The 109,678-nt window shown below is 43.8% G+C and overlaps 1 protein-coding gene across 1 annotated transcript; it reads right to left on the bottom strand.

Moving 5' to 3' along the window:
* Nucleotides 1-9,936: 9,936 nt before the first annotated feature.
* On the bottom strand, nucleotides 9,937-109,194 carry MERTK (MER proto-oncogene, tyrosine kinase). The gene is made up of 19 exons (XM_025868190.2): nucleotides 108,984-109,194; nucleotides 85,622-86,030; nucleotides 75,260-75,360; nucleotides 73,138-73,311; nucleotides 55,044-55,130; nucleotides 51,158-51,273; nucleotides 45,825-46,008; nucleotides 43,370-43,521; nucleotides 37,837-37,990; nucleotides 35,236-35,389; nucleotides 32,875-32,960; nucleotides 31,456-31,551; nucleotides 30,437-30,517; nucleotides 27,884-27,976; nucleotides 26,284-26,402; nucleotides 19,000-19,109; nucleotides 17,154-17,313; nucleotides 16,131-16,267; nucleotides 9,937-10,689 (listed from the first exon to the last, which is right to left on the bottom strand). Exons 1-19 carry the CDS (start codon nucleotides 109,042-109,044, stop codon nucleotides 10,191-10,193), a joined length of 2,973 nt encoding a protein of 990 aa, XP_025723975.1. The 5' UTR covers nucleotides 109,045-109,194; the 3' UTR covers nucleotides 9,937-10,190.
* Nucleotides 109,195-109,678: the final 484 nt, after the last annotated feature.

The following is a 109,678-nucleotide window of genomic DNA, read 5'->3' as shown; positions in this document are numbered from 1 at the left end:
AGGTAAAACAAGATTGGCCATGAGTTGATCATTTTCTAAGACCTGGAGATGGACACATGGGCATTTAACTGACAATCCTGCCTACTTTTGTGTAAGTTTGAAATTTTCCATAATAAAAAGTTTATAGAAAGTACATTAGAGACTTCTGCTAGATGGAGCAGTAGGGACCAAATTTACCCTCCTGCCTAAAACAACAACAATAAACAGACCAAATATATGAAGCAACAGTTTTCAAGACACTGGGCATCAGGCAATGGACAATTATCCCATCCCATAAGAATCAAAACACAAAACAAGACAAAAAATGAAAGAGAAAGAAAGAAAGAAAGAAAGAAAGAAAGAAAGAAAGAAAGAAAGAAAGAAAGAAAGAAAGAAAAAGAAAGAAAGAAAAAGAAAAAGAAAGACAGGCCCTGTGACTGGTCCAGCTTACTAGCTTGAGAAAGTTTCCAGGCCAAAATAGAGGGAGGAGAAACCAAAGCAGACTTAGCAGGTTCCCAGAGTTCAGAAGACTAAGCTGGGATCCAATGTGAGTAAGACGGCTAGTTTGTAGGACTGAATATGGAGTGGAAAGAGCTGTACAATGAGGGAAACTTGAGATCTAGAGATAGTACTCCTCAAATCTTCAGCAAGAACTGATCACTCTCTACATGTGAGGAAACTGCCTGATGCCAAGAAGATTCACCAAAAGGAGTAAGAAGGAACAGTACCAGAAAGGGCTGGGAAAAGTGCCTGTTCTGAAGCTAACCTAGGAAATTTCATAATTTATAGGGCATTTTCTAGAGTACTCAAAAGTTTTTTGCCCCAACAGTGAGGACTAACAGTCCTAGATTAAACAAGGCTCTTGAGCGCAATTAACAAATCTTAAAAGCAAGACCCAAAAGGCCAAATAGTTTCTAAGTAACTGTGTCCTAGAACAGAGCTCAAGGATATTTATAGGTATATAAAAAATCTCCAGGACCCTAGAAGGTCAAATCACAATGTCTGTCATCCAATTAAAGATTACCAAGTATGCAAAGAATAAGGAAAATATGAGACATAGGAAGAGGAAAAAAAAACAAGTGAAACTGATCTAGAACTGACACGTCAGAATGAGCAGAAAAGAATATTAAAAGTTATTGTAACTTTTTAAAAAGATTTTATCCATTTATTTGAGAGAATGAGAGAGAAAGCACACAAGGAGGGGCAGAGGGAGAGGGAGAAGTGGACCCCCTGCCGAGCAGGGAGCCCAACACGGAGCTCAATTCTGGGATGCTGGGATCATGACCTAAACCGGAGGCAGACACCCAACCAACTGATCCACCCAGGCACCCCAAAAGTTATTGTAACGTAATTCCATATGTTCAAAAGTTAAGTAGAGACATGGAAAATAGAAAAAAGACCAAATTAAGGTTCTAGCAATGCAAAATACAGTGCATGAGATAAAAAATATACTGGATGGGATTAATGGTAGATTGGCTACTGCAGAAGGAAACATTAGTGAACTTCAAGACATAGGAATAAAAACGAATCAAAATCTCAGAAAAGAAAAAAGAATGAAAAAATATTAAGCATCAATGAGCAGTGAGCATCAGTGGGTAGTCAAATGGCCCGATATATGTGTAATTGGAATCCCAAAAGAAGGAAGGGTCAGAAAAAATTTTTGAATAAATAATGGCTGAAATTTTCTCAAACTTGATAAAAACTATAAACTCACAGATCCGAGAAGATCAATTAAAGCCAAACAAAAGAAACCCAAAGATTACACCAAAGCATATCATAAGCAAATGCATAAAATCAGTGATTAAGAAAAAAATCTTAAAAGCAAAGAAAAAGGGGGTGCTCAGGTGGTTCAGTCGGTAAGTGGCTGACTCTTGATTTCAGCTCAGGTCATGTTCTCAGGGTCCTGGGATGGAGCCCCACATTGGGTTCCATACTCAGTGGGTAGTGTGTTTGAGGATTCTATCTCTCGCTGTCCCTCTGCCTCTCCCCCTGCTCACACTGTCTCTAAAATAAATAAATAAATCATTGTTTTTAAGGCAAAGAAAAAGGACATGTTACATACAAAAAAAAAAAAGAGAGAGATAAGAATGACATAAATTTCTTGTCTGAAACAATACAAACAAGAAGACAATGGAGAAACATTATTTTAAAAGTATTGAGAGAAAAATTTTTTTCAATCTAGAAATCAATGCTCAACAGAAATATCTTGCAAAAACAAATGAGAAATAGTCATTTTCAGATTTAGAAAAGCTGAAGGAATTAATCATGAGAAGACCAGCCCATGAAGAAATGTCCAGAAGACAATTCTAGGTGGAAGACTGGATTCACACAAAGGAATAAAGAACAGTGGAAATGGTAACAACATGTAACTATACAAGATCTTTTCTTATGGGCGCCTGGGTGGCTCAGTCAGTTGGGCGTCTGCCTTCAGCTCAGGTTATGGTCCTGGGGTCCTGGGACTGGGTATACATCGGGCTCCCTGCTCAGTGGGGAGTCTGCTTCTCCCTCAGCCCCTCCCCCTGCTTGTGCTCTCTCTCACTGGGTCTCACTCTCTCAATCTCAAATAAATAAATAAAATCTTTTAAAAAGAAAGATCTTTTCTTATTATTGAAATAATATCTCTAACACCATTTTTGGGTTTATCACGTGTGTGAAATAAAATCTATACATCAATAGCATAAAGCCCAGGAGGGGAGAAGTGGAAATATATCATTGTATGGTTTTTATACTATACTATACAGAACAGAGACTGTGATAAGTTAAACATATAACTATAAATCTGAAGAAGAACAAAAACTGATGGGAGGTAAAATGGAATCACAAAAAATATATGATTATTCCAAAAGAAGACAAAAAAAGTAGATAAGGGGAATAAAGGACAGATAGGACAAATACAAAACAAATACCAAGATGGTTCCTTGAAACCCAACCATATCAATAATCATATTAGATGCCAATGATCTAATTATCCTAGTTAAAAGGCAGTGATGTTGGATTGGTTGAAAAAAATCCAACTATATGTTGCCTACATGGAAGGCACTTTAACTGTAAAAACACAATAGGTTAAAACTGAAAAGCATGAAAAATTCTATGTATGCTAACAGTACAAAGAGGAAAGCTAGAATGACCATATTAACATCAGGCAAAGTTGATTTCACAGCAGAGAATATCATGAGGGATATAAAGAAGGTAATTTCATAATGTGAAAGGGGTCACTTCATCAGAAAGACACAGTAATCCTATATACTTATGCACCTAACAACAGAATTTAAGATGAGTGAAAGAAAAACTAGTTGAAAATCTATAAAAATCCATAATTATAGTCACCCCCCAAAAGAAAATCTGAATCCTTAGCAGTCACTTTTTTAAAAAAGATTTTATTTATTTATTTGAGAGAAAGAAAGAGAGAGGGAGAGAGAGAGAACGAGCCAGGGGGAGGGGCAGAGGGAGAGGGAGAAGCAGACTCCCTGCTGAGCAGGGAGCCTGATATGGGATTCGATCCCAGGACCCTGGGATTATGACCTGAGCTGATGGCAGATGCTTAACCAACTGAGCCACCCAGACGCCCCTAGCAGTCACTTTTTGTTCTCTCCTCCCCCGGCCCCAGGCAAACATTAATCTACTTTCTTTCTCTATGGATTTGCCTATTCTGGATATTTCACATAAGTGGAATCACACAAAATGTGGTCCTTTGTGATTAGCTTCTTTTACTCAGCATATTTTCAGAGTTAATCTACATTGCATCATGTATCAATACATTATGGCTGAATAACATTCCATGGTATAGATATCCTACATTTTGTTTATCTATTCATCATCCACTGATGAACACTTAAGTTGTTTCCATTTTTTGGTTATCATGAAGAGCATTGCTATGAATATTTGTGTATAAGTTTTTGTGTAAACATGTTTTCAATTCTCTAGGGTATACACCTAGGAATGCAATTGGTGGGTCATAACGTAAATCTATGTTTTAACTATTTGAGGAACTGCCAAACTATTTTTTTAAAGCAGCTGTACTGTTTTGTAATATCAGCAATGTACGAGGGTTCCAAGTTCTTCACATCCTTACCAACACTTGTTATTAACTGTCTCCTAGATTATAGCCATTTTAGTACCTGTGAGGTGGTGACTCACCATTGTTTTTTCTTTTTTAAGATTTTATTTGTAAGTGATCTCTACACCCACTGTGGGGCTTGAACTCACAGCCCTGAGATCAAGAGTTGCATGCTCCACCAACGGAGCCAGCTAGGTGCCCCTCACTGTGGTTTTGATTTACATTTTCCTAATGACTACTGATGTTGAATATTTTTTCATGTGTTCATTGGCCATTATATATCTTCTTAGGAAAAGTATATATTCAAATCCTTTGCCCTTTTAAAAAATTGTTTTCTTTTCCCTTTTACCAAAATTAGGTTGTCTTCATATTGTTGAGTTGTAAGAATTATTTATATTTCTAGATATAAGTCCCTTTTTATCCAGCCTAATGATCTCTGTCTTTTCAATTACAATGTTTAATCCATTAACATTTAGTGAACTACTTATCACTGGCTGAACAGGGAACACGGTGCGTGCAGGGCAGATCTGTAAATTTCCTGAATTTGGAATATATTCTCCAAGCTGTAGACAGATCCAGAAACAAAAGGTAGAGGCTTTATTGGCTCAAGATGTTTAAGTACAACACTGACCAATGGCTGGCTTATTACTAAACCATGCTGACCCAGGGGTGAACCCCTTAACAGCCAGACTTAAAAAATGAAAACAAGAGTAATTTTTAAAAATTAAATAAGCAGAGACATCAGTGATCAAACACTGGAGGAGAAACACAGTCTACAGGATTAATTCAGGCAAGCCACTAAACAAAACCAATAAGAAAACAAACAGTGGTAACATCCACCTCTGGAAGGAGGGACAAATTAGGATCTCCGGTTACTGTTACATATGACCTGAAATATCCAGTTTCAACAAAAAATATGTGAAACATGCAAATAAACAAGTTAACTCATACATAGGAAAAAAAGTATTCAATAGGAATTGTCCCTGAAGAGGCCCAGATAATAGACTTAGCAGACATTTTATTATTTTAAAAAGCATCTATTTATAAATATGTTCAAAGAACTAAAGAAAACTATGTTTTAAAATTTTAACCCAAAATGAAATAGAAAATACAAAGAAATACAAGTTATTAAAAGAAAAAAATGGCACTCCCAGAGTTAAAAGTACAATTACTGAGGGGCACCTGGCCAGCCCAGTCTGTGGAGCATTGCAGCACTTGATCTCCAAGTCGTTGAGTTCTAGCCCCACATTGGGGATAGAGTTAACTTAAAAAAAAATTTTTTTTTAAAAAGGTACACTTACTGAGATGAAAAACCCTCTAGAAGGACTCAACAGCAGATGTGAGCTGGCAGAAGAAAGAACTAGCAAATGTGAAGATAGATCATTTAGAGATACTCTCATGTGAACTATAGGAAGGAAAGGATTTGGAGAACCACAGATTTATGTAACAAGAAATTATTTCTCATCCTTGGAGAAACTATGTTAAAAAGAAGCCATCAGGACTTGTGGAGTTAAAGCAGCAGTCTACATTCCCTTGAACTGCCCAGACCATTGTGGTATAATGGAACTTTGGTTTTCAAACTCCAGTGGATGGCCCTTTAATTTGAAGTTTGACAGGGCAGAGCCTTAGAGCCTGCTTCCGGGGAAAGCACTTGCTCTCTAGTTCTGAGGTTAGAGTCTAAACATCATCTGCAGGCTTGGCTTCAACAAAATGTGCAAGTCAGAGCATTCTGAGGAATAGTCTTTAAAAGAAAGTATTCATTTGAAGCCCTGTGTTCCCTCCTCTGAACTGTTATTCAAGACAGCAAGGCTGTTCTTTGCAAATCCCAATGTTCAGAAAAGAGCCTTCTCAGTGAATATTAGTAAATGGATGAATTGATTATACGTGTCCTCACAGGACTGTTGTTTGAAACCACTGTCTTGGTTAGAATTTATAACTGCAGTCTCAATAAATTCATGAACTAATTTCATATTCTTGTGTCCTTAAGAGGTAGGAAGGGTTAATATATAGAACAATCAAGTTGCTCTTTCAAATATCTATATGTGGAATCCCATTTCAATAGAAGATATTGTACATGAAAATATTCTGAGGTAGTAGTCTTTGGGTTACAGCTTTAGAAATAATCATTACATTAAAAAAAAGTTTTTGTTTTAAAGATTTTATTTATTTATTTGGGGGGGGTGGAAAGGAGCAGAGGGGGAGGGAGAGGGACAAACAGACTCTATGCTGAGCATGGAGCCCGATGTGGGGCTCGATCCCAGGACACTGAGATCAGGACCTGAGCCGAAACCAAGAGTCCCACGCTTAACCAACTAAGCCCCTCAGGCACCCCTCATTACATTTATATACAATTAATTCAGGTAATTTAGACAGGCTTACATTAAATAGAAGGGCAGTTTTACTTCTGTTCTGGGAGCTTTAAAAGAGAGAATAAAATCTACATATAGAAACATCATGCATTACTGAAATGTTCATTAAAGAAAACAAAACTTCCCATTTTTTCATTTGTCATCCAAGGTAACTAAATGTCTTTAGAGAAGCTGCTGTCATAGCTGGTTTATTTTTGGGTCAATTATTTTCCCATTGACTCAGCAGAAGTTCCCACTTGTTTTTGCCATTGACCAGAAGAAGTCACAAAGGTCCTGACTTGCATGAGTCAGAATTAGTCTGGCCACAGTCAATCTGATTTGCAAGATAAGAGACTGTGGTTTGGCCTGTTTCCTGAGCAGGAACTTCTGCTTGGTCTGGGGTCATGAAGCCAGAGGGAGAGTGCCCCCCAACCCGGGTGGGCACTCGGACCCGCTTCTGGTCCCCCACCCAGTCTTGTCCATAAGGCCACCACTGCTTGCCATCACCCATATACAGGGATGGATGGGCACCGAGGCTCACAAGGAGCCAAACTCCAGGATGAAATGGATAAGAGAGGAACCTTTGGGCATCAGGTGTAGAGAGTTGTCTGCCTCTGAGCCCAGGAGCCATCTGAGGTGAGGGATGGCGGCTAGTCTCCTTCCCTCTGCCAACTTCCTCACCTGTGTGCAGCCCCGGCAATGGTGAAATTCTTTTATTTTTGAGTGATTTTGTGTTATTTTGGAGGGAGTTGATAACACAATCAGGGAAAATATTTCTAATATGACAAATGATGTGTTTGTACTGCATAAAAAACAAAATTGGGAGAAGCTTCTAATTGGGAAAAGCCTCTAATGTAAAGTTCTTTCAAAGACCTTGCCTCCTCCCTTTCCTACAGAACCACCCAGGGGGTTGCAGGAGAAGGGATTGCTATTTTTCTGTACACTTAGGGAGAGTCAGACTCCAGGAGAGCCAAGTGACCTGCCTAGACTGCCCAAGGAGTGTTCACATGACTGGTTCCCGTCCAGCCTCTGCCCTTGGCTGTGTGGCTCAGCCTAGGAGGCTCTGATCTTCACTTCCCCTTTCTACTTAGGAAAGGGAAAGAAAGGAAGGGAAGGGAAAGGAAGGAGGGAAGGAGGGCGGGAGGAAGCAAGAAAAACCCTCCCAAGGCAGAGCTAGTCCCTGCAGGTCACGAGTATTTCTGGTATTTGTTTATTTCTCTTGCCCCCTCGCCCTCCTGAGCCCCATCCCAGCCGGCTGAAAACAATGACCCAATTTGTTCCTCTGTTTTCTCTCCCTCCCCATTTTGCCCCTAAGAGCCACTTTACAAAAGTAATTTGAGTTTTTACCAAAGGGAATTTAAAAGGCTATTTTCAGTTCATGCACAGGAGACAGTACAAGAGTTTCCCAATGATTGGGTCCTCTGAAAGTTAGTTCTTCCAGAACTTTCAAACTTTTAAATGTGGCTAAGAAGAACCACTGTGGTACCAAAGTTCTCAGTGAGATTTGAAATGTCTGAATAATGGTAGTGCAGCTTCATTCCCCTCTTGGAAAAAGGAAGCAGGGATGGGAAGTTGCTGCCCATCACATCCCATTTAATCAAGGGCCTGATACATCGCTGTGGGTTGGAGATGAAGTGAGTTTCTCTGCTGTGTCTGTTGATGTCTCAAGAAAAGCCAGAAGCCACAGCTTGCTCACCTCTCCACGCTCTTCTGTAGCAGAACGGGTCCAGGCTTCTTGGCCCTTCTCAGGCCACACGGCACAGACTGAGCAAACTAGACAGGTTTTGGGGGAGCTGTGAGCATCGATGAGCTATTTATTATCTATTTGTTTACACTATACAATTATAGTCAGAAATATAAAGCACAAAATATATTAATTTAGGTACATCATATTAAATTTATATGAAACTTCCAAATAACAGTTTTTCAATTTGCTTATCTTACGGATGTGAACATACCTTTCTACATCAGGTTTTTTTGCTTGAACTAGCCAGTCAGTTCCTGATCCAGGATTTAATGATGAACTATTCACATTCTTGATAGTCACCCTCAATAAGAAACTTGGTTTGCACAAGTAGGTGATATAAAATTTTTTGTTGATTTTTTTAAACAACCATTCCAAAATTTCTAACAGCAGAAATTATCTTTATGGGTTCTAACAGCCTTTTTTTTTTTTCCTCCTCTTTCACTGATAAAATGTGATGCTGGCATTTTCTACAACAATGCAGATCCTTTTCAAACCCTCAGAACTTTCTTACACGGAGCATTTCACAGTGACAGTGAAGCAGGCCCATGCTGGAGACTGGGGCTCCTGGGTTGGCAGCCAGGACCAGGACCCAGGCTGTGGGGGCCACACCTCTGGGCCCAGTGCACACACGGATGCTCACAGGCTGCGGTTGCTTGGCTGAGACTCCTCACAAGTGGGGAGCAACAGGCCCGAGGGATTTTAATGCTTACACTGCATCGGTCTACTGCCTTCACCGGCAGAGTAAGTCAGGGTCTCCCTGCCTCAGCCCACCCATCTGAGAAGTGGAGATAATAGTAGTACCTACCTGCTGAGGTTGTTATTAGGATGAAATGAGTGCTACGTGTGGCCAACTACGTGCTACCTATGTGTTTATTCGATAAAATTAAAAGGTCGAGAGGCTCTGGAGCCAACCCTAAATCACATGCAGAGCCAGCCAGAATCAGATTACTTGGTTCTGAAATTCTGGCTGCACCCCTCTCTAGATGTGGGCCATAGCAGGTTACTCAACATCTCCAGCCTCGGTTTCCTGGCCCATACATGATGATGGCATTGGTACCCATGGTAGTGATATACAGATTAAATAGGGCAGTTCACGGAAAGTGCTTGAAACACAGCAAGTGCTCAAAGAACAATGGCTGCCAAGACGTAACAGAGCCTGGATGTGAACTCAGAGGTGCTGAGTTCTAAGCCAGGATGGACCTTGCCCACTGCCCACGTCTACCGCCCGCAAGTTGTGACTCCCAAACAGAAAAGCACTCCACCTGTCAGACTCTCTTCTACAAGGTATTTTAAATCTTTCCACCCAGACTGTACTTTTCAATATTTTTTGTTCTTCATTTTTGGACTCTGGAGTGGTTTTTCCATCTCCTGATAGAACAATGCCAAGATCAGTCAAAGCGATTGCATCGAGGGCCAGGCATTAAGGGAATTCCTTTCGCAAAGGTGTGGAGGCTGCTGGTCAGTGACCACTGTCTTTCCAAGTAAGTATGACACATCCTTTCTCGTTCATTTTTTATTAGGAAGTCCTATCAAAGAATTAATCAGTTATAAAACTTTAAGTATTAAATAAATCTTTCTTATAAAATAGGTGATTCATGTAAGAATATCAGATTTTTCATAAGGCCAGAAGCAAAGTCAAATACAGCATTTCATTTTACAAATTATTTTTACACTTAATGGTAATGAAAAAGAAAAAGACTTTAAAAAAATAACACTGACTCTGTGCAAATGTTAACATCAGAGATGTTAACTCATCTGTAGAGATGAGGCTGTTAAAGAGTAAATGTGGGATCTGCAAGGGAAGCAACATGAAATAAGTCATCTTTTATTAAAATAGATCTTTTGTCTCTTTCTAGCATATACATATATATGTATTTTCTCTTTAAATAAATATATATTATGTATTTTTCATGATGACTTACTTGACAACATTCACCTGGTGCTTTACAGCCATGGCATTTGATTGGGAAAGGAAGACAAATTCCGAAAACATGGAATGTGCAGGGAATCTCCTAAAGCAGAGGAATTTCCTTGAGTTGGGAATGTCTCTCAGCTCTCCTCATATGAGGACTTCTGAGTCTTCTGATGAGTCGTCGGTACATAAAAGTCCATCTGGTGATGGGCTCCCCAAGGGCAGCATGCTGGATTGGGACCAGGAGACTCCATTTTTTACAAGTCTGTCCTCTGGTAAAACACAGTTCTTTCCCGGGGCAGCAGACGCCAGATCTCCCCATTCCTCATTGCTCCCATTCAAGATGTACCTTTCCTCGTGAGGTCTGTTCTCGTGAACTTCTGCTGTGACCACGCTGACGGCAGTGCTGGGAGTACAAGAACCAATGACAGAGTCAAGATCAATATTCATGTCTAGCTGAGCAAGTGCGGGGCCCTCTCCAGGGTCCTCACAGCTCTCGGGAAACTGTGTGTTGATGTAAATGACATCAGCTTTGTCCTGAACTTCAGGCAAACTTTCCAAGAGCTTTTCTAGCTGCAGCCTCAACATGGAAAACGTAGGTCGGTCCAAGGGTTCAGCTCTCCAGCAAGAGTGCATTATTTCATACCTACAAGTATACAGAAGCGTAAGTTATTTCTCGGTCCAGCACCCAGAGCCCTGAGTGCAGATCCACAGCTTGTCTTCACCTGTCCTTTGATTCTGGCACATTTTAATCCACACTAATTCGACTTCTGGGAAATTACTGGGGTTTGCCTTGTGGCATAATATTTTGTTCAACTTGTATAAATGTCCCATGGGTATGTAATAAGTGATTCTCTGTCTCCAGGAGGAATACAGAACATACGTGGCAATTACATCTAACGTTGTAAAGTAGGAGTATTTCAGGTCCTTCCTTCATGCTAGAGGTTGGCAAACTCTATGGCCCACGGGCCACGTCCAGCCCACTGTTTGTTTTGTAAATAAAGTTTACTGGAACACAGCCACATTTATGTACAATATGTTGACATATTGTCTACTCTGCTACGGTGGCAGAATTGCGTTATTGCTGCAGAACCACCTGGCCTGCAAAACCAAAAATACTTATTATTTGGCACCTTACAGAAAAAGCGGGCTGATCCCAGTTCCATATCATCAAATTGGGATTGCCACCAGGAGAACTGAGTTAGCAGGGCCCTGGGGCAGGGGCTAAAGAGGTGAAGAATGTGTACCTCACAGGGCTAGGTGTTCTGTGTGTGTCACTGCATTTATCTTCTCAACAGCCCTGGGTCATTGTTACTTTGCAATAAAAACAAGAGTGGACTCAGGGATGTTAAGATGCCACCACGGCTGTGTGGTCAGTAGGGGAACCGGACTCCACCTGGACAACTCCTACTCCCAGGGGCTCATGACCCCTCTGCTGTGTTCTGTACAGACAATGCTCTCTTCCGGGTAGCTTCTTCATTCCCCGTGTCTGAAAGAATTAAGAATTATGAGCACAGGGCGCCTGGGTGGCTCAGACGGTTAAGCGTCTGCCTTCGGCTCAGGTCATGATCCCAGGGTCCTGGAATCAAGTCCCGCATCGGGGTCCCTGCTCCTTGGGAGCCTGCTTCTCCCTCTGCCTCTCTGTCTCTCATGAATAAATAAATAAAATCTTAAAAAAAAAAGAATTATGAGCACAACCAAACAGATGACTGAATTAGGAACTACTGGCTGGAGATGAAGAGTGAATTATACCATCATTTCATTTTGATTCTGTCCTGTTTTGAGAACTTGATATTTGTGTCACTGGATACGAAAAAAACCCAAATTTAAATCATCTGACACACGGAGTGGACACGATCCTATGAACATAAATACGTAATTCCTGTATTTACATTGAACACGTGATGTAGATCCTTTGGCTAATTCTGCTAGCATGTGGTACTTCACACACGGGCAGATCTCATATCTTTTCACCTGTTTACTTTTGCAGCCCTTATCAACACTTGCACATGCTTCTGGGAGGTAGAGATTTGCAAAGCGCTAGGCCTACGAAGGGGCCGGCCATGAACACAGGACACTGAGGTTACAGCAGGGGCATATTCCCCCATCTGAGAATCCTGATTCTCACCTGGACATCAGGCTTCGGAGTGCTTTGTACTCTCCCCGTTTTTACCTTTAATAGATGGCCACTTAGACTTGACAGTTTTTGTTTCCATTTTCATGGTTTTTGTGGTATAAATCAATTTGCATGACTTCCTTTTTCCCCCCACAAAGCCTTGATTGTTGGCACTCTGAGATGAGCTTTGAGGAATTCTATCCTTAGAGACACACTCTTCTTTCCAATACTTCATCAAGGGGCTGTGTTATTTAACTTACTTTGAATTTTTCCGGGTCTTAGGAGAAAGCATTTGAATAACCTATCATTTTCTCATGTAGCAAAGTAGCAAAATCACTTTGAAACTTATTTATTTATTTTTAGGATTTTAGTTATTTATTTGAGAGAGAGAGCGAGAGAGAGAGAGAGCATGAGTAGGGTAAGAGGCAGAGGGAGAAGCAGGCTCCCCACTGAGCAGGGAGCCTGATGTGGGGCTCGATCCCAGGACCCTGGGATCATGACCTGAGCCAAAGGCAGATGGTTAACTGACTGAGCCACCCAGGCATCCCGAAACTTATTTACGTTTTTTACTTTCAGTACTTTGTGAAGTACTTAAAAATATGAACATGGCTTTTACAGACATGGGAGCATGTATATTGTCTAAGCTGCTCCCCGTCCCCCGCAAAGGGTGATGCCATAGTAGCGGACCAAGAAGAGGAGCAAGAGGGCCTGGAGCGTAAAAGGGGGCTATGAGGTTTAATAATTTCAATTTTAGGGGTAGAAAGAAAACAACAGGTTTTGTAGTTGCCTTTGTAAATTGGTCATTTTTGTTTTTCTCTTTAGATTTTATAAAAGAGATAATCCTATCAGTTGCCAGGGGCTGAAGGCAGGGGAGAATGGGGAGTTGCTTCATGGGTATAGATTTTCAGTTTCAAAAGATGAAAAGAATCCTGGAGATGGAGAGTAGTGATGGGTGGACAACAAAGTGAAAGCACTTAACGCTACTGAGCCACTTATAAATGGTTATGTTACATGTATTTTACCACTATTTAAAAAAGGAGTTTAAAAAGATGCAACCATACAAATGTATAAAATTTATAAATGGGTGAATTCATCCGTATCTGTCAAGCACATGCTTTGTACCTGGCAAAGGAATGTCTAGCATCACATTCTTAACCATTCAGCCCCCCTGCCTGCCATGGGTCAGACCATAGTGGGTTTGGGTTTTGCCCTATGGGCAATGGGGAACCACAGAGAGATTATGTTTAGGGCATCCACCATCAGACTAATTTCAGAAAGATCGCTTTGGTTGCCACCCAAAGAATGTGTTAGGAGCCTGGGGTTAAGGAGAAAAATGAGATGGGAGATAGAAGGGCCTGCACTATTCCACGGGAAACAACAAGGACCCTGACCCGCGTATCACTCACATACACCGCAAGGTCACTGTGCCACTGTTTCCACATATGTGATGAGAAAGTGGAAGTCGATGGCCCCAGGCCCCGTCCAGCCCTGCGCTTCCATGGTTTGAGGGTCTTAGGGGCAGGAAGGAGGGGAGGGGGCCTCTGAAGGACATGTGCTGGCTGATAGGACTCAGAGGGATAAAGGAAGAACAAGGCAGCTCCCTGGTGTCACGCTGGACCACGAGCGCAATCAGCACCAGTGTCGTGAACCATAGCGACCAGCTGGTAGGGGGTGTTCTGCAGCCAGGACGCGGTGAACTCAGCTAAGGAAACGTCCCATGTAGGTGACAGGGGCATCACACCGTGTGGCCTCTTGGGCGACGGGGAGTAGGGCCTGCAGCCTGGGCTGATGCTGGGAGAAGGAGGTGGTCCTCGGAGGGCAGGATGGGAGAGCAGGGCACAGAGTGTACTCTGCTCCTTACATCGTGATAGTCCTTAGAGTTGCGTTTAAAGAGACCGAGGGGCAACTCAACACAGGAGTGAACTCATCTCAACTAAGGTTGGACAGCAAACACGGAGGGGAAGCTCAGAAGTATCTGTCTCATTTTTAAAAAGAAAATGCACAGATATGTAAACACCGAGGCTTCTTTGGGAGACACTGTTCTCCATCATCCAGATTTGAGGGGGGGATGTGGGAAGAGGGTCTGGTTGACCAGAGCCCCTGCAAGCCTGTAGCGTGGGGACCGTGGACCCGTCTGCTTCGCCTGACTTCCCTGACACAGAGCATCTGTGACTCTTTCACCTAAAACTTCCCACCAACTCAGCATTCCCTGCTTGGCTCTATGTGAAATGTCTCAAAACCACCATGTGACACAGCTTAGACCTTGCTAAGACCCCAGATAATCGCTGCAAGTGCCAACTTCTTCTGGCGCACAAGAGAAGCTAAGAAGAAACGGCAACAAAACTCTTCATTCAATATTGTCTGGTTGCAACTGGTTCCTCATTTTCAGAAGCAAACATGTCATTAATGTGGTCCCTTTAAAAACTACCATAAAACCCCAAATCTAATTAGAATTTCATGATATTTCTAAAGGACTTATGTTTTTTGTGTCTGTTCTTCATGTTATATATTTACAACCACAATAACCAACACCACCACCACCAAGCAGGGTGAGGCTCTGATCAATAAAGTTTCCTTCTGCTTGGCTTGGACAGGATCTGGGAGGCCTGCATGCTGACCTAGGTCTTCTCACCCATGTGTAGAAGCAGGGCCAGAGAGAGAGAGAGAGAGAGAGAGAGAGAGAGTGTGTGTGTGTGTGTGTGTGTGTGTGTAGGGGGGTGTCCCACACGTGCCTCCTCACACCAGAGCCCCATCATGGCATTTCAAGACAGCCGTGCAGGCCCACAGTCCTGAAACATTCTTGCTAAATATGGTGAAATGCCCTCTCTAAGCTCAGGACTCCTGTGACTTCCATCAGGAAGGTTCAAAAAGGTCAGCAAGGTGTTTGGGGGACATCAATGTGGAATGATGCTACTAATCACTCCCAGAGGCTGAGCATTCTACCGGTTCTCTTCTTCTTTTTTTTTTTTTTTTTTAAAGATTTTATTTATTTATTTGAGAGAGAGAGAGAGAATGAGAGATAGAAAGCATGAGAGGGAAGAGGGTCAGATGGAGAAGCAGACTCCCTGCTGAGCAGGGAGCCCGATGCGGGACTCGATCCCGGGACTCCAGGATCATGACCTGAGCCGAAGGCAGTCGCTTAACCAACTGAGCCACCCAGGCGCCCATCTACCGGTTCTCTTCTTTAACTTTTCTTCCCAATCCCTTTCTGAGGATGGGACTCTACTTTTTTTGCGTGTGGTTAATAATGAGGCACAGAGAGGTCCTGTCAGTTTTGATGGCCACACACGTGGCTGGTTGGGAGGCAGAGGCCAGTCTGACTGCAAGTCCTGGGCCTCTTCCCATATGGCCCGCCCCGAAGAGAGAGGGCCTGTGGGGACAGGTGTCACTGTGGTCCTGCACGCTTGGAGCTGGGGGCTCTCTCGCTTGCTGAGCACACAGTCTCCCAGGGAGGGTTTTAACACATACATTTCTAGGCCCGTTTTGTACCAACAGAGTCATTGTCTCTGCAGAGGGCCGACGGATCACACTGCTAGAATATCTCCCAGCAATTCCGAGGACTAGGCTGACCTCAGCGTCACTGGCTTCTATCTCCAGATTTCCCCACTGCAGATATTATTGTGATTTTATATTGTTTTATGTTGTCTAGAAAGAGAACTGCAGCAGGAAGAGGGCAGGTAATCATTCAAGTCCCTCATGTATGGTAGAGTCAACCTGTTTGTCTATAGGGTAGGTCTCCTAGAGGTGCTTATGGAACATCAGGACACATGCAGGCTCGCTGGAGATACGCACACACCAGCTCCCACACCAAGAAAGGCTTGTGGCCTGGGACGTCTGCGTGCCACCTCCCACATACAGCTATCTGGCTAAGCACGACCCCTCCCGCTGAGCGGCCGTGTGTCCCCAGGTCTGCGCAGGGCCAGCTGACTGGCCCGTGCAGAGCACCCAGTGACACGGAGACGTTCACTCACAGTTCATCCAGGCAGTCCTCGGGCTGCTTCAGCCTGTGGCCGTGGAGAAGATAGTCGTACATTTCGTGGTTCTGGACTCCCGGGTAGGGAGTCATTCCCCGTGTTGCTATCTCCCACATGGTCACGCCAAATGCCCACTGGGAACAAAGCAACAAGTCAGGATGCAAGTCTTTTCAGAAAGGCTGAATGGACTTTTTCATTTAGAAAGGTCATTTCCTGAACCATGAGAGACTACGGACTCTGAGAAACAAACTGAGGGTTCTAGAGGGGAGGGGGGGGGATGGGTTAGCCTGGTGATGGGTATTAAAGAGGGCACGTACTGCATGGAGCACTGGGTGTTATACACAAACAATGAATCATGGAACACTCCATCAAAAACTAATGATGTAATGTATGGTGATTAACATAATAAAATTAAAAAAAAAAAAAGAAAGGTCATTTCCTTAAAGCCCGATGAGGGTGCACAAAGCTGACAATTATGCCTGAGACACGCTGCTCTCCCAGTGCTGCAATAACGAGGGGGTCAGAGAGCCACACTTCCCCGGGTGTACCGAGGCTGTTCCGGGAAATCTGACAAAGGCGGATATAGCCTTCTCTCCGCGTGTCAGTGCTCTGTGTAATGCTCGGTTCCCCTGCTGCTGTCAAGTCTCTGCTTTTCCCCATCTCTGGGTAAGGGTTTAATTACACAGCACCTTTTATATAGAGCCATTGGACGAACTCATTCAATTTAATGTGAATATCTTAGTTGTGGGCAAGAAGTCACTATATTGTAGCAAAAAAAAAAAAAGATGGGAATAAATGAAAGGCCTATGCAAAAACAGATCTTCTGAATGTCAAACGACTTCAGCAGAATCTAGTGTTCACTGGAATTAAAGAATCTAGTGCTAAATAAAAGGTGTGAACATGCTCCCAATCCTCAGTTTATCAGAGAGTAACATGTCGTGCAACAACAGCTTAAGTCACTTCTTCCGGTGTGCCTTCGTCTTTGCAGTGTGGGAGTCCAAATCAAAGTCCTGCACATACCACGTCACTTTTACTTGTGTAAACTCGGTCCGCAAGACTCTCTATGGCGATCCACTTGACAGGCATCTTAGCGATGCGGCCTTGGCGGTAGTAATCACCACTGTAAATCTTTTTAGAGAGGCCGAAGTCCGCGACACAGACAGTCATATCATCTCGTAACCTACAGAGAGCAAGTTCACGTCCTCAGTGACATTTAGAGGCAAAGCCTAAATCACAGGTCTGCATCAGACGCAGTTGAAAACATTCATGCTAAGTAACCAAAAGATAGAGACCCCATCTGCCTGTGAGGGTCCTGCTTTGGGACCAATGACAGAGCAGGTGACAGGGAGTTATAACCTTGCACGCTGTGGTTCGTGTGGGGATCTGGAGCAGCAAGGGCACCTGTGCACAGAGGGCAGGGCCGCCTGGAGGGAAGAGATGCTGCACAGGAGGAGGAGGAGCTGCAGCCCAAATCCAGGGCCCTCCAGTGGACTCGTTCAGCACCCAGTAGCCTTCCTGCCTCGTGTCTGGAAGCAGCATTGGCTCCTGCCAGTTTGGGGGAGGTGGGGAAGTACAGGCTGTAAGAGGGGGACCCTGGACTTCCTGTTAAGATAGCCAGGTGGTACTTGAGGAATTAACTGGAAAATGAGAGGGGTACAGTTGCAGTTATAGCCCAGGCTGTTAAAGCAGATCCTAGACTAGAAGGAGAACAGAGGAGAAATGAATGGTCTGGAGGCGGGATGACTGCCTTGTTCCTGTCTGTCTGACACTGGCTTAATTTTAAAACTGAAAAGTTCCCCATCCTGGGAAATCCCTCAGTCCCAGGCAAAGTAGACAGCTGGTCATCCTACCTGATGGGAAAAACATGAAGGAAATATAAGGGCAGAGAGAGGTTTTCATGATTCTCTTTCCATGGTAGAAACATTACTTAAATAAAAACAAACAAGGGGCGCTTGGGTGGCTCAGTTCGTTAAGCATCTGCCTTTGGCTCAGGTCATGATCCCTGGGTCCTGGGTTCGAGCCCCGCACCGGGCTCCCTGCTCAGCGGGGAGTCTGCTTCTCCCTCTCTCTCTGCTTGCCGCTCCCCCTGCTTATGCTCTCTCTGTCAGATAAATACATAAAATCTTAAAAAGAAAAAAGCCACCACCACAGCAAACAAACAAGACCCTTCTGGATTTTAAAAATGAGGTATAAGTGGTAGGGGTCCAGCCCCTATGGTCACATCTCCAACCAAGAAAAACAGTAACAGCAATACATTTAAGGAACACTCTCTCTTGTTGCAATAATAAACCTAAAATCGAGAACTGATTATTGTTTTTGAAGATTTAGAGCAGACAATGGTCCTGCTGGAGCAGGATGGAGAGAGGGGGGAGCTTGAGGACAGAGTTCTTGTAGAAGTCCTTGTCCCTCTGCTGCAAGAGGAAAGCCTCCATGTAGTTCCACAGTACACACTCACAAGGCAGGATCTCAAAGCCTGACAGACAAACCCCTTACGATTTTCCTTACTGCCCCCATGACTAGCTGACTTACATATATAACTCTGGGTCCAAAGCTAGCCGATGGCAAAGGGGAAGGGTCACAAAGATCATCCCCAGCTCTCCAAGCTGAGAGGGTGAAAATAAAAAAAGAGTCACAGGAGAATGTTCTGGAAGCCAACCAGACTCGTGGGGGCAGACGTTGTGAAGAGACCCAGTCACACATCAGAGCCAGAGAAATCCCATCTCCAGAGCCAGCCACATGCTCCCCTCCCAAACCTGCCTCCCCTCCATGTTTTAACAGCAACAGGCCACCCCCTATTCTTACCCGGCCCCTCACATATCTCACATGGTGAGGTCTAAGCCCTCCCAGGTTGGGCCAGGACTCTTACATGCAATTTCGAGCAGCTAAATCACGATGAAGAAAATTCCTGTTGCTCAGATACTCCATTCCCTGGGCGATGTCTACCATGAACTTCAGTAGTGTCTGCAGAGGAATATGCTGGGGAGGGGAGGAGAAACAAGAAGACAAAATATGTTTTAAAAGTTAAACTTGGAGAGTTATTGCTATTTGGAGAGTTATATAAACAGAGAGGGTGTTTTTGTGTTTGTTTGTTTGTTTAGTGTTTGTATTTCTTAAAAGATGGGTCTTGAAACAAGGAAACAAACCTTTCACTTCCGTATCACTCATCTCACAAGTTGTTTTTTTTTTTTAATATATTTGGCTTTCCAGTTTTGTTTTTTTTTTAAGATTTTATTTATTTATTTGAGAGAGAGAGAATGAGAGATAGAGAGCACGAGAGGGAAGAGGGTCAGAGGGAGAAGCAGACTCCCCGCCGAGCAGGGAGCCCGATGTGGGACTCGATCCCAGGACTCCAGGATGATCATGACCTGAGCCGAAGGCAGTTGCTCAACCAACTGAGCCACCCAGGCGCCCATCTCACAAGTTTTTTAAAAAGGAATAAAAACAACAACAAACCACAAAATTTCCCAGCAGATTACACATTCTCCCTGTCTTTAAAAATATTGATGGTAAATAACATTCTTTTTGCAAGTTAGGAGGTCAAATGGGATCCTTTGTGTTCTTTGGAGTGGCAGGGGGACAAAGCACCCGTGCTGGGAAAGGAGAGGAAAAGAGGGGCGGGGCACGGACAGAAAGCCCACTCAGCCCACTCCAGTCATGCACGTATATGCGATCATCTTATTTTGAGATGCTTGGAAAGACACGTTTCTTTCAGACAGAAATTAGGACAGTCTTGGCCCCTTATTACAGGACCAAAGGACCACAAGGAGGTATTCAGGGATTTTATTTTTGTTTTCCTAGAGCCTCTCTGTAAGAGTCAACAGTCTACGCTGTACAAATCAGACCAGACGGCTAGGTGAGAGCAACTGCCCCGTCGGAACTGAAGACAAGGGGATGACTGATGAAGAGCTGTGTTGTAACTAAACATTTTAGCACAGCAAGGGCTCTGAAGAAAAGGGTTTACCACAAGTTCCTGGCAGTCATGAATGGGTCCATCCATGACAGGCTCTCTCCAAGGGCATTGGATTTGTCATGGCTTATTCTCTATGGAACATGGGTCTTCCAAAGTGGTGTTCACGAAGACACTGAATTCTTAATGATTTACATTTCCCAGCTAAGATATATGTTAATTACATGGTCTATATAAGAAAATGCTTTAATTATCCTTTACCCTTACTTTACCCTTTACCTTTACCCTTACTAAACAAAAATCACCCTTTTGTTTACTTGTTAAAAACAAGTAAACAAAAAAATGTCAACAAATCAGGCAGGAAATTCTTATGCCTCTGTTCTGTATATTTGAGGCATTTGATTTCCTGGATGACAGTTTCCAGGAAAGGATTTGGGTGCTAAAGAATATAAAAATCCTCCCGACATTGTGAAGGTGTAGTGCATATTAGGCACTATTCATTTGCGTTATTTTTCCCAAGAACATTTATGTTATTCTTGCAGATTGTGACCAAAAGTAATTTAAAAGATAATTGTGTGGTAGAACTAAGAAATGAATTCAACAAGGTTACAGGATACAAGATTAAGATACAAAAATTAATTGTATTTCTATACACTTAGTGATGATCAATCCGAAAATAAAATTAAGAAAATAATTTCATCTAAAAAGAATTAAAAATGAAATACTTAGAAATAAATTTAACAAGAGAAATGCAAAACTTATACTCTGACAATTATGAAACATTGCAATTAAAGTAGATCTAAATAAATAGAAAGATAACCCGTGTTCATGGATCAGAAGAACCTAATATTGTTATGATAGCAATATTCCCCAAGTTGATCTCCAGATTTAACATAAGCCCTATCAGAATCCCAGCTGGCTTCTTTGTAGAAATTGACAAGCTGATCCTAAAATTCATACGAAAATTCAAGAACTCAGAATATCCAGAACAAGCTTGAATAAGAAGACCAAAACTGGAAGCCTCACATTTACTAATTTCAAAATTTACTAGAAAGCAACTATAATCAAGATACTGTGGTACCAGCATAATGATAGACACACAGATTAATGAAACAGAATTGAGGGTCTAGAAATAAACCCATAACTATATTGTCAAATGACCTTGAACAGAGTGCCAAGATCATTCAGTAGGGAAAAGAACTGGACCAGTGAGTGGGATATGCAAGAGAATGAAAGTGGACCCCACCCTGAAATCATACACGAAATTAACTCAAAATGGATCAACGACCTAATGCAAGAGCTCAAGTATAAAATTCTTAGAATTATTCATAAAAGCCAAAGAGTGGCAACAACCCGAAAGTCCATTAATAGATCAAGAGATAAATGAAACATAATATATCAATACAGTGGAGTATTATCTGGTCTCAAAAAGTAATGAAGTGCTGATAGAAGCTACAACATGGATGAACTTCAAAAACATGCTCAGTGAAAGAAGCCAGATACAACAGACCACAGACTATGATTCCACTGATCTGAAATTTCCAAAGTAGGTAACAAGAGAGAGACAGAAAGCAGGTTGCTTAAACTGAGGGTTGCTGGAGGGGGGGGGGGGGGGGAGGATGGGGTAAGTGGGTGATGGGCATTAAGGGGCAACATGTGATGAGCACTGGGTGTTATATGCAACTGATGAATCATTGAACTCTACCTCTGAAACTAATAATACACTGTATGTCCACTAATTGAATTTAAATAAAACAATAAAACTTTAAAAAAAAGAAAGGTTGCTTAGAGCTAGGAACATGGTGGGGAGGGGAGACTGGGAAGTGACTGGTAAAGGGTATGGGACTTTTTGTTAGGTGATGAAAAGGCTCTACAATTTATTGTGGTGATGGCTGCGAAACTCTGAGCATACCAAATACCACTGAGTTGTACACTTTAAATAACAGAGCTGTATGGTGTTTGAATTATATCTCAGTAAAGGTGTTATGGAAAAAAAAAAAACAATTCTTGTTCCAGGAAAAGAGAGGGAGACGGAAGGGGAAAGAGAGAACACAGACTTCTCTTTTTGTCTCTGGAGGCTGGTGGATGGGGATGTCATGCCTGGAGGAGTTGCCACCATCAGACATGTGGAGGGGCAGCTGCAGCTGAAAAAGCAGAAAGATGGAACAGTTGTGGACACGGGATGATGTTGTTGAGTTGAGAACTGACCAACACCGCAGCTGTCCTACCTCTGGGCTTCCTTGTGTTGAGATCCTTCTGCTCCTGCTAGTGTGGACCAAGACCACGTCTCAGTTATGCAGATGGGCTCCCCCAGGAGGGCCTGGGTGCTGGGCCCCAAGCGCCACTCCGTCTTCCATGTGAATAGTACGTCTGGAGGTGTGCAGGGCAGACAGGCAGATGACAGGACAGGACCCCAGTTCTCGTGGGGGTGGACACACCAAAGGGAGGCAGGCTATAAGAACATACGCATCAAGCAGAGATAAGAGCAACCTGCTCCAGAAGCTCAGCAAAGAAATGGATTCTCATGCAAAAATTTAAAAAATATTCTACACTGTCATTGTGGCTGTCCTTAAAAGACAGAAAGGAATAAAATGGCCGATTAAGAGGAAATACATGGCCACGATCAGAATGATCAGAATGAGCAAAGACCTAGTGATCTGAGAGCACACATGTGTTTTAGGAAAAGGAGGTTGTCTCATGGGTCAAAAGCAAAGAGGCAGAGAGAATGGGGTGATAAAGCAGGAAAGATAAGTTGGGCTCTGTAACAGATCAGATGGTTTCCATTGCGTGTAATATAAAACCCAACTCAAATGCTCCAATGAAGTCACAGTAATCAAGACAATGTGGGAGGGGCAAAGAATGGGCACATAGTTTAACAGAACGGAATAGAGAACTCAGAAATAGACCCACACGTACACAGCCAATTCATTTCTGACAAAGATGCGAAACTATGGGCACATAGTTTAACAGAACAGAATGGAGAACTCAGAAATAGACCCACACTTACACAGCTAATTCATTTCTGACAAAAATGAGAATTCAATAGATTAATGACAGTCTTTTCACAAATGATACTGGTCATCTATATGAAAAATAAAAGCGAACCTTAAGCCAAATGTCACACCTTATATAAAAATTAATTAAAAATGGATCACAGATTTAAACGTAGCACGTAAAAAAAAAAATCACAAAATTTTTAGAAGATAACGTAGGAGAAAAATTTTTTTATCTGGGTTTAGGCAAAGAGTTCTTAGACATGACAGCAAAAACATGATCCATGAAAGAAAAAAACTGATGAATTGCACTCAGCAAAAGTTAAATATTTTTACTCACATTAAGAGAATATGAAGACAAAAAAAAAGAGATAACACAAAGACAAGCTACGAAATCTTGGCAAATTGCATATCCAAGAAAGGTACTGTATCTAGAATATATAAAGCGCTCTCAAAACTCAATAATAAGAAAAACAACAACCCAATTAAAAAATAAACAGAAGACTTCAACAGACCCTCACCAAAGAGGATAGAAAGATGGCAAATAAACACAAGACAAGATGCTCAACATCCTTAATCATTAGAGAAATGTAAATAAAAGCCACAATGAGGTATCACTACCCACCTATCAGAGCAGCTAATAACCAAATCAAACCAAACCAAAAAACTACTGATAATACCAAGTGCTAACAAGAATGCAGAGCAACTGAATCTCTCATACACTGCTGGTGGGAACATAAAATAGTACGGCCACTCTGGAAAATCGTTTAGAAGTTTCTTATAAAATTAAACATACACTTTCCATATGACCTAGTATCTCACTTCCGGGTTTTTATCCTAGAGAAATAAGAAGTATGTTCACTCAAAAACCTGTATGTCATTTTTTTATAGCAGCTTCATTCATCCTTGCCCCAAACTGGAAACAACCCATGTGTCCCTCCACAGGTGAATGGATAAGCAAACTGGTACATCCATGCACTAGAAGGTACACAGCAATAAAACAAGGAATGAACTATTGATCCAGGCAACAACTTAAGTGGATCTCAAAGGCATACTGCTGAGTAAAGGAAGCCAAAAAGTTACAAACTGTATGATTCCATTCACGCAACATTCTCAAAAAGACAAAACTATAGTAATGGAGAACACATCAGTGGTTGCCAGGAGTTAGCCATGCGGCAGAGCAGGACTACAAAGATGTCGCAGGAAGAGGTATTTTTGGGTGATGAAACTGTTCTGTATCCTGACTATGATGATGGGTACATGATTCCATTTATGTGTTAACACTCATAGAACTGTACACCAAAAAGGAAAAAAGAGTCAATAACAATGTATGACAATTTTAAAAAGATTTTTATAAAGATTATAAATGGTCTCTATCTCTTCCACAATGATTCAGGAAAAAAGTCCAATAAGAGGCTACTCTATTTCCAAAGGGCCCATACGAGAGAGGAAGGTTGAACTTCACAAGTAAAAACAGACGATTGTTGGCCATCAAACAGCCCTGAATATGGGCCTGTATATTTTTACTGTTTTATTATAGAATTCACTCTTATGCAACATGAAATTCCCATCCTTCCAAAAATTATTAGAAAAATCATACCACATACCAGAAAACTAAATGGGAGTGAAATTGCCCATCAATATGAAACAAAATCCATTCAAGAGGATGGCATGCAGCCATTCACAGCCAATTGTCTGGAGGCTGCCCTGCCAGGGTGGGGTGCACAACGGGATGGGGCCATCAGAGAAGAGCCGAAGGCAGGGGCTCTGCAACCTGGGGGCCAGTCCTGCCTCCACCATTGCCCGATCTGTGCCTCAGTTTCTTCACCTGTGATTCTATTAGTAAGGACTTCCTATGGCTGCTGCGCCATTACTGCATGACTATATGCAAAATAAAGCCTTTACTAAGTGCTTGAGAAAGGTTAGCACTGTGGACGGCCTGCAGATAGGTGCATACCTCCTGAGCACCAGTCTGTGAAACACGTAGGCATGGAATGAAAGTTGGGATGTGAATGTCCGAAGGTGCCAATGATTGTGCTAAGATGTTGGAAATTGTAGTTTGTTTGTTTGTTTGTTTTTTCTCTTCCAGGCTTCTTAAAATATTATCGTCTTTCTTTTGGGTGGAAAAAGGGAAGAAAAACACTCAGCCATGCTGAGTCCCCTACTTTGGATTAGGCCCTTCATCTCTTCAGAGGAGCCGCAGTGATTTTTATAATAACTCTGAGATGTGGCTACAATTTCCTAACTCTGGTTAGTGACTGTGTGGGTGGAACACTTAAAGAAGTCATGAGGAAGAGAACAAAAATCTGAGCAGAAACCAAGGGGAACTGAAAAAGGAAAGATCACTTACAAACCTTTCTGGGAATAACAAAACAAGTAAAAGAAAAAGAAAAGGAAAGCAAAAAATAACCTTTCACATCCATAACACACAGGGTCAGCAGGACACAGACAAGAAGGTTCTGGAATGTTTACCCTAAATTGGGTCTAAGGGTTTTGTTTTTGTTTTTCAAGTGCCTTGCCAAATTTGATAAATGGCTGTTCCTGCAGATCTGTCTCTTGGGATGAGGACTTTCCTCATGAAGCCCCACAGTCAGTCATCTTTCTTGGGGGCCCAGGTCGGTCACCTGGATGGGACCTGTGGCCGCATGCTGGTGGGCGTGGTGCTTCAGTCTAAGCTCCTGTTTTTGTCGGGCTTCCCTGTGCTGTGGGATTCAGACAGCGTTTGCCCTATGGGGTCACCACCCCTCCTAGGGGCACTGTTGGAAGGAAAGCATGCCGGCCCACCAATTCACAACATGCTTTCCCATCCTGAGGACGGAGGGGCTCTTGATAATCGGAAAGGTGGACAGAGTATATTCAGGCTCAGTGTCCAGAAAAACAGCTCAGTACAACTTCCCTCTGGGTGAAATGGATCCTGCTTCCAGGGATTTCAGAGTGAATGAGTTGGAAAGAAAGAGGCCATTCTGTCAGCATGTGGGGCCCACCTGGCTCCATTGCAATGAGGCTTGAGCCATGAGACTGTGCGCCCAGCTGGCTTCTCCCCCACCCCCCTCCACCGCCGCTAAAATGGGAATAATAAATAAGGTGATGAGCAGGCCTGCTGTGTCCCCAGGGTACACAGTGAGTGCTGAACAAAGGCCAAATGTCCTCTCCCTCCCACCTTTATTTTCAAGGTTAGATGCTGAGGTTTCCCAGGCCCTGTCACGGAAGCCTGCGGGACTGTTCAGAGACAAGACAACTGGGTAATTACCTTGGGTCCTGTCTCTAGTCGGGAATAGAGTAAGTAGGTATGCAGATCCCCATACTTCATGAAGGGTAAAATCACCATGGGCTTTGGGATGCCTTGAGAGCTCATTTCTATACATACACCTGAAATTAAAACCAGAGAAAGTTACAAAGAGCCCTTTGTTAGCAGTAATCAGAAAAGCACTGCAGGAGCACTGGCCAAATTGAAACCATGTGCTCTCGAGGTAACAGTTAAAAACAAAATAAACATGGGGCGCCTGGGTGGCTCTGTTGGTTAAGCGTCTGACTCCTGATCTCAGCTCAGGTCTTGATCTCAGGGTCATGAGTTCAAGGCCCATGTTGGGCTCCATGCTGGGCATGGGGCCTCCTTAAAAAATTAACAAATAAAAAAAATAAAATAAATACCCATAACTCACACACAAGCTGTATTAGAATATGGAACACATGCTGGGTCCACTTCTTAGTAATTTTTTTCTTTCAGATTAGTAACAATCTTTGCATGAGAGGTCTCAAAAATTAATCTGTCACAGTATAGCCATCTAGACACCCATGGAGTTTTTGTTACACTGAGCCTAAGTGAGGGGTAGTGACTGCAATAGAATTTAAGGGCAAACTAATTTCATGGGATAGTTAAGTACCTGATCAGGTGAAAAAGCCCGGTGCCATCAAATGCTCAAAACTATTAAAAGAATTTTGAGGGCCAATAGGTAAAATTCACATCTCTAAATTTTAACAGTTATACACAGGAAACACCATTTATCATGAAAAGCTAGAACCAGAGCCCGTCACCTGATGGCAGGCTGGCAAAGTGCTTGCATATCACGGCCCGTCCATCGCAAAGCACGATGGTTCTCCAAGTCTGCAGAAATCAATAGCTGCAAAGGAGTAATAGCGGTTTCTTTGAAATGATTTTATAACCAATCATTATTTTTCACATCTCTCTGCAGCTTTGATCGTAATAAAACTTTGAAAGTTCCCCAAAGAATTTAGCACTTATCAAGATACAGGACAGAAAAAAAAGAAGTCAGCAGAATATTCAATTATGTTTAGGTCGCTCTTCCGTGTTGGAACTGTGGCACTTACATAGTAACCTCTTGATAGCTACAGGGCCACAAAACCAAATTCTATTAAATCATGTCCCATGACAGGCAGTATTAGATCCTAGGAAATCAGTACTTGAAAATACATTAATAAATTGTTTCTCAAAGATGATCTATGGAATGTATCTACTTTGACAGCTTTACCCTACCGGTATCTGATTCATGGATAACCTTAAATCCATAAAAATTATAACATGGTTTAACATAAGCTTTTGTCTTGCCTTGGAGTAACGTGCAGTCCCCCATTTTCACCCACAGTCACTTAGAACTCTGTGGACACTAAATGTTCCTGGCCCTTGGGGTGTCCAGGAAATGCAGGCCCATTTTTACCATCAGCTTCAGAAAATGTAACTGTAAGATGTCTTTGGGGTGAAAAACTCAATGGTACCAATTACTGTGGGGTCATACAAAGTATAAACTTATCTGCCCCAGAGACTTGTCCTTTGGTGCAGAGTGGATTAGCCAAGCCCCCCTGTCCCCCAGTCCCGCATTTCTCTGAGGTACCTAGGAGTCGGATGACATTGGGGTGGTTGAAGTCTTTCATGCACGCGGCCTCACTGAGGAACTCCTCAATCTCTCGCTGAGAAAAGTTGTCCACTAAAAGAGAGCATAGAAAATGGTAGGCACTGATAATTTACTCAGGAGGTAAGAGCAATTTTGTTCTCTGAAAGTAAATTCAGGAAAAGGCAAAAGTACAACAATAAACAGATGAGTGGTCATCAGGCAGGGGTGGGTGGGGAGGGATGGATAGATGGCACACGGGAAAATGTAGGGCAGGGAAACTTCCACATGATACTGTAATGGTGCACATAGGACACTATATTTGTCAAAACCCATAGAATATTCAATACAAGGTGAAAGCTAATATAACCTATGGACTTCAGTTAATAACGTATCACATGGGTTACTGATGTATCACTTGTAAAAAATGCACCACATGGACGCAAGACGTTAATGATAGGGAACAGGGGCATGTGGAACTCTGTATTTTCTGCCCAATTTTTCTAGAAACCTAAAACTTCTCTAAAAATTAAAGTATATTCCTTAAAAAAAAAAAAAAACCCTGAAAGTCAAATGTAACTGATCTGTTGCAATTATTTTTGCCTTAAAAAAAGCAAGAACACATGCTTCTCTCAATCTTGCAAGGCTGGTTGCTCAATCATGCCTTGTGGACTGGATATACTTTTCTAACTTCCACACCATACCATTTTGGGATTAAACCAACTTGAGAGAGACATCTAAAATTCTATATTATGTTAGGGGAAGCAAGCCAGTCACAAGAGGATTAAGTACTGTGTGATTCCACTTTTACGAGGTAATTAGAGAAGTCAAATTCATAGAGACAGAAAGGGGGGATGGTGGTAGCCAGGGGCAAGTGGGGGCAGAGGAGATGGGAAGTTGTTTAATGCATATGGAGTTTCAGTTTTGCAAGATGAAAAAATCCTGGAGGTGGATGGTGGTGATGGTTGCACAACAGTGTGAATGAACTCAATGCCGCTGAACTACGCTCTTAAAAATGGTTAGGATGGTACATTTTAGGTTATGTGTATTTTAGAAACAAAGAAACAAGGAAAAACAAAGAAAAACAAACATAAAGCCAGGCACGAATTAGGGATTTGCTATAACACTAAGTATTGACTGAAATCACATGTGCGTGCATATAGCGTAGGGTCTGGACATTCTGTGGGCTTTGTATATATTAATTTTCTTATTAAAGCGAATTTAAGAAAAGTAAAAAATCATATAGACCTGCAAAATGTCTGCCACCTTTGCCCTCACCTATTATCTTTGCTAAGACAACTAGGTGGGTGGAACAGAAAGGGTAGGGTATGCCTGCAAACTCCACCCCACCCTCCCCAAGGGACCAACATCCTAGGCAAATGAGGATAAGCCTGTGATGCAGAGGCCAGAGACTATTCTTTCAATCTTTGATAATTAGCATAGATACAATTCTTAGGCAAGTGATTCTAATTCAAAGAAGAGCATGGCCAAGGCCAGAGAAGAAACAGATTCCAGGCCTAGCCCCTTTTACAAGATCCCCCCCAAACCTTCCACTGGTAAATGGGGACGATGGAAAGAGCCTTCACATGGACCAGGTTCAGATACAATAACGCAAGGGGCAGGAACAGTGCTGAACGTGCGATCATGTTCTGCCACTGCAGCCTGGTCAATGCGTGGTGATGAAAAAGTCCAGCACAACCTTCTCCCTTTTAAGCTATCTGACTTCGACAAGTCACCCCGTCTCTGAGCCTAGTTTCCTTATCGAGATAGACATCTGCACAGATTCTGGAGTGCCCCAAACAGCATCTGTCTTTACTTTTGTCAATGCTGTAATTCATTCTCCTCTACACTGCCACCAAAGTCAACTTTCTAGAATGTGATCTGCTTTTGTTCCTCATTTGCTTAAGACTCTTACTGGTGTTCTCCTACTCGTGGGATAAAAGCAGATTCTTTGTGACGACTTACAAGGCCCTTTCTGACCCGGCTGCAGGCTCTCTTCCCAGCTTGCTTGGAGGTTCCAGCTTGGGATCACTGCTCTTCATAATATCTTCATAACTATCTCTCCTCTCTCTGGGAAATGTACCTTCCAGGCAGCCCACAGCTTCCTGAGGACTATGCAACCATCCTCAAGTGAGAAGTGATCCCACCGAGCTGGCCAGATCAGCCAGGCCAACCCTTGCGGTCAGAGGTGGCTACCAGGTCAGCCTTGTCTCAGAAACTCATGACTTATTTTGGAGTCATTCACTTTACTAGGTGAGAGTGAAGGGAGAAGGGGGGGGAGAGAGAGAGAGAGAGAGAGAGAGAACGAGACAGAGAGGGAGGTGTAGTATAAATAAGAAACGGAACTTCCTCTAGTGTAAAGAATATACCATGCAGATATGCAGAGCTCCTGACGGTCACTTTCCCTCTGTGACCACACAGTGTTCTGGATGGCCTTCTGACCCATCAGTGACTGAGAGCATGACACATGAACCCCCTCACTGGCCCTAGAGAGCACCAGGTTACTGACCCAGCTGCCCACACTGGCTGGAAGGTGTTTCATCAGTGATAACTCACACTTCATGGTCTTCACGGCCACTTTCTGAGAGGTCCCATCTTGCTGCTTAAGATTTCCTTCCATCACAGACCCAAACTCTCCTGTGAAATAAGACAACATCTGTATAAGACAACATTGTGCAGAATCTCCCCTGACCACAGAAACGCTACAGTTCCCCAGCTGCTTTTTTTTATGTGGCCGGAGAGTGACCAGTATGTGGCAGCCGGGCAGGGCCTGCTGGGGCCACCCATGCTCGCACACCAGGGACACAGGTCATACACTAGCCTCCTGCTTGTCACAAGCTTGCTTGGCTCAGGCTCGGCTCAGCCCATCATTTTATTAAGCATTATAACTGATCCAAGACACTTACAGAACAACATGGCAAATGTTATCGACATTTATAAAGTAGAAATTCTAAATATCATTATCATTCATCCTAATATCAGTTTGACAAATTAAATATGTATTTTCACTTTTGTTCCTATTTAACTAATTAGGAAAGTGCCCAAAACAGTAAACTTAAGAATTAGAGGTATTTAGAGTATATAGGAAACCGACCAATGGATTGCGTGCTTTTCTTTCTTTCTTTTTTTTTTTTAAGATTTTATTTCTTTGACAGAGAGAGACACAGCGAGAGAGGGAACACAAGCAGGGGGAGCGGGAGAGGGAGAAGCAGGCTTCCCACTGAGCAGGGAGCCCGATGTGGGGCTCGATCCCAGGACCCTGGGATCATGACCTGAGCCTGGCTCAGGTTAAGCAGACGCTTAATGACTGAGCCACCCAGGTGTCCCTGGATTGCGTGCTTTTCAATGAAGGAAGGGAATTAATATTTTTCAAGGGCCTACTGTCCGTGCAAGGCACTGTAGAGGTGCTTTTCATATGGCAATTCGGAGTTTCAAAAACCAAATTGTAAAATAGAACTGTTTGTATTGTAACTTAAAGTCACAAAATGGTACTTTACATAATAAATACACATATAAAAAATACAGTAAACGGCTTACCTTCTTACCTCACATTTTAAAAGAAATAAACTCCTCACCTTCACCCAGGATTTTTCCGAGAATTAATAGATTCCTGTCAATCACAACATCTTCTAGTTTATTTTGCAGTTCCTCGCTGACTCCCAAGCTACGCACTATAAAGGAGGGACAGAGTATGTATTAAGAGTTGTCAGTGTGCTCTCTTTCATTTGAATAGAATTAAAATGGGATATACAGCCCTATCAAAGAGCTAAACATTTTCTCCATTTTGTACCCATGGCTCTCCCCCACAAAAAGCCTGTAATAAAATATCGCCCTTAATTCTACTATGATTAAAGTGAGGAAAATGAATTCTTCAGGGCAAGATTAATTCTGAAGGATTATGAAAATCAGAACCATATTTCTCTTCCCACCACGCAGTAGCAGCGACCAGCAATCGGATTCGTGTGTGTGTGTGTGTGGGGTGGGGGGTTGCCCTTGATTTAAAGGAGTAAGGAAGATAGTAGGTACTTTCGAGCGCAGTATTTGCTATTTTATCCCTAACTATAGTATACAAAAGAGCCATCGGCTTACCTCCCCTGTCCTAGGGAAGGAGTCCCAGTAACCGCAGGAAACACGGAGAGAAAAAGCTACCATCCTCATTACAATGACATAAAAAGTGCTAAGTTGAGTACTTGCGGGAAAGTGGAGAATAAGATCTTCTATAATAAGGTTATCAATATGCAGCACTGACAATAAGTGTTACCAATAAGAGGAATTAACCAATTCAATAACTCTTTGGCAAATGACTGTTTGTGCCACAGTTAAGAAAAGTAAAAAAATAAAAATGAAAAACATTCTACCTCGAACAAGTTTTTGTTTCATAGCACCCTGCTTTCTATCATACTTGTATTTGTTTTGTTGTTGTTGTTTTGGCAAGCATCCAGAAGCTTGAACTTGATAATATTTGCACATACTTTCTACACTGTTTCTTAATTATTCAAGAACACAGCTGTCCGTTTATTCTCACTCTTCACACTAGAAGGCTCCACTTCGATTCAGCGAAACTCAAACCATAATTGTTATAAAGTACGTTGGAAAATTGTTCTCTGAGTTGGTTGCCACAGAAAAGCGGGAAACAAGCTCAGAGATTTATGTCAATTGCTTTGCTGTCTTCTTTAAATCCCTGACCTCTAACCACATCTTCTCCTATCACTGTGGTGAATTCCTGTTTGTGGTGTTAGGAGTCTTTAACCCTGGCCACTTCACCTCAGGGCCCGCTCGAGAGTTCCAGCAAACCAGCCAACAGCAGAGCACATGGCAACGTCTGACTTAGCTACTTGCTGGTTTCTGGTTTTTGAAGACCTTTTGCACGTTAAAAATACCCATTCTTCGACTCCTTTGGCTTTTGTTATTAATCTGTTGATTGATTCGTTGTTCTCTCTTTGCTTTCAACCACTTTAACTTTTGCCAGAAAAGGGAAATGGATGTTAACTTACAGGTGAGTTCAATGGCTCGCCGACAGAAGGACTTCTTTGCTATATAATTGACGACTAATTCCGAATCCTCCTCTGTGAAGGCATTCCTGGGTGAATAAAAATAAAGACATCTCATACTATAAAAAAAGGGCAGCCAGGACAGGTGCTGATTCCACAAGGGTGTCACCAAGCCGCTGCCCATTCAAACGCCTCTTTTATGACAAAGACATTTCCCACTGGGAGAAATATGTTTCTTTCCTTAGCTCTATTTCAGGCCTGCTTGGCAAAATCAAAGCAACTCTGTCCAAGTACCCTCAAGAACCCAGAACAGCTGGGAAGCTCCCAATGGCCAAAGCCATAACAGTCTGAGCAATAAAATAAAGTAGTATTGGATTATAATCCAAAGTATAAAATGAATATCCATGAGCCCATACTGATATGTTTATCACTGAATACATAAATGAGGTGTAGAAACAAACCTATGCAGAAGTGTCCAAATATTTTATGTAGATACTCTGCCCGTCAGGGGTGGAGGAAGTGTAACTCCTCACCCTGGTAAGTGTGGGCTATGCACGTTGACTTACTTCCAGAGAGAATAGTAAGGAAAGGGAGAAAAATAACCGTGTCCCATTTAAGTGACAGAATTAATGTCAGAACCCAAGCATCATGTCTTCTAGGCCAGTGCCTTCCTCTCTGTATGCCAGGCTCCCTGTCACCACAGGGCCTTTGCATGTACTGCTCTTTCTGGTTGTAATGTTCTTCCTTTTGTCTTTCACCTAATTAACTCCTGCTCTTTCTTCAGATTTTAGTTCAGGGATCACCTCTGCAGGGAGGCCTTTCCTGACTTTCTTAATGCAGTCAAATTCACCCATTATACACTTTTACGTATCCCTTTATATAGGATTTAACACAGTTGCCATTTTATATTTACTTGTGTGATTACAGCTTGATTCTCCATCAACTGTGAGCACCCATGAGGGCAGGAGCAGTGCCTGCTTTTGTTCACTCTTGTATCCTAGGTTATCACCTAGAAGGCCTTTAATACATGTTACTGAGCTACTCTTAACTTCTGCAGAGGTTCTCTGCACCTGTTTTACAATGAGACTACAAACCACACCTAGATTCTGGGATGCATTTCAGTCAACTATATGTTCAGCATTTAGATCAGATTTTTGTCATTTCTTTAGAATAGCCATTCTTAGGGGGCGCCTGAGTAGCTCAGTCAGTTAAGTGTCTGCCTTCAGCTCAGGTCATGACCTCAGGGTCCTGGGACCAAGCCTTACTCAGTGGGGAGTCTGCTGCTCCCTCTCCCTCTGCCCCACCTGCCCCAACTGTGCTCTCTCTCTCTCTCTCTCCAATAAATAAAACCTTAACAAAATTTTATCTAGTCATTCTTAGAATTTACATACTAAGATAGAAAAATTATAGGATGGCATTAGTAGGTACTGAAGGTACCCAACCCTTAGGACTGGGATGGACACAAAGGGCAGTCAAGCCTCCGCTTTCAAGGCCCCTCCCCGAGGCAGTAGAAAGTTTTTGAATGGAACGTTCTACTAGCATTCCTAAGACGCAGAAACAAAGGTTGCTCAGCTCCCTCCAAAACAGTCACTCACCTTCCCTCACTCTGTCCCATCCCAGGCTGTTAACAACCTGCCTCTTACAGAATACCTCCTCCGCCTCATGAGTGATAAACTGGATTTCATGGAAATCCAAACTCACTACAGAGGCACTAGAGTAGAAAACTGAGTCAGAAACAAATTTGCACATATAGCCTTCTTTTCATAGGTTGATTTAACACGCCTGCACACCTTTGTTGATACTTAACTACTGTTCTCAAAGTCAAATGCATAGAAAATCAGAATAAGTGCCTCTTTTACACTGGAATGTGAAAATATAAAGTTTTTCTCTATTAGAAAAATCATTGATCATTACATAAAATGTATAAAATACAGCAAAAACAAAAAAAAAAAGAAAACACAGAATCATCCCAACTTACACCATCCAGAATTGCTAATGCTTTGTGGTGAATTTCCTTCTGGTATTTTTATCTATACATACATTTCATTGTTTTTTTAAAAAATAATTAGGATTATTTTTAAGACTTCTAACAAAAACCCTCATTTTACAGCAACCAAGTTTGAGTACTGAAGGCCTATTGATGCTCTTCTCTGTAAATGAGCCCCTTTCAAGGCCAGCTTCCACTGCTGGTTGTCTCTGTTGCACTGGTCTAAGCAAGGAAGCTGCCTGTCCCCAGGATGTACACAAGACAGGACCCCCCGCTGAGTACAGTGTGAGGAGCTGAGCCAGCAGGAGGGCATTACCCGTTGGCAGAACAAGCACGTGAGACCACTGAGCAAAACATTTTAAACTGAGGAGACTTACCCAAACTTTGTCTCCTGGATTCTTTTTCTGATGATCAGAGAAATATATAAAACCAACCCAATCAAAACAAATCCACAAAAGCAACCAAGGATGATGAGCACAGGATCTGTGTTGCCAGGTGCTGGGGTTGATGAGGGGGCAAAATCTACCCAACCTAGTAAAAAACCAATAGAATCCGTTGAAAACATTTCTCTGGGATCCAAAATACATAAGAAACACTGCCTTGGAAAAGGGAAAGAAGATAGTCAAAAGCTCTAGAACTTAGTCCTTTTATATTTTGTGGTCTACATATGCAGGCAGTCCTCACTCTGACGGTGCAAGCTGAGACCATGCACAGTGATCTTAATACTTAACGGGTGACTCTCTTCACGTCTGTTATGAATGTATAAGGAATAAGAAAAATGGCAAAACTCATATTTATCTGGTCTACCGTAATTTAAAACACTAGAAATATTGAGAATTAAAAGACTGCATTTCTTTGTAAAAAGCTGATCAAGAGTAGTTTGAATGGTACCTGTCTTCTTCCAGTCACATAACTTATGACATGGCAAGAATATATTTTCTGTACCGTGGAGAATTTTCATACTCCTTTCTGGGTTTGGATTCGTTCCCCACGTTTTACCCTTTGTGCTTTCAAAGCTGTGAACTGTCTCTGAGCATTCCTTTACATGAAGATTTTTGCTCATGTAACTTCCTCAGGGCCGTCTTCCTTTTTTTTGGCATGGTCCCTACGCTCACGTTGTAAGGTCACCTTCACCGCGTGCCCTGGCCGCAGAACTAGTCCACCACATGGCAGCCGTGTCTGCATTCCCACAGTCAGCTGTGCCTTCCACGTTCAATTCCAATTTCACTTCAACGCTTACCCGCTTCCTTTCCTTGCCACACTTCATCTTTGTTCACTGACTCCCTCTTCCTTTTTTTTTTTTTTTTTTTTTTGACTCCCTCTTCCAAGGACTTATTTTTATCAAGTGTCGTGTGGGTGTGTCCTGGGAGATAAGGAGGCAACATGGCTATAGGTCTTCCAAATGCATGTGATTTGAACCATGGAAGTGCAGTGTCCAACCATGGAAGTGCAGTGTCCAACCACGGAGAGACTTTGAGACGAGTGATAAGACTAGTCACGATCATGACGCACATCTGTTATTTACATGGTGGTTTCCGGACTGGACAGCTGGTGGTGAAGTGTACACTCCATGCAATTACTCACAGACACTACATGATGGTAACTCAAGTTCGGACCGTGTCTTTGGGGAGCCAGTGTTATTTAACCCAACCGTGGGAGCTGAAACGTATGCACGTTCGAGATGTGCAAAGCAAGGATTGCTGGAATAGCACAGCTTTGTAAAATGTTGGAGAGTTTCCCATGTATGAGGATGAAAGCTCTGTCTTCTCTCTCTCTTTTTTTTTTAAGATTTTATTTATTTATTTGAGAGAGAGAGAATGAGAGATAGCACAAGAAGGAAGAGGGTCAGAGGGAGAAGCAGACTCCCTGTGGAGCAGGGAGCCCGATGTGGGACTCGATCCCGGGACTCCAGGATCATGACCTGAGCCGAAGGCAGTCGCTTAACCGACTGAGCCACCCAGGTGCCCAAAAGCTCTGTCTTCTTAAACTCTGATTTTTTTTAACCCATGCCCTTAGAATGAGAATCTCATTGTCTCTGAATTTCTACCAGGGAGACACATCTTGCTTGCCATCACCAGTTTCCAATGCTCCCTAGGTATAGAGCCCATGGGCTGCAGGAACTGTAATATGGGTCCCTTTTAGCGTGTTTGAGGGTCACGAGAACACACAGACTGGAACTCAGTGGTCCACTCACAAGTCCTGTCTGCTGCAGGTACAAAGACCCTATTTGGCAAGAACTTGTAAATGCAAAAATCACACTGATAGAGATGCCCGTGCATGGAGTTTATGACAGCAGTTTCATATCAAGCGACCCAGGGGAGTGAGAATCAGAACAAAGGGGGCTCCCCTGGTCTATGGAAGCAAGTACCGCATCTGGGGCCACATGGGGCATCACAGGGGCAGCTTGCCAAAGGATACTCCAGCAACATGCAGAAGATGGCACACAGGGCTGAGCATTTAGCTCAGTGAGCCCCATGCCGTGTTAAGGAAAACTTCTGTAGGTAACACTTCATGTTCTGTACCAATCAATCATGAAGCACGTCAGCAAGGCTTGAGTGAGTAATAACCGTACTGCTTAAAACACAGAAAACAAACACTAGCCCATAAACAAACAGTGCCCATTATGGAGAGCTAAGGATTGGCCATACCCTAGCCTACCCGACTTTCAGTCACGAATACATCATTGAAACTAAATTCAATAGATCAAGTCAGATTTGGTATTCCAAAAGGACTCACCGTCCTCATAACTTAGCACCACCATCAATAGTAAAGGTAGTGGGAGGACTCACAGGTATCAGTGCTCTGTGAAGTGGGTTAGCATATCTTTATATGAAAAAACTATCTTCATCATCGCCAAAATTTCCTTCAGTCTTTGTGTTTCATTCTTAAACCAGATGCCCATCCCATGGTCAGTCTGGCCATCTGTGCATTGCTGGGGCTGACACATTCTATCAGCCGATAAGGAAGCCGGCTCTCACCGTGTGCAGGGATGAACATTTTCACTGGGTCACTGAAAGGCCCGACTCCCCCCTTGGTGATGGCGGCAATCCTCACTGTGCACGTGGCGTTATGGACTTGAACAGGAATCTGAGCATGGCTGCCATTCTGGCCAACTTCTTCAGACAGCTCTTTCTGGGGACAGAAAAGGAAGGAAGGGGAATGAAATCCTGAGGCGCCAGGGGCACGTCGCCTGCTTGCCCACAGTTCCTCTGAGGGAAGTCGTCCCACCCACAGCCCAGGGAGCAGCGGCTGTGTTTCCACCACATCCCTTCCTCACTCAGGCCACAGCTAACAGAACCAAAAGGTGGGCAGGGACACAGAATGCGCCGGCAGCAACCTCAGGCCTCGGGGCCTGGGCCAAGGCTATGAGGGCATGGCACTTAGAATGGTCAGCAAAGAAGCCTCTGGATGAGAGGAGCATGTAGCAGAGGCAGCCGGATGGCAAGAGCAAGGCTGGCTCCTTGAGACCCCCGCCCTCAGAACCGCCGCAGCCTAACGCCCAAGAGCCACACTGTACCTTGACCTTGAATGCCTGCCAACTTCCCTTGAGCCAGCATGAATGGGCTCCTATTCCTTGCAATTATAAGAGTTCTGGCTAAAATCTACATCGAGGAGGGCACGGACACTGTTTTTTTCCCCCTCCCAGTGTGATACATGCACAATTTTCTCAAATTTTGAAAATCTGGTTTCACTTTTACTTATTTTGTTTTATAACCACTGCCATGCAACACGCGCCATGAAAACATGGGGGGAAATGATTTAGAGAAAAAAAACAAAACAAAACAAAACTCAACCAGACCTGAGTGCTTATATAACATTTCCTCTTTGTTTCCAAACCTTGACGATGCTGTCCTCTGGCATAAGAAACTAATTTTATGTTGGGGGCTGGCTTTTCAAATGGGAACTGGAGGGCTGGTGAAGGCCGAAAGGAGGCCCCAGGAACCCGTCTTTAATCTCTGCATTTTGGAGATCTGATTTCACAGAGAGAAAGAGAGAAATGTCACACCATATGGGTGGGGCACAGATATCACGGATCACAGGGAGCAGGGGCCTGGTTTGGGTGGCAGCTTTATTCCCTGATCACCCTGTCTCATGCTGATCACTTCTAACTGGTGCAGGGTGGGGCCAGCTCAGCCCTTAGGGAGAGGGCAGTCCCAACATTCGTGACCAAAGGGGTTACCTGGGTCAGCCACCCAGAGACTTTCTAAATCCAAACAAGCAGTGTCCATCAGGACTCAGAAATAACCTCAGACAAGGGATGAAAGGGCTTTAAAATTTTTTGGCTTTTCTATTCCCTTGGATTGCGTGCCAAGGAGATTTGTCACGGATTTTTTTTTTATTTTATTAATTAAGTGAACAAAATAGTAAGTAACAATTTTTTGGTATAATCAGGCAATATCTTTTTTTAGAAATAGAATATTTTATTTATGGCAAACCCAGTTTTGATTATGAGTTTGTTGGCATTCTCTATTTAATGGGGGGGATCCTCAAGTAGAGCAACTCCATGGTCCAAACCCACAAAGGCACGGAGCCCAGCAGTGAGTCTGGCTGGCTGCTGAGAAATAACATGTCTACCTCACAGTTTACTACCTAACAGCAGTAGGTAGTCATGTCATCTATGTCGTCAGTCATGCACTTTAGTAGAAAGTGTAGAAGATGTCATGCCTGACGAGGGCCATTGGGCCTACTTCCAGCTTCGTGTTTTTCCATCTGCTGGGACTCAAATATAATACATCATTTGTGAGAATTATCTCAAAAGTAGAGGACATGCATGACTGTGAAAGGATTAAATCCCTAGAAGAAGAGAAATCCTAAATCAAAATTATCCTTTTGGAAATAAACATCACAGTAGTTGATAATATCTAGTCACTTCGGGCCTGTCACTCACTATGAAAACCCAGAGAAGGAACTTAGAAATTTCCACCTCCCGTTCTTTCAGTGCATTAACAGTGGTGATCATCGTGGTTGCTGCTGTCATCATTCTGAATCTCGAAGTACGGGAATGATGCCAGACCCTGCTTACAGGTAATATGTTTTGGAAATGCATAAAGAATTGGCCCCTTTTTAGGCGTGGACCTATACCAAATGCTGAAGTAGTGATTAGAAAGATATATGATAAATATTTTAGTAGCAGTGTAACAATTTTCTCTAAGAATATCCTTAAATGATAGTTTTAAAATGATCCCTGTTTTTATTTATTTTATTTTTTTTTGAGAGAGAGAGAGTGCATGCATGGGTGCTCGAGTGTGAATGGGGAGGGGAGGGGAGGAGCAGAGGGAGAGAGAACCTCAAGCAGGCTCCACACTCAGCACGAAGGCCAACACGGGGCTCGATCTCATGACCCTGAGATCATGACCTGAGCGGAAATCAAGAGTCGGACGCTTAACAGACTAAGTCACCCGGACACCCCCAAAATGATCCCTGTTTTTAAAAAGTGGATGTAATTTATCCATAGTCTATTGATGCCAAATATGTGTGACCATATCCATATCCCCAAATATTTATTTTAATTTCGATTTTGAAATCTGACAAAGAAATCCATTTAAAATCAGACATGGGTAGGAGCCACCCCTGTGAGGATTATCTCTTTCACTGTCAGGGTGCAGAGTGCACAAGGGGTGGCCATTTCCCTGGCATGAGGTGGTCGGGTCCTGGGGCACACGCTGTGGGCTAACTGCATGTTTCTCATTCCGTGAGCTTTCATCTCTACCGACAGAGGCTCGTCGCCTTGAGGACTTAAAATATAAGAGCCTTTTCAGGTAATAATCAGATTTATAATATGACATCTGATCACAACTTTATCTACACAGAAAACATGTGGGTCATGTCTGTTGCAGAAAGTAATAGCATATCTTTGGAGACATGGTTTCTTTTTATTCTTGTGACGCACTAGAGTTGGTCAGAGCGACTGCAGTGGTATTTGTTTCTAGTTTTGTTGTTGTTGTTGTTTTTTTTAAGATTTCATTTATTTATTTGACAGAGAGAAACACAGTGAGAGAGGGAACACAAGTAGGGGTGAGTGGGAGAGGGAGAAGCAGGCTTCCCGCTCAGCAGGGAGCCCGATGCGGGGCTCGATCCCAGGACCCTGGGACCATGACCTGAGCCGAAGGCAGATGCTTAACGACTGAACCACCCAGGCGCCCTGTATTTGTTTCTAGTTATCCAAAGACTTTAATATCTCCCAACTCTGCAAGAATGTAATTCATAACTGTAATTAAGAATAAGGCCCACCATGGGCGTCAGCACTTGCTCCTGACTTTTGGATTTTGAGCTTGGATTTGGAATGCAAGGGATGTAAAGAAAAAGGGAACCAAAAGAGGTCAATATCTTCATGAAGATATAGTAAGTGTGTGTACAGTAAATATCAGGGGTTTCTTAGTCTGAAAGTGACATAACAGGTGGGGATAATGAAGGTATAAACAATAACCCACCCAAAGATCACTTCTAAGAAAGTTCTGAAATTGCATACAAAAAAACCACCCTTGTTAGAGTAACCCCTGGGAATATCTCCAAAAATATCCAATTCCCTTCCCTTGCATAAAGAAGATATACCTTTAGCGAGAGTTTTCTAAAAATGGAAATGAAAGGACAATTTTGAGAGATGAAGTTGTGTCTAACTCTTGCCCTCCTAAAATGAGGGGAATTCAGGAGACAGAGGTGATTTCAAACTTCACTTCGGGCAGAGGTTTTAGGATGCTCTCGGGGTTGGCTTTTCTTCAGTGTTTTTCTTTTCCTCCAGTGGCGGCCCATGAGATCGAAGCTAAGCTGCCTCAGAGAACGTTATCCTAAGGAAAGGGAGCCACTGAGTCTTTCGTTGTCACCAGACCAGCATGATGCACCAAGCATAGCATGAGTACAATGCAAATGATGTTCTCACTGGGATGATCCAGCATCTCCAAGGAGGTTAACGGCTGGAAAGGTCACAGCCCTGACTGTGGCAGTATTGTTCTCGCCGCACAGGGGGTCGTTCTGAACAAAGGGCAACAAGCATGCGCAGCGCAGCGGGGTGCGGGTGGCATTTAGGGCATGAGGCTCTCTGCTGCGTCATCCACGAGGCTTTCCTCACTCTCGCCCTTCAGCACGTCCCAGCTCCAGAGGTCCCCTCCAAACAAACAGCTTTCACCCACGCCAGAAGGAGAGGTCAAAAGGATGACCTGCAGCTCTTTAAACAAAACTGGGGTTTTTTTTTTTTTTTAGCCCTCTCAAGTGTCTGCTGACAGTTACTATCTTCTGCCAACCAGAGAAAAATAAAATCCTACTGAACCAAAATACAATGATTGGACCTTCAGGGACTGTTCAGGGACTGTTCACAATTTAGCATTGTGAAAGGGGCTTGTCTCTGAGAGAGGCATTTAATTCCCCTGATTCAGCCAGTGTGGAAATATGGTTAATCAAATAAGCACCCTGCACAGAGGCCTTAGGACCAAAGACCAAGAAACGAGAGGCTTCTCTCGTAGCTGCGACACTCCTGAGCAGGCGTTTGACTTTTACAAACAACATCCTGTTATCACTCTGAGGCACAAAAAGTCGTGGACTTCAAGCCCTCTTCTTTTTCCTCTATTCCGTCACCTACTGCTTCCAAGAATCTGATAGGTAAACTGAGTCAGGAAAAGAAGAAGAATAAATCCCAACTGTCCTTTGGGAAAAGAGCAGTTTCGGTAAAAGCTGGATGACGTGAGGTTGCAAATGACTGAAACAAAGCCTGGACATCATCCGTGGGGGCAGCTGTTGACTCTGTCCCTCTCTCCTGCCAAGCAGCCGTACTACTTTCACGAGACGCCCCACACAAATGCTATGAGGACGCTGAAACCTGATCTGTCTCCAGGGCCAGGATAATCAGGCAAAAGTCAGCTTTGCATGATGGTGGTAAAGGGACGGTCCTGATGATGGAGTCAGTGCATCTGCCTTTCCAAGGATGCTCTCTGTCACAAACAAGTCAGTGGCACCTCAATTCTCTTCCTTTCCCAAGTGGGAAGGAGACCAGTCTGGGAGCTGCCTACCCACCCATATGCAGGCATCATCCCTACTTCCGTGGAACTGCATTAAGACAACCTGTTGCTGACTTAACCCTGTCCTCTGGAGTCTGGTTACCCCTTGCCATTCTCTATGAGGCTGGAGTTCTTCCCTGACAATCTTCTTCAGAAAAGTGTCCTCTGGAATTTCCAAGAGGCTGTGAATGGCTGGACTGCTAAGCCATACAGCTTCTTGACCTTCTGCTTTAGTTATCGCAGTAGTTCTCAACTATCTTCCTACAAGAGCCCAAGTTCCCAGAAGGCACGAATCAGGTGATAACAGAGATGGGTCCTACACATATTTACTGAATACATAAATGAATGGATGAGTGAGTGAGCGAGAAAAGCCCCAGGGATTCCCTGGATTTTGTAACTATTCAGTGACAGATTTCTCAATCAGTAACTCCTGGTCTTCTCACAACAAAACGAAAGCTTGTACAACAGTATTAAATGAGCAAACCAAAGGAGACAAGCAAACTCCTTCAGAGGTCAGACTTACGGAAGTGTCTGTACTCTGCCACACGTGGGATATCCGGTAGCCCAGCAGTTCCCCAGCCTGCCGCTTAATTGGAGGCTTGATCCATCTGACGTCCACCTTATGACTAGATTCATTCAGAAACACACTGACGTTCGAAGGTGCTACTGAGGGGGCTACAAAAGAAAGAAGAAAGAAAGATGAAGAACCACAGAGAAAAGTACACAGAGGTACTTTCTCTTCTCAGTTTCTGAATGTTCTACGGAAAGCATTCAACTGGGACTGGGGTTAATAGGAGATTTTCACCCTCTTTTCAATTAAGGAGCACTGAAATGCTACATGAGGTTTATTATTTTTCAAATATTTATTTATTTACTTTAGAAAGAGAGAGAGCACTTGAGAGCAAGTGGGGAGAAGGGCAGAGGGAGAGAGACAATCCTAAAGCAGACTCAGCGCTGAGCGTGGAGCCCAACTAGAGGCTGGATCCCAGGACCCTGAGATCATGACCTGAGCTGAAACCAACAGTCAGCCGCTTAACCAACTGCGCTACCAGGCACCCCTGAAATACGACGTGAGCTTTTAAAAAGTAAGCACTTTCCAAACTAAAATCACAAAGACAAGGAAAGGCAGGGAAGCAGGTGGGTGGTGCTCATGGACTCCTCCTGGGGAAGCAAAGCAGACACAACTTGAACAGGGTTCTCCAATAGTAACCTGTGGGGTGGAAGGTCAACCAGACTGACTGGAGATCAAGTCTGTGTCATGTGAGATGTACACGGCAGGGAACACTGCAGAGCTTAGAAGGGAGCCACCATTTTAAAGTCCAAAGGCAGGCTCCTGGTGGTCTGAGCTGAGCTAATCAGTCAAAAGATTTTAAGAATGTATATATGCGTATTATATGTAAGACATCTCATTACTGAAGATCAGAGGATCAAATGGTAATGCCTGGATGTCAAAATGTAAAATTTAACTCTGGTTTTCACTCTCTGGTTTATAGTAAGTTCTGCTTAAGTCACATACTCACTTATGTCAAAAATGTCTGTTATCTCTCACAAGGGTACAAGGATAAAAGTTATAGCACTTTGAAAAAAATGTATGTATGTATTATATATATGTACAGAATAATTTGGGAAACAGGTCAAGGTCATTACTAGATTACTTTTTGGGAGCAAGAAACTTGACAATATCTATTAAAACTGAAAATAATATGGGGGCTCAGTTGGTTAGGTGTCTGACTCTTGGTTTCCGCTCAGGTCATGATGTCAGGGTCGTGAGATCAAGTCCCACGTCAGGCTCCATGCTCAGTGCAGAGTCTGCTTGTGATTCTCTCCCTCTCCCTCTGCCTCTCCCCCTGCCTGCACTCTCTCTCTCTCTCTCAAATAAATAAATCTTAAAAATAAAACTGAAAATAATATGCTCTTTGACCAAGTATTTTATTTCTAGGAATTTAATCTAAAAAATTCTCCTTAGGTAGTATTACATTTACTGAAACATAATAATGATAAAAAGGAATAAATGTAATGCTCAGTCAATAATTATGATGTAATGAATTTCGATATATTTTCCGATGGAATACTTACTACCCAGCCACTGAAAAGAATTAGGTAGATCATGTGTACTGATATGAAAAAAATATCTTAAGGAGGGGAAAAAATCAAATTGCAAAAAGGTATGTAATAACAATCCATTTTAGAAATAAAAAATATTTTATTTCTATATACACATATAGAAAGAATAAAAACAATTGCAATAATACATACCAAACGATTGCCTACAGTTGTATTTAGAGGAGATTAAGTTATATATTTCCGAAATGCCTAAAAAGAAAACAAAAGGGTACTCTAACCTTCATTTCTGCTTAGGAAACGTCACACAGCTAAAGCTGTGTTATGAACTGAGCCATACGGTTTCGAATCGGTTGTAGAATTTATGGATAAACATGGCCAACTCAACATGTCTTTATGTCTGCTCCTCCTGAAACCCCTCTATGATGACAGGAAGGAATTTAAAACAGTATCAACTCATAAGGTACAGCAGAGTCAACAGTGGAAAAGAAATGTCAACATATACTCGAAAGCTGAAAAGGAGATGCAGAAGGTATAATTAATTCAGCAAGCCTGTTCTCTCCAAAGGACGTGGAGAGGCTCAGAAGCTGTGGACCCACGTACTGAAACTGGAAGAGTGAAAGTTTGACCCGGAAGTAGCTAGTCCTCCAGATCCCTCCAACCTATTCCCACACACCTGCCAGGTACTCCCTCCAAATCCCCCTAGAGACGGGATGCTGCTTTAGTCTCCGAATTGAGAAGCCTTTGGACTTGGGGCACTGCCATTTCCCCATTTTCAATGGCTACCACAATAAAATTCTCCTCTAGAGACAAAGATCAAACAAAGCAAAGTTTAAACTCTCAATCAGGCCACCGGGAAGGATTTGTTTAATCACATGCCATCAGGGGCCATATTTATCCTGAACTCCAGGAATTACCTCCTTCACTTGTGCTGGCCAGAATCCAAGGGCTCATTGCAGACCAGCCAATTTCATTCGCGCAGGACACACCAATGCTGTAATTAGCCAGCGCTTGCAGCTGCTCAATTTGATACAGATGTGGTGAAGCAGAGGTGTTAAAAATCATGACCGAGCCATTACTCAGCGGATCAACTTCCTTGACCTAAGTGAGGAGTAGAAATGTGGACCAGGCATTAGTAAGGTGGTGGGAATGCCAGACACGGAGCACTCGTCCGTTCAGTGCACGTGGCCCTTCCTCTCCACTGAGGGGAAGTAGCGGCTTCCTTTCGGGCCACACACTAATTTCCCCACCAGCATTACTGTGTGTTACTCATGCTACTGGAGCAGCCCCCGAGGACCTGAGCAAAATGCCTAAAATAAGCATTCTCACTGTGGCAGGTAACAGAGCAAGTGATGATCTTTATCATATTCTAATGATGGTAATTTTATAGTATAATATGAAATAAGAAGTAGCCCTTCCTTTCTCAGAACCACCTCGATTCTTGATTTCTTCTTTCAGCTGTTTCACAGAATATGCTCCAAAGACAACCGACATCCTACGTGGAGGCAAAACCTAAATAATATTTACTATCTGGCCCTTTACAGAGAACATTTCCCAAATCCTACTGATGGATGGGATACGGGATTTCTGTTTTTATTCTGCATTTCTCCTCATTATGCAAGTTGATGAACTCTGCTCCCGCCTCGAGGTCAATTTTAGCATGTCCTTTTCTTTTTTTTTAACCCCTACTCCCACCCCAATATAAATTCAAGTCCAAAAGCATATATGCAGAGAATGTACATTTTCTGACATTATTTGGCGGGAAGATATAGGGAAGAGTCATTTGTACTTCACCCAACAAACTTTTCTCCAAGTCTCATTAAAACACCTCGGCTCTTTCCTCTGAGTTCTTTCTCTTCATCTTTCCCTCCGTAGGCTCTACCAGTCTCTCCACCTCCCTCTCCAGATGTCCCCTGTACACACAAGCAAAAATCTAGACCTAGGCCAAACTTCTACCTTTTCCCCTTAAGCATACCTCCTGTCTGGGAATGGGAATAAAGGAGAATGTTTTTTTTTCCCCCCACTATCTGTTTTTTCAAAATTTCTACAATATGTAGTACTTATAAAATCAGAAAAGAGAAAATGATATCGAATAAAACACAAGTAACCAAAACTAATTAGGGAAACAAATCTTAAACCCTGTACATATTCCTAATAATAATGGGCTTGCAGTCATGGGGTGTGGATACACAATGCTGTGATTCCAGGATATACGTGTTGAAATTTAGGCCATGGGGCCACAAATAACATTTTGGAATTCCAAATCCCCTAGTGGATACCATGAGGGTGGCGTTGGGGCCAAGTCTCACCTCTGACTCAGACCCGCAGACTCCACTGGGTGACAAAAGTACCAGTTGGCCTGAGGAACCACCAGAGAAGAAACAAAGAGTTACGTGCTTATCTTGGTGGTGGCTATTGGCAGAACTTACTTTTTGTTTCTCCACTTTAGAGTATGCACCTACTTCCTGGTGACCAACCCCTGAAACTAAGGTGGAGGAAACCCTTGGCTTTCCACCCCTGCCCCATTTCCGGAACAATGCGTGGAGCATTTCCAAGCACAGGGACACGCTTTGAGAACACACTGCTGGAAGCAGACAGGGTTTCCATAACAGTCCTTCTCAGTGGGTCCTAGGGGAAAAGAGGGCATGAAATAGCAAGAAGTACGTGGGAGAGTTAAAAATAGAAATGGAGTATGCAGCCCAAAAATGGGTGAAGAAAGGAACTAACATCAGGACCAAAGGAAGTGAGAGGGTGTGTCCTGCTAGTGCGTGGATCTGAATCTTGTCCAAAACATTCATTTGTTACCAAGTCAGAGTTTAAAATTGTAACGGGCTGGGGACATGCTACAAAACTATGCTTGGTTCCTTCAGAAGTGGGAATATACTGTTAATGTGCAGAATATAAAAGTCTAACTTCTAGAGCCAGTCCTGACTAATCCTGCTAGGACCAGTCAGAGAAAACAGGAGAGCCAGTTATATTTGAATTTCAGATAAACAACAAATAATTACACGTACAGGTATGTCACAACATTACTCCTACAATTTAACTTGTAAAATAACTGTATTCTTACGGGTGAAAGGAGGCTGAGCTAGCTGGTGGGGCAAAGACAGAATAACCATGTCTGGCACCACAGGATCCGAGGTGGGCAAGGAAGGCCTGCAATTTGATAGTCACTGGATGATTTTTCACTCATGCTATGGCTGCCCAAAGCAGAGGCGAAAAGAGAGAAAGCAGATGACGCTTACGTGTGATCATCTTCCACCTTCAGGGGTGACCTGATGTTTTCAGACCTTCCTACCACCCTACTCTACCTCATTTCCACCCTGAGAGCTACTCTCTCAAGGTGGGGGCAGAACTCGTCCTCAAAGTCTCGCTGAAGGCAACCATACTCATGTGGGCAGGAGCCTCATGTCTTCTTGGACTCTTCATACAGCTCAGCAGCAGTTTTAAAAAGGGCTGGTCCATGCTTCAGTTATATCTATATAGATCTATATATCTATATATAGATGGGATTGATGGGAGAAACAGACAATTCAAAAATAATAGTTGAGACACTAATCCCCCACTTTCAATAACAGATAAAACCACTCAGCAGAAGATCAACAAGGAAACAGAAGTGAATAAGACTATAAACTAACTAGATCTACCAGACATATAAAACATTCTACCCAACCACAGGCGGATAATACCTTCCCCTCAAGTACACAAGGAACATTCTCCAGAGAAGAACAAATGCTAGGCCATAAAACAAACCGTAATAAATTTAAAAGACTGAAAATCATATTAAGTATATCCTCCAAACACAATGGAATAACATTAGAAATAAGCAAAGGAAGAAAACTTGAGAAATTCATAAGTATGTGAAAATTAAACAACACACTCTTGAATAACCAATAAAAAAAAAAAAGAAATCACAAGGAAAATAACCAAAAAACTTGAGATGAATGGGAAAAAAGCCCCCAAATACCAAAACCTATGTGATACAGCTAACACAGTGCTTAGAGGGAAATGTATAGTATAAAAGCTTATATTAAAGAAGAAATATCAAATAAATTACCTAGCCTTCTACCTTAAGAAAATAAAAAAAAAAAAAAAAAAAAAAGAGCAAACTAACCCAAAGCAAACAGAAGAAAGGAAGGGAAGACTCAAGTTATTAAAATTAGGAATGAAAGAGGGGACATTACTACCAACCTCAAAGAAAAAAAAAGCTTATAATGGAATATTATAAGCAATGGTATACCAACAATTAGATAACCCAGAGGAAATGGACACATTCCTAGAAACACACAAACTACCAAAACTGACTCAAAAAGAAATAGAAAATCTAAGGAGATGTATACCAAGTAAAAAGGTTGAGGTAGTATTCAAAAAACTCTCTGCAAAGAAAAGCTCAGGACCAGACAGCTTCACTGGTGATTTCTATCAAATATTTAAAGAATTAACATCAATCTTCCACAAACTCTTCCAAGAGATATCAGTTGAGGGAACACCTCCCAACTGATTCTATAAGGCCAGTATCACCCTGATACCACAACAGGAAAAAGCTAACACAAGAAAACTACAGACCAATAGCTTATATGAGTATTCACATGATTAGACAATGGTGATGGTTGCACACCTCTGTGAACGTACCAAAAAGCATTACACACTTTATTTTTAAAAGTTTATTTATTTAAGTAATCTCTACACCCAACGTGGGGCTCAAACTCACGACCCCAAGATCAAGAGTTGCATGCTCTTCCGACTGAACCAGCCAGATGCCCCAACACTATATACACTTTAAATGGGTGAGTATTATGGTCTGTGAAATATATCTCAGAAAAAGCTGCCCAAAAAAGAGGATATCCCTGGTGAGGACTTTGTAGACACAATAAGAATTCCTAACACTTAACAGCCCTTAGGAGGTTTACAAATAAAGTTGGGCAAGAATTAAGCAAAGCTAGAGTTGGTGGGGTGAGGGTGGAGGCTATTTTGGGGATAATAGGATGTTTTCACTTTCCAGAGAAGGAACAGCTGTTAGACAAGAGTGGGAAGCAATAAAAACAGAGAAACTAATTCTGTTTGGTATTAAAAACATCTGGTTGTCAACATATAAAATTCTTTAGAAGTCACTGCTTCAAGTTGAGCTGGCATGAATGGCAGGTGTCAGGTTAACATGTTTTCAGCTAGTAAGACCGGACATTTGTGAAACTAAGAATAATTTCTGACCCCACAGTATGACAACATACAGGGCAGAATGCATTCATGTTTCCAGTGGATAATCCACACATGTTCAACTACCTGCTCCCACAAGCAATGTCTCTTCTGAGACACGGATGAGCAGATGGTTCTGAGCACTGCTTTTGGCATCAGAACTTTCTGGGTTTGCCACTTTATGGGCTCTGTGAGCACTCTGAGCCTGCAGTGCTGGTGTGGGTTTGGTTTTTTTTTTTTTCTAAAGATTTTATTTATTTATTTGACAGAGAGACAGAGAGCACAAGCAGGCAGAGCAGGCAGAGGGAGAGGGAGAAGCAGGCTCCCCACAGAGCAGGGAGCCCGACGCGGGGCTCGATCCCAGGACCCTGGGATCATGACCTGAGCTGAAGGCAGCCGCTTAACCGACTGAGCCACCCAGACGCCCCTCTGGTGTGGGTTTTAAGTAAGAGTGTGAGCTACACTTTCCATTTTAATGAAATTAACACTCAAAGCAGAGCCTACATCATGGCAAGGTACCATTTTAGGAGGGCTAGCCTGTATTTCTTACAGCATTATTTCATACCAATTTCGGGTAGTGGTTAAAAAAGGGGAAAGACTTTGCAAGGCCTCTAATGCCCAGGTTGTCCTGGGAGCCAGGGGCCAAGGTGCTACATTTGACAGCAAAAATGACCCATCTCCTGCTTGCCTGTCCTTTATGGCCACTAGCCCAGGAGGAGCCAGGTTGAGGAGTACTTGGCTTCCCAAACTCCTGATCACAAGCCAGTCCTAATTTAGGGATGTGTTTTTATATCTTAAAAATTAATTCTCCCTGGTCTCATGATGTTCTATCCTGGAAACCTGTTTCCTTTCTGGTTGGGCCCTGGACCATGAGCAGAAAGGAAGCAGCATCCTGGGGCAGAACACCATAAAATGGGGCATACGCGGCGGACACTGAGCGGAGAAGAGGTCAATGGACTTCTGAACAGAGGTGTTGAAGGCCCCGGCAGCCATCCTCAGGAGGAAGAAAAATCAGGTAGACCCTCAGAGCACTTCTCTCTTCATCTTGCTGGTTTACCTGAACGCTGCAATTCCGGAACGGGGAGTATCCATCAAAACCCGGGACCCAGGAGATCAGCAGGCTGTGTGCGGTGCTGTTGTAGACACTGACTTCAGTTGGTGGGGAGGGAATTGCTACATAAAAACAAAGACACACATACAAACACAGTTATAAACCACAGGTGGCCACAGCTACCAAACAAACGCAGTATCAAGCCTGTTTCTGTTTCTTAAGATTAGGAAAATTCGACCCAAGTTTTAAAAAGAAGCCACATTATGCCGAGACTAAGCATATTAGCTTATAGACAGGTCTCCGGTGATAGGATGGTTCTGCCTGGGCCAGAGGAGTGGAGCACAGACCTGCTTTCCTGCCCACTGAAGTAAGTGAGGCCTTAGCTGGAAAAGGATGGAGAGACGTCTATTTCCTTCACTGAGCTCATGGTCACTACCCTACTGCATGCAGGCACGTTGCTGGGTGCCGCTCTGCGTGGGAACAAAGAGCCATGGCCCTACTCTTGTGCAGTTCTTGGTTTGAGGAGGGGAGACCCACATTACCTGACGATGACAGAGCCCCATGCCGGGAAGAGAAGGGTACTATGGGGGCATGAGTGTGGGTGCGTGGTGGAGCGGGGAGAAGCTTTCCAGGCCAAGGAAACAGGTGAGAGTCAGTTCAAGCAAAAGAGCCAACTGCATCTGCTGGGAGCGGAGGCAGGTAATACCATAAGGTGTGCAATGACCCTGGCCACGTGTGGGACATGGCTAGGTATCTTAATTCGAATCTAAGAAGGATCTGAAGTTTGGGGATCTTACTTTACGCTAATTTTAATTTTCTTTTTTTTTTAAGATTTTATTTATTTATTTGACAGAGAGAGACACAGCAAGAGAGGGAACACAGGCAGGGGGAGTGGGAGAGGGAGAAGCAGGCTTCCCGCCGAGCAGGGAGCCCGATGCGGGGCTTGATCCCAGGACCCTGGGATCACGACCTGAGCCGAAGGTAGACGCTTACCGACTGAGCCACGGAGGCATCCTGCTAATTTTAATTCTTAATTAATAGTCACAATCACATTTCTAAGCAGAAATGATGACTGTTGTTTTTGCGTGCTTCCTATGGCCAGCACGTTATGGACTTCGCTTTGTTTAATCATCGCGGGACGATCCTCATTTATGGATGAGGATACTGAGGATCAGAGAAGGTAAAAATTTGCCGAAGATCACAGAGCTCGTAAGCAGTAGAACAGGGCCCTGAACTCAGGTCTGTCTGAGCCTGGAGCTCGTGTCCCTCAGTAGGACACTGGAGGCTGGTTGCAGGAGGCAGCAAGCACGTTAGCGTGAGCACCAGCAGGGACTGGGGAGTCTGGTTCCTACCTGTCTGGCTGTGTGGCCCCGGCCACAGTTAAATGCCCTTTCTAAACTCTGTTCCTTCTTCTATTAGTGGGGATGGTAGTAGCACTGCTCCATGGGGCTGAGGGGAAGATTAAAAAGGTAACACAAGGAAGAGGGTTGGGGGAGGTGTGCTGGGGGAGGTGAAGCAATGACAGGGTGGGCAGAAGATTGGGGGAAGGAGAGCTGGGACCGTGAGAACTGCGTGAGGTACCATATTCAGGAGTTTCTGTTTACTAGTAGACGCACAGCTTGGTGAGTGGGAAAGAATCAGCATTTTGTTCGACTCACTTCCCTAAATAGATCACTTGTAGAATTGTCCTAAAATGTCTGCCTTTCCAGATCATAATCTGGCCACATATATTATAGTTAATAAGAGATTAGAAGAAGGGAGTCTTGGTTGCGTTGACATAGACGTTTAAATAAATGAAATGAAAACCAAAAACATAAGTTTCCGAAAGAGGACTGATTTAAAAAAAAAAAAAGCTAAGTTCTGTGTGAAGCATACAATTTTAAAAAGTGTCTCTCATTTTATAAATAAATTTTAAGGTGTTTACACTTTATGAAAATAGTCTTTATAAATTTACGCCTACTCATGAATTCCTGAAATTCCCAACATTTCTTTTGAAAATTGTAATAATGAGACTCATAATGAGGAAGTTATACACTTCCTCTGGGAGTAAGTTTCAGTTTGCTCTTTTTTTCTTCCAGTGAACTTTTGGGAAATGCCCCCTCATCACCTTCCTCTAGTTGATTTGCTGAAATGAAACATCAGCACCTTTTTATTTTTTTTTTAAAGATTTTATTTATTTATTTGACAGAGAGAGAGAGACAGCAAGAGAGGGAACACAAGCAGGGGGAGTGGGAGAGGGAGAAGCAGGCTTCCCGCCGAGCAGGGAGCCCGATGCGGGGCTCGATCCCGGGACCCCGGGATCGTGACCTGAGCTGAAGGCAGACGCTTAACGACTAAGCCACCCAGGCGCCCCACATCAGCACCTTTTTAATTTTTTATTTTATTTATTTACTTTTTTAAAAGTTGGCTCCATGCCCAGTGTGGAGCCCAATGTGAGGCTTGAACTCACAACCCTGAGATCAAAACCTGAGCTAAGATCCAGTTAGACGCTTAACCGACTGAACCACCCAGGCACCCCCATCAGCACCTTTTTAAAATATGACTTCTTTATAATATTGAGTCCCCTGCTGTATCTTACCTAACTTTTAACTCATTATTAAATACATTCTGCTTTTACCTTGTGCTGTATCCATAAGATTAAGACCAAAAGGAATATGGAATCAATATTTGCTTCTTGATACTTAAATTAAGAACAAATAGGGTGCCTGGGTGGCTCAGTTAGTTAAGCATCTGCCTTCGGCTCAGGTCATGATCTTGGGGTCCTGGGATGGCGCCCTGAGTTGGGCTCCCTGCTCAGCAGGGAGTCTGCTTCTCCCGCTCCCTCTGCCCACCACCCCACACTCATGCTTTCTCTCACTCTCTCAAATAAATAAATAAATAAAATATTTAAAAAAAAGAATAAATACTAAACCATAAAATTTGTTGAGTTTCTCTGAAATAAGGTAAGAAAGATGATTTGAAAAGGGATAAAATGACAGTATATTTACTTTCACATTTCAGGTTTAACTAACTTCGATCCCACAAAGGGAGGAGTAGGAGGCAGACGACTGGATTGGAATGTCTCCACTAGCATGGGGACCTCCAAAGACAAGTCTTCCATTACGTTATAACCCAGCTCAGAGGCGACAAGGAGATTAGGAGGCAAAGGCACAGGAGCTCTGGGCTCTCCCCTTCCTTCTCTCCTCTCGGAGTCGGGGGCGGGGGGAGGGGGGGACTCGCTTCAGCCCCAGCTGCCTGGGAAGGACAGAGCCCATTCCTTCAATCGATGCCCTAAGCCGCACCCACCCCTGGGGACTCTTCAACTGGTAATGGGACCCAGTTCAAGGTGGGAGAGGGAAAAGTGAAAACAGGAGCTAAGAAGACCGAGGGTAGACATCTCAGCCTATTTTCTCAGAATAAGCAGAACTAAACGAGTTAATGTTTATCAAAGACTTACGCATCAGGCACCGTTTTGAGTGTTGTTTTTTTTTTAAGATTTTATTCATTTATTTGACAGAGAGAGACACAGCGAGAAAGGGAACACAAGCAGGGGGAGTGGGAGAGGGAGAAGCAGGCTTCCTGCTGAGCAGGGAGCCCGATGCGGGGCTCGATCCCAGGACCCTGGGATCATGACCTGAGCCGAAGGCAGCCGCTTAACAACTGAGCCACCCAGGCGCCCCCGTTTCGAGTGTTTTTACTGGCATTATCTCATGTGAGCCTCAAAATTATGTAGATTCTGTAATTATCCCTATTTTATACTGAAGCCACAGAGGTTAAGTGACTTGTCCAAGGTCACAAAGAAAGTCAGTGGGGAAGACAGGGCTCAAACCCAGGCAGCTGGCTGCAGAGCTCATGCCGTGTCCCCTGATCAGCTCCTAGAACATGCTCAAGGGACTCGGCCCTGGTTGCTTACCTTTGATGTTGATCTGCACACCCTTGGACACGGTCAGCCCTTTGTCATTGTGGGCCTCACAACTGAAGACTGCTGTCTCGGTCAGACCTGGAAATGGAAGGGGACTCGTGAGACCAGGCTCAGAGAGACAGGCTGCAGTTCACCAGAATCCTACGGTTGTCTTAGCATTCTTTCACTTTTTGGTTCATTGCTTCAAGCCATAAATGCAAAGTTAATTTTAAAACTATGCTGGTGGCTGAAAAACAAACTTGGGATTAAACCCTAGCTACCAGGAGCAAGTCAACCGTGGGCCTAAGACACAGCTGTTCTTCATTTAAGTGCTTAATTTTTCCCGGATGGTGAGATGTTAGGTAACAAAAGCAGTAATATTTAGACTTAAATTTCTGCAAGAGGGTAGAGGAATCGCTGGCCCCGATATCAAGAAGACTGCTTTCTGAGGTTCATCTGGACAATCCCCTGCTGCTTAGCCACACAGTGCATACTACCTCACACGCTAGTGACCTTTCAGGATACCAGACATAGCAGGATAAAAGTCACAGTGCTTAAAAATCTCAAATGACCTGTTGTAATGAATCCTGTTTTAATAGTAAAAATTAGTCAGTTCATAAAGAATTATTACATAAGCACAAGATATTATTATTACTTGAAGAGAAGACGCTAGTGCTGAATGAAGAAAAATTCTATCATTTCAGGGGTTTGAAGACATCTTAGAAATGAAAAAAACTAGTTGATTTATTAATTTTAAATAGAAAGGAGGAGAGGTAATCCAGATACTGGTTTCTAATACTATTTGCCAATAAAAGGAACCAGAACTCCTTAGAGAAATGGCTGATTCTCAGATTGGAGCAGGAAACAGATAAGATGAGCACAAACGCCATGCAACACACACACACACACACACACACGCATGCACACGCGCGCGCCCGCACGCGTACACACACACAGTGATAGGGGAATGACAGAGACATAGAAGCCAACTGAAACAACTCCTCCTAATAGCCAAAGCTGGAACGGTTTACATGAAAATAAATGAAGTAGCAATGAATTGTAACCCAAAGTATAAAATAAATATTCACAAGCCTATACTGATATAAATACATGATTAAATAATGGGGAGGAACAAACAAGTCTCCCAAGCAGGAGAGTTCCAAATAATTTATGTGGATTCTCAGCCCTCAAGGGGGAGGACCGTAACTTCCAACCCCTTAAACGTGGGCTGCACATACTGACTTCCTTCCAAAGAGGACAGTATGAAAAGGAAATCAAAGCAAAACTTTATTTTTTTTAAACTTCAGAGTGGAGAAAACGATAAACACCACCTTGGCCACATGACCAAGGTCAACACCACTAAGTCACGTTGACAGAATGTATCCTTGATATGATGTAATGAAAATGGCACTTCCCCTCTGCAGTCTTCCTCCCAAAAACATACAACCCAAGTCTAATCAGGAGGAAAATATCAGACAGTCCAAACTGTGAGACATTTTACAAGAAACCTGACCAGTACTCCTCAAAACCGTTAATAAGTTTAATAACTTTAATTAACCGTTAATAACTTTAATAAGACCATTAAAAACAAGGAAAGTTTGAGAAATTGCTACAACCAAGAGGAGCCTAAGGAGACAAGACAACTAAATCCTGGATGAAATCATTGAACCATACAAGGGTATTAGGTAAAAACTAAGGAAATCTGAATAAAGTATAGGCTTGAGTTAATAATAATGTCCATTGGTTCATTAATTATAACAAATACATCGCACTAATGTAAGATGTTAATAATGGGAGAACGTGCGAGTGGGGTTTATGGGAAAACTCTGTATGATCTCCATGATTTCTAAAATCTAAAACTATTCTAAAATTTTAAAAACAGGTGTTTTTGTTTTGTTTTGTTTTTGTTTTTTTAAAAGCACAGCCATATATACTATATATCTGGTAGAATCTGGAAACTTCTCTGTCTCTGGCACACAAAGGTGTCCTCTGGCACAGAGTTCACATCATGAACTAGAGAAAGAAAAAATTCTTGAAAACAGACCTCCATTTGCTTCTTGCCTGAAAACCTTACTTTGTTATCTTCTATCCTTTTACTTGCATAGGCAATTCTCCACCTGCTAATTTTAAAATTCAAAGTTTGTCACTAACAGTAATTAGAAATTTGAAAAATCAAGGAGGAACAAGATGCTGAGGGAAGGCCAGCCCCCACCTGATCCCTTTTATGTTGGCTCTTTTCTTAAGGGTTAAAAATGCACAGAAAAATCAGTGCTGGTGGGGTTTTGTTCTTTTTCATCCAGATGGAAGTTAGTCCAGGCGCCTGAGTTCTGCTCACTAGACACGGCCTCTCAAGAAAAAAACGAACCTGTGTATCTCTGTCCTACAATTCTTTGGTGACTTTTTACTTCTCTAAAAGAATGTTCTGGCAGAATAGGACAGATACTTCAGGTATTTTCATTTTCTGAGGTGAGGAGTATCTCCCTCAGACTGGAGGAAAATCCCAATCAAATGGCTTAGATTCTCTTGACACTTCCAAGAGCTAAGAAACTAAAATTTCAGGTAGGAGCCATCATGTCACATTTTTGGTCACTCCCTTTTGAGTGGCAGATGGAACTGCTAATAGTTTGTGTGATGGTTTACAAATATATTTCACTGAAGAAGAATATTTATCTCAAACCCATTAGCCACATCTGTAAAGGGATATCCTTGAATACCCTGCCTCAGGGGTCATTATATCTTCTGCTTGTATTCCTCCCAAATAACTTTGAAAAATATATGGAGCCTCTCATACATTTTGAGGTTTGCATCTTAAATTTTTTATAACTTAAACAGCTACAAAGAATACAATTTCAGGTACTCTGACATTTTAAAGCAAAATTCCTTTAAAGGCACCTACGTAGCCTAACCATGACCAGGATGGGAGACCCAGCAACACCCATTGAAACAATTTTCTCCCAGGAGCCAGAAGTTTTCTATCATGGCTTTCTACTTCCCCTGCAGAATTTTATCCAAATGGCATAAGTATGTGGGTTTGGAAGTCATGACTAATCACCCTACAACACTTTTGGCAATGAAAATACACATATACATTGAAATTGGAAAAAAAAATTCTTCTAGATTGATTATCCTCACAACTATTATTAGGGCACAACTCATCAAGACAATATATATAATTTTTTTTTTAAGCCTGCTCCATGTGGAGCCCAATGTGGGGCATGACCCTGAGATTGAGACCTAAGCCAAGATCAAGAGTTGGACGCTTAACCAAATGAGCCACTCAGGTGCCCTGACAATGTATATAATTCTTAAACATAAACATTAAAATTTTACTGGAAGGGCAACTTCTTCACTGAACAAAATTTGGAATTTTCTATGTAGTGATCTGGAAATTTCTTAACCTTGAGTCAATGCACTATAGCAGCTACTCTCAAAGTGTGGTCTAGAGACTCCTGGGCATCCCAGAAGCCCTTTTAGGAGCCCTAATGATGAAAATTACTTCTGTCATAATAATAATAACACTAATAATAATGATAAGATGTTATTTATCCTTTCCACTTTCATTCTCTCAGGAACATGTGACGGAATATTCCAGAAGAATTTTCCAGAGGCTGTATGTTGTGTGATGATGTCATTAGTTCTATCAGGTAACGGGGTATGTGCTTATGTATTTTTATGCTCTAAAAGTTTTGCTTTAGTTTCTAATTCAGGACTTATCAACAGATAGAACTCACAGAAACAAAACCTCTTTGGTTCTCAATAATTAAGTCTGTAAAGGGATCTTGAGACCAAAGCATTTGAGAACTGATGCCCTGTAGTGACTCCAGATAAGTCAGGGAGAGGTCTTTCTTCTTTTGCAAAGTGAGGGAGAGATTTGGACTTTAGGCACTTTGTCAGGCATTTACTTTACAAAAGAAGAGGGACACATCCCAGATGAGGATCAAGACCTCATCCCTCTAAGCCACCGCCTGGCACCCACGCTGCCGACCATCATGTCACAGTCCCGCCTGTGATGCTTTGGTTTTCATGCTGAAGAATCACCTCTAACCTTCCAGGTCATAAGCTCTCAAATGAGACGCCCATTTCACCAGGCTCCATGAATGCACACAACTTTGCTTATATTTAGAAAAATTGGCTCAATAAGAAAATACAGAGAGTTGCTATGCAATTTATATTTTTTATATAGTCGAGCTAAACACAGTTATTTGACTTCAGTGACTCTTGGTCAAAACTCTTGGGAAACACTTGAGTACAAGATACAGATCACATTCCAAGCTGGCCAGGAGCGGAAAAAAACGAGGCTGGATTCATTTCCTGAGGTCCGTTGACCAGCTAGAGATCCCTAAGTAAGACAACTGGGGCCCACTGTTCTTCAGAGCTGCGAGGTTTATCAATGCTGAAAGTGAAACTGCGTACCAGGAACACGAAGTTAGGTTAAGTGGGAAGTCGCTTTTCCTTTCTGTGTTTCTTTTCAAAGTGCACACAAAGTCAGGAAAACAATCTCTAGCACATTCTCTGGCACAAGACATCCACATTAGTATAGAATTGCCCAGAAGTAGCTAAACCACCTATTACAGCAGTTCCTCCATGCGCTGAGGTGGTTAATGCCCACAGGCCAAAGAGACGCCAATAGCGAGAAGTGGAAACTGGTTCAAACCAAAGTTAACTTTCTCCCAAAGTAGGTGGGCCAAAACTTAAAGACAAAATACAGTCTTCTTTGCTTAATGTATTCAGTTATACATACTTCCTTTGTTTAATGGCACTAGCTTCCCAGCTAGAGACTCATATAGGAGCCTGGGTTGGGTATAGCAATTAGTGTACGCTGGGAAAGACTGTTGCCTCTCACCTTCCTCTTCTCTGCCTGGGTGAACAATCACCAGCCTGGAATAGACCTTGAAGTTTTATAGCCTGAGCCCTTGTGGCTTTCCAGGGGAAAAAAAATCATCCACCCCCTTAAGTCCACACCCTACGACCCACTCTCTCCCGAGTGACCACGGCACTGGAGCCTCCTGTCTTTCTGAGCCCTGTCTTCCTCCAGTGGGAACCCCCCCCCTTACACTGTCACATCTTACCTAACTCCTGATGTTCATGCCCCTCTTGCTTGGTCTGCTGGTTTAAAAAAAGACAGCCTCTGACACAAGGTCTGAAAGATATTTTAAAGAACATTCAGAAACAGGATGTTCCCTTGAGGGAAGGACAATCAGAATTGCTAGGAAAGCAACTTCTAAGAGCACCAGTTGGGCCAATTTGTTGAGTTCTGGGTAAGCAACCCCTTCATTTTTTTTCCCCCCTTAGAGCAAAAGAGGCAAAGCAATGGAAGCACATTCTGCATAAAGGAAGTTGCTTATTAACTTGGGACACACTCTCTGCCCTGAATTCATTCACTCAGTACATATTTACTGAGTACTTACTAGGTGTCAGACATTTTCCCAGGCACTTGGGGTATATCCATGAATAAAAGAGATCCCCGCCCCTACAGAGCTCACATTCTTACAGAGGGAAGTGGGTGAGAAAGAATAACCTTGATAAATAAGTAAGCTTCATGCTCTATCAGAAGGTGATAAATGCAATGGAAAAATACAAAAGGATCAGAGAGGGCCGGGGGTGGGTGGGAAAGTGGGCTGTGATTTCAAATATTCAGGTCAGAGGCTCAGAGAGATGTCCTCCAAGGAATGACTCTGAGTGAGGGAATAGGCTAATGTTGGGGGGAGTGGGGGTTCTGGGATGGGAAACCCGGAGCTTTGAGCAGAAGACTGACATGATCTAACTTGTGTTTTATCAGGATCGTTGCAGGGGCCACATGGGGACTAAACCTTAAGCAAGTAGGTCCCTTACTAGCTCCAAACTTTTTCCTGATCTGAAAATGGGTATTAAAAATGCCTAACTATATCACAGCTTACTATGAAGTTCAAAGTCAGTCTTTAGAGAAAGCACTGTGAAAATGATGAACTGATACATCAATTCTAGTTATTGTTACTGTTGTTATTACAATGAATATTATTAACTCTGTCCAACTAACTAAAACATAAAGTTAGCTTAGATATTTTCTAAATGTGGATTTAAAAATAAATGAGTATTTAAAAAAAATAAAAACCAGGGGTGCCTGGGCGGCTCAGTCGGTTAAGTGTGAGACTCTTGAGTTTGGCTCAGGCCATGATCTCAGGGCCCTGGGATCGAGCCCCACATCGGGTTCTGCACTCAGCACAGAGCCTGCTTAAGAATCTCTCTCTCCCTCGTCCTCTGCTCCTACCCCTGCTTTCACATGCATGTACGCACATGCATACACACTCACACTCTCTCGCTCAAATAAACAAAATCTTTAAAAAATAAAAACCAGAAAGATCAGCATAGGTCCACCACTCTTGATAGAAAGGTAGCTCAAAATTGACAATGAGATAGTAACTATTGCATATAAAAATAAGACAAAAATTTTAGAAGTAACATTTGAGTTATTCCTGCAGGATGCTCCTGTACCAAGGGCCTTACACTCATTATTTCACTGAATCCTCACAAATGTTCTATGAGGTAGACACGGTTATTATCCCTCTTTTACACAAGGAAGTTGAGTAACTTGCCTAGGGGACACACGATAGTGAAGTAGTATTAGTGTATATGTCATAGCTAGGGATCCCAACCACTAACCTACAATGTGTTTCACCATTCAATACCATATAGCAAAACCTTTTGCAGTTCCGTTCTTTATTTTCGGATTTGGTTTTGCCCAAGACAAAGTACTTTTTAAAAACAAAACTCTGGGACGCCTGGGTGGCTCAGTTGGTTAAGCATCTGCCTTCGGCTGGGGTCATGATCCCAGGGTGACTAGGATCGGGTCCCGCATCGGGCTCCTTGCTCAGTGGGGAGCCTGCTTCTCCCTCTGCCTGCCGCTCCCCCTGCTTGTGCTCTCTCTCTCCGACAAATAAATAAAATCTTTAAAAAATAAAACCAAAACTTTGTGGGGCGTATTGTGGCTCAGTCTGTTGAGTCTCCCCGACTCTTGATTTTGGCTCGGGTCATGATCTCGGGGTGGTGGGATCGGGCTCCATGTTGGGCTCTGTGCTCAGCATGGAGTCTGCTTGTCCCTCTCCCTCCACTCCTCCCTCAGCTTATGCTCTCTCTCTCTCTCTCTCTCTCTCTCTCAAATAAATAAATAAATAAATAAATAAATAAATAAATAAAATCTTAAAAAATAAAAACAAAATTTTGTTTTGGAATAATTTTCAATTTACAAGAAATTACAGAAATAGTACAGAGTTCTTGTACACCCTTCACCAGCTTCCCTTAATGATAAGATCCTACATAATTACAGTATAATGACCAAACAAGGAAAGTGATGTCAGTATAATACTATTAACTCAAATACAGACCATATTCAGATTTTTGCCAAATTTGTTCCGTTTTATTTTTTGGGGTGTGTGTGGGGGGGTGGTGTATAGCTCTATGAAATTTTATTTCAGGTAAGATCTGTACTACTTCAGCACCAAAAAAAGAAAAAAGAAAAAAAAGCTCCCTCATATTTTAGGAACATCCTACCCAACCTAACCCCTGATTAATCATCATAACTTTGTCATTTTAAGAATGTTATATAAATGGAATCACACAGCATGTAACCTTTGAGATTGGTTTTGTTGACTCAGAATAATGCCCTTTAGACAAAGTACTGCTTTGCTCATGTCTCTTAAAGACAGCTTTTACGTCACAGAAGGACAAAACACCCAACTGGTATCAAGAGAAAAAAAGCATATGGCCTTCATGTCTATAAACATGCTTGCTCAATGCAAGTGTCAACCATCAGGACTCTTTAAACCACTTCCCTACTTAGCACTTTCTTGGTAGAATCGATCTCAGAAAAGTTAACTTCAGGGTTAATTTCAAGACAGGATGGCCTCTCCCTGCAACGGCTCCCAGGTTTGCATCCGTAGGTAAAGCATAAACCCAGCCCCTGGCATTTCCAGTCAGAATGGCACCTAGTTCCTCAACCGTGAACTTCTGAGGTAGGCTCAGGTATCACTAACGCATCCTCAAAATTAAACACAGATGTAAATAAGAATAATGTTTTATGGTTCTTTTACAATACTACCAAATTCGGGTGCTTGGGAGTAGTCCACAGATAGCTGACTTGATCTAACTTGGTGTGTCAGAAGCTTGCACTGTTGGCCCTTTCTCCATGGACTTCCTTAAGCCCTCTATCTACAAAATGGGTGTAAAAAAACTGCTCTGTTAATTTCATAGAACTGGTGTTATTTATATTTCTCTAAATGAGAAGAGATAAGGAGTTTAAATGCAAAAGCAATTATGCAAATACAAGTTACTTCGCTCTCACTATGTTCCTTTGTCCCAGTGAAGGGACCTCTGACTCAGGACCTGTTTATAATTCATTTGTTTGTTCAGTAGTTCTTTCATTCATTCACACAGTTCTGATGGCCAGGCACTGTGCTGGGTGACAGGGCTAAGGTAATTAATAACTAATATGTAATAATCACACTGATCAATAATTCAGGGTGGGGAGAGAGTAGATGGTTGTGCTTTCATGGGGTGGGGAAGTACAAGCGTTATGGAAGAGGTACCATGGATACACAGACAAGGGCAGGGTGTCCCAAAAGGTTTTCAGAAAAGAAATACATACGGGTACAAAGATGTCCACGTAAGTAACAACGACCACCAAAATAAAACCACCTACATGCTCATCAACAAGGGGGTGGTTAAATATATTATGGTCCATTCATGCAATGGGGCGATTATCATAAACAATGAGAGGCCCACGACTACCTATATGGGAAGATCTACATGTCTTGGCCATCTATGTGTATATATACATATGTGAGTATATTTAAAGGAGAAGGGCCTCGAAGGAAGTGAACCAGTGGCTTGCATTGTGTGTCATCACACACACTGTATGTGACAACTGTGTAGGGAGTGAACGTGTGGAGATTCAAGGGAGACTTGCCCATTTTGCTTTGGTATGTTGCTATGGTTTGAATGTTTTACAATGAAAATGTGTTCACATATTATTTGTGTAGTAAAAAGGCTGAAATCGGGGCACCTGGGTGGCTCAGCTAGTTAAGTGACTGACTCTTGATTTCGGCTCAGGTCATGATCTCAGGGTTGTGAGATGGAGCCCCGTGTCAGGCTCTGCACTCAGCGTGGAGTCTGCCTGAGATTCTCTCTCTCCCTCTCCCTCTGCTCCTCCCCTTGGTGGCACTTGCTCAAGCGCTCTCCCTCCTTCTCTCTCAAGTAAATAAATAAATAAGAATCTTTAAAAAAATTAAAAAGGCTGAAACTAGTCTGCATGTGCATTGTCATTCTAATTTGAAGGAAAATCACCTATATACACCCAAGCAGATACATTTACAGGAAAAGTTTAAATAGAAACAAATCTGTGTTTTCGTCATAATTGTACATGTATAATAAGATGTAAAAATACTTTTTCTGAATTTTCTACATTTTAGGCATAAAGTCATTTAATAATTATGTAAAATAAAGTTAAAAAACTGTTTTTTGGTTTTTTTTAAGAGAATGGGGCAGAGGCAGAAGGGAAAGGGAGAGAATCCTGAGCAGGCTCCACGCTTAGCCTCATGACCTGGGCACCCCCAAATCTTTTTATTTTGAAATAATTATGGATTCACAGAAAGATGTAAAGAAACATACAGGGAAGTTCAGTGCATCCTTCACCCTACCTCCCCAATGTTAACGTCTTACATAACTATAGCACACTGTCAAAACACTAGAGCACAATGTCAATTTCCTAGCCAGGAGATTGACATTGGTACTATCCACAGAGCTTATTCAGATTTTACCAATTATACATGGACTCATTTGTGTGTGTGTGCGTGTGAGTGTGCATGCGCACATGTATGCATATAGCTCTATGTAAGTTAACCACATATGCAGCTTTGTATAACTATCATCACAATAAAGGTTGTTTTAAAAAACACACTACTGGGGGGGCGCCTGGGTGGCTCAGTCAGTTGTGTCCAACTCTTGATTTTGGCTCAGGTCATGATCTTAGAGTCATGAAATTGAGCCCCACATCCGGCTCCACACTCAGTGTGGAATCTGCTTGAGATTCTCTCTTTACTTCTTCCTCTGCATCCCCACCCCTGGCTTGCTCGTGCTCTCTCTCTCTCTCTCTCTCATACATAAATAAACAAAAAACACATTATTAGGCTATAAACTGCTCTATTTCTATTTTACTTCTATCTTCTCTACCAAAGGAAAAAAAAATCTTCAAATTAAAAAAAGTAAAATAAAAATTGCAACCCAAAATAGGTTGTGATTGTGAGAGTATATCACCATTTAGGAATAAATCAAGTCTCCAAGCTGAGAGAAATTATACACAGCCTTGGGTATTAAAAGAATTTGTAAATCTTATCATAGAAACACACTTTTACCTTCTAGGAAAACATGCAGTAGAGGAAAAGTTCCAGATGAACAGAGATTGGCAGATTGTCCCTATTTTCTTTTCTTTTTTAAACTTCTTTTTTAAAGATTTTATTTATTTATTTGACAGAGAGAGACACAGTGAGAGAGGGAACACAAGCAGGGGGAGTGGGGGAGGGAGAAGCAGGCTTTCCGCCAAGCAGGGAGCCCAATGTGGGGCTCGATCCCAGGACTCTGGGATCATGACCTGAGCCAAAGGCAGACGCTTAATGACTAAGCCACCCAGGCGCCCCTCTTTTAAAAAAAAAAAGATTTTATTTTATTTATTTGAGAGAGAGAGTGAATGAGAGAGAGAGAGAGCATGAGCAAGGGGAGGGAGAGGGAGAATCAGGCTCCCCGCTGAGCAGGGAGCCCAACATGGGGCTTGATCCCAGGACCCTGGGATCATGATCTGAGGTGAAGGCAGACGTTTAACTGACTGAGCCACCCAGGCGCCCCGTCCCTATTTTCATAAAGAAAAATGACACTGATCCTGGTAGAACAGAATCATTGAGAGAGAAATCCACCACAAAACGTAAGAGAGGGCTATCCAGGGGCACCTGGGTGGCTCAGTCGGTTAAGCATCTACCTTCGGCTCAGGTCATGATCCCCGGATCCTGGGTTCAAGCCCCACGTTGGACTCCCTGCTCAGCGGGGAGCCTGCTTCTCCATCTCCTCCCCGCTCCTGCTCTCTGTTGCTATCTCTGCCTCTCTTCTCTCAAATAAATAAATAAATAAAATCTTAAAAAAAGAGAGAGAGAGAGAGAGAAGGCTATCAAACTGGTGCCTGTAAGAATGCAGGAAATGGTCACATCTAGTCATTTGGCTCACCCAGAAGTCAGGTCTGATTTCGAAATAAATTTCAAGCTGATTTCCAAACTTTCTGTGATAGTTACTAGCCTGATGTAGCGATAATATCTCAGAAGATAAGAAAGAGAAATAAATGGAGGGAAAATAAAAGCAAGCAGATTTACTAATGGTTGAACAGTAGCCAAGAAAGTTGATTTAATGAGCTGAGGTCAACTCAAGAGTCTGCCTTTATCAACAGGCCACTGGACTCTGCCCTCAGGTAGAATGGAATCTAGATTTTCATCAACAACTTGGATGAGACACAAAAGGCAGCACAAAGCGCGGGGGGGGGGGGGGGGGGGGGTAGGGAGTGGAGCCAGGGTGATTTGTTAATTGAAGGAAAGGATCAAGGTTCCAAATGGCCTCAGTGGGCTGGGACAATGTTTTAAATTTTTATAAGGATAAATGGTAGGCTGAACTTCCAAAAATAATTAAATATACAAGAAGCAGGAGAGCTTTGACTTTGCAGTAATTGATGAGAAAAAAGACCCGAGGACTTCAGTTAGCCTCAAACTCAACATTAATCAACATGTTAACCTTCATCAAAAATAGTAATGCAAACTGCATTACCAGAAATACTGTGTCCAAAACACTATACTGCAGCTTCCACTGAACTTTATGCGTGTCTTTTCAAAATAACACTAATGTTACTAAAGTCTTTCAGAAAATAGGGATACTTCCTAACTAGTATTTGAGGACAATACCCTGATACCAAAAACTGACATTCTGAAAACAAAATTATAGACCACCGCCCTCATGAGCACCGTTGTACAATAAAGAATTTAGCTTTTGTCCCTTATAATTGCCTGAGTGACAGGAGTAGCTGTTACAGTAATGAGGTGACTCAGAATGGGCCCCTAGAAAACCTCAGGATGAAGATTGATCACCAGAACGACCAGCCATGTGATGAGAGGGTTGAGGGGTCTGGAGATTGTGTTCAATCACATGGCCAATGATTTCATCAGTTATGCCTATGCAAGGAAACTTCAGTAAAAAATCTACACCCCAAAACTCAGTAGAGTGTCCTTTTCCTGGATGTGGCAGGAGGGTGACACACCCTGATTCAAACAGGAGCGGGCATGGAAGCTCTGTATGCAGGACCCTTCCAGATATGACCCAAGGTATACCCCGTGTAATAAAACTGTAATTGTTAAGTATAGCACTTTCCTGAGTTCTGTGAGTTGTTCTAGCAAATTATCAAACCAGAGGGGGTCATGGGAACCTCCAAATTTATAGCCAGTCAGTAAGAAATGCAGGTGGTCTGGGGACCCCCCCACCCTGAGACTTGTGGTTGGCCTCTGAAGTGAGCCTTGTGGTAGACTGGGTAGTCAGTATCAGAAGTGAATTGCAATATACCCGGTTGGTATGACCCTAGTCTGGCAGTGAAATAGAATAAACGTAAATGCAAAAAACTTTAACTAAATATTAGCAAATCGAATCCACCACAATATATGATGACCAAGTAGAGTTTGTCCCAGGAATGCAACACTGGCTTAACATTTGAAAATCAAATCAATGTAATTTGCTGTATTAGGAGAATAATGGAGAAAAACTAGATGACCATATGATAAAAAAAATAAAATTTTTGGCAAACTGAGAATAGAAGGAAACTTCTTCAACCTAATGAAGGGCACTGACCAAAACCCAGTTTATGTCATAGCTGGTGATTGGGACAGAGACATCAACTCTTCCCACTTTAATTCAGCATTGTGCTAGTCTTGGCCAGTAAAATAAGGAAAGGGACCGACATAAAAAGGCAAGATTGGACAGGTAGCAGTAAAACTGTCTCTATATTTGCAGGTGACATTGTCTACATAAAATATCTAAGGAATCTACAGAACAACAACAAAACCCTCTTAGAACTAATATATTAATTTAATAAGGTTGTAGGATGTAAGATCAACATACAAAAATCCACTTATTTCCTCTATACTAATAGTTAACAATTGGGAAATGAATTCAAACGTGCTACTTAGCAGCATCAACAACATAAAATATTTACAAATAACTTTAACAAGTGACATATAAGACCTCTACATCAAGAACTATAAAAAATTGCTGAGAGAAATTAAAGAAGAGCTAAATAAATGGACAGAGTGTGTTCTTGGATTGGAAGTCTCAAAATATTAAGATGTGATCTCCCCATAAATTGATCTATAAATTTAATACAATCGCAAACAAAATCACAACAGACTCTTTTGCAAAAGCTGTCAAGCTGATTCTAAGATTTTTATGAGAATAGACCAAAGAGCCAAAATGACACAATGAAAAGGATATATGATTGGTCTATAAGCACAAGAAAAAAAATGCTAAAATCTTGTCTTTTTTTCTTTTTAAAGATTTTATTCATTTATTTGAGAGAGAGAGAGCACAAGCAGTGGGGAGGGGCAGAGGGAGAGGGAAAGCAGGGTCCTCGCTGAGCAGGGAGCCCAACATGGGGCTCGATCCCAGGACCCCAAGATCATGATCTAAGCCAAATCAGATGCTTACCCGACTGAGCCACCCAGGCTCCCCACTAAAACCTTTCTTAAATCTAATTTAAAATTTGACATTAGTTGGGTGCCTAGGTGGCTCAGTCGTTAAGCGTCTGCCTTCGGCTCAGGTCATGATCCCAGGGTCCTGGGGTCAAGCCCCGCATCGGGCTCCCTGCTCCGCGGGAAGCCTGCTTCTCCCTCTCCCACTCCCCCTGCTTGTGTTCCCTCTCTCTCTGTGTCTCTCTCTCTGTCAAATAAATAAATAAAATCTTTTCAAAAAATTTGACATTAGGGAAATAAAATGCAAATTTAAGATTTACCATTGCACATCCACTAAAATGAAAAAAAAAAAAAACTACCCACATGAAGTGTCGGCAAGGACATGGATAGAGCAATGAACACTCATCCACTGTGGCTAGGAATATAACTTGGTACAACTTTAGACAGTTTGGTGGTTTCCTTAAAAGTTAAACATATACCTAGTATGTGATCTAGCAGTTCTTCTCCCAGGTATTGTCCAAGACAAAATAAAAACTATGTCTCCCCAAAACCTTGCACACAAGTATCTGTAGCTCCTTTATTTATCATAGCCAACAGCCATAAACATCCCAAATGTTCACCACACAAATAAACAAAACATAGCCCATCCATACCACAGAGCACTGTGGGCAATAACAACATACTACTCACACGTCAACATGGATGAATCCCAAAAACATCACGTTGAGGGAAAGAAGCCTGACACAAAAAATATATATATACTTTACCATTCCACTTATTTAACATTCAGGACCTAGCAAACTAATCTATGATGACAGACATCAGAACACCATTGCCTATGGGAAGTGGGGACTGATGGGAAGGGGGCAGGAGGGGACATTCTGAGGTGATGGCAATGTTCTGTGTCTCGACTGAAGTGGTGGTTCCACACGTGTCTACATTTATCAAAACTCACAGAGTTGTGCATTTAAGTTCTATGCACCTAACTGTATGTCAGTTTTACCTCAATGAAAACAAATCTTTCTTTATGGGACTTCAGAGCCACCATCCTAGAAAGGGTGGGGTATCGTTTTCAAATGGACTTTGTTTGGGGTTTTCAAATTATTTATTTATTTTTATTTTTTATTTAAATTTTTTAAAATTTAAATTTCAGGTAGTTAACACACAGTGCAATATTGGTCTCTATAGTAGAATTCAGTGATTCATCCCTTACATACAATGCCCAGTGCTTATCATAACAAGTGCCCTCCTAAATGCCCATCACCCATCTAGCCCAGCCCCACCCACATCCCTCCAACAACCCTCAGTTTGTTCTCTATTGTTAAGAGTCTCTTAGGGCTTGTTTCCCTCTCTCCTTTTTTTCTCTTCCTCCTTCCCATATGTTCATCTGTTTTCTTTCTTAAATTCCACATGAGTGAGATCATATGGTTTTTGTCTTTCTCTGACTCATTTCACTTAGCATAATACACTCTAGCTCCATCCACGTAGTTGCAAATGGCAAGATTTCATTCTTTTTTTAAAAAAATATTTTATTTATTTACATGTGAGAGAGAAAGAAAGAGAGAGAGCAAGCAGAAGCAGGGGCAGGGGCAGAGGGAGAGGGAGAAGCAGACTCCCTGCTGAGCAGGGAGCCCAACGCAGGGCTGATCTCACGACCCTGAGATCATTACCTGAGCAGAAGGCAGACACTTAACCGACTTGAACCACCCACGTGCCCCAATATTTCATTCTTTTTTGATGGCTGAATAATATTCCATTGTGTGTATATGTGTGTGTGTGTGTGTGTGCCACATCTTCTTTATCCATTCATCTGTCGGTGGACATTTGGGCTCTCTCCATAGTTGATAATGTGGGAGAAGATATTTGCAAATAACATATCTGATAAAGGGTTAGTATCCAAAATCTACAAAGAACTTATCAACCTCAACACCCAAAAAACAAATATCCCAGTTAAGAAATGGGCAGAAGACATGAATAGACACTTTCCCAAAAAAGACATCCAGATGGCTAACAGGCACATGAAAAGATGCTCAACATCACTCGGCATCAGGGAAATACAAATCAAAACTATGATGAGATACCACCTCACACCTGTCAGGATGGCTAAAAATTTTTTTTAAAGATTTTATTTATTTATTTGAGAGAGAGAATGAGATAGAGAGAGAGCATGAGAGGGGAGAGGGTCAGAGGGAGAAGCAGACTCCCTGCCGAGCAGGGAGCCCAACGTGGGACTCAATCCCGGGACTCCAGGATCATGACCTGAGCTGAAGGCAGTCGCTCAACCAACTGAGCCCCCCAGGCGCCCCTGGGATGGCTAAAATTAACAACAGATGTTGGCGGGGATGTGGAGAAAGGGGAACCCTCCTACACTGTTGGCGGGAATGCAAACTGGTGCAGCCGCTCTGGAGAACAGTATGGAGGTTCCTCAAACTGACTTTGAACTAAGAAGTAGCTTGATTATCAACTCCTTGGAGAAAGTTAAAGACAATTCAGATGGAGACAGGGAAAACCATAATATTCCTTACGGAGCGAGGAGTTAGGAAAGTGATCCAGAAATAAAACTGAGGGGCTGGCATTCACTTGCTGGTCTGCGGTCACCATGAATATTCAGTGAGTGCTACTATGAGTCAAGCACTGCCTTGGGACAGACAAAGTCCTTGTCCTTGCTGAGCATATAGTTTCTGAGAAGACAGACAAGGAGGCTAAACAAATAAATGGGTGATGATAGACTGTGACAAGTGCACAATGGAGTCCACAAGAACTCATGACTGGGAGTCAATAAAGAGGTGGGGAGGACTTAAAATAGTTGAATGACCAGGGAAGGCTTCCTGGAAGAAGTGATATTTGAATTGTGTCATGGGATGAAGGGCAAGTGGAAGAACACTATAAGTAGACAGAAGAGAGAATGCAAAGGTCCTGAGGCAGGAAGGAGGACCATGTGTATGAGGAAATGACAGATAATCAGGATAACTAGTGCTTAAATAAGCAGGGACGAGAAGGTGGGGGTGGGGTTGGGTTGGACAGTTGGGCAGGGACCAGAGCACACAGGGCTGATGGCAGGGGCAGGAATGACTCTGAGTGACAGTCTAAGACAACAGGGAGCCACTGAGGAGGATGGATTAGAGTGGGGGCAGGGGTGGAAACAGAGACCCCTTCGGGAGCTCCTGCACTGGTGTTGGCGAGAGCCAGCAGTGATGGGAAGGGGGGTGCTGCAGCATGGATGGAGAAAAAACAGGCTCCGGGACACACAGGAGAAGCAGAATGGACAGAACTTGCTGATGCATTCAACATGAAAAATGAGAGGAAGGATGGGCCGACGGTGGTATCATTTACTAAGGTGGGGAATTCTGGGGCAAAACGTCTGCAGGGGAGGTGGATCAAGAGTTTCATCTTAGGGGGCACCTGGATGGCTCAGTCATTAAGCATCTGCCTTCAGCTCAGGTCATGACCCCAGGGTCCTGGCTTCGATCCCCACATTGGTCTCCCTGCTCAGCGGAAAGCCTGCTTCTCCCTCTCCCACTCCCCCTGCCTGTGTTCCCTCTCTCGCTGTGTCTCTCTCTGTCAAATAAATAAATAAAATCTTAAAAAAAAAAAAAGGGTTTCATTTTAAGATGCCTACGCACCAGCAAGTGCAAATGCCAGGCAGGGATTTGGGCACATGGGCCTGAAGCTCAGAAGATACAAAGCTCAAGGCCAGCATCACAAAGATGGTATTGAAGTCAGGGATGTAGAGGAACTCTCCCGGGCGGCGGGGGGGTGTCTCAGAGTGAAAAGCAGTGGGTCCAGGAATGAGGCTGTCAAGGGCAGGGAAGGAGCCCTGCAGTGAGAAGGAAGCTGGGAAGACTGTTTCCAGAAGTTCGCCCTTGTGTTCCCAGTAGCAAGAACAGCCTCTGGCACACAGCACTCCCTTGCAACACGGTCACCGAATGCATGAAGAAAGGAAGGATTCGGGGGTGGCACCCTTGCCAGATGTTGCTGAAAGATGCCCTGAGAGAAGCCAAAGGGGAGCCCGTTGGCTTTAGCAGCATGGGAAATGGCAAGGGCGGTGACTCCAAGAGCACAGCCAGGGGAGTGCCGGGGACGAAGCCACAAAGGCCCGGCTGCAATGGGAGGTGTGAGCAGGGCTCCCACTGCCAGGGCTCAGGGATCCTAGCCCCTCTGCTCACTTAAGCACAGGCACCCCTCGGCGCCTTCGCCCACTTCCCACCCCCGGCTCGCGAACTCTCATGCCAGAGATTCCCACTTCCCTCTCCGCGGCCCCGGCCCCTGACTCGGCTGCCGCCCCTGTGTGTCATTCCCCTGCACTGTGCCAGCAGCGGGGACCGAGCTTTTGATCCCTTCCCCTGTTCGAGCACCCGACTCAGACTTACCAGGAACAGTTAGCACAGAGGGGGACTTTTCCGGCTGTTCATTAACACGGCTGCTGTTCTGAACCCAGAAAATGTTGACGGGCTCAGGAGGGCCCACGGCCTGACAGCTGAGGTTGAAGGCCGTGTTCCTCGTGACATTCATGCTCTCAGGCTGTCTAGTAAAGTGAGGAAGTCCTGCGGAGAAAGCGTTCAGTGAAAGAGTGTCTTAAGTCCACGGGCAAAGCCGGAGCCCCAAGGGAAATGGAGACTGTTCTGGAACTTGGCAATAGATCTCTTTATATACCACCTCTGGTCTGAAACGGCCAGTTTTCACCTTCTGAAAGTTGTCTCAGAAAGGGTAGAAGCTAATGCCTCCCCCCGACTAGCTCCAGCCGGCTTTCTAGGGTACTTTTCCAAAGGGGTTGTGGTGGGGATTCAGAACTGGTTTTACCAGAAGGGAGGCCTGGCAGTGTTGAAATCAGGTGTTGCTCAGACTCCGGAGAGGCTCTCACGTTTTCAGTATTCCTTCCCAAAATACAGAGTAAAAACAAAGCCACGTAATAGGTCCGCCCGTTTTTGAGGACCATCTACTTTAAGATGAGCGATAATGAATCCTAAAATCTGTACACTTGTGCAGGGCTGGGCGCTTTTCAAACTACATTCTCATGAGCACAGTGTAGACAGTTACACAGTTATAATCCGAAGATCTTTGACTGTAATTCTGGATCGAGGCCATAAGGAAGGGAACTTTAGAAATATCTCAGAGAAAGCCAGTTAATACTCATCCGGAGCATGTGCCAAAAAATTAACAGGTCAAGCTAACTGTCCTCAGGGATTTACATTATGTTCTTCCGGGATTGGGAACTGACAGATCTGACCCCAGAAGTAATGATGTGGGAGTGGCAAAATGGGATTCTTTCTTCCTGTTTCAAAGTTTTGCAAAAACTCCATTTGGACCTAATGTGTTCCAGCCCTGGGCATTTTGCTGGGATTCTGACAAGTTAAATGTCCTCTTAATATATTTCCAAGATTAACAGCAAACATAGGAACACTACACCATCGCGTCCCCTACCCGCGGGGCTGATGTTGACATAACCCGGAGGAGGCTTAGCTGTCCAGCCTGCGATGGGCCTAGAACAAAGCTCTAGTGCTCGCTTCGGCAGCACATATACTAGAACAAAGCTCTAAAGGAGACTCCTCTGAGGTGGTCCCTCCCTCAGGCCTCCTGCAGCATTAGTGGGTATGAGGTTTAGGTTTGCAAAAGAATGGGTAGGAGAGCAGCCTTTCAACTGGAGATGGTTCTAGATGAACTTCCCTGAATAGCCAATCACCTGTTCTAAAGCCTGTGGGGAGGAGGGTCAGGAGAAGGTAGAAAAGAAGGGTGTTTGGGTGCTTCTGATGGCAGGGGTGCTCAGAAAGCTGGGATGCAGGGCCCTGGAGGCAGCCTGTGGGCTGGTGAGGAATGATCACCTGTGGTGATAATAGAGGTACCTCCTCCTGGAAGCCTTCCTTGATAGGCCCTGTCATTGCAGAACCAGGCACGCACACCCGGAGACCTGGGGCCTCGGGACCTGGGCTCACCTAGGCATCAGCTGACACTTCCCACTGCAGTTCAAGTTCCTTGAGGGCAGAGACCTCCTTCTCCTAGTCCATGTCTCACTTTGTACCCACACTGAGCCCATCTCATGTCATGTCATGGAACTGTACTGAACCATGTACCCAATAAATCCTAGGGCCCCAGATGAGTCCCAGATCAAGCGGCTGATCCAGTTCGGGAAAACGGCTCACCCTCTGAGGCAAATCACCACTAGACCACGTGAGTGGTATCTGATGCCAACACTGAGAACTGGATAGTGGAATGCATTTCGCTTCCAAAAAAAAGTCTCCAGGTTTCTAAATTGTAAAAAACCTGAGGACAAGAAAAGTCCATAATCCATTTTTATCTCAGCCCTATTGCTGAGGACAGAGCTAAAACTCTGAGAATCAAATTCATGTCATTCATTCATTATTACCTAAAGTCTCAAGAGAGGATCACTTTGTAAAATTTCAGTGCTTACCAATTTGCAAAGTTTGCATACAGAGTTATAAATGAGAGTGCCAAATTCTAGAGTTTTATATGCAAAGCAATTAATATAGGCCTTACCTTGGACCTCAATGTAGATGGGGTCAGACACAATCTCTTCATTGTTTATTTTCATCTTACAGATATATGACCCGTTGTCTGAACGCTGCACACTGGTTATGCTTCAAAGAAAACACATAAAGATATTTACAGTGACTACCCTTTGAGTTCCTTTATAGGAGCAGAACATTCTTCAACTTCTTCGTCATATGCTATATTAACCTTATGTGGCAACATGACTAGGTCATGGTACCTAGACATTTGGTCAAACATTATTCTAGATGTATTTTTCAGGTGTGACTAACATTTAAATCAGTAGACTCTGAGTAAAGATTACCCTTCATAACATGGGTGGGCCTCATCTGGTCAACTGAGGGCCTTATGAGCAAAGACGGAGGTCCTCCAAGGAAGAGGGAATTCTGCCTCCAAACTGCCTTCAGATGCAAGACTGCAACACCAACTCTTCCCTGGGTCTCTAGCTGATGCCCTGCACATTTAGGATTTGCTAACACCCACAATCACATTAGTCAGTTCCTTAAAATAACTTTCTCTCATTCCCACTTTGGTTCTGTTTCTCTGAAGAACCATGACTAATGCATGTGCTGTTATTTGTCTTGCCTTCAATGATAGGCTATATACCAGGGTTCTCTATACTGGGGTATTGCCCCGTCAAGGTATTCTGTAAATGTGTAGGGTTATTTTAGGTGGGCACAAAAACTAGGGGGCACCATGGCTTTTAGGGGCCAAGGGCAACTTTTAGGGGTCAGGGGCAACTGTTCCATAACCCAGATGACTTTCTGAGACTAGAACCCAGTTCCATTTACATACAAACAAAGAATTATGTCTGGTTATAATATCCACTTAATTTCCCAGGGCTGCGATTACCTCAAAATGGGGGCCACCATCCCTTTGTGCTGTTTGGAGCTTGGCCATGACTCAGATCACTGATAGCACATCTCCATTTGCAGTTGCCATGTGCGTGGGGGCATGGCAGGGGGCATGCAAGTCCCTGTATTGTCTATTCTCTCTCCCGGAGGGGTCATGCCTGGCATTTACACATTCACATTCATATTATTTTATTATAGATCACCTTTCTTTTGTTTTCCTCATACTACAGTTTGAACACTACATGTTGTAAAGTATCTGCTATAAACAGGCGGCCTTGGCTCTAAGAACTCGAGCAACCTGCTTTCCCCACTTCCAGCGTGTTGACAAGCAGGAAGCTACAAGATACCTGTCCTTAGCTGGAGATGGGAAGGGGTGAGGGAACGGAGGAACTCTCTGAAATGCTTGCAGACACTCTCCAAGAGAGGACACCTTCCCTGGCCCAAAGATGCTGATTTCGTCTACTCTGCTCATCAGACAGAGCAAAGGTCATGGTGAGAGAAAAAAAGTAAAAGAAGAAAACCATGGTGGGGGGTGTCCAACTTCCTTTCCAGCAGCTTGCTCCCTGATACAACTAACTTATCCTGAAGCATCCAACTTTTTTTTTTAAGATTTTATTCATTTGTTTGAGAGAGAGAATGAGAGAGAGAGAGAGCACATGAGAGGGGGGAGGGTCAGAGGAAGAGGAAGACTCCCCACTGAGCAGGGAGCCCAATGCGGGACTCGATCCCGGGACTCCAGGATCATGACCTGAGCCGAAGGCAGTCGCTTAACCAACTGAGCCACCCAGGCGCCCTTATCCCGAAGCAAAATCAAGTCCTTGTCAAGGGCTGAAGCCGAATGCTTAAAAGAGACTAGGAAGCTGGCAAGGTGACAGGGGTCGCCATCCTGGCCCACGGGCCCCCAGTCAACAGACGGCAGCTGCTAGGATGAACACACACAGGGCATCGGGAGCCCACCTGCCACAGCAGGGCACCTAGGCCTGGAGGTTGAACACACGTTTTTAGAACAAACAAGGAACATTTTTTTTTTAAAGATTTTATGTATTTATTTGACAGAGAGCAAGAGAGAGCACAAGCGGGGGAGCGGCAGTAGAGGGAGAGGGAGAAGCAGGCTCCCCGCTGAGCAGAGAGCCCCACGTGGGGCTTGATCCAAGGACCTTGGGATCATGACCCAAGCCGAAGGCAGATGCTTAACTGACTGAGCCATCCAAGCACCCCAGGAACATTTTAAATTACAACTTCTCCCCAATAATGCCATTTTGCAGTTCCCTTTTAGCTTCTGACTAGCAGAGTAACTAAAATATTATGTCAAGAATGGTGTCAGTCAGAGGCACCCGGGTGGCTCAGTTGGTGATTTGGCTCAGGTCATGATCCGAGGGTCCTGGGATTGAGCCCTGCATCAGGCTCCCTGCTCAGTGGAGAGTCTGCTTGTCCCCATCCCTCTGCAGCTTCCCTTGCTTGTGCTCTCTTGCTCACGCTCTCTCTCTCAAATAAATAAATAAAATCTTAAAACAACAACAACAACAACAACAACAATGGTGTCACTCAGAACTAGGGGAACCAGAGCTGCCTGGGTTAATATTACCTCCTTATTATTTCCAAGACCGAATAACGTGACTCTCAGCTGTCACCTGCACTTCCTAATGTGCCAATCTCAGCAGCACCCCATTGATTTAGAATACTCTGTCTTCGCCTTTCCCCTCATTCCCATGTAGGAGTGATATAATTTTGGAATTGCACCTGATGAATGAATGTTGGACTTGGGAAGGACTCGAGGTCAAAGAAAGGCCAGACCTCTCCATGCTTTAGGGCAGGAACGAAGATCACAATGCCTAGAGGTCACTGGGAGAACATGGGAAGAGACCTCACAGGACAAATATCTCCAAATAAGGGCCTAGCCGACCCTCTTCTGATAAATCTCCCAGAATGTCATGGTGGCAGGAAGAAAGAAGGAGAGAAGCATGTGTCTAGAATGGCACCCTGTCCATCATGGGCATCAGCTAGTAGCTGAATGGTGCACCCCGCTCTTGGCAGCTCCTGAAGATTCTGCATGGCTGACCACTCTAGTCTTCTCTGCAGTTCCAAAAAAAATACCAAGGTCATGGTTACTGAAGAGGAGGGCTCCTTTCCACATATTTCACAAGTTTACTTTAGAAGAGGAGTCATTTTCTTGAGGCAAGACCCAGGGGCCAGACTGACGATGCGATCTGACAGGCTGAGGATAGCCATGCCTTTGAAGATCTGGCTATGGCTCGGGGTCTGGGACCCCGGCGTCGCAACAGGCTTGCCGCATGACTTAGGGAGACAGGGACCAGAGTGCGAGTGAAGGTCCCAGAGACAGACAAGGCAGAGCCACGGGAAGGAAGCCCAAGAATGCAAAGAACATCTGTGTGGAGGCCCCGGAGAACTGAGAAACCATGAGGCATAAGTAACATTTTTTTTTAAAGATTTTATTTATTTATTTATTTGAGAGAGCGAGAATGAGAGAGAGCACGCACATGAGAGGGGGGAAGGTCAGAGGGAGAAGCAGACTCCCCGCTGAGCAGGGAGCCCGATGCGGGACTCGATCCCGGGACTCCAGGATCATGACCTGAGCTGAAGGCAGTCGCTGAACCAACTGAGCCACCCAGGCGCCCTGCAGAAGTAACATTTTAACAGCCCAGCTTAGGCTGCAGAAATCAGACGCAAAAGGCACAAAAAGTCTAGGAGTACCTTAAGCCAATGAGCAAGGAAGGAAAATTCAGGCCAGGAATAGAAAAGGAGAGTGCAAAGGGAACGTGATCACAGCAGGAAAAGGCGATCAATTGTCTGGGGAGGAGGGCTATGGGCCTGTGTTACTTAGCAAGTCCAGATCCGTCTTACTTACAGCACAGGAAAGATTTTCCACAAATAGTTCTACTTGTTGCCTCCTAGACAAGCAAGTAAAGGCTGCTGTGCTGAAGGCAGGGAGGGGGTGAGGTGGAGACAGCAGCGATTGCCCCCAAGCTCCTCCTCCCTTAAGGAAAACAGCAGGGAGTCTCTGGAGGTTCCCCAGCAAAGGCTCTGAGCTCTGAATAGCAATCTAGGGGCTCCAAAAACGGAGCAAGAGGAGTTCCAGAAAGAACACAGGAAAGGGAGCATAACTGAAGAAAATGCCCCAGAACTGGAGATCTAGGTCTTTCCTAACCAGGCCCCTAGGTGGGCAGCACAGTGGGAGAGAAAAGACCCACTAAGGGGCTTCACCAGGGAATGTCACCACTCCAAGATAAGGTGGAGATCCCAGAAGCTTCCAGAGAGAAGTAAAGCAGCACCACCCATGAATCAGAACAGCACCACACTTCTCAGGAACAAATCTTCGAGCGAAAAGATCTATCAATGACTTCCAAACGACAACAGGAAATTATTTCCCTTTTGAATTCTGTATCCAGCCAAACTACCTCAAGGTGAGGGCAGAAAAGATAATGGCATTTTCAGACATGCTAGTGGAGGATGGGCTCCGTGCCAAAATGAAGGAGTAAAAGCCAAGAACAGGGTTGGGGGCGGGGTATGTGGAACCTGGGGCTCCTGGAGGAAACAGGAGCAACAAGGGCCCCCACAATAGGAGCAAAGATGACTGAGCTGTACCTCAGAGTTGGGGGGCAAGCTGCCCAGACTGGAGCAGGAGGAGGGACAGCCTCAGGACAGGCAACTCCTAGGGAAAAAACCAGGTCTGGTAATTTCATCACTTTGTGGGGAGATGCTTTTAGAGTTTAGGGACAAACGAGAGATTGATACTTAGAAAATTAAGCAAACTAACCAACAAGGAAGCTCTTAAATTGAGGAAAATCAAAAAGCTATACAGAGGTAAGATGTAATCACAGCCTACTAACATGACTCAGCTGAAAACAGCATTTACACAGCCACAAAAAATGTTGAGTCCTGGGTTTTGATTTAACCAGAGCTGTAGCATTTTATTAGATGAACTCTGAGGCCAGGCGCACGCATGCGCACGCACACACACACACACACACACACACACACAAACTCATATGGATTGAATATCTCCAAAAGATACCCAAGCATTGGATAACCACAGCTCCTCGCTGGGGAAGGGCTGGAGGCTGGAGTGGAAGGGAGGATTTTTGAACCGTTGGAGTATTTTGCCATGTGTATGCATCGCTTCCAAGAAGGTATAAAAATCATGTCAGATTTTGGCCAAATACAAACCTCTGAACCAGGGAAAACCAAAGGCACCATATGGACTCAGCCACCGCGTCTAGACAGGAACCACCTGGACTGAGCCGTGGGGCTGGCACCTGCAAAGCCCGTCATAATAGTGCAGCCTCAGCTGGCTTAGCTCCAGGACCAGCTGCAAGGACACACAGAGCCTCCCTGTCCCGCAGACCCCTCACAGCTAGACCGCCTTGCTCAGGAATGACTCTTCAGGAGCAGCTAAGTTCTACAGCCTTCTTAAAAGAAACACAAAAAAGAGCAAATGTCGCACAATTCCACCTACGTGAGGTACCTAGAGTAGTCACAGAGAAAGAAAGTAGAATAGAGATCACCAAGGACTGAGGGAAAAGCCGGTGAGGAGTTAGGGTTTAATGGGCACAGAGTTTCCCTTTGGGAGGATGAGAAAGTTCTGGGCATGGATGGTGGTGAGGGCCTCACAACAGTGTGAATGTACTTAATGCCGCTGAATTATACACTCGGAAAGGGTTAAAATACATTTATGTATATTTTACCACGATAAAAAAATTAAAAATGAAAACATTTTTAAAGAATTCCAATTTTTGAAAGCAATAAAGTCCTTCCAGCTTAAGCTACTGACAACTAAGCTAGAACTTAATTCCCAGTGGGCAATCCTGAGGCTACACAGAAAACATATCAAATCCTTTCCCTTGGCCACAAATTACCCCAATAAACTAAATCTGCAGGGCCTGGCTGCCCAAAGGAACAGCGGCTTTTGTTTTTGCTTGAGAGTTGGTCTCCCTAGTCTTCTGGTCTGATGGCTGGTGTCTGCCTGGAATGCTTTACACCCCTAGCTAGTGTTTCCACCTAAGCCAGAGAGCTCCTTATGCCCTGTGCCAGAGTGTAGAGCTAACTGTGTATCCCCAAAATTACACCCTCTTTTAGAGACTCCAGGGAAAGACCCTGGCTATGCAGCATCCGGGGATCTGGACAAAGGGATGAGCTACAGTTTCAAGTTGGTATCATGCGCAGACGAGGCAGCATACCAGTTGGAGAGCCAAGGGGGTGGCCCAGCCCGGTGACTTAAGTCCTGCAAAAGAGAAAAACTAGACGCTCTGGAGAAATGCAGCCTGAGCTGCACACCAGCCAGGACTAGGTCAGGAATGTGGGGTATGTGGGGTGTGGGGCACAATTTTCAGTATTAATCACTAAACCATCAATTAGGAACACCCCAACCTGCTAGCAGACACTGAGTGTTTCCCACACCTATAATTATTATTATAATAATATAATATTATTATACTATTAGCACAGAATGGGCCCACCTCAAGAGGGCATCTGGACTTGAAGTACCATATCAGTTCTTTCCTCCCTTGTATACGCCCCGGATGTTGGCATTCTGAAAATAAGATTTAAGATTTTCCCTTTACAATTTCATTTACGTTCTTCTATATGTGCCTCTGTTTTACAACAGCAGGTCACAGTGGCATTTAGCAGCCATTAAAACGTTTTGAAGACTTTTAACTATACAGGAAAACGTGCATAACATTAAGTGAACGAAATGAGATACATAATCATCTGTGTCATGGAATGCCAATTTCATTTTAGGAATATTAAATTTATATGTGCTTGGAAGGGTTTCCTCAGGGTTGTGGCCCACAGTTTCTCTGTATGTGTTTGGTATTTCCTAAGTGTTTAACCAAGTACATACATTACTATTAAAATAACTTTAAAATATGTACATACAGAAACGAAGACCAAGCAATTTCTAAAATCTTTCAGGAACACTCTCACTCATGATCTTAAATCTCTTTAGTCTTTCCTAAGTAGGTGGGACTTGTATTTAAATGCACACGAACTTCTATCATTTCCATCCCCGCTCCCATCCCCAGTTTCAATAAACTGAGGTTTGACTGAAAGAGGAGTTGGCTCCTGAGTGATGCCAGGTCCTCTCCCCTGACTTCCCCTCCAAGGCCAAATCCATAACCTGAAGGAAACACTACCTTAACTAACCTATTAACACTATCTCAGCACTTCTGCTCCTGACCTTAGGTTCTCCCTTCCCCTCCCTCCTGTTCACAGGTACATGCAGGACACAGACCAGCTGTACCCTCCTTGTCTCAATGTCCAGACGTTCATTCAGGTAGTTATTCACCCAATAAGGTGCCTTGCCTGCAAACACCTTCACGAGCAAGGCTGACCGTTTTTATAACTGGTGGGCAGTTGCCTGTGTGGTGATTTGGGGGAAAAAAAAAAAATCTCTACTCCTCATGTCTAAAATGATATCACCAGTGAATGTGAACGCTTTCCTTAGTGTAAACTGCTTTATCACAATCTTTTCTTCTTTTGGAAGGGAGAGAGCACCATGACAGCATCAGGCCACCACAGAAAAGAGGGGCTGTGGAAGCAATAGAAGGAATAAAAGGGGAAAGCTCCATGGCCTTAAGTGGGCACACGCCCTAATCTATACCTTCGACCAGAATGGATCTTGTTCTAGGGTCAAAAGGCAGACACTTGACTAACCCTTGTTTTCCAGAATGGGGCATTTAGGAGAGTAAGTGTGGGGTCTGCCTGATATAGAGGAGGAAATGTGGAACCATGAAAGACTAAGAAAGGTACATCACATCCACAATCCTGTCAGTCTCCAGCAACTCACAATTGCTTCATAGTTAAAGATGCATGCTGGTACCTGCACGGGGGCCTCAATCTGGAGACCCCATCATTTTCAAAACTCATTTCTTATAATTCTACCCTTTCTTATAAAAATACCTTATACAAAAATGGTTCCGTGACCTAACTCAAAATACCGTGTGCTTCTCTCCATAATTCCTCTGACCCCTGCCAATATACACACATCTGTATTTTGTCCATTCCCTTAAATACACGTGGTCCATACAGGTATTGTTAATGGCAATTCCAACAAAATTGCAGGCTAATGAATTCCTGATTAAATTCCATACATGGAATAGTCTTTAACTCTTCACTGTTCCTGGGAACCAGAGTAGATCTGTTTTAGGGCCTATGAGATGGGAGAATAGAAGACACTGCAGATGTACAAATCAAGTCCCCTGCTTAAGGGTGACAACTTACTCCCTAGTGACCCTGGACAAGTCACCCTACTCATAGGGACCTCAGGGTCCTCACCTAAAAGATATCAAATTTAGGGGCTCCAACATCCTTCTCTCCTGCCAAGAAATTACACAAATATTTATAATCTTAAGTCACTATAATTTACTTCATTGAATCACTATATGGCTCCTGGATCACCTGAACATGGCTTTAATATAGCTGAATATTACAATGGTGGACTTGGTATTGTCCCCAAAGCTGCTCCGTTCAGCACAGCATCCACCATTTATAAGAATCCTGAGCACTAAATTTGCTTTATGGCTTAGTTTGGAGGCCAAATAAGATTTTTTCCCCTTCAGAATGAGTTTATGAAAATGAAATGGAACCCATGCAAAAGTATCATTTTTTTCCCTAAAGTTCTAAAACTATGACCCAGGTAACCTTCTGAACTCTGGACACAAATCCAAAATACACCACTATCTACTCTTAAGTTTAAAAACTCTCCAATTTAGGTCCTTTGAAATCAGCTCATGGACCCCTTGAACACACCTGAAGCTGCTGGTCATGGGGTCCAAACCCATCTCTTTGGCAAGAAGGCAGCTCACCCATGGTCTCCTGGCTGGCCAGTGGCAGGACCCCTGTTCAGGACTCCTAGCCCAGAGAGTCAGCAGGGTAGTACTTTCCTCCAGTGATACCTGATGAGCCCAATGTGCCAGGGTTCTGTTTCTTGAAGCCTTTAAACTGCTCCCTAGGGGGGCCTGGGTGGCTCAGTCGGTTAAGCATCTGCCTTTGGCTCAGGTCATGATCCCGGAGTGCCAGGAAGGAGACCTGCATCGGGCTCCCTGCTCAGCAGAGAGTCTGCTTCTCCCTCTGCCACTCCCCCTGCTCGTGCTCTCTCTCTCAAATAAATAAAATCTTTAAACAAAATAAACTGCTCCTTATTCATTATTAAATGATGATCTTACTTCTGTCATCGGAAGCTGTGTCTATAGCATGGTAAAATGTCTGTGTTTTGTAGCTGATGCAGAAAAGAATGTAGTCAAATCTCCTGAGTGGTCTCAGCCAACTGGCTGAGAATGGCAGCCCGAGAGACCTAGCCAGAGTTTAAATCAACCAATGGAAAATGTGAAAACTATGTTCTTTGCTTTGATGCTAACCAAGCCTATAACTTGGAAAAAATATGGAAAAAAAAAAGGGTGCATCTTGTGGAAGTGTTGACACACTAAACTCTAACTGGAGTTGTTAGCCTTGTGGTATCTCTGAGGCAGTTTTCTGAAAAGGAAACAAAATGATTCACCAAAGACGTGACCCTGTCTGGGACTGCCCCGAGTATCAGGCCAGAGAAAGTGAAAACGTCCCAGATCCAAGAGGGCTCCGCTCCGAGGGGAAGAATCCCAGGGAAAAGGCACTTGCTCCAACTGTGTGGTTCTGACCTCATTTTGAGCTTTTCAAGGACCACAGGTCCACTGAACTCTGCAGCTGTACATGCAAAGAGACTCTTGACTCGAAAACAAAAAACCCAAACCCCTCCTGGCTAAAGAGGACAGAGCAGTAAATAAAAAAGGGATGGGGGAGAAGCGAAGCAGCTGGCTCACTGTCTGCAGTACACTGCAAATATGATGATGCAGTCCTAGGAACAATGGATTCTTCCAGATATACATGCTGACTTGGCTTAGCCCAATCACACCCCCCACAACCCAGAGCATTTGGCTGGCCCCTCCAACAAAGTGGAACATGGAGACGGTGACCCAAGTGGCTGAAGGTCTATCTCATTTCCCCAGCCTTTAGATCTTCCACCTTCCACCTTTTTCCCAGCCCAATAGGCATGAGGGCTACATCAGCACCATGATCTGCAGAAGCAGGGGGTGGTGGGGACAGGTGGAAGGCGGGGGGGATAAGGCAAATCAAAGGGAGGGGAATGTGTTCAAAGCTCCATGCCCATGCGGTGATTTAGATGTCTCCTCACACCCGGTAAGAAACACTGTTCCTACTACTGGGAGACTGAGTCAAGCGGGACTTGACATAACTTGGAGGTCAGTGGGGGAAAAGGGGGAGTGGTTCCCCGGGATGCAGAGCCTCTGATAATCAAGTTTCAGTGGGGCCAAGATCAACGTAAAAGAGATCAACGATACAGACTGTCAGCTACTAATCTACACTCTAAATGCACCAGGAGGGTTGCTAACACAGAAAACAAAAATCTGTTTTTTAACTTCGAGGTTTTGGCTTTTGAATCACAAATAACAACATTAAAAAAAAGAAAGGAAGAGAGAACACATACCTGAAGGAGGCGATTATTGCTGTAACTTCGTCATCCGGATAAAACTGAGTGATGGCATGATGTGCCCCAAGCAACTCCTTCCCATCTTTCCACCAAGAAATAACTGCAATGTCCTGGTACATATTAGGTATATTGATGGAGCAATTAAATTTGACATCTTTATGTTCAGAAAGTATTATGTGGCCAATTGTATGATTAAACGCAAGAGGCGGTAGGAGCTTTGACCCAGCAGAGGTCACCCCAGGATGAGCTGCATTCCCTGTATGCGGTCGTCCGGGCTGGGTTGGTGAAGACATCAAGGCAGGCTGGTGCCCACTGGTGTGAGGAAGGGAAAATGGCGTGTGGTCAGCTTGCAGGCCTCCCGGCAATGGCAGGTCAGGCTTGGTTTCTTCCCTTACCTCTGCAACAGCTGCAAAAAGAAATCTGATATTTAGCCTTTTAAATAATGGAGTTTTCCAAATAGGTACCCAATCTCTAAGGCCATGATGAGAGAATTGGAGTATCCTCGGTGTCCTCAGAAAACATGAGCAGAATATACGTCTGGACGTATATTCTCATTCATAATTTCATTCATCTGTTCACTTACCTCCTAAGGAATTTTTAAGAAATATAACTCCCCCCATCAAAAATTGTTTCCTTTTTTAAATTTAAATTTTATTTTATTTTAGAGAGAGAGAGAGCACATGCGAGCACAAGAGGGGGGCGGGGCGGGGGGGAGGAGCAGAGGGAGAGGGAGAGATTCTTAAGTGCACTTCATGCTCAGCATGGAGCCCAATGTGGGGTTCGATCTCACGAGCCTGAGATCATGACCTGAGGTGAAATCGAGAGTCAGACACTTAACCGACTGAGCTACCCAGACACCCCCTCAAAAACTGTTTACTTTTTTTTTAAATTGAGATATAATGGACATATTATATTAGTTTCAGGTGTACAACATAATGATTTGATTATTTGTAAATATTGCAAAATGATGATCATAATAATGTAGTTAGCTTAGCTGACTACCATCACAACACATAGTTACAAAATTTTTCTTCTGGTGATGAGAACTTTAAAGACCTACTCTCTTAGGTAGAGAGTATACAATACAGTATTTGGGGTTTTTTTTTTTAACAAAGCAGTATTGTTAACTATAGTCACCATACTGTACATCGCCAGGACTCATATATTTTATAACTGGAGGTTTGCACCTTTTGACCACCTTCACCATTTTTCAAAATTGTGACTCATTCAAAGTCCTTCACGCCAAACTCAACAGCATGGCAGGAAGGTGATGATGGCCCCCGAGATCACTTTTCTGGCTGTGTTCTCAGTCACAGACTATGCCACAAATTTGGCCAGTGGTCTTGCATAGGCTGCTACTGGTACAAAGACAGGAGTTTACAATTCTGGCTCCTCAATGTGACCCATCTCTAGATATAGGGGAAAAACATCAGTCACTCATGTCACCAACTACAGGATGACTTGGAGCTTCTAGTAAAACGCATGCCTGCTGGAATGGACCTGGAAATGTTGATTTCATCTGGCCCACAAGTATTTCTAAAAATACTGGTCCACAATAGTGATACTTCTGGTTTTTTTAATAGCGCTTCTGGAACATATATTCTACGCTGGGGGTTATATATTCAAACACGTTCGCCACAAGTGCTTGAGACAGGCAGAAAGCGGGAGAGACACAGGTCTGGCATTTTGTGAGTAAGTGACTGGGGGTCCCCACTCGAAAGCTGTGCCTCTGCCACACTCAGGATGTCACACCCTCCTGGGCTCCTGAGTGTGTGTGTGTGAGGGAGTAGGGTGGTCTCTGCTTAGGGTTGTGCCAAATTTAGCAAACAAGAACACAGGATGCCTAGTTAAGCTTGAATTTCAGATAAGCAACAAATAATGTTTAGCCTAGGGAGTCAACTAAGCACTTATTTGGCCAATGAAGATACAAGCAGGAGATTTGGGGGCAGAAGGAAGGATCTGAGAATTTGTTCCTCTGGCTTCCTCCCTGCCAGGTCACTCTGGCCTGCACATCTTCCTCAACTGAAGGTTACGGCTTCTGTTAGGGAGTTTTCTCCATATGACTTTCATGCCAGGTCGGCTCTCATAGTTGATGCATTTGAGAACTGCCTCCAGGGTGAATGCCAGGTTGGAGAAGAGATTTCACTATAAGAAACCGGGGAAGGTTGGCTGCTTGCCGTTAGCCTGAGGTCTCAGGGGCTGTGGGAGAGCAGGGGCCCTCTGCATGCTTTGGGGGAGGCTATGTGGGTCAGCCGCAGGCTGGCCTTGAGCCCAGCCATCCAGACAGATGAGTGTGCTGTGATGGGAGCGTTCATTTATTCCAGGGAGTGGCGGTCAGGGTGACTCTGCAGAGAGGGGCCCCTGCCTCTCCTGTCACCCCCATGCCATGCAAATCTTATGCACAAATGCGGGCCTGGGCTCTTAGCAGGGAATGGCAAAGCTCTGCCTGGGTCCCATCCAGTTCCATCATCTTCCTCTGAATTTGGGGACACTTTCTGCAGTTATGAATGCTCTGGCTGTTTATTTTATGGCTGCAGACCCTCCACAAGAATGCTCTTTTTCTTGAGGCTTTGAAGCACTTACAATTCACCTTTGCCTCTTAGGTCAGCAAATTTGTCTATGGTCCTTATTCATTGACATCCATGGGAATGGGAAGTCAGGGGTATGTCCAGACAACTTTGTTTTTCTTGAAACATAAAGCAAACAGGTGGAGTGGGAGAAGCAAATAATAATTTGGTTTAATTTACTTAAAGACATTTAAAATGCCAAATTATAAAGGTAACCCAAGTTGGTAGTGGAAAATTCAAATATTTATAGAAGCACAGAAAATATAAAATGGAAACCTGTTTTGTAATCCCAACCCTGCAAAATAACCTCTGATTACAGTTGGGTACAGTCTTCAGTTTTCTATGAGCTAAGCAGCTCACCGAACAAACTAAAGGCAAGGCCACCCACTCAGATGATGTCAGGAGCAGCAAGCCCACCCTGTAATCACTATGATGGTTGAAAAGATAGCTAAGCTCCACGAGCTGAATTGCCAGGAGTGGGCACAATGATTCAATTCCCAACCAATACTTACACAGCACCTACTGGGTCTAAGATTTGCTGTGATAATTTAATGGGGTACAGAAAGGCACTTGCCCCAGAGGAGGGGCAGCAGAGGGTCCCGGGGGAAATGGGACAAAGCTAACTAGGGCTAGGGGGAGGTCCTGACAATGTCAGGGAGGCCTTCCCTGGTCCCTCCCCACCCCCTGACCACTTAGCCCTGCTACATGAGGTGCTGGGGCCCTCCCCTTTGTTGCACCTTCTGTGATTCCTCATTCAGTTCTTTCTCTCCTGCTGGACTGAGAACCCCAAGAGGCCTAGCACCCACACTATAGCCAGCTCACAGACGATGCTCAAAGTAGGTGTGTTGAATGAGTCAGTAAGGGCACGAATTGAGGGAGGAGAGGTGGACAGGGTTTCAAGGGGCAGGAACGGTGGAAAACTGAAGGGAAAGAGGAGGCCCTAATAGTTTGGGAACATGAATGTAGCCGTAGGGTGGCGCTCCTGTGCTCGGACCGAAGTGACAGAGCGAGTGGATACAGGCTGACCTTGGAGAACCCCGAATCCTGGCTGAGGCAGCAGCGATTCTTGGAAGGTTTCTGAGCAGGGGAGGGGGAAGATCAGAGCCTTACTTGACCCTGGCACTGACATCTGGCTGAGCAGGAGCAAGTCGAGCAGGAAGGAGGAGGCCAGGAGGTGGGAAAACCGCCAGGAAGATAGCAGAAGACCTAACAAGCAGAGTGGCCAGGAAGCAGGAAGGATGGGCGAGGGGCCAGGAGCCGAGCTCTCTACCCAGGACATCGTCCCAGGACAGCAAGGTTGCTCCTGACACCAAGTATTTAGGAAGGATGTAATCTTAGAACACAGGAGAGTTCTCCGGAGTGGTTGTGATTCTGGTTGTTGCTAGAAGAATACAGGCCAGGAGGCTGCTTCTGGTTCAGTTTCCTCACAGGGGAAGTGGGGATGGCAATAACGGTGCCCCATAGGGTTGCTGTTAGCAATAAAGGACCTACTACCATGTCGGGCTCAGAGTCAGCACTCAGTAACTACTAGCTATTATTCTTTCTTTTCTTTTTCTTTCTTTCTTTCTTTCTTTTTCTTTCTTTCTTTCTTTCTTTCTTTCTTTCTTTCTTTCTTTCTTTCTTTCTTTCTTTCTTTCTTTCTTTCTTTCTTTCTTTCTTTCCTTTTTTCTTTTCTTTTTCCTTTCTTCCTTCTTTCCTTCCTTCCCTTCCTTCCTTCCTTTCTTTTTCTTTCTTTCTTTCTCTCTCTCTCTCTTTCTTTCTTTCTCTTTCTTCCATTTTAATTTTACCCATCCATTTACTTGAGAGACAGAGAGGAGAGCATGAGCAGGGGAGGAGCAGAGGAAGAAGAACAAGCAGATTCTGCACCAATCATGGAGCCCAAAGCAGGGCTCTATCTCAGGACCCCAAGAACACAACCTGAGCCAAAATCAAGAGTCGGCCACTCAACCAACAGAGCCACCCAGGAGCCCCTATTTCTTACTATTTTCTTATTTTATTGTGAATCAGTAAAAACCTGCCACGGCCCAATACCTGAGAATGGCTGATTTATAGGGGTTGATAGCAAGGGCTGACTAACTCCTCATGGACAGTGATATTGGTAAGGTTCCCACGGCACAACTGTGGTGGGGGTTGGAGGGGGCTGCCATTCATATAGCAGTCTGTGTGAATGGTGCTTTAGAACTCAACAGTGCAGATAGGGGGCCCTGAGTGATTATGGATAATGTGAAAAAAGGCAAAATACCAATCCCAGGTTTTAGACCCAAAGGCCAGGGCAATGACCAATCAGAGATTACGTGTTAAGCTGCTAACTTTTCACTGCCTCTGACGCAGCACCTCCTCCACCAACCACACCTAGCCACAGTGGGCCAGACATTTAGGGACCTTAGTCTGTTAGACTCAAAATTGGTTGGGGGATGCTAGTAAACAGTCTACTTTCTGTGTGATTGACTAGCCCGTCCCACCTTTAAATCCACAAATGGTGGCTGAGTGCTTACTGAGTGTGCGTGATGGGAGGTGGGCTGGTTGGTGGTGAGTACTGTTCAGTGGTTGCCCAGGAAAGTCCCTTGCTGCCTGAGCTATGACCTCAGAAAAGCTCTTTGGCCTCTCTGATCCCCTGCAAGGATAAGAGTGCCTCCGTGGTAGGACATGATCGGATATATAGGGTCAGCCAGCACATTCTACAGATGTTGGCTGATGTTGTTGTCATTGGCTTGCATCTGAACCGAGGGCCTGTTGGCCACCTGAAGTAGGATTTCTGAGGCCAGGCCTGGGCCTTGTAGGAATGAGCACTGGGACTAATCAGAGAGGTCAGTGCATAGGGAATAGCAACGCTGGAACAACAGAATTGCCACCCGTGAATGAGAGGAGAAAAGAAACTTCTGGCTTATGATGGCCAGAAGGCTCTGGGCTCTAAGGTACCTTTGCAGGGCTGGCTGGCCCCCATAATGCTTCCATAACATGAGCTCCTTTCCTCTTCTGCAAGCCTTGGGACTACAGCCCAAGGTGGATAAAGGAAGCAGAAGCTGCTTAAATTGCAGGTCCAGGGATAGTGGGTGGAATGGCAGCACTGGGCAGCATCCGGGCTGTGGAGGTCCTCCAAATCATGGAGGATGACTGGGCATGGGGGGCAGGCCTGCAGGAGGAAGACTGTGGGTTGGCAAGCTCTATTTCATTCAACCCTGCCTTGGGTGTCAGGGGCCATCAATCTGCTTTACAATCCTGGGTGCCCGGAAAGGGAGAGCAGAAGCGCCTTTGCCTGAGTGTTGGAATAAGGACAGGCCTGGAGTGCCAGCCTATGGGACCCGCTGCCCTGCTCTTTCTACTCTTCCTCAAACAACAAAACAGAGGCCTCAAGCGAGCTCTTTGAAGCTCAGCCTCAGAATCAGGAGGCCCAGAGGAGGATGCAAGAGTGAGGGCTTAGCCTTGAACTCCTGCAGGTTCTTTGCTTCCTACCTGCAAAGCATACATGGTCCAGGGGAGCAGTGACAGACAGAGGGGAGGATGCCCTTTGCCCAGGAGCTAACGCCTCCTTTCTGTCCTGGATGTCTGCTGTGCCTTTGCTATGAAGTGGTCCCCGGCAGTTGGAAAAAGGTCTCCTTCAGCTGTAGGTTTGCAGTTTACAAAAAGGGCCCACACCCCATCCCCTCTCCTGCAGTGCCCTGTGTCCCCCTCCAGGAGAAAGGGCCATACCTGGACTGTCTCCCTTCCCCCACCCCCATCATTCTGGTAGATATCTGAATCATGGCCCTGGGCACCTTTTCTGTCATCTAGTTTAAGGGCTCCTTCCCCATCCCTGTGGCTCGCTGAGGCCGAACCCAGAACAAACAGAAACTTTCTACTTAGTTTTGTTTCACGTTATGTAAACATGAAGGTCTCTCAATTGATAAAGAGTAGCAACAACACTTTAATGAGAGAAAAATTTTAAACCTTTACCCTGAAATCACTTGACTCAATTGTCCCCAAACTGTAAATGGTAAACATTAACTTGGCTGGAGTGAATGCACTCCACCGCTTGGGAAAAGTTACACAGAAAAAAAGACCATTCACGGGATAAAACTGACTCCTGAACCGTCCCATTTTTACCAAGTGTAGCAAAGCCCGGCTAGAAGAAGCTGGGTAGCTGACTGGGACAGAACGGGCTCTGGCAGGGGCTTTACTGCAAATCAAGGGGAGTACGTGGTCTGGCTGCTTGTGTATGGAGGGGTCACAGCTGTGGTGCGATCGCAGAAAAGACGGAGTGCCAGCAAAAACCCACTGGCATGTCTACCCAGAGGGAAGAAAGCAAAGTCGGGTATAAAACACAGTGTGGGCAGATCAGATTTTCCACATGCGCCCCAACGGGCATAGCGTTGCCAGATAAAAAACAAGACGTTCCAGTTACACTTGAATTTCAGATAAGCAGCGAATATGCCCATACACAGGGATCTACTCAGTCAAATATATACAACTTGGTATCATTTAGCCCAAACCAGCTGGAGCCAGAGTGCCAGGGAGTGAGTTCACTGTTGCCCTCCCACAGGTGGGCCTCCTGGGGTGCAGAGCAGGTCTGGAGGGGGCAAACAGGGACCCCAGCACATCAAGCAAGCTATTCAACCTCTCTGAGCCCTTGCTTGGAGGGTGTAAAGGGGCTCAGACCTCTGAGCAACAATGATGATAACCGGGATCACTTCCCCACCTCCCTGGTATTCCTTCTGGCTTAAGAAAAAAAGCAGAGCCTCCCTGTGCCTTTCCCCCTTGTGCGCACACTTCCGCAGTGAAGTCCCAAGGGCCTCAAAGGGCTTTAAGCAGCTCCTCGTGATCCCCTTCAGCGTGTACCCCACTTGTGACTTGGACGTTTAACTTTTTCTTGGTAGAAGTGCTTTGCAAATGAAGCTTCCCAAGCAGACTGCACCCCTCAAGTCCTTTCTGTAGAGGAACATCAATTCAACCAGAAAAGAGTTCCCAGAGTCAGACTGTGACTCTTCGTTATCATCTCCTAGCTCTCCAGCGTGCCTCCCAAACTAACAGAACATTGGAATCTCCAGAGCTTGAGTTTATTGGTCAGGGGTGCAGTTTGGGTATTGGGACTTAAAAAAAAAAATCTCTTCTAGTGATTCTAATGTGTAGCCAGGGTCAGAGCCCCTGCTCTAGGGAATGGATCTAGTAGCCCAAATCACTTTGGGGAAAGGGGCTCTTGAGGGTTCTGCCTGAGAATCCCCACCCAGAAGGCTCAGGTTTGAATGCCTGTGGTTGGAGAGCATGGTACTCAAAAGAACTCTGGAGTCAAAGAAGCAATGTTTAGCCCCACCCAGCTCAACCACTCAGAGGCCAGATGACCTTGTGCAAGTCACTTGTTCAAGTGAGATTCAGTCTCCTCATCTGTAAAGTAAGACGCAGAACACCTCCTTCTTTCAGAATAACAGCAGAATATAATAGCAGAACACTGCACATAAAACTCTGTGCAGTGCCTGCCATGCACAGACATGCAATAAATGGCAGTTAAACGATTTTCTTTTTCTTTTTTTAAAGATTTTATTTATTTATCTGAGATAGAGAGCACAAGCAGGGAGAGAGCAGAGGGAGAGGGAGAAGCAGACTCCCCACTGCACAGGGAGCCCGATGCAGGACTTGGATCCCAGGACGCTGAGATCATGACCTGAGCTGAAGGCAGATGCTTAAATGACTGAGCCACCAGCATGCCCCCAGTTAAGATTTTCATAACATGAAACAAATGATCTGTCGTTTCAAAGGTGCAACTAGTCATGTCTGGACCATCGATGCTGAACATATGGGACCACTTATGCTGACGTAGACCATTCAACTTCTTGCAGTGAAATACGAATATATGTTTATTTAACTACGGGTTTTCCTTCTCTTTCCCCTTTGGCAGCATACCAAGTGTCACAGAAAGACTGAAGGAACACTTTCTGGCCAGAGTGGTGAAGCAGTTTGCCCCCGGGTATCTGGGATTGGTTCTCCCTAAGGGCCAGATGTGGCTTTCAGGAGATCTACGAGAGACCCTCAGGCTCCAAATTTAATTCCTCCATCATGCCACTCCCAACACATTCGTTCCAGCCCACCAATACCTGAAGGCCTATTAATAAAAAGCCATTTTCAGGGCCCCTGGGTGGCTCAGTCAGTTAGTTGATTGTCAGACTCTTGATTTCAGCTAGGGTCGTGATCTTGGGGCCATGGGCATTGGGCTCTGTGGAAGTGTGGAGTCTGCGTGGGATTCTCTCTCTCCTGCTCCTTCTGCCCCTCCTCCTGCTCACACACACACGCGTGCGCACTCTCTCTCTCTCTCGCATACAAATAAAATCTTTATTTTTTTTAAAGATTTTTATTTATTTATTTGAGAGAGAGAGCATGAGACGGGGGAGGGTCAGAGGGAGGAGCAGACTCCCCACTGAGCAGAGAGCCCCATGTGGGACTTGATCCCGGGACTCCAGGATCATGACCCGAGAAGGCAGTTGCTTAACCAACTGAGCCACCCAGGCACCCCTAAATAAAGTCTTAAAAAAAATAAAAAGCCACTCTTTTAAAGAAAAAATTATTCCCTTTTAAAATGTGACTTTCTGGAACATCTAACAAGATAGTTTGTCAAAGTCTTTTCTAAGTGACAGAGGGCAGAGAATTCTGTCCAAAAACAGATATACTTTTCCCTACTCCTCCCACTAAGTACACATAAAAACAACAGAAACAAACATTAAACAAACAACAACAACAACTACTCTGAAAAGTGGAGAGAAAGCAGACGCAATGGGGACTTCAGGATGCTAGACCACCAAGATGATGAATTCTCTGGGTTTTCCTTTGGCTCCATATGTCTCAATTTGGAAATGTTACCAGGCAAAGAACACCACCAACAACAAAACAAACAAACAAAAACAAAAACAAAACCCCAACAAAAGCCTATTTTCCAGGAAAGGAACAGCCCATCAATACAGAAGATTTTTAGACAATAAACTGTTCTGGGCACCTGGGTGGCTCAGTTGGTTAAGCATCCGCCTTCAGCTCAGGTCATGATCCCAGGTTCCTGGGATCAAGTCCTACATGGGCTCCCTGCTCAGCAGGGAGCCTGCTTCTCCCTCTCCTGCTGCCCCCCATTCCCCCTGCTTGTGCTCTCTCTCTCTCAAATAAATAAATAAAAGCTTTAAAAAAAATTGTTCTCTTCTAGGCAAACCACCCAGAAAAACCTATGGTCCCATCCCTATCCATGCCAGCAAAGGTCAAGTGGGGAGCCTAGACCTCCACCCTTATCAGGTTGAAAAGAGGTGCCACAACTATTCCACTGGGTGGTATCAGAGAGGGCCACGTAGAAAGCTGAGACTTTCATCCTTACTGGCTTGTGTTAGTAAAAACCATGTGGGAAGCCTGGACTTCCACTCCCACCTGGCATTAATGAGGCTTCCCTTCCCATCCCTACTGGGGTGGCAGCAGAGAAGGCCCAGTAGAGAATCAGGGCTTTCACTGCTGCCAGTGAGGCCATCCCTCCTCTTCCCCTAGTGTCAGTGGAGGTAAGGCGGGGCACAGTTAGGAAATACTAAGGCACTCCATCCCCTCCCAGACAGGAGGTGTCAGTGGAAACCTAATGGGCAGCCAGAACTCCCACCCCACCTCAGACCAGCAGTAACTCATATTCAGATGCCAATGGAGGTTGAATGGAAAGCCTAGAATTCTACCACCAGCAGGCAGTGAAGAGGCAGCATACCTCTTTGACAGCCAGAGCAGCTGAGAGGAAACTCAGTATAACAAAAGATAAAAATAAGAGCCAGAGTCTCATAATATAATACCTCAAATGTCTAGGTTTCAATAAAAAATTCAATCTCAAACTGAATGAAATACCAACAGCAAGGTGACAGAGAATTATCTGAAAAAGGTTTTAAAAAGGGAATCATAAAAATACTTCAATAAGCAAGTATGAACATGAAACATGAAAAAATAGAAAGCCTCAACAAAGAAATATAAAGTCACAGTAAAGAAATCAAACACATATGTTTAAGAATGCCACTTTTTGGACTGAAAAATACAATAAAATAAAAAACTCAATGGGTGGGTTTAACAACAGAAGGGAGGGACAGATGAAAGAATCAGTGAACTGGAAGACAGAACCATAGAAAATTATCTAAGCTGAACAACAGAGAGAAAAGAGACTGAGGAAAAAATGAACAGAGACTCTGGAACCTATAGGACTATTACTAAAGATCTAACATTTGTATTATCAGAGTCCTGGAAGGAGAGGAGAAAGAAGAGAGCAAGAATGAAAAAGCACTTGAAGAAATAATGCTGAAAGCTTCCTAAACCTGACAAAAAATATAAACCTACAAAATCAAACATCTGAGTGAACCTAACATAGGATAAACCCAAAAAATATCCACACCAAGACACATCATAGTCAAACTTCTGAATAGTAAAGACAAAGCAAACTTTTTGAAAGTACTGAGAGACAGAGAGAGAGAGAGAGATGATGCCCGACATATAAGGGAAAAACAATTCAAATGGCAGTTTGGGGGAACCATGGAGGACAGAAGGAAGTGACACGTTTCATAAGTGCTGAAAGGAAAGAACGATCCACTCAGAATTTTTCAGAAATTAAGGGGAAACCAAAATATTCTAGATGAAGGAAAACTAAGAATTTGTCATCAGCAGACCTACTCTTAAAAAACAGCTAGAGGAAATTCTCTAAACAGAAAAAAACAATAAAAGAAGGAAACTTGAATCATTGGAAGGGAAGAAAAAAAACACAGAAAACAAAAATATTGGTCAATACAATAGACTTTCTTCTTGAGTTTTCTAAATTATGCCTGATGGTTGAAGAAAAATTGTAACACTGTCTGATATAGTTCTATATATGAAGAAGAAATATTTAAGATAATTATGTTTTAAATGCGGAAATAAAGGAACTTAAAAGGAGGTAGGGATTTTATAATTACCTTGAACTGATGAAACAGCAACACCTAATATATAAATAATTACATTAAATGTAAATGATCTAAGCATATTAAAAGACCAAGATTGGCACAGTTGATTAAAAAACATTACCCAGCTATCTGCTTTTTATAAGAAATTCATGGCAAATATAATGATATAGGCAAATTGAACACAGAAGACAGAAAAAGATATATCATGCAACCATTAATCAGAAGAAAGCAGGATAGCTACATTGTTATCAGATAAAGTAGATTTCAAAGCAAAGAAAATTACCAGAGACAGAAAGCCAAATTATATAGTGATAAAGACTCAATCTACCAAGAAGACATAGCAGTCTTAAATCAGTGCATACCAAACAAAGAGCTGAAAAATATGTGAAGCAAAAATGATACAACTGAAAGAAGAAAAAACAAACCAACAATTGTAGTTGGAGACTTCACCATCTCTCTCTCAAGAACTGATCGAAGAACGAGGCAGAAAATAAGCAAGGATATAGAAGAACTAGATGACATTGCCAATGGAAAGAATCTAGTCTACATTTATAGAACATTCCATCCAACAACAGCAGAATCCACATTCTTTCCAAATGATGATGGGATATAAACCAAGATAAACCATATCCTGGGCTATAAAGCAAATTTCAAGAAATTTAAAAGAATTAAAATCATACAGTTTGTGTTCTCTGACCACAATGGAAATAATTAGAAATAACAGAAAGGTAATAGGAAATTCTTCAAGTACTTGCAAACTAAACTTCTATATAATCTATGGATCAAAGAGGATGTCTCAAAGGAAATAAAAAATATATATATTGAACTGAGTGAAAATAAAGATAAAACGTATCAAAATTTGTGGGACACAACACAGTGCTAAGGGAAAATTTATTCAGTAATCTAAGCTCAGAACACAGACAAAGAAGGGCAAAACAAAAATAATATGTTTATATGAAATGAAATTGAAAAAAGAAAATAGAGAAAATCAATGAAACAACGAACTGGTTGTTTGAAAATGCCAATGAAATTGACAAATTTCTAGCAAGACTACAAAGAAAAAAAAGAAGGCACAAATTACTAATATCAGGAATGAAACAAGGAATATTACTATTCACTGTACAGACATCAAAAGGGTAATAATTAAATACTACAAAGAAGTCTACACACAAATCCGACAACATAGAGGAAATGGACTAATTCCACAAAAGACACAAACTACTACAACTCACCCAATATGAAACAGATAATTTGAATATCCCTGTAACTATAAAGGACATTGAATTCATCATCTAAAAAACTCCTCAAAGAACAAATTTCCAGGCCGAAATGGTTTCACTGGATAATTATACCAAATGCTTAAAGAAGAATTAGCACAAATTCTACATAATATCTTCCAGAAACTAAAAGAGGAGAGGACAAAAGCCAATATATTTTGTGAAGCTGGTGTCCTGATATCAAAACTAGACAAACAGTACAGAAAAAAAGTACAGACCAATATCCTTCATGAATATAGATGCAAAAACTCCTTAACAAAATATAAGCAAATAGAATTCAACAATATATAAAGAGAATTATATACCAAGATCATGTGGAATTTATTCCATGGACAGAAAGTTGGTTCAATATATGAAAATCAATGTCATCTACCATATTAACAGGTTAAAGAAGAAAAATCACATAATCATATTAATCACTTAACAAAGTCATTCAATACCCATTCACAATTTTTAAGAAAATAGGGAAGAGAGAACTTGCTCAACTTGATAAAGAGCATCTACCAAAAACTAACAGCTATCAATTTTACTTCCTTTACTTCATTCTTTTCCTCTTAGATTAGAAACAAAGCAAAATGTCTGCTTTCCCCATTCTTTGTTTGTTTTTAAGTAGACTCCACGCCCAGCATGGAGCCCAACGAGGGCCTGAACTCACGACCCTGAGATCAAGACCTGAGCTGAGATCAAGAGTTAGATGCTTAACCAACTGAGCCACCCAGGTGCCCCTGCATTCCCCATTCTTAGTCAACATAGTGCTGAAAGTTCTAGCCAATGCAGTAAAGCAACAAAAAGAAATAAAAAGCACCAGAAAGGAAGAAATAAAATAGTCACTATTTGCAGATATGCTTGTCTACATAGCAAATCCCACAAAATCCATAAAAAATGTCCTTAGAACTAATAACTGATTTCATCAAGGTCACAGGATACAAGGTAAATATACAAAAGCTATCTTACTTCTCTATACTAAGTAATGAACACATAGACATCAAAATTAAAAATACAGTACCATTTACAATTCCTCCCAAAAGATGAAATACTTAGGTATAAATCTAACAAAGCACATTCAGAACTCATATCCCGAAAACTACAAAGCACTGATAGGAGAAATGAAAAAAGATCTAAATAAACGGAGAGACATACTGGGTCCCGTATTCTTGAGGTATTGAAGAAAGGCCTCAGTTGAGATCTTCCACAGCAATAACCTACCTATAAAATGGGCAGAAGAAAGGTTTTTCTCTATTCTAATAGCAATTTGGCAATATATGATGAGGCTGAAATTGATACAACCTACAACTCAGCATTTCTTACCCCTAAAGACTCACACATGTCCACAGTGAGACATACATGCAAGATCATGGCTATCTTAACTCGGATAATGGTTTTGACACATATTTGTCAAAAACTCTTCAAACTTGACACAAAACCTGTACGTTTTATTATAGCAAATTAAACCTCTATAAAGAAAAGATTAAAAACAAGAATGCTCATGGCAATGATGTGGGAAACAAAGGCAAAAGAAAAAATTAAATTTCCTTACTACTTCCAGTCCATTGATAAGTCCTTAAAACAGGTGGAGGGACCTTCCTCTGGTAGCTCAGCCTCTTAATGTTGACACTTGGCTAAGGGCAAAAGGCAATCTTGGCTTAACATCTTCTGGACCCCCCAGGATCCTGTGAGTCTACTTTAAACAAATGGAAATTCTTTTGGAAACTTCCTTTGTCTCTACCCCAAGATAAGTGTTGGCAAGCCTAATATCCACTGATACACATCTGAAGGGTATCAAGACTGAGGTTTTCACTAACAGCAGTAAGAGACCTTTTCCTAACAATAGCTAGCCCCCTCAGGGTCCTGGAAACCTTGTTTCCAAAATACCTGGGAAGCTTGTGCTGTCCCTAACCCCCTCCCAACTTGAAAGTATATAATCAATCGCTCCTCAGGACCTCAGTACAGCTTTTCCTGCCCACAGGTCCTGTCCCCATGCTTTACTACAACCACCTTTTTCACCGAAAACGTCTCAAGAATTCTCTCCTGACTGTCTGCCCTGAACCCCAACATTTCCACATCAGCAACACTGCTTGTAACAGAAAAACGAAGAAAACTCTAAATGCCCAATAAAAGGAGACAGGATAAAAAAACTACGGTGCATCCACATATTTGCCTATGAAGATAAATAAACTAGGGCAACACTGTTCAACCCAGATGAGTCTAGCAAACAATACAGAGTGAGAAAGCAAGCTGAAAGAAAGCATACTATTTATATAAAATGTTACCACGTGTGCATAGCACCGGCAGCTAGTGTCCTGCTCAATGCTCGGTCCCCCTTTTCCTTACAAATGGGACTCGATCTCATTCAGGGAGCAACCACACTTGATTTGTCACTCTTCCTTGCAGCTTGGTACGGCCAGGAAAACCCAAGCAGAAGTCAACAGTTCAGGGCTTCACATAAGGCTATCATCTTCTTATGGCCTAAAAAGGGTAGACTCAGCTAGCACGAAACTGGTTGTATTTTGTCCTTCCTCATTCCTTCTTCTTGGAATGCAAATGAAATGCCCAGAGATACAGTATCCATTTGGAGACAATGAGCTCTAAAACCATATACTAAAGATGATGGAATAAAGAGCCAGGAAGAGCCAGGTCCCTGACCACATCACGGAGCCTCTGTCCCAACCCCGGCCTGGCTACCCTCAGACTGCTTGCTGTAGGAGAGAAACACCTTCCTCTTGGTTGAGCCACTGAAGTGAGTTTTTCTGTTACATGCAACCAAAAGTAAACCCTACCTGACATGGTGTCAAACAACACTGTAAAGTGTCACCAATACAATTATGTGTTGTCACCGGGTAAAGAGATGCGTGGGAATTAAAACACCTGGTGTGGGGGAGTGGTTTTCTCTGGGGGAGGTGAGGCAAGGGGAGGAGCCTGGAGTGGGGAGCAATGGGGGGCTTCAGTGGGGGAAGATGTGAGGCTTCCCAGTCCTCCTCAAAAATCAGACATGTTGAATGGGTGGGGTGTAGCAGGGGATGTGCTCAGAATGGCTTGGACTCCTGCTGGTTAGGGTTGCGCCCTAAAGACTGAGTCCATAGGCCCTAGATGGGGTGTGGGCTTCTATAGTTTGAAAAAGCTTCCTAGCTGACTTTCTCCTTGTCCTCCTAGCCAAAATGCTTATGAGCTTTACATCCTACACTTCACTTTATAAAATGCTTATTTAATTTCCAAATATAAAATTACATCATGATACTAAATGAACAGACTTTTAGAAATGATATAACTCCCCCCCTGGACACTGGGGATTCTGCTGTGCACCCTGGGGAGACATGTTCTACTCTGCCCAGCCCTTCTAGAAAGACTATATAATCATCCCATGTCTTCCAGAACCCAAGAGTCCATGCTTCCTGCAGCCTGGACAGTAAGAAGCCATAATTTGTTTGGGCAGGTCTAGTGTTCTCAGAAATACACATTTGTGTAGCTGGAGGGGCTACTTCATGGGGGCACAGACAGCTCAGGTGTCAGGGAATGGCAGATGCCCACAGGACAGAACCCACTGGTATGACTCATTTTTACAAAAGACTCTGTATTGCCTCTGGCCCCGTTTCTAGGCTGCTGCCGGAGGACACTCACAGCCAGAGTCAGGCACAGGGCTGGGAGGTTTACCCTCATTCTGGAACCACACTGAGAAAGTGTCCCACGCCCCTCTCCCCTTCAGACAGAGTCTGTTTTCTGCCCAGATGGGGCCCCAGAATTACCTATCTGCCCTTCCATTCGATCGGTGGAGATTTGGAATTTCAGAAATGTGGAGCACCACACTCCAAGTGTCCCTGCAAGTTAATATCAAAACTGGGATGAGAACTTCTATCTCTGGATTCCCAAAGTGGTTATATTTTTCAACGAATGCTTTGGATAGAATGCTAAATCTAATGAGCTTCCTTTTTCCTTTGCTCCAAAACTTTCAAAGAACATTGTTTTCATCAACAAATCTTCAAATCATGAGGCAGAATTGTAAGAAGGCTTAAGGGCTGGTTTCACTTCCTGTGTGGAGGCATTACCATTAAGTACTGCAGCAAGTGGAAGACCAGCCCCCCAAAGAGGCAGCACTTGGGAGTCCATGAATATTTATCACTTCACTGTGCATTCACTAAGTAGCGCAGGGACAGAAAACAACTTTCAGCAAGTTTGAGTCCATGTTCTAATATTCTCCACTAAGGCAGCTTGTTCTGACTTGCAAAGAAAAGATCATTTTCAAAAACCATAACGAGGCCAGTCTCACTGTTCGGTGCTGGAGCAAGCCCTAAAGCTTAAAATAGCAAAACAATCGCTTCTCCAAGATAAACAAGGCTTTCCTTTGTGTGTCTAATGAGAGGCAAGACCAGCGAAGGCAGATTCTACGCCCGATGTTTACCGTCCCTGAATGCTGAGGTAACTGGAGCTCCCCCAGCCCTCCAAAACAGCAGATTATACAAAAAGAGATCTGTCCGAGAGCATCTGCCTGACTGTCAAATGCCAACCTGAGACCTATTCCTGAGGGTGAGCCCCCTTCCCGGGTGAGCTAGGGCAGGGCCCGAACACCGTGATGGTCAGATCTGGCTGGGGACTTGGCTCACTCTACGGGCACCAGACAGAACCGTTGAAGGAAACGACTGAAAAATACCCAGAAGACACATTAATGACTGGGTACAAGGAGACACAGGAGCACAGAATTTGCTGTCACAAAAGTCTATAAATTGAGATGAAATGAAATGGGTTTTCTCCAACCACAAGTCTCTCAAACATTCTTAGTTTTTGGTGTAAAACTTCTATAAGATCTTGGTCCAAACATAAAGTCAACATCCATCCCCTCTCTCTCTTTCTCTGTTCCCCCTCTGTTCCTCCCCAACCACCCCCAAGACTCATGGAAAATCCATTTTACCATTAAGTGAAAGAACCCTGTAAGTTTCTCTATGACATGTATAAGACATAATCACCCTTTCTTCATTTACCACTTTATTTGAAGATTTTACTTATTTGACAAGAGAGAGCGCACGCATGTGCAGGGGGAGGGGCGGGGCAGAAGGAGAAGCAGGCTCCCCGCTGAGCAGGGAGCCCAACCCAGGGCTCAATCCTAGGACACTGGGATCATGACCTGAGCCGAAGGCAGACGCTTAACTGACTGAGCCACCCAGGAGTCCGGTTTATCACTTTAAAACACCAGGAACTGAGGAGGTCACCTGGATGTGGCAGCCTAGAGCTTCCCCTGCAGGTCATGCCCACAGATCCTAATGGACTTCTCAACCCCTGCCAGGCTGCATTTTCAGCCCTCAGCTGGAGGCAGAAGGACTAGAACACGGGCGAAGAGACAGAATAAGTTACTTCCCAAGTCAGGGGTTAGCACATGCCCTGAGTGTAGGAGGCAGAGGAGTCTGGGCTTCCCTCAGGGTACCCTGGGGGCTGGCTCAACCGTGCCACCAAACAGGAAGTGTCTGGGAGCCAGGAGTGCATCTGGAGCTCCCTGCCCGCATGCTCACGGACCACCCGCACACGCCCGCACTCAGACGCGTACACAGTTAATCCAAGAAACAAAGCCTCATTTTGTATCCGCTGCAGCCAGAAGGCTTCACTTGGGAAACCTAGTTTTAGCTGATAAAAAGGAAAGGGATTATCTGGATACTGACATTCAAAACCAAAAACAAATGCAACAACAAAAACAGACCACACCCACCCTGGAATAGTGTTCTGTGGGAAAAGTTGAGCAGGAATTGGACTTCATTTTTATACCTTCCTGAGAGGCACATGACAGGAAGCTATTCCTGTACTATGCTAAGCCTGAACTCAACAAGTGGAGGTAACGGGACGAGGCGGGGTGGGAGGAGTGGCAGCAAGGCAGGCCCTGCCTCATCGGACAAACCACAAGTGACCAGCATGGGTTTTGCAAGCAGAACTCCTAGGAACAAAGCCCTAAAGAGCGGTGACAAGGACCTGATCGCTCTAGGGCTCTAGGACCCCTTCACTGAAGGGCTCTGACTGGTGGAGGGTGGCTCACAGCTCTGTTCTCACATTTCAGGCTGCAACTTACGATACATTTCAGTGAGAAAAGAACCTTTCCCCCCTAACACCCTTTGTCTAGGAAAAACACTACCCCAAAGTGTGAGTCCAGAAGAATGGAGAAGAACCAACAGCAGTGAATGCTGATATTTTTGGAGCATTTACCACTGGTCCTTAGCTCATTTCATCCTCCTGCCTGTTCTGACTAGTGAAGAGACTCATGGTACCAGAGAGGAAACTGAAGTCCTGAGTTACCCATGGCCCCCAGAGCTCCCAGACACCAGTCAGGTGGGACATGAAGCCCAGCTTGCTGCCTACGCAGCCCCCCTGTTAACATTTTCATCCCAGTCCCAAGAAACTCCTCTGCTTTTTTCCATTTTTTATAATCATTAACCTCCTGTTGAGATGCATACCAACCCAGAGCCATGTGCTTTGGGTAAGATTAAACTAGTGACAATGGGCCAAAGTCAAGGCACTCAGGGTCACAACTAACAGGATATCTGGCAAGGAGTTGCTAAATCTGTGTTAACATGAAAAATCAGCTTTTGACCTTTTTCCCTTCTAGTTGGAATAGTTAAGAAAATATAAATATAATTTGTCAATATATATAACATATATATATATATATATAAAATGTCAATATTGCTCTATTGGGTTAATATAGTCCCCAAATCTATCTTCTTTCAATGCTCTAAGTTTCCTAGTAATGAAATCCCTTTGGCATCACGGCAAAATATGACTGTTTTGCAGCAATTCTGTGTTTGGGTGAGCCAGCAGGAGCAGAAAAGGGGGAGGAGCACATGGTGAGACCCACAGAGGCCTGGCCCTTTGACACCATCCAGATACCGAGCATCTGACATGGGTGAAGCACTGCAGCCAGAAGGCTTCACTTGGAAAACCTAGTTTTAGCTGGTAAAAAGGAAAGGGATTATCTGGATGCTTACATTCAAAACCAACAAAACCAAAACAAATGGCAATAACAAAAACAAACCACGCACCATCAGGTAGTGAAAAGTGTTCTGAGGAAATTAAATTCAATGGAGAGAGAGAGAGAGAGCGTGTATGTGTGTGTGTGTGTGTGTGTAACTCGTTGGCGTGGGAGGGAAGCCCTCTTCCAGGGCATCTGAGCTGAAACCCAAGAAGGAGAAAGCATGCAGAGATCTTGGGGAAAAGATTCCAGCCAGAGGGAATATCCACTGCAGATGAGCTAGACAGACACTTGTGGCTGGAGCAGTGTGAACATGAAACAAGGGGAAACAGGGCAAAGGGGGTGGGAGGCTCTTCACATCCTTGCAAACCCTGGGGGGAGTGGGAAGCTGCTGGAGAATTTTAAATAAGGGGACAACACCATCCAATTCTTTACAATTTCATCCTGGCTATTATGTAGGAAGCAGCGGTTACACCTATGTGTTCATTTACAGGTAGGTGGGATCCAATATCCTGGCTCAGCTTTTCTATCCAGTAACATGTTCCCAGGTCATGGGCATCTAAAGATTCAATCTGTTCATAACCAGCTCTGACTGGTAACTCACTGGCCCTGCTCCTCAGATTATCTGAAAATTATTTCTAAAAATAAAACTGAAAAATTATTGTTAATTTTAAACATATCTGTGTTCCAGTCATCACTTTCAAAAAGGGGATCAGAATGACTTTTTAAAAACTATTTATTTTTAAAATGTGCCCTGCTTACTTCCAAAAAGCATTTGAGGCCATTGTCATAAAGCTTGTAAACAACAGGACAACTTCAAGTTCTCTCGGGGAAAATATTTACAATATATTGTAACATGGGTTCTGGCATTCCATAAGCTTGGGAGGGAAACACTAACACTGAAGGGTTTTAAAAGCCCAAATTGGGGGCGCCTGGGTGGCTCAGTTGTTAAATGTCTGCCTTCGGCTCAGGTCATGATCCCAGCGTCCTGGGATGGAGACCCACATCAAGCCCCACATCGAGCTCCCTGCTTGGCGGGAAGCCTGCTTCTCCCTCTCCCATTCCCTCTGCTTGTGTTCCCTCTCTCACTGTGTCTCTGTCAAATAAAGAAAATCTTAAAAAAAAAAAAAAGCCCAATTTGTTCTAAGGATTGAGTTCAGCTGCACATACTGTTTCATGATGGACTAAGTCCTTCACTTTTATATTTCTCCTCCTCTATCCTCTCCCTGGCCCTCAGGAGAACCACCCTTTGGCCTGGTTTCGCTGCTCACTGGCTCCCCCATCCAGAGACTGAGCAGAAAAGGACAGATTGGAAAGTCTGATGACACTGGTTCAGCAGTTTCAGTTCTCTGTGTGTGTGTGTTTCTTTGTGGGATGGTGTTTGTGTGTATGCATCTCTGTGTGTGTGTTTGGGGGCTGGGTCCTGGGTTAAAGTGAGATGTAAATTTTAATTAGGTTTATCCATTCCTCTCCATTGTATACACACATATCCCTCACATTGACCCTCTTTCTCTCTCCCTCTCTCTCTAAAATCTTAAAACTGGACAAAAGGTCTAATTTCCATTTTTAGTCTCTACCCATAACATTCTTACTTCTGTTCTAATTCTGCCAGTGAGAATCCTATCCTTTAATCTTTCACAAGGTAAGATGTAATACTGTCAGATATCTCACTGGCAAATTGCAAGATAAAAGGCAAAAGGTAAGGTGCCTGGGTGGCTCATTCGATTAAGGGTCGGACTCTTGATTTTGGCTCAGGTCATGATCTCAGGGTCATGAGATGGGGCCCCGCATCGGGGTGGGCATGGAGCCTACTTAAGATTCTCTCTCTTGGGCGCCTGGGTGGCTCAGTCAGTTAAGTGTCTGCCTTCAGCTCAGGTCATGATCCCGGGAGTCCCAGGATCAAGCCCCCATCAGGCTCTTTGCTCAGCGGGGAGTATGCTTCTCCCTCTGCCTCTCCCCCTGCTCATGCTCTCTCTCTCACATCGAGCTCCCAAATAAATAAATAAAATCTTAAAAAAAAATTCTTTCTCTCCCCTCCCTCTGCCCCACCCCCCAGCTCTCTCTCTCTTTTTCTTAAAAAAAAAAAAAAAAAGCAAAACGTCGAAGAAAAAGTGGAGAAATTTTTCATTCTTCCTGCTGGGTGGGTTTTAGCAGAACTTTTATGATTATCTGACTAAAGCTAATTGCTACAAAAGGTTTTTGATAATGGTTTTTTAAAAATTTAGAGAAACACACCATTTTTAAATATCTTATAAGCACCAAAACAATCGTTTCTATTGCTTTTCCCATAATTTTCACCACATTCATGACCTCCAAGACTATTTATGGTCAGTCCTCAGTAGTAGCAAAATAGAATGGGTTTGCAGAAGATTATGAAAAAACGGGATCTGGCAGAAATGCTGAAGAATTTTTTAGGGTTTGGTGGGGGTGGAGAATGGAACTGTTTCAGTTCTTTGATTGGTTTTGGCTTTTGATGTTTGCTTCAAATTGCTATGTGGCCCCAAATTATAAATTGCGTATGTAATTTAATGTGTAACAAGAGGGTTCACTGCTTAAGAATTTTTTATTTGAGCAACTGAGCTTTCAAAGGAAAACCTCAAAGAAAAATATTTTAAGTAAATTGCTTAACTATAAATTGAACTTTCCAGGTATTCTTAAAAAATGTCTTTGTAATTAGGTAAAAGCTATTCAGCCATGTTCACCGTCAAAAGAGACAAAAACCACATGCTGAATGGAAACAGAAAACTTTTAACTAAGAAAAAATGCCAGGGATGTGTTTATTCAAAATACCCCCCTCTCCATTTCTTTTTCTTTTTGGCAAAGCCTGGTTAAGTTTCTCCCAGCTTCCTCAAGAAATGCATCAGCGATCAAACTTAAAACTTGTTAATTACTTAGCCTCCAAACAGGCTGTTGATGCAGAATGGAACCCGCCTTACCTTGCCTCCACTTATCAATCTAGAACCTTACATTGGAATGTGACCGAATCGGGACAAACCTAGACGCTGTCCAAGCACATTAGATTCTGTTCAGCAATAACAGGGGTTAAAAGAATGCTTCCCCTGTGTCCAGGGTCCCCACACTCACAGGGTGTCCCTGCAAAGAGGTACTAACATTACCTATAAAGGCCCAGTGGGAGCAGACTGGACGGCTGTCCCTCCCTGGCGGACTCCCGTCCTTGGTCGACCGCAGCACCAGGAATGTGACCCCAACTCCCCAGCCTGTTCGTCTCCCGGCACCGGTCCCTCGGGAGATGGGGCCCGCGGCTCCCAGAACTACTGCCAGAGCCGGCGTCCAACCACGCAACGATGTCTAGGGGAAAGTTTTCAGCGCATTCCCGACCAGACCTGCGACCAACATTCCTCTGGAGCGAAAACTTCGGAACCTGCAGCGGGCCGGGCCGAGCTCGATTCCCTCCTCTGAGGTAAGGGGGAGCGCCCTCGGTGCCCACCCCTACCCGACTCCACCGGGACGCACATCCACGACTCATACTGGGTGCTCTGTCAGTGGGCTGGTGGGAGCCCCTGCGCTCCACTTTCTGGCATGCCTGGGGCTTGCGGAGGTGTTTGCAAACTTGCCCAGCAGCCGGGCGCGCCCCCGTTGGCGCGCACCCTCCCGCGAGCTCCGAGGCGCGAGCCCCCGGCCCCCAGCGCCCGGCCCTGGGCCCCGCGCCCTCACCTCCGCTCCAGAACGCGGGGAGGAATAACCACAGCAGTGGCCGCAGCAGGGCCCGCCCCATCCCGGGGCCGCGCCTCTGGAAATTCTCTCCCGATCGACGGACAGACGGACGTCCCAAACCTGGCCAGTCCCGGGTCAAGCGCGCCAGCAAAGCTGCCCAGGGCCGGCTGCCGGGCAGCTAGCGCCGAAGTGCCGGGCCGACCCAGGGGCAGGAGGCGCCTAGGGCCGAAAGGGGCGGGTCGGGGGCCGAGTCCGACCGGACCCGAGCCAGTGGGGAGGGGGCGGGAAGGAGGGCGGAGAGGCGGGCAGCCAAGGGGGAGGAACCGGGCTGGACAGCAGGGGCGGGGAGGGGCGGGGAGGGGCGGGGAGGGGCGGGCCATGGGCCGAGCTTGGGCGGCCCGGGAATGGAGGGCGGGGGTGGAGAGAAAGGGAGGGGACTGAAAAAGAGGGGAGGGGCGGCCGGAGGTGAGGAGGAGAAAGAGCCTTGGCCTCTGTGCGGGCCCGGAGTCCGACACGTGTGGGTGGGAGAGAGAGAGAAAGAGAGAGGAAAATGTTGGAGGGGAGTGGAGGGCTCCCGAGGCCTCAGCCAGGCCCAAGAGGAGGGTCCAGCACCTTGCGGCCGCAGCGATCCCGCAGTCCAGACGTGCAAGACACAGAAAACCCTGGGGGCAACGTTCCCAGAGGCGAAGGCCACT

Source organism: Callorhinus ursinus, unplaced genomic scaffold, assembly GCF_003265705.2.
Source record: "Callorhinus ursinus isolate GAN/ISIS: 27379988/994484 unplaced genomic scaffold, GSC_fseal_2.0 scaffold10, whole genome shotgun sequence".
Taxonomy (NCBI): Eukaryota; Metazoa; Chordata; class Mammalia; order Carnivora; family Otariidae; genus Callorhinus; species Callorhinus ursinus.
The sequence above is the reverse complement of the archived record's forward strand: the minus strand, read 5'-3'. Positions and strand labels throughout refer to the sequence as shown.

Excerpts from the sequence above, each read along its gene's own strand:
- MERTK (XM_025868190.2), bottom strand. The coding sequence starts at position 109,044 with ATGGGGCGGGCCCTGCTGCGGCCACTGCTGTGGTTATTCCTCCCCGCG. Across the intron at positions 86,031-108,983 it reads CCCCGCGTTCTGGAGCGGAG|CTGTTGCAGAGGTAAGGGAA; the intron begins GTGAGGGCGCGG and ends TTCTTTTTGCAG. Across the intron at positions 32,961-35,235 it reads ATCCAGGAGACAAAGTTTGG|GAATGCCTTCACAGAGGAGG; the intron begins GTAAGTCTCCTC and ends TTATTCACCCAG.